This window comes from Phacochoerus africanus, chromosome 1 (genome assembly GCF_016906955.1).
Source record: "Phacochoerus africanus isolate WHEZ1 chromosome 1, ROS_Pafr_v1, whole genome shotgun sequence".
Classification (NCBI taxonomy): Eukaryota; Metazoa; Chordata; class Mammalia; order Artiodactyla; family Suidae; genus Phacochoerus; species Phacochoerus africanus.
The window spans coordinates 251,133,551-251,277,729 of NC_062544.1; positions in this window are offsets into that span (position 1 = coordinate 251,133,551).

The following is a 144,179-nucleotide window of genomic DNA, read 5'->3' on the forward strand; positions in this document are numbered from 1 at the left end:
CAGTGGTTTATACAATTAAAATGTCTACTATATTGTCATCACTTTTTCTCATATCTTTTGTCTTCTTTGGCTTTTGCTTTTCCTGTGCAGTCCTATCTGGTCCAGTCTTGCTTTGTCCTCTTTTGTCTTTCACAGTTTCCATGTTGCTAAGGAAAAGCATACAGATTATTAAATTTGATTATGAGAAGTCTACTCAAGCTGGTACCTTTTTCACAGTTATACTTTGTCCTGCTACACTGTCCCACTCATTTAATGTACTCCAGCCATATCTGTCCTTTTATTGTCCCTACAATATGCTAGGTTCATTTCCAACCTGTGCCTTCTTTATTCTACCTAGAATGAACCCCCCCCAATCTTGATGTTGCTGGCAATTATTTTGTTATTCTAGTGACCAGAACTCCAAAAAGGGTCTTATAGGATAAAATCAAAATTAGAGAAGGATCAATTCATCTTGAGGCCCCAGAGGAGAATCTGTCATTCTCCTCTTCCAGTTTCCGGTAGATTCCGATATTCCTTGGTTTGTGGCTACATCACTCCAGTCTCTACTTATGCCCTCACGTTGCCAATATGTTGGCCAGTATCCATCTGCATTACTCTTAAGAGGACCTTTGTAATTACGTTACTGCCCACCAAGATGAACTGGGATAATATCTCTCTCTCTACATAGTTAATCACACCTGCAAGATCCCTTTTGCCATGTAAAGTAATTCATGGGGTTTAGGGATTATGATGTGGATATTTGGGACAGGCCTAATATTCAGCCTACAATAAGATAGTAGAAAAAATTCTTGAGCTATTTATATACTTATATTGAAATGAATTAACATAAAATAACTCTAAAAATTTTTCAAGTTGTCCTAGCCACTATATGACTACCATCATAGATATTCCCTAATTTTTCCCCATGCTAACCTCAAAGCTGAACCTAACACAAACATGTAAAGATAATCAACTCTATAAAATATTTGTGATAAATATAGATGTTTTGAAATTTGTCATGAACACATAAGAGAGTGTTAATAATATATAACAATTAATTTAATAATTTAAATTATATTTATATTTTTGTATATCTCCATAAATTACTCTTTCTGCCATCCCTCACCAGATATCATTTTATTTTAATCTTGCACTTTTCTCAAATCAGTCTTTACTATCTCTTCTGTTTTTTCAAAACATACTATATAGATTAGAGTTCTTTTAATCTTAACAGATAGATCCAAAGCTCTGTTCTTTTTTCAGAGTGAGCTTATTAATTAAAATATAAATTGACCCACAATGCTTCTCTCCATAAGGAGAGGGTAAAATGGATTAATTCTTTTACTATAAATATGTTTGATTTTTAAAATATTATTAAACAAGGGTAAAAAAATTCCTACAAGAATTCAGTTTTACCCCATGTAAACCCAGATCACTGAACATGTGAGTTTGATCTGGGTTTACATGTTATATACAAGGATAAAGTCAATTAGATTCGAAAGAGATTCTTCTTCTAAGGTGTTGTATCTCAGAAATAAATTGAGACAAAGTTTTACAGAGTATGAGGAAAAAAAGATTATGGTTTATCCTATTTATCAAGGTTCCCTAGAAAAACAGAAACATTTATATTTATATAAAATATTATATCATTATATGTATGTTATAATGTTATTTATAACATTATATATTATACCCAATTATGTTTTGTTATACTATTATATATGATATTCTATAGTATACACAAATATTTATATATATATAATATATACATAATTTATATTTGTACATAAAGAGTTTTGGGGGGATTTTTTTGCCTTTTTTTTAGATCTGTACCCATGGCATATAGAAGTTTCCAAACTAGGGGCTGAATCAGAGCCGTAGCTGCCAGCCTGCACCACAGCCACAACAACTTGGGATCCAAGGTACATCTGTGACCTAAGCAACAGCTCAAAGCAATGCCAGATCCCTGACCCACTGAGCGAGGCCAGGCATTGAACCCACATCTTCATGGGTACTAGTCAGATTTGTTTCTGCTGCACCACAGTGGGAACTCCCTAAAGAGATTTATTGAAAGAAAGTAACTTAGATGAGTATGGAGGCTAGTCTATAGATCTACAGACTTGGGAGAATTTATATATAATTTCATACTGAGTCCATAGGCCTAAGAAGCAGAAGAGATAGTGTAAGATCCTGTGCCAATGAAAGCATTCAGCCTCAACAGCCAGGAAGAGCTGAGATTTCAATTTGACTCCAATGGCTAGAGAAGACCAATATCCCTGCTCAAAGCAGTTAGTCAGGAGGAATTCTGTCTTATTTGTTGGAAGAGGGTCAGCCTTTTTGTGCTATTCAAGTCTCAACAGAGTGGGCAAGGCTTAACCTCATCAGGGCAGGCAATCTGCTTACTCAGTCTACCAACTGAAATATTAATCTTATCTACAAAGTTTCTCACAGAGAATATCCAGAATCATATTTGACCAAATATGTGGATAGCTCACAGTCTAGTCAAATTGACACATAAAATCAACCATCATGGTTGAATAAGAAATTTATGCCTGGCCAGGTCATAATACATATGTGGTGACAAAATAAGAACAATTTTAGAAATGCAAGGACAAAGTTACCATATGCCCTTTCCGAGATATTTATTTAAAGAATTACTTCAATAAAGGGAGAAATAAGTAAAAACTAAAAACTTTTTAGTGGGTTGAGGAAGATATTTTATTGCAAAATTAATAGTCACCAGTGAAATTAGTAAAGTTTACAGATAACAGAATCCCCTGAATTTGTAAAGGACAAAACATGAAGCAAGAAAATAACTTTCATTTACATTCAAAATTATTAAAATAGATCAAAACAAAACAAAAGCACACATGAATAAAAGTACTGGTTAGAGGAGAGTGAAAGAATATTATATTTCTTCTGTAAACTAGCTGGACTGTGAGGTAGAACAAGTTTTTGATAAATAATAATCTGTTATCTAAAATGATATATTAAATAACTTTTATACTTACTAGTAGTGACAGTGATAGTACAATAATTAATGATGGAGAAAAAGATGTACAATTTATAATAAACCAAGAAAAATAACTAGAATTAAAGGAAATCTTATCAAGACAAAATTAATAATTAAAAATGGTAAAATGAGAGGAGATAAACTGAGAAGTATAAAATACATTGTCAACATTAAGGCTAAATTTGGTATCAGTAAGAGTAACTAAGAATGGAATTGATAAATACAGTTTAAAATCAATAAATCACACATTAAAATTTTTAAAAATTGATTGCTTTGCTCCAAAAGGCTATGCCCTTAAAGCCCTTAAGACTATAGGTGCTATGAAGTTCTTGATGTGGCACAGTGGATTAAGAATCCAACTGTAGTGGCTCAGGTTGCTGCAGAGGCGTGGGTTTGATCCCTGGCCTGGCACAGTAGGTTAAAGGATCTGGCATTCTGAGGAATAGGTAGCAACTGTGGCTGGGATTCAACCCCTGGCCAACTAGGAACTTCCTTATGCTATGGTTTCAGTCATAAAAAGAAAAAAAAAAAGGTATGGTGCTATGAAAAATAAGAAAATATAAATAAAAGTAGGTTAACTATTTTAACATGAGACAACATATATTATTGTAGGTAAAATATTAAAAGAAAAAAATATTTTGTATGAACATTAAGTAAAATTAAACTAAAATTCCACAAACAAATTTGGTAGACATCTTGATTTTTCATGATTGATCAAATTATCTTCATGAACTTAAATATATTATTTAAAAACAGAGTGGCATTAAATATGAATGGAAAATTGATAACTATTATGCTTATAGACAAATGCCTTTTTCATTCATATATTATAAATTTACCTAAATCAATCAGGAAAATATTATTTCAAAGAAAAACATGAGTAAAGAGCATAGACAGTTACTTCTTAAAATATTTGTCACAAAATAATTATAAATATTGAACATCACCAGTGATCAAATAAAATAAAACACAGGGTATCCATCTGTCTGTCTTTCTATCTATCATCTGTCTGTCTATCTATCTATCTATCTATCTATCTATCTATCTATCTATCTATCTTATCTGTCTCTACTTGTAAGAAAGAAATAAAAAACACAATATTTGTAAAATTGTATGGAAGCCATCTCTACAACATAAAAATGCAAGGTAAAGCAGTGAGTGCTGATATAAAAGCTTCAGCAAGCTCTTCAGAAGGCCCAGCTCAGATAATTTATGAAAATGGCTACACTAAACAATATCTTTTTTTACAGAGCCAGTAGGCCTTATTTTGGAAGATGATGCCATCTAGGACTTCTATAGATATAGAGGAGAAGTCAGTGTCTGGCTACAAATCTTTAAATGATGGGATGAATGTCTTGTGAGGGGCTAACGTAGCTAATGAATAAGTTGATGCAATGCATATTTACCATTCTGAAAATCCTAGAGCCCTAATAATTATTCTAATTTTCTCTGCCTGTGCTCTATAAATGGGACCACAAAACCTGGATAACAGCACATCTGTTTGAGACCTGCTACTTAAAATATTTCTGCCAACTGACAATGCATCTGGTCAACCAAAAGCTCTGATGGATATGTACAATGAAATTCATGTTGTTTTCATGCCTGCTAACATAGTATGTGTTGTGAAGCACATGCATCAAGGAGTAGTTTTGATTCTCAAGTCTTGTTACTTAAGAAGTACATTTGGTAAGGCTATAGCTGTCATAGATAGTGATTCCTCTGATGGATCGGAGCAAAATTAACTGAAAACCTTCTGGAAAGAATTCAGCATTCTAGATGTCATTAAGAACATTTGTGATTCATGAGAGGGGGACAAAATATTAACATTAACAGATGTTCCAAATAAGTTGATTCTAACCCTTATGATGAATTTTAGGAGTTCAAGACATACTGTAGGTCGTAACTGCAGATGTGGAAATAGCAAAAGCACTAGAACTAGAAGTGGATCCTGAAGATATGACTGAATAGCTGCAATCTCATGATAAAACTTGAAAAAATGAAGCGTTTCTTCTTATCAATGAGAAAAGAACATGGTTTCTTGAGATGGAAGCTACTCCTGATGAAAATGCTGTGAAGATTGTTAAAATGACAATAAAGAACTTAAGACTATTTTATACACTTAGTTAATAAAGCCGCAGTAGGGTTTGAGAGGATTAATTCCAGTTTTGAAAGAAGTTCCCCTATGGTAAATTCTATCAAACAGCATTGTATGATGCAGAGAAATCATTCATGAAAGGAAGAGTCAATCATCATGGAAAACTTCATTTTGTCTTATTTTAAGAAATTGCACAGCCAGTCAAACTTTTGACAACCTTTACCCTGATCAGTCAGCAGGCATCAACATGGAAGCATGACCCTCAACCACTAAAAAATATTAAAACTCGTTAAATGCTAATGATAGTTAGCATTCTTTAGCAATAATGTGTTTTTTAACTAATATATATATATATTTTTACATAATTCTATTGCAAATTTAATAAATCAAGGAGTAGTGTAAACATAACTTTTACATGCACTAAAAGCAAAAAAAATTGTGACTTGCTTTTTTGTGATATTCATTTTATTGTAGTGGTCTGGAAATATATAAATAATTTTACCTGTATTAATTATATCTATTTATATAATCTGTACCAAAATTTTAATAACAAATATCTTTGAGAAATGAGATACTAGATTTTTTGCTTAATTAACTTTATTTTCTTTTTTTCTACAGTTAGGTACTATGTAGTGAATGAAATGAAACAAAAGATAAAAGAAAAATCTAAACTGATTCACTGAAAGGAAAGTAAATAGTGCATACAATTCTTGGGGAAAAGTTAGTCATTTGTTATGAGATTCATGTATTGGATATTTATATCTGTGTTATAATTATTAATATTACTTTAATGTATATAGTCATTAGATATAAATTGTGTATTTAAGTACATATTATAAGTATTAATTAGACTTCATAACTGAAGAGTTTGGGCTTTTTAAAAAATCATAGTGTACGTTCATTAAAATTTGCCATAAGTTATTTAACAAAACTAAAACTTTAGCATGACAATCTTCACAGGTGTACAATTTGAAAATTTTTTGAAAATCTCTTTTAAAAGAAAAATATCCAGACATGTTAAAATAACTAGAAATATTTATCTGTTAGCACATGTATTTAAGATGCTAATTAGTCAGAATTTTTGCTTAAACTTATGTTTTATTCAAGACATTTGTTTTTTCTTTTATGTAGTGTATTATAATAGGATTATCACAAATGACACATATCGTTACATATATTTATTGGTTTTTTATGGCATCTCTATAGTAAATATCTTTAAAATAATAGTGATGTTTCCTTCAATATGCTCTGCTGCTATTTTGAACTGCTGCTGTTCTTTGGAAATCATTCAGTAATTCAAGAAAAACATTCTGAAACTCACCTAATGTTTATTTGATAATGGGAATTAACAGCTTCTTATTATAAAATACAGCTTTCTAAAACAAAAAATTCACAGGACTCAATTTTTTTTAGAGAAGAGTGACAATATAATATTTGATACTTCAGGTATTGAAAATAAATATGTAAAGTGTTCAGCTTTTATAGTATTGTTAATGAAAGGCTATTCTTAATCTTTGATGGTTAAGATAATCCACAATTGTATTTAAATTACATTGAAATCAAATAAGTTTTTTGAAAATTTGAGAATTAAGCATCCTTATTAAAGAAAATATGAAGTTTTTTCCTTGAAACAATTAACTGGAAAAAGAAAAAAAAACCTGGATATAAACAAAGAAATGTAGTATAGGATACAAGGCCAAGAAAGAAAATTTTCAGTATCTCAAGGTAAATGTTATGAAAGTGTGAAGCTGTTTATTAAGAAAAGAAAGCATGGTTAGTATATAGGTTGAATTATGCTGAAAGATACTGCTTTCTATGTTATGTAAGTAATACTTTATTCATTTTTATTTTTTAAATGTTTATTTCCTGGAGCTGCAGTGGAAATGGGAGGATCTGGATGCAATAATATATATATATTACACTGATTCAGACAATTTTTATATTTGGCTTATATAAGTAATACAGTGTGCAGCACAAACAGTATCAGAAAATGAAAAGTTAAGCTTCCTTCCTTTTTTTTCCCTTTCTTACTTTTTTCTTCCTCTTTTACATCTTGAACCTCTTTTACATCTTTGACATATTTCTATCTAAATGTTCTTGAGATCCAGGACACAAATAAGCTCTCTCTTTCAACTCAGGATGAAAAATCCAAAAGGGTTTGAGGGGCCTGTGTCAAAAGGATGTGCAGAGGGGCTTATACATATACACACACACACCTATATTCACAAACATATATATCTGAATTATGTATATATAGATAACTATAGAAATGATTTTTAGTGTAAGTATATGTTGACATAAATGAAAAATAGTAATAAATGTATATACACCACCTCTGTCCACTAGGAAGACCTAGGATAAGTAACACTGCAATAGCACAGAGCATAAACCAAAGGCACAGATTTGAGATTCTAAATACTATTATTCACTATAAGGTTTTAGGGCTCCTTGGAGAGATGGCTGATTCTAGGGCTTGGGCAAAGATACAAGATAAAACTAGAACATTGTTGTACTGAAAATTAAGGTAGTGCCCATGTTAGGATGGAGAAATATTTAAAGAACACAGAAGCCATTTGAAGGAACTCCCACTGGCCAAAATCAGCGCCATTTGAATACAAAATAAATAAGTATATTAATGCTTATAATCCATTGCATAAAATATGTGTGCCTAATACTTATAGAATTCAAACACATAAAAACTAGGAAAAAAGAAAGCTCTATCCTCTGTGAAATGCCGATAAATATAGGAGGAAGAATGGAAATTTAAAAATCAGCATTTCTCAAACTTCTGAGTGATAATTCATGGAAAATTAGTGGATGGATATTAAAACTACTGTGTAAATATTTGACAAGGATTAACACATTACATAGCCTCCAAGTATCTCTTGAAGAAGTACATATTCGATAAAATAGGGGAAAGCAGTTTTGCAATGGCAAACTTAATAGGTAGCATCACCTTACTCAAGTGATCAAAATTAACATCAAGATCAATAGGAGAAATCCAGTAAAATATATATGAGAACATAGCATTATTTCTGTGATATTACTACCAAAGTTTCATAGCCTGATTTTTCACATAAGGAATGTCAGACAAGTGAAAATTGGGGGACTTTCTATAGAACATTTAAGGATAAATGGAAGATTTGAGAAAATTCCAGATTGAAGTAAAGATACAAAAAAATACACACATGATACTGAATCGTATCACTTTCGTAAGAAATTATTGAAACTTGAATAAGGCTTATGGATTAGATGGTAGTAAAGTGTCAATTTCAATTAACTGATTTTGATGTTTGTACTGTAGTTATATAGGGTAGCATTCTGGTTTGTAGACTATATATACTTTAAGTATTTAGGGAGTAATAGAGCATCATGTCTGCAGTTTACTTTCAAATAGAAAAAAATACATATATTTCCTGCAACTTTATAGCTGTATTATTTATTTTCCAACTAATTATAAATTTAGAATTTGAGATATCTTTGTATTGCCATTAGAAATTTAATATATTCAGGGATAACAGTATATCCAAATGATATATTTAATTGTTCCATTTACACAATTAATAAGTCAAATGTTATGAAATACCCTGATGTTTGCACAAGTGCAAATTATTATTCACAGAAGCCTCTGTAATAACTTTGAGAAGTTTTTCAGAATTAGTGGTAAGAGATAAGAACCATGGTTCAACATTTTTCCCCTATAACTTCTCAAATAATTCAGATGAGGTTGTAAAATAATCAAAATATGTTGTATAGATTTTCATGAGTAAGCTTTTCAAACCATCAATTTATCATTGAAAAGGTTTATTCATTGGATTTTTAAAAATATTTGAGTCATAAATGGTTGATGCTATTTAATCTTATAAATAAGATTATATAATACATTCTAAAATGTATTATATGCATTTTAAGGTATTAAATAATGCATTCAAAAAGAAATAATGTATATTTACATTATCTAGTAATGTATTAGAATAATATATTCTTGTATTAAAAAATACATTCTAACTTATGATCGAGCATGATAATGTGAGAAAAAAGAATGTATACATGTATGTGTAACTGGGTCACCATGCTGTACAGTAGAAAAAAAATAATGTATGTATTGGGGATATATAAAAATAAATAAAATTTTTAAAAATCAAAGTAATGATTAAATCATACATTCTAAAAGTATTTTCTCTCTCATAGAGTATTCTCAGAGAGAGATAGAATACTTTTAGAATGTATTATTTCTTACACATGTTAATACTGACAACCTAGTAAACTATGTTGCAAACATGGCACTACTTGTAAAGAAGCTGTGCATTTATTTTATTTACGGCTCTCTCTTCTTTATTCAGGATTGACTGTGGTTTATGACTTAACTGGGCCTCTTTTAAATAGATATTCTGCTTCCTATGGAAAGCTCTTGGAAAGTTTTTTTGTTTGTTTGTTTGCTCCCTGCCGGAGGCCAGCTCTGGCAGACAGGGAGTGTACACTTTTCCTGAAGGAGATGGACAAGTGTCGGCTTTTGCAGCGGCGACAGCCTCTTTGTCCCTTCTTTCAGGGCGCTGGACTGCTCAAATTTTATTGGCATAAGTGGCTGATTATATAGACAGTTTCTAACTACAGATTACATCATAGTGTTAAAACTATATCTGTTAACTTTTACATGGTACAGCAGCTATACAACATGTTCTAACACCTTTGTCTTAACTAAATTTAGTGAGTACAATTTAAGGGCAATTAGGTACAGTACATCATGTGAAAAGGAGGAGACTCAGTACAAATCATCCCATGGCCAGCCAGTCTCCAAGTTGAAGAGGACACAGACACAAGAATTTTGCATTCACACATCTTGTTTTTAGACTGGTGCTTATCTTTAAAGCATTATGGCAGGGAGACAGTGTAAGAAAACATAAACCAACTTAACTAGCTATCACTTAAAAGCTTCTATAACTCATAGCTAGGTGTCTTTTGATCAAGAATAATATGTGTTTAACTTCTATGAACCTCATTAAAATCCTAACTCTAAAGTTTACTGTATAACCGGTTAGTAGATAAACACCATGTTTTAATCAAGTTGGAGTTAAATAGGGGAAAGTCCTTCAGGATGAAATTCTTATTATATATTGTTGTAATTTTGTTAAATCACAAATCACCACAGGAAAATAATAATGGACAATAAGAATAATAAGCAAATAATCAGGAAAGACTGAGGAAAAACTGAATAACAAATAAAACAACAGGAAAGACTAGGTCACCTGAGAAACAATCCATGTTCTCCCACGCCAACATGGAAATTGTTTTCCAGGAAAGCCCCAATTGTTCCCCATCAACATCAAAATGAGAGCTGTGTAACCTGAGGCCTGCCCTCGGCTTGTACCATACAGGCAGGCTTTCATCCTGACCAGAAGCCCACCTTCAGCATGTACCATTCAGGCAGGCTTTTATCCTGACCAGAAGCCCACCTATGGCTTGTACCATTCAGGCAGGCTTTTATCCTGACCAGAAGCCCACCTATGGCTTGTACCATTCAGGCAGGCTTTTATCCTGACCAGAAGCCCACCTATGGCTTGTACCATTCAGGCGAGCTCCCTTCCTTGGTTAGGAACCTGCTTTCAGGTTTTTCTGCCTTCAGGCAAGGTCCTTTTTTCGAGTTCCTGCATCTTTTCGGCTCCCCGCAACTCCCACTTGGAAATTATTCTGTACTTAATCAGTAATATTTTCCTCCCTTTTCCTTTTATTCTCAAGCAAATCCACCTTCAAGTTTCATGAAGAAACCCCCTGTCCTCTGAGATACAGTAGTATCTAAATGGTTCTAATGCCAGCATTACTACTCTTACCTTTGTTGGTTGAAATAAGAGTTTGGCAGGTGAAAACAATGACAATAGAGCAGCTTGTGTTTTTTTTTTTGTTTATGTTATCCAAGCCTAATGCAACTCTTCAAATTTTTTCTTTGTAATAAGTCATGTAATAATTATGACTTCTTATTCAAACCATTTATGGACATGTCATAGTATTTAATAGTATGTTCTATTTGAATATTCATTCCTAGTTTTCTTAAAATTACTTTGTAAATACTTTTTTTCTGTTTCCTTTGTAGCCTACTTATTTCTCATTTTAATAAAATGCCCAAGAAATAAAGCATAAAACTTCAATACATAATCAAGACCTAGATGATCCAGTCTTTATTAATTGTAGGCTCTAAACTCTGTGTATTGAGTATATCCTTTAAAAATGCCTGTGGTCACTTGAACACCATCTGTGTCAAATCAAATTCATTATACTGCTGCCCAGAGATATTATTCTTTTTTATATGGTAACTGGAAACATTAAACAAGTCACCAGGAAGAGATTTTATTGTCATCTGGACTTTTCCCTCATTCATGAAACCTCCCTTCCTAGTAAAGCTTGCAGATTTTTGAGAATTAGCAGTTAAACTTGTCCTTCAGTTTCACAGTGAACCGCACACTTATTGCTTTACCTCCCTGAAGAACTTTCCAGTTAATCAGCCACACTACCAAAATAATGATTTATTTTTCATAAAAATGTAGGTATCCCATCATTCCCTAGTATAAAGTCCTTTAATGTTTATACGAGTATGGAATTCAGGAGAAAAGTCAGAGCTAGAGATATATGTATGTTAACATGCCAATTAAATCCAGAAGACTTGATGAGAACCAACTAGTGAGTTTAATGGAGCCAAGCAGAACATGACTGTTTTCTTAGGCGAGTCAACAGAAGCTAGGGATAAGAGAAGGAAATTGCTAATGAGACTGAGAACAGTAAATATAAAAGGGAAAGCTGGAGATTAGGATAGAGTATAAGATGAAAATGAAGATTTGAGTAATGTATTTAGTAATATTGTGGTCCTTGGTGGTGTTAACAGGAACAGTCTTGGCAGATTGTTAAGAATGAAAGCCTTAACAGTTTCTTTAATAGAAGATGAAAGAAGAGAGGTTATAAAAAATTAAGACACTTCGTAAAAAACAATTTTGTGGAGTCCCATAGTGGTTCAGTGGTAACAAACCCAACTAGTGTTCATAAGAATGTGTGTTCAGTCCCTGGCCTTGCTCAGTGGTTTAAGGATCTGGCGTTCCCATGCACTGTGGTGTGGTTTGCAAATACAACTTGGATCCTGCGTTGCTGTGGCTGTGGTGGAGGCCAGCAGCAACAGCTCCTATTTTACCCCTAGCCTGGGAACTTCCTCATGCCATAGGTGTGGCCATTAAAACAACAAAAAAGATGAAAAAAATTTTCTATAATGTGAAGAAAAATAATGTAACAGTGGGTGAGATGATATCAACATACATTTTTTTAATTTTAAAAATAAAAATGGGTTACTAAGACATCTTTTTATAGTGATGGCAAAAATTCAGTAGCAGGAAAGAAAGCAATGACTTTGGGAGGAAAGTAGAATTGCCGAATTGTGGCTGGTGGCATGATTTAATACCTCATTTCTGAGATCCTTCTTTTCTTTCCTTTTCATAATTTGGAATTTATAGTATAATTTGGAATACCTAATACATTTTTAGTACAATATTATATATTGTATTAATTATAGGAAGGATCTATTCTTGCCTTTTCCTAGATTGTAGTAGTGATCCTTGGTTTATGGTTGCATCACTCCAGTCTTTACATCAGTCATCACATGGTATTTTTCTTGTGTATCTCGGTCTTCTCTTATTACATAAGGATACCAGTCATACTGGAATAGGGCCCACCCTATTCCAGTATTACCTCATCTTAATGTGATCACATCTGGAAGACTATTTCTACATAAGGTTATACTCACAGGTTTTATGGATTAAGATTTCAAAATATCTTTTGCTGAGATATAGTTGAATATATGTTATTAATTTTTTTCTTGTATCTGTGAGATAATGAAAAAGTCTTCTCTGACTGTCTTATGTACAAAAATAGGCTTCAAATAGAAAAACATGGAGTTCCTATTGTGGCATAGCGGGTTAAAGAACCCAACATAGTGTCCATGAGGATGTGGGTTCAATCCCTGGCCTCGCTCAGTGCATTAAGGATCCATTGATGTTGCCACAAGCTGCAGCATAGGCCACAAATGCAGCTTGGATCCAGTGTTGCTGTGGCTGTGGCATAGGCCAGAAGCTGTAGCTCCAATTTGACTCCTAGCCCAGGAACTTCCATATGCTACAGGTGTGGCTATAAAAAATATAATAAATAAGTATATGAATAAATAAATAAATGGACAAAAAGATTAACATAGAAAATAGTCACTTCATGATGTAAAATATAAATTCATCAGGAAGATACAAAGTTATAATTTATCTCATAAAATACATGAATTTATGATTTGTTTCATAAAATATATGCATTTTTGACATTTTGAGTTTTTCAGCCTTTTGAAATTTATTGCTGCTTTGTGACCATCATATAGTTGATTTTTATAAAAAAATATTTTTGTATATTTGAATCATACATGTATTGGGTACATATTAGATATAGTGATCTCCAGTTATTTAGGTCAAATGTGCTATTCAGGTTGTTTAATTATCTGTATTTGTACTGACTTCTTTTTCCTGATTGATTATACTGTCAATTACTGAGAGAGATTTGTTAAAATCTTATTATGATTATGTCTATTTCCCACTTATCTTTTGAGTTTTACCATTTTTTATATATTTTGCATACATGTTTAAAATTACTGTATAATCCTGTAGATTGATTTCAGTAATATGAAATGTCCCTCTATATCTCTAGTAATGTTTCTTGTCTTAAAGTATATCTTGTCTGATATTAGTGCAGGAGCACCAACTTTCTTTTGATCAACAGATTAAAAGATTGGTTGTAAAGTCCATCTTTCTCTGAAATTTTATCTTCCAATGTTCTTTATCTTCATATTTAAGATGTACCTCTTTTAGAAACTACATTTTTTTTTGTCTTTTTAGGGCCACACCTGAGGCATATGGAATTCCCAGGCTAGGGGTCACATTGGAGCAATAGCTGCTGGCCTATGCTACAGCCACAGCAACGCAGGTTCCAAGCCATGTCTGCGACCTATACCGCAGCTCATAGCAACTTGGGAACATTAACCTACTGAGCAAGGCCAGGGATTGAAACCACATCCTCATGAATACTAGTCGGGTTCATTACCCCTGAGCCACTATGGGAACTGCAAAAAATACTTTTAAATTCAGTTTTAAATGAAGTTCAGATTCCATCCTGCAGACTGAGAACAAAGAAAGCGTCTATTGGATTCACTAAACAAAACAAAACACATACAAGTTGGAGAGCATGGTTGTAGGAAATAAAGATGAATTGCTCAGTACTTATTAAAATACTATTGTCCCTGGTGAAAGAGAAATTTATTTTAAGTAGTGGTAAATCATTTAGTAACAATATGAGATGTAATGAATATATTATTATGAAAAGGGGCAGGGGGATGAAATGGGTGTCATTGACACAAGTTCAGAACTATTACAGTGAGATCAGGAGTGATCCTATTTTATTAATGCACACTTGCATTGATTATGATAACTGAATTATGTGAAAGTAGGAAGACAAGAAATGATCAATAAATCCATTCTGACACAAAAGAAACAGAAAAGGGGATATATTATACATATAGATTTTTTTCAAATATTTGGTGAATTGGGTAGAAATATTGATTTTGAAGATGGTAAGCAAAAAGGGTTTGAGTTCAGTTTTAGTTTAGTTATTGCTGATTGTGGACTCACCACAAACAACCAACCTGAAAATGCAGGTCAAACGAAGTGTAGTAGACTTTTTACAGTAAGGGATTATACACCTTAACACATAAGGGAGCCTTAATGCTGCCTCAAATAAAGGAAATAAAAGGATGTTTATAGGGTTTTAGGATGTAGGCTGTAGTAATTTAAGGTGACTCTTAGATGGGAAAAAGTTTGTGTGCAGTTTATGGTAGTTTAGTTTTAGAATGTTGGGCCTAGAGAAGAGGGATCTTAAAGCAAATAAAATGAATATGCTACTAGTAGGTAAATGTCTAGTTTATTCACAGAAGTTAATGTAGTTCACTAGATGTATTTCTCATTATTTTAGTATTTCTTTCAGGTGGGTGCTGGTTTGCTGACAAAAACCAAACTAAAACCAGCAAGAACAAATAGAAGCAAATGCACACATAAAAAGCAAGCACAAACACAAACCCTGCACATAAGTTACTTTAGAATGAAAATGCCTCCTATTATCAGAACTGACACTTATTCTTTGAAAAGCCAAGTTTGTCTTCTTCTTCAAAAGATATCTTAGAACAGAAAGATGCCATGTAAACTTTAGAAAAGAGATACATAAATTGGGAGCAAACTCTAATGGGGAAATAACAGTGGAAAATAACTCTAGGGACTGGGGAAATCCTATAACTCTTACTATGGATTTAATGTGTGTCTTATTTTCCCATTTGATTCTCAGCCACATATTTAATGATTGACAGGTTAGTCTGAAAATTATAGGGCTTGATTTTGAGAAGACAAAATGTTCTAACCTTTCTCAACTAATTCATTTTTTTCCTGTTCACTGTTCTCTAGCTGTATACATTGTAGTTACTCCCGTAATATAATATATTGCCCTATTCTAAAATGCAAACACGAAGGAAAAAAAATGACACTTTATACTTTATGATTTCTTTATTGTTTAATATGAATTATTTTAAAAAATATCCTTTTCTGATGGAAATATGAAAATTTTTTAACCAACCTTAAAAAAGGGGTTCAAAAATTTCAGTCACGAAAAGATGGTATCATATTACTTCAATATTAATATGATAAATATTGTTCATTCCTCAAGTAACTATGTTAAAAGTGGAAACATTTATTTGTTTGTTTTCACTTGTTAAACCATTAAGAAATAAAGATTTTAGTGATCTCAGAATGTCAAAATTATCAGAGGTAGTCATTTCTTAACTCACAGAAGACATCATCTTTGGTGCAACTCACCTCCGTTTAGTAATCGGTTTTTGGAAAAGAAGTGCAAATCGCAAATACAACCAAATTAAATTATTGTAGAGTTCTGCTGAGAACAGTTTAGCCACTAGCTCCATATCTTACTATGAAAGAGCTGCTTTATCATTCTAGACTTATATTCCTTATCTTTAAGATGCAAATAGTAGTGTGAAAGATGCTGAGCCTGAAACATTTTCCACTGATGCTTATAAGATCTTAGCTTCGAAATTCTTCTCTCCACTCCCATCTTAAATACAAGTTGACCAATCAATGCCTAGTAATGTTAAATACAAGTTGACCAATCAATGCCTAGTAAACTAAGTCCTTCATTCTGTGCATCTTGTTCCACAATTAACAAAACCTCAGTTTCCAGATACTTTCTGAAATTTTGAAGAGTTAATAATTCTCAAAACAAAACTTGGCTATTCCCAGTGAACTATAAACATCTTCACATTATCATCTTACACTGTTACACATTGCAAAATTTTTTATATATTTTTTAATTTGTATAATGATTTTTATTTTTTCCATTATAGCTGGTTTACAGTATTCTGTCAATTTTCTACTGTATGGCATGGTGACCCAGTTACTAATACATGTATAAAGGTAATAAAGGCCTAAACTAACTGATTTGGTTTGGTTTTTCTCATTCCACAGATTTAGTACTTGGGAAATAACGATAAGGATAGGACATATCAAATACCCTTTGTTAGCTCTATTATTAAGGGCTTTTATGGCTGGAAATCTGGGCAAGTTCTTCCCCTGGCTAGTACTCTGCTCTTTTGTGTTACAGTCCTGCTCAAGCCTATATAATCATCATCACCATCATCATTCTTGGGTAAGAACTGTCTTGCTTTTGTTATTGCTATGTCCTTTAAGGTGAGGCAAAAATATGCTTGGTTGATTAGGGGAAGCTTACTTTTATTTTCATAAATAAGGCAATAGACAGCTATCAGTTGGAAAGCCCACAGCAAGCTGGTGCTATATTTGTATAGGTTGTCCATGTTGAGGAACTTTTAATATAAACAAATTTGTTCAAATGAGGGGGGTCTTAGGATGAAAATATTAGAAACTTGCATTTCATATTGTTGACATGAGAATATTAATATAAATATGCATTCATTTAATATGTTGATGAAGATTGCATAGCCAGACCTATCTAAAAGATAGATAACTTAAGAGATTACTTAAGCTGTAATAACCCTCTTCTCAGTGAGTTTGTGTGTGTGTGTGTGTGTGTGTGTGTGTGTGTGTATAGGTTTTAGTAGCAGAGATATGCATGTAATCATTCTGCTTCTTGTAGAAGGAATATAATTAGCTTTAAACAATGGTAATTCCATCTTTATCTAAGCTCCCTGTTAATATTTGTGTGTGTGTGTGTATTTCCTCTTCTATTCTGTTTTCCTTCTCTCTGGATCATTCAATATTAATTAATCAAATTTTTATTTTGTTATTATTGGTGAAATCTAAGAATATCTAGTCTACATCAACTTTTAGGAGTTCCTTAAGGAATTAAAGCAAATGCATTGTGCTGCATTTATTTTGCTTAAAAAGGTTGTATATGATAAAAAATTATTTACCTGAGTGTGTAAATGAGTAGATGCCTTGTGCACCAGTCACTAGTTGACAAAAGAGCTCTTTCTAAGCAAGAAGAGAACTTATTAATATGATCTACAGAATTACTGCAGTCTAGTTTATGTACACCTATATATTTATTAATAAAATGTTTGTGTACTATTCCTGATAAAAGTATGATTCTTTGGAAAAATATATTTATTTAATTATATTGATTTAAGATTATTATCTCCTATAATTTATTAGGCAAAATTAATGTCAACCTAGTATTCTCTTTTTTTCTGCTTTCAGATATTTTTCTGCTTTTAATGATTTTTATTTTTTCCATTGTAGCTGGTTTACATTATTCCATCAATTTTCTATTGTACAGCAAAGTGACCCATTCACACATACATACATAACATTCTTTTTTTCACATTATCATGCTCCATCATAAGTGACTAGACATAGTTCCCAGTGCTATACAGCAGGATCTCATTACTTATCCATTCCAAAGGCAATAGTTTGCATCTTTTAACCCAAGATTCCCAGTGCATCCCACTCCCTTGCCCTCCTCCTTGGCAACCACAAGTCTGTTCTCCAAGTCCATGATTTTATTTCCTGTGGAAAGTTTCATTTGTACCATATATTAGATTCCAGATATACATGATATCACATGGTATTTGTTTTTCCTGTTCTGACTTACTTCACTCAGTATGAGAGTTTCTAGCTCCATCCATCTTGCTGCAAATGGCATTATTTTGTTCTTTTGTATGGCTGAGTAGTATTCCATTGTGTATATATACCACATCTTCTTAATCCATTCATCCGTTGATGGACATTTAGATTGTTTCCATGTCCTGGCTATTGTGAATAGTGCTGCAATGAACATAGGTGTGCATGTGTCTTTTTCAAGGAAGGTTTTGTCCAGATAGATGCCCTGGAGTAGGATTGCTGTGACATATGTTAGGTCTATATTAGTTTTCTAAGGTGCTTCCATACTGTTTTCCATAGTGGTTGTACCTGCCTATATTCCCAACAACAGTGTAGGAGGGTGCCCTTTTCTTCACACCCTCTCCAGCATTTGTTATTTGTGGACTTACTAATGATGGCCATTCTAACTTGTGTGAGGTGGTACCTCATAGTAGTTTTACTCGCATTTCTCTAATAATAAGTGATGTTGAGCATTTTTTCATGTGCTTGTTGGCCATCTGTATATCATCTTTGGAGAAATGTCTATTCAGGTCTTTTGCCCATTTTTCATTCAGTTTGTTTGTTTTTTTGCTGCTGAGTTGTATAAGTTGTTTGTATATTTTAGATATTAAGCCCTTGTCAGTTGCATCATTTGAAACTATTTTCTCCCATTCTGTAAGCTATCTTTTTGTTGTTTTTATAGTTTCCTTTGCTGTGCAACACTTTTCAATTTGGTTAGGTCCCATTGGTTTATTTTTGCTTTTATTTCTGTTGCCTTGGGAGACTGACCTGAGAAAACATCTGTAAGGTTAATGTTGGAGAATGTTTTGCCTATGTTCCCTTCTAGGAGTTTGATTGCATCATGTCTTATGTTTACATCCTTAAGCCTCTTTTAGTTTATATTTTCTATTCTAATGTTTTTAATATTTTTATAATATTTATGTAGATTTAGTGTATTTTTTAGTAAACTTATAATTTTTAGTTTTTTCATATTAGTATTATAATGTATGTAATACTAAGATTAAACTTATCATTTAATTTTAATAAATTCATTATTGATTTTTGAAAGTCAAATGTATCATTTTGACAAAAGTTTAAGATTTTGAATATATAAAATTTTTTTTATATAAACTTTTAAAAACTGATGTCTTTAAAAGAGGTTAATCTTATAAGTAAACTCTTAGAATATTACAGATATTAAGAATTTTATGTATTTTTAATTATAATTTCCACATTTTGATTAAATTTAAGACACTAGATAATATTAAATTGAGTATCTGAACATTTTTGAAATAAAGCATTATAAACCTTAGTGCCTAAATTTTATTTGCTCTATTTTTGTAAATTTTAGAATCTACAAATGTCTTTTGATAATGTATAAAACGTGTATTTATCTTTTTTGCCACCTTAAAATTTATAAAGTTGATATAAAATATATGCTCACAGCAATAAAAATTGGGGACTCTGTGATTTTCTATCATGTGATTTTTCTGTGTCTCTGGAAGAAATAAGAATTGATAACTTTTGTTAAAGGAATTAATAAAAAGTATTTGATAATATATTTAGTGTGGTAATTACAGAGGGATATAATAAAATAAAAGATAATAGATGCAGTTTGTATATTCCTTAAAGAAAACATTCCAGTCAATTGACATGGAAATTTTTATATAAATATGCATTGGTTTAATGTTTAGATTATCTACATGATAAAGCTAAAATATGATTTATGAAGGTATGATTAATTATATACTTTAATATAAAAATCACAAATACATTAAATTTTTTAATCCTTTGAAAAATTAATCTATCCATAAGAAAAAAGTTTATAATATCTTTACTTATAAAATATCATTGGATAATATATAAAAGACTAGATTTTATGGGGTTTTTTACCTTAAAACAACCAAGTTATTATCTTCCAACAAAACATAAATTTATTATTTTTTTAAAGCCAAGTTCCTAAGAGTCATTGTTCCCAATGCTATGACTTTCCAATATCTATTTCTTATTTTCAAGTTTTCATGAATATTACTTTCCTACATTCAATCCCAAATTCAAAAGAATATGAAGTTTAGTAGAATTATGTCACCCAAAATTATGACCGTAGGTGTTCCGGACAAGCTACCCTACAATACACTGATTTAACATATTATATTCAGTTGTAGGAACTTGGAAACAGTGAATATACGGAGAGGCTTTCTCAGAACTCCCCTTACCTTTCAAATGACAGGTTCTCCAAAAGAAAGTCAGTTGTCATAAACCTTCTCCTCAGGAATTTTGTCAACCATGGAAGATTGTTTTCAGAGGAGAGGAGACTAGAGTCAACACCAAACCCAGACAAACTGTTACAAACTACCTTCCATTTATTTCTCTAAAGGCACATTCATCTTTCCTCTTTCCCCTAAGAGACCTATAAGCTGCCCTTTCCCTATTAGGACAATATGTAATTCTGAATTCTAAAACTACCTCTTTGAGTTAATAATTTTTCCCCAAGTATCTCCTATGTATATATGGTATACATGTTAATAAACTTGTTATTATTCTTTTATCTGTCTTTTATTACTGGAGTCTCAGCTAACGATCCATAGAGGGTAGAGAGAAAATTATTTTTACTCTCCTACAAGTATAACTGTTAAGACGCCCTTTATGTATAAAACTCTCTTAGGGTTTGGTGGCATAGTCACCAGGTTAACAAGAAAATTTTCTTCTTTACCTTTTAAAAGGAAAGATAATAAAAATGATTAAGTTTGCTATCCTCCAAATTTTAAGTAACTCCTCAATTATTGTATGTATTCTAATTTTACTAAGCTGAAAGAAAAATAAACACAACAGACTGAGAGAAATGTAGTCCTTATAGTTTTTTTATGTGAAAGTTAAATATATTAACATAAATATGTTTCAATAATTGTATGCTTCTCAGGTTAAAAGAAGCACACTCAAGTTCAAGTACACAAACTAGTACTAAACTGTCTATAAATTAATTTTTATTCCCAAATGTTAAAAATCTCAGACAAGGACAATCAATGACAATTTTTAAAATATGCTTTATTATTACATCAAAAGGCCTGGAGATTGGTCAGTGTTCTCCCTGTTTATTATACATAATTACTTCCTGGGTAATCATTGACTAAATCATTATGAGTTAATTGTGTGTTATCCCTCAACAGAGGAGTCCATACTTTTCTGTGTTTCTAAATTGTCTAACAAAATAATAGAGGCTAAATGTCTAAAATCTTCAATCATTGATAGATCAATTTCATTTAAAAATTTTGAGAATATTGCTAGCCAGTGTCCCATTAGCCAAACTTATAACCCTGACAAAATTGTATAGATGAGACAGAAGTAAGAACCAATTCATAAGTATTATTTGAACATTTTCTGAACATTTGCAAATGTATTTTTTTTTATTTTTTAGAAATGTATGGTTGATTTACAATGTTATGTTAGTTTCAACACAGAAAATCCAAAAACCAAATCTTAGCCATGAACCTTAAGACCCCATGAACCTTAGCTTACAAATATTCCTCCTTATCTTTCATTCCTAAATGTAAAGTAAGTAGCCAATGGATGTTAAACTAAGGTCCAGTCTTCCTATTCCTACATGATTAACATAACTAATTTTTCCTCCACTTTCTAAGATTCTGAATAGTGAACGTTCTTAGAACAAAGTTAATCTTTGAGTGACTCTTTCCAATCAGCTCTGTAAACTATTTCAGCGACTTGCTCTCTGCAGAACACTAATTTTAAGCTGTTCCCCATATTGCACCATTCTTAATAAATGCTTGAGTTAATAACTTTTGGGTTTTTTTTTTCTTTGTTCTATATAATAATACCTTACAAAGTTTTTATAAGTGTAAAATATGTGTACAAGTTATTTACTATAAAACAGGCTTCACAGCATATCTTCCATAAATGGTAGTAGTTAAAACAGTTAAATTTTAACTGCTGCTGCCAATAGTTGAAATATTTATGGTCTGATTTCATTGGATGGTGATGATGATAATAATAATGATACTTATGAAGTCTGGGAAAGGTAAACATCAAGTAATTGGGTAGCAATCCAGAAAAATCAAAATAATAAACTTTTGAGGGATGGACCAAACCTAAAAAGAGACAACATTGTCAGTACTAAATTGAAATGTAAAACAGTAGATGACTTCCAAGATCTCAAGTTATTATTTTCATTAGTAATATCACAGTCTTGCAGGTTTCAGGTCATTGTTTCCTTACTTATACTCATCTCCAAATTGCTTGCAGAGTGAATTTTATAGGTTTTTTTATTGGAGATATCCACTTCAAACCTCTACAAATAAACCAGGTCATTTACTGCCATATAAGCCCCTGACGTTCAGATAGAAATAATAGCAGAGCAATTTCTTTTCCCTTACTGTAACAGGAAAAGTCTAAAAATGTATAGCCTTATCCCTTGATACCACATTTTATAAGTATTAAGTGAAGGACTTCCACATTTTTGAGAAAATGCTTAGTTTTAGAAAATGGATTCATTTTTAAAGTACTCAGGGAAACTTAGTTTTGTGAAACTCCAAACCACTGAAAGGCCAACCTTGCCTTGAGGGCATAGACCGATTAGCACTTGTTCAAGGTCCTGTTCTCTTCCCAGGAGAAGATCAGACTTGGCAAATAAAAAATCGGTGGTCATTAATTCTTTGCATTTGTAAAAGAAGTTGCTTCTTTACTTGATCCTTAACCCAATACACTTGAGATCCAGATTTCTTAAGTGAATTGACCTTTTAGTCTTGTAGCCAGGCTCTTTCCAGAACTGTATACTAGTTCACATTTTAGAGAGGATGGATCTATTCTTAGTGGAGTCTTCTCTTGATTTCAAGAGATAAAAAGGGTTAAAATTTCCAAGGGCAAGCAGTTTCTAAAGGATATCTTTTGTAATATGACTGTCCAGAGTTTTACTAGGAATTATTTCCCACTTCTTTTTATTATATATCAAGCAAACAACATATCTATATGATTCGGTTAATTCAGAGTATTCAAATTACTCAGATAAAGTTGTTGCAAATTAACTATTATAAAATCCATGCTTGCATCATCTAAGCCATAAGTTATGTGTTTGTTGTATGATTATGTAATAAATTTAAGGTTTTGTGATTCCAGCAACTTTTGTTAGCTTCTCTCATGACCATGATTAACTACCTTTTTTGAAAATATATGCTATTCTTCCATTGAAAGATAGAGTTTTGGAGTTCTTGTTGTGGCTCAGTGGTTAACGAACCTGACTAGTATCCATGAGGTTGCAAGTTCGATCCCTGGCCTTGATCAGTGGGTTAATATTCTGGTTCTTCTGTGAGCTGGGGCATAAGTCACAGACACTGCTCAGATCCTGCCATTGCTGTGGCTGTGGCGGAAGCTACAGATCTGACTCGACGCTTAGCCTGGGAACCTTCATAAGCCGTGGCCCTAAAAAGATAAAAGACAAAAAAAAAAAAGAAAAAAGATTGAGTTTTTTTTCCATCTTTGAATGTAGGCTGACCTTAGTAACTTTCTTGACCAATGGAGTCAATAGAACTGACAGTGTGGCTGGATCACAAGAAGTTTTACAACTTAGCCTGGACCTCTAGAAAAGCTTGTAGTCAGATATATCAGCAAGCATGTAAAAAATTGGAATACCTCAGTCCATATGCAGAAGCTAAGGAACATCAAGACACTAAATAGATGAGTTAAAAAAAAATCTTTAAAAAAAATTGATCCTCTAGTCTTAGCTACACTACCCAATGGTATTTGGATCAGAGATAAACTAGTCATCAAAAATCATTCCTAAATCCTGAGTCATAAAATTATGAGCAAAATCACATAGTTATATTAAGTCACTAAATTTTGGAATAATTTTAATGAGTTTGATAACTGGAAGAGAATTTGATATTTGAAATTGTTCTGATTCTATAAGAAAACTTAAAACAAGTTGCATTGCTTAGAGTTTGTTAGTACAAAATTGGAAGCACTTTGAGGATACTGTTGATGATTATTTTGAAGGTCAGTAAGGAAATTTTATTGGATATTGGATAAAAAGGGACTTCATATATTAGATAGAATATTTGGCAATACTGTCACCTATAGTAATATGGAAAAAGAAGGGTACCTAATAAACTTTTGTTCTGGATAGGAAATTTTTCAAGCAATATCTAGAATGTTCCAATTTTATCTTCAAGATAGCTATGATAAAATAGTGAAGAAAAATTAATTTTAAAAATAACTGCTCAGATTTTTAAGCAGAATTTAGAAGATATATAAAGGACCCATGACTTTCTCATTTCAGAAATAAAACCAGGAGTTCCCATCGTGGCGCAGTGGTTAACGAATCCGACTAGGAACCATGAGGTTGCGGGTTCGGTCCCTGCCCTTGCTCAGTGGGTTAACGATCCGGCGTTGCCCTGAGCTGTGGTGTAGGTTGCAGACGCGGCTTGGATCCCGCGTTGCTGTGGCTCTGGCGTAGGCTTGTGGCTGCAGCTCCGATTCGACCCCTAGCCTGGGAACCTCCATGTGCCGCGGTAGCGGCCCAAGAAATTGCAACAACAACAAAAAAAAAAGAAATAAAACCAGTGTTCACCTTCAGCACCTTTTGGCTAAAGATTCCCAAGGTGAGATGTAGTCTCAAGAAGTGGTCAATCAAATCCAGTTTTGTACCAATAAAGCAGACTTCAGGGTCAATTTTACAATGGAATGGCTCCAAGATTCTATGTTGATATTTTAGAAAGATTTAAGGTCATGCATATTAGGGCTTCTAAGAATCTTACAAGACTATTCTCAGATCCCTTCTGCTACAAGAGTGCCTCTAAGAATCTTAAGGGCATGCCACATTGACCCTTTCAGCTAGACAAAAATAATTGTAAGAATAGTAAGGGAAATAATGCACAGCAACTTGACTTTTAAGCCAAGATAGAGTAGGACCTGTCTTGGAAAGAAATGTCAATATGATTTTCATATAATGGAATAGATTAAAATCAAGTTCATAAAGTCTTAAGGACATATTATCTTGGATTGAAATGAATAGAGATAATATAAAATGCAAAGAAGTCTTGAGCACTTCAACTTCTTTAGGCAGGAAATAGGCTGAAAATCTTATTTCATTGTGAATGTGGTCTCTTTCTTATGGAAAAGAAGGGCAGAACCCAGACCTCAGAATGCGGAAAAAAGAAAGAGAAAAAATTGTTGCCAGAACCCTAACCATGAAATTGGAAACATGGATCAAGTTGGAGTGGCTTTAAAGGATAAAATATCCTCTTTATTATAGAGAAAGAGAAAGAGGCTAATGTACACAGAGAGACCAACCAAGTGAGGGAAGAAGCCACCTCAGAAGTGGATCATCTAGCCCTAGCCATGCCACTTGATGACACATGAATTAGAAACAAGCTGTCCAGTTGAGCCCTCTCTGATTCCTGATCCACAAAATTGTAAACAAAGTAAAATAGATACTTTAACCAACTTTAGATTTTTGAGTAATTTGTTATACACAAATCAATAGTTATGTAATTGGAGCTTGCCTTTCTTTACTACATTTAGTATAATTAGTATGAATTTGAATTAATGCAGATTTTCTCTTTTGAGTCAGTAGAATATAAAACTGTTAATAAATCAGAACTACAATCTTTAGCATGCTTCAGGGCTTCACAGAATAAACAAAGTTAATTATTATATGTTTTCAAAAAAAAGGTAGTATTGAATGAGAACCTTGAACTTCTAGCTTTGAGGGGATATTCTTGGCATATTTATTGGTTTTTAACTCTTATCTTAAAGATAGGCTCTTTGATAGGTAATTTTGTAATATAATAATCATTCATCATAGCAATTCAGTAGTTACTATGTTCCAGGCACAGTTTTAAGAGCTCTATATATAGAAAATAATATTATCTCTCAAAAACACATGTTGGCTTTATTATTATTGACAATTTTGTTTATTGGGCTAGAATAGTAAGAAGGATTTTTATAAGACTTCTCTTGAGTTCAGTATCTCTGGAAGGAAGACAAAACTGAAGAGAGGGAGATGACTTTAAAAAATATTAGAATGCAGTTAACTTACAATATTGTATTAGTTTTAGGTGTACAGCAAAGTGAATCAGTTATACATATACATGTATTCATTATTTTTTCTCATATAGCTTATTGCAAAATATTAAGATTTCCCTGTGCTATACAATAGGTCCTTCTTAGTTATCTATTTTTTACAAACAGTGGTATGTATATTTATTCCCATCCTTCTAATTTATCCCCCATCATGGTTTCCCCTATAGTAACTATGTAAGTTTGATTTCAAAATTTGTGATTTGTGTTTTGTAAATAATTCCTTTTGTAACATTTTTATTTGATTCCACATTTAATGATATCATGTGATATTTGTCTTTCTCTGACTTATTTAACTTAGTATGATAATCTCAAGGACCATCATCTTATTACAAATGACAGGATATTGTTCTTTTTTAAGGCCAATATTTCATTGTATATATGTACCACATCTTCTTTAACCATTCTTATGTTAATAAAATCTACATATTCAATGTGATCCCTATCAGATTATGAAATGGCATTCTTCACAGAATTAGAACAAAAAAGAAATTAAGATTTGTATGGAAACACAAAAGAACCCAAATAGCCAAAGCAATATTGAAAAAGAAAACTAGAACTGAAGGAATCAGGCTCCCTGACTTCAGCCTATACTACAAAGCCAGTCATCAAAACAGTGTATTTCTGGCAAAAAAAAACCAGAAATATAGATCAATGGAAAAGGATAGAGAACCCAGGGCAAAACCCCATACCTATGGTCAACTAATCTATGACAAAGAAGGCAAGAATATACAATGGAGAAAAGACAATATCTTCAATAAGTGGTTCTTGGAAAATTGGACAGCTACCTCTAGAATGAAATTAGAATTTTCTCCAGCAATGTACACAAAAAATAAAATCGATTAAAGACCTAAACATAAGGCTAGATACTATAAAACTCTTAGAGGAAAACATGGGAAGAACACTCTTTTTTTTTTTTTTATCTTTTGCCATTTCTAGGGCCTCTCCCATGGCATATGGAGGTTCCCAGGCCAGGGGTCTAATCGGAGGTGTAGCCACCGGCCTACACCAGAGCCACAGCAATGCGGGATCCAAACTGCATCTGCAAGCTACCCCACAGCTCACGGCAACACCGGATCTTTAACCTACTGAGCAAGGCCAGGGATTGAACCTGCACCCTCATTGTTCCTAGTCAGATTCGTTAACCACTGAGCCACAACGGAAACTCTGGAAGAAGACTCTTTGACATAAATCATAGCAGTATATTTCTGGATCTGTATCCTAGAGTAATGAAACTAAAAGCAAAAATAAGCAAATGGGACCTAATTAAATTTAAAAGCTTTGTACAGCAAAGGAAACCATAAGAACAAACAAACACAACAAAAAGACGTCCCATAGAACTGGAGAATCTCTTTGTAAATAAAGTGATTGACAAGAGATTACTCTTCAAACTATATAACATCTCGTGTAGCTCTATGTCAAAACAACCAACCTAATGAAAAGATTTGAAGATCTAAATAGACATTTCTCTAAAGAAGACAGGCAGATGACCAAAAAGCACATGAAAAGATGCTCAAAATCGCTAATTATTAAGAGATGACTTTTGATGCACTTCCAATAGCAGTTGGTTCACACCAGGAGAGCTTTGGAATTGACTTCTAGTCAGATCAGTCCAGTGTTTTCAGAGACATTGTATTTTTTATTATAATTATGAATTCACAATTAATTGATAAGGCCAAAAGCACAAAATTCATCAAAAAATTTACAAATTCAACCTCCCCAAAGACAGAAAATCACAGAATTGTTTCCTTCTGGATCATAAAGGGAAAAGTCCATAACCAAATATTAGCCAAAAAAAACCCAGAAGTATTTTAAAGGATAATACATCATGGCTAAGTTGTGTTTATTCCAAGTATGCAAGTGAAAAAAAACAATTGAATATCAGATTTGTGATTTTACATTGTCTTTAATATAGTGTTTTCCAAATTTTTAATTTTTTGTAAAATTATTTGTAATATTCAGTTTACAATTTATTTGTGATAAATTTGAAATTACTATTACTTTAATAGTTTTTTAATTTAATAAAAATGGATGAAGTTTTCTCAATAAACTTTTGGATATTCAAGAGATATCATATTTTAAACTTATTAACTTTTTTTCAGGTACTTTACAGATAATATGAGTACAGATTGCATTCTGGTGCATGAAAATATAGTTTAAAGACAGGGTCCTGGACATAATATTCTTTTTTTTTTGTCTTTTTGCCTTTTCTACGGCTGCTCCCATGGCATATGGAGGTTCCCAGGCTAGGGGTCTAATTGGAGCTGTAGCTGCCAGCCTAAGCCAGAGCCACAGCAACACAGGATCCAAGCCGCATCTGTGACCTACACCACAGCTCATGGCAATGCTGGATCCTCAACCCACTGAGCAAGGCCAGGGATCAAACCCACAACCTCATGGTTCCTAATCGGATTTGTTAACCACTGTGCCACAACAGGAACTCCTGGACATAATATTCTTATGCAATTGTTTTTCTTCTAGTTTTATTGACATATAATTGACATACAGCACTGTGTAAGTTTGTGTACAGCATAATGATTCGATTTATGTATAGTATGACATGATCACAGTAAGTTTAGTGAACATACATTATTCATATAGAAACAAAAGTAAAGAAATTGAATTTTTTTTCTTGTGTTGAGACTATTAGGGTTTATTTCTTAACAACTCTCATATATAACATTTCAATGATATTTATATTTATTATGTTGTGCATGGTGTCCCTAGTACTTTTTTATCTTATAACTGGAAGTTTGCACCTTTTGACTGCCTTCATCCAATTTCCATTCTCTCCCAACCCATGCCTTTGGTAACCACCAATCTGATCATTTTTTTCTATGAGTTTATTTTTTGTCTTTTGATTGTTTTTGAAGTAGACTTTACTTAAAACTCTGTGCTAGTTCCTGGTACACAAGGCAATTATTTGGTATTTCTATACATTTCAAACTGTTCACCTGGAGAACTCTGGTTACAATATGTAACTATACAAAGATATTACATAGTTATAGACTATATTTCCTATAGTGTACATTTCATAACTGTTACTCATTTATTTTACATCTGCATTTTATTCTTACTCTCCCTCACCTATCTTTGTTCTCCCCCACCCCCAACCACTCTGACAATTATGTTTGTCCTCTATATTTATAACTCTGTTTCTGTTTTGTTATGTTTTGTTTTTTTATTTCATGGCATAAGTGATATCATATAGAATTGTCTTTCTCTATCTGACTTATTTCACTTAGCATAGTACCTTCCAAGTACATCCATGTTGTCACAAATGGTGAAATTTCATTATTTTTATGTGTAATTTTTCAATTTATATTGTATTTATCCATTTATCTATTGATGGCTGCTTTAGCACCTTCTATATCTTGACTATTTTATATAATGCTTCAGTGAACAAAGGGGTGAACATATCTATTCTAATTAGCATTTCTCTTCTTTGGGTAAATGTCAACGAATGAAAATGCTAGATCACGTGGTAGTCCTATTTTTAATTTTTGGAGGAATCTGCATACTGTTTTCAAATTGGCATTACCATTTTACATCCCCATCATCAGTGTATAAGGGTTCCCTTTTCTTCACATACTCACTGGCAATTCATATTTGTTTTATTTTGAATAATAGCCCTTCTGACAGGTGTGAGGGGGTATCTCAAGATGGTTTTGATTTGCATATCCCTGATTAGTGATATTAAGCATATTTGCAGGTGCCTGTTGACCATCTGCTTGTCTTCCTTATAAAAATGTCTATTAGGTCCTCTTCTGATTTTTATTTTTTACTTGAATAAATATATATTTTTACCCATGATTCTGGCATGCAGAGGTTCCTGGGCCAGGGATCAAACCTGCGTCACAGCAGTGACCTGAGCCACAGCAGGAACAGCACTGAATCTTTAACCTACTGAGAACTCCCCTCTTCCCATTTATAAATTGGGATGTTTGATTTTCTTTTGACATTGAGCTGTATTATTTCTTTGTGTATTTTTGATGTTAACCCCTTATTTGATGTATCATTTGCAAATATATTCTCCAATTCAGTAGGTAGCCTTTCATTTTGTTTATAGTTTCCTTCACTGTGCCAAAGCTTTTTAGTTTGATATAGTTGACAAAAATAGTTTATTTTTGCTTTTGTTGCCCCTGCCTAAGGAATCATATCCAAAAATATATTACAAATGTCGAAGAGAGTGCTACCTGTCTTTACCTCAAGATGTTTTATGGTTTCAGGTCTTATCTTTAAGCTTTTAATCCATTTTGAATTTACTTTTGTGCATTGTGTAAGAGAGTAGTCCAGTTTGATTCTTTTTCATGTAACTGTCAAGTTTTCCTCATACCATTTACTGAAGAGGATATTTATTTCCCCATTGCTATTCTTTCCTCTTTTGTTATAGATGAATTGCCCATATAAGTGTGGGTTTAATTCTGGGATCAATACTCTGTTTAATTGATCAATGTGTCTGTTTTTGTGCTAGCACCACACTCTTTGATAACTATAGTATTGTAGTATAGTTTGAAGTCAGGGAGCATGATACCTTCAGATTTGTTCTTTTTTATTAAGATTGTTTTTGTTATTTTGAGTCTTTTGAGTTTCCATAGAAATTTTAAAATTACTTGTTCAAGTTCTATGAAAAATGCCATTGATATTTTGATAGGAATTCCATTGAATCTGTAGAATGCCTTAGTAAGTATGGTCATTTTAACAATATTAATTCTCCCAATCCATAGGACAATATATTTTTCTGTTTGTGTCATCATCAATTTCTTTTCATCAGTGTCTTATCATTTTCCAAGAACAGGTATTTTATCTTTTTAGTTAGGTTTATCTCTTGGTATTTTATTCTTTGGTGTGACTTTTCAAAGAATTATTCCCTTAATTTCTTTTTCTGATAGTTTGTTGTCTGTGTATGGAAATTCAATGTTTTTCTGTATATTAATTTTGTGTCATGCAACCTTACCAACTCACTGATGAGCTCTAATAGTTTTTTGTTGTCATCTTTAGGGGGTTTTGTGTATAGTATCATGTCATCTGCAAACAGTGACAGTTTTATTTTTTCCTTTTCTTTTTTTTTTTTAAGGGCCACATTCATGGCATATGGAGGTTCCCAGGCTAGGGGTTGAATTGGAGCTACAGCTGCTGGCCTACACCACACAGTCACAACAATGCCAGATCTGAGCCACATCTGCCCCCTACAGCAAAGATCATGGCAATGCCAGATCCTTAACCCACTGAGCAAGGCCAGGGATCAAACCTGCAATCTCATGGTTCCTGGATGGATTTGTTTCTGCTGTGCCACGATGGAAATTCCTATTTATTCCTTTTCAATTTGGATTATTTTTATTTCTTTATCTTTTTTTTTTTCCTGATTGTGGTGTCTAGGACTTCCAATACTGTTTTGGATAAACATGATGAAAATGGTCATCCTCATCTTGATCCTGATCTTAGAAGAAATGATTTCTACTTTTTGCCATTGAATTGATGTTAATGGGCTTATCATACAGAGGCTTTACTGTTTTAAATTATGATCGCTCTATACTGAATTTGTTGAGAGGTTTTATAAATGGATGTTTAATTTTGTCCAAAAGCCTTTTATACATCTATTGAGATGATCATATAATTTTTATTCTTCAGTTTGTCAATGTGGTGTGTCACATTCATTCATTTGTGGATATTTAACTATCTTTTCATCCCTGAGATAAATACCACATATCATAATATGTGATCATTTTAATGTATTATTACATTTGGTTTGCTGATTTATTATTGAGGATTTTTGTATTTATGTTTATCAGTGATATTGGCTTGTAATTTCATTTTTGTGATAAGAAAAATATCAAGATATTGAAGGCCCCATAGAATGAATGCATAAGTGTTCCTTCCTCTGCAGTATTTCTGGAATAGTTTGAAAAGGATGCATATTAACACTTCTTTTAATGTTTAGTAAAGCACATATTAGAAATCCCTCTTGTCCTGTCCTTATATTTCTTTGTTGTTGTTTTATTAATTGATTCAATCTAATTAATGTTAATTGGTCAGTTCATACTTTCTATTTCATCCTGTTTCAGTCTTGGGAAGTTGTGTGTATCTAGGAATCTGTCCATTTCATCTAGGTTGTCCATTTTATTGCAGTATAATTGTTCATAGCAATTTCTCATGATCATTTGTAATTCTGAAGTATAGTTTACAACTTCTCTCTTTTTATTACTGCTTTTATCAATTTTAATCCTCTCTGTATTGTCCTGATTACTCTGGCTAAAGGTCTATCACATTAGCTTATCTTTTCAAAGTAGCAGCCCTTCATGTTTCAAGTTGTGGCCTTTTCTCTTTCACATAGAGTAGTCCCTTTCACATTTCTTATAAAGCTGGTTTAGTGGTGCTGAATATTTTTAGCTCTTGCTTGTCTGTAAAACATTATGTCTCTCCATCAAATCTGAATGAACACCTAACCTGATAGAATATTGTGGGTTTTCCCCATTCATCACTTTAAATATATCATGCTACCTACTTCTTGCCTCCAGAGTTTCTGCCAAAAATTCAGCTGATTGCTTATGGGAGTTCCCTTATACATAACTTGTTGCTTTTCTTTTGCTTATTTTCATATTTTCTTTTTATCTTTAATTTTTGCTGTTTAAATTACAAAGTGTTTTGGTGTCATCCTCTTTGGGTTAATCCACTTTAGAACTCTGAGCTTCCTATACCTGGATATCTGTTTCCTTTCCCAGGTTGGGGAAGTTTTCAGCTATTATGTCTTCAAATATGTTCTCTACCCCTTTTTCTCTCCCTTTTCCTAGGACACCTGTAATATGAATGTTAGAGCATTTAATGTTGTCCCAGAGTTCTCTAAAACATTATTTCTTTTTATTCTTTTCTTTTCCTGTTCAGCTTCATTGATTTCCACTACTCTCACTGAGTATCTAATCTACAGTTGATTCCTTCTAGTGTATTTTTTTTAAATTTCAGTTATTGGGATTATTCAGCTCTGTTTGGTTTATATTTATATTTTCCAACTCTCAAAGGTTTCACTATGTTTATCCATTTTTAGTATATTTACGTCCATTACTTTGAACTCTATTTCAGATGGGTTGTTTATTGGTGGATGGGGCTAGGTCACAAGGTGGCTGGTTGTAGAGCCTGGAGGTTCTTAGGACTAATCTTGGCTCCCTGGTGGGCAGAATCAGGTCTGGAGTGGGTGGTTGTTGGGCTGAGGTACCTGAATCTACTTTATCCTGCTAAGAGATGGGGCCAGTTCTGATATGACTGGCTGTGTGGTCTGGCATGTCCCAAAGCTGATGTGGCCTGCTAATCAGTAGGGCTTAATCCCAGGACTGGTTGAGGGGTCCAGGGTGTCTTGGAGCTGGTGTAGGCCCAATGGTGGGTGGGATGGAAGCCTAGGGGATACTGGGGCTGGTTCTGGCTCACTGGTAGATAGAGCTAGTTCCAAGGATCTCTGCCCACAGGGTCCTAGAGGTCTAAGTTTTGATGTGTTGGCCCATGGATGGGCACTGATAGGGACCAGGGGGTCCTGGGGTTGATTCCTATGGACTGGTACATGAGGCTGGTCCTGGGGCTAGTGCTGTTCCACTAGTGGACAGAGCAGGATTTGGGGGTCTCTGGCTGAAGAGCCCTGCATTTTGCAGGGCTACAATGCACTGATGTGTGGGGCCAGGACCTTGCCCCTCTAGTTGATAGGGCCAGGTTCTTGGGTAGCTGTGAACTCAGAGTGCCTTAAAGCAGTCAGCCTCCAGCTGAGTGGGCTGTGTCTCACCAAGCTAGTTGCTTGACCTGAGCTGCCCCAGTATTGATGCAGACAAGCTGCTTGATATGGCAGGGTACCAGTGCTAATAAGCAAGAGTAAGGATTCCAAAATAGTGCTTGCCAGCACATTGTCCATATGGTATAATAATCACCCCCCTCCCCCCAAACAGTTGCTGCCAGCATCCACATACACAGAGTGAGCTCCAACCAGCTCTTGATTCCTAAGAGATTCTTCAGGATTAGCAGGTGGGTCTGACTTTGGTTCATTTCAAATTACTGCCTCATCTTTGGGTCCTGAGATGTGAGATTCTGTCTACACCCTTTAAGAGTGGTGTCTCTGTTTCCGATAGCACTCTAGCTCTCCTGAAAGCACACCCTAATGCTCATAAAGCCAAATAATGGGTCTCATCTTCTTGGTGATGGATCTATAGACTAAGGAGCTTGATATAACGCTTGGACCCCTCACTCCTTGGGGAGAACCTCTGGAAATTATAATTACTCTTCTGCTTGTGGTTCACCCACTTGAGGGTATAACTATACTATGTCTCTGCCTCTCCTACCATCTTGTTGTACTACTTTCTTTATATCATTAGTTGTAAGAAACCCTTTCTTCTGATCTTTAAGTCATCAATATTTGGTCTATATATAGTTGTAATTTTGGTCTGCCCATTGGAGGAGGTGAGCTCAGGGTCTTCCTCTTCTGCTATCTGGGCTCAAAGTAATATGTTATCACTTTCATACTATACTTTCTACATGATTTTTAATTTAGAAAATAGGATATAATTCTAAATTAATAGAAATCTCAGAAAGTTGCAATAAGTGGGATATATTCTCAATTCTAATTTTTACTAATATTCAAATACATAAAAATTCAGCCAAAGTATTTTTGAGCTTTTTACCTCTATTCAGAGAACTTTAAAAACTGATCTATTTTCAATCTAAAATTTCATGAATAAGCTGTTTTTAAATATTTATATTCAATGTTTTATCAGATTTAGATATGGCAAATTTCATGCCTCTCTGTAGCATCCTATTCCACTATAGAATATAAATTTATCCAAATAAACATAAGATCCCTATCAAAATATTTTTCTCAAAATATATAAAAGGAGCAATTATACAATTTCAAAATGAAACTGTGAACCTTATTTAAACTTTCATTAATCATTCAGTTTTTTCCTCTCTTAGTAATAAATTTCATAATAAATCTTTATGGTAATAAATTTCAATGTATGTCTCTAATATGCTCTTATTTACATACTTTATTTTTAGTCATTAAAATTCTGGAGTTCCCTTGTTGTGCAGTGGGGTAGGAATCCAGCATTGTCAACTGCATTGGCCCAGGTTGCTATTGTGGCATGGCTTTGATCTCTGGCCTAGGAACTTTCACATGCCATGGTATGGCCTAAAACATAATTTAAAATTCTCTGAAAGCTGCAAAAAGGTGATTTTTTCTTCATTTCTTGTTCATTAAATTATTTAAGGATTTCCAACTGATTTTGAAACAAATGTGATCAGATGCCAAAGACTCATATATAGACAGATTGATAGAATTATAGCCTACTCAAATTGATTTACAGAATACCTCTTTGCAATTTCAAAACTTTCTAAAATTCAGCTGATGCAAGGAAACAAAGAGTGAAAGTAATTGTCCTGCTAATGAAATGATGATGATGAAATGATGATGATTAAACAAACATCAGTTTTATCACAAAAGTTATATATTTCAGGGACTCTTGTGTATGCAAATTTAGTAATTACAGAACTTATTAAACTGCTAAAATATCACTGCTCATTTGAATTCAAATATGAATTATTCATTCATATTACCAATTTCAGTAATGGCTGAATAGAATTTGTAATTTAGAAAAATTCTGTCTCAAAATGTGTTTTGTTAGTGTCAATATTTTCCTAATGTTACTAAATATACAATGAATTTTAATTCAATGTAAAGCTTAATTGAATTTACAAAACTATTCAAAATCATGTCCAATGAACTTTCATAGGCTTTAATTTTATTACTTTTATTAATAAAACATAGCATTATTATTAGTAATTTGACCTGTTTTTCTCCTTGAAATATCTATTAATATAAATCTGACATCATTTAAATGTTTGTGAATCACTTCTGTTGCTAATGCAACTGATACTATAACCATCATTTAAGTTTTTCTTTTACTTTCACAAAAACTTATAAGTTGAAAATTACAGAATTAATATAGAAGAATAATTATTTGATCTAAAAATAATTATTACTTTAGAGTAATATGGAAATGCATATTCTCAACTGCCTATGTTAAATTACCATTTTTCTTTTTTCAAATTTTGTGCAGCACTCATTTTTTACTATTAACTTTGTTGAGAAATAGCAATTCAGTTCATAATTCTTATTAGAAAGTCAAGTTTTTTGAACCACCAGTACCTTAGGGCAAAATTTTAAAAATATGAAGCAGTAAAATAAACAGATTTATAGCATGCATGGAATTAACTAACCTGCTGTTCTAAGAACATAGAAAGTTTTCTCTATTTGTTCCCTGGTGGTAGTATTCACTCTACTTCCTGAATTTATTTCACATGGGTCTAATGCACAATTTTTCATATTTCCTACTGACCATACTAACTAATAGTTTGCTAGACTGTTGCATGTCACCAGCTGTGGAAGAGGCTATGGCATAGAGGCTAGAACACTTGTTTTACAGAGACATACTGGTGGATAAATTTCCTACTACTGTGAATGGACAAAGCTGAAATAAGTTTGTTACACCTGGCTTATTAACCTTTCCTTTGCACTGTTTCTGTAAGCAAATGTCCTTAGAAAAAGAGTGATGATTTATCTTTGCTCATTTTTTTCAAGTTTAAGCACATGTTAAATTGATAACTCTGTTACTGCCCATATATTAATATCTAAGAGATGATATCTTCTCAGGTGATGAGTAATTAAAAGCTTACTAAACTAGTTCTGGCTTATTATATAAAATTCTTTTTTATTTAATCTTTATATTACATTGAAGTATAGTTGATTTACAATGATATGTTAATTTCAGGTATGTAGTAAAATGATTAATTATAATATGCATATATCCATAGTTTTTTAATATTTTCAGTACTTTGTAAATACTTTTCTCATATATATTATTACAGATTATTGAATACTTCCTTAAACTATACAGTAGGTCTTTGCTCATTATCTATTTTATGTATAGTAGTATATATATGTTAATCCCAAACACCTAATTTACTCCCCCTTCTCCCCACTTCGGTAACCATAAGTTTGTTTTTGACGTCTGTGAGTCTTTTTCAATTTTGCATTAAGTTCATTTGTATTATTGTTTTTTTAGATTCCACATAAGTGATATATGATATTTGTCTTTCTCTGTTTGACTTACTATAATAATCTATAAGTCCATCAATTTGGTGTACCTGGCATTATTTCAATCTTTTTATGGCCATATAATATTTTCTTGTGCATTTTTTCCATTGCGTGGGTGTGTATATATAGAGCACATCTTCTTTATCCATTCCTCCGCAGATGGGCTTTTAGGTTGTTCCATGTCTTGGCTATTATAAATATTGGTGCATATGTATTTTTGAATTATGGTTTTCCCCAGGTATATTGCCAGGGGTAGATAGGATTGCTGGATGAGATGTTAATTCTATTTTTACTTTTTTTATGGAATCTCCATACTTTTCTCCATAGTGGTTGTATCAACTTATATTTCCACCAACATTGTAGAAGGATTCCATTTTCTCCACATCCTCTCTAGAATTTATTATTTTTAGACTTTTTTTTGTCTTTTCAGGGCCTCATCTGAGGCATATGAAAGTTCCCAGGCTAGGGGTCGAATTAGAGCTTTAACTGTTGGCCTACACCATAGCCACAACAACTTGGACCAAGCTGCATCTGCAAACTACACCACAAATCAGGGCAATGCCAGATCATTAACCCACTGAGTGAGGCCAGGGATCAAACCTGTGTCCTCATGGATACTAGTCAGATTTGTTTCTGCAAGCCACAATGGGAACTCCCTTGTAGACTTTTTAATGATGGCCATTCTGATGTGAGGTGATACCTCATTGTAGTTTTGATTTGCATTTCTCTGATAATTGTAGTGAGGTTTAGCATCTTTTCATATGCTTTCTGGTCATCTATCTTTTTTCTTTGGATAAATGTCTATTTAGATCTTCTGACTTTTTTTGGTTGGGTTGTTTGGTTTTTTTTGATATAGAGCTGCATAAACTATTTGTATATTTTGGAGAGTAATCCCTTGTCGTTCACTTTGTTAGCAAAATGTTTCTCCACTTCTCAGGGTTGTCTTTTCATTTTCTTTATGGTTTTGTTTGCTGTACAAAACTTTTAAGTGTAATTAGGTCCCAACTATTTATTTTTGGTTTAATTTTCATTACCTTAGGACATAGATACAAGGATATTGTGGTGATTTATGTCAAAGAGTGTTCTGCCTTTATTTTCCTCTGAGAGTTTTATTGTATCTGGCCTTATGTTTAGGTTCTTAATCCATTTTGAGTTTATTTTTGTAAATGGTGTTATAGAATGTTCTGATTTTATTATTTTACATCTAGCTGTCCAATTTTTCCAACACAACTTATTGAAGAGACTGTCTTTTCTCCACTGTATTTTCTTTCCCTCTTTGTCATAGATTTGTTGAGCATAGGTTTAGGATTTATCTCTGGGTTTTCTATCCTCTTCCACTGGTCTATATTTCTGGTTTTGTGCCTGTACCATGCTGTATTGATGACTGCAGCTTTGTAGTGTAGTCAGAGTCAGGCAGCCTGATTTCTCCAACTTTTTTTTTTTTCAAGATTTCTCTTGCTATCTGGGATCCTTTGCATTTCCATACTCATTTTTAATTATTTTTTCTAATACTGTGAAGAATGCCATTGGAAATTTGATAGAAATTACATTGAATCTGTAAATTGCCTTGGGTAGTATTTTCATTTTAACAATATTGATTCTTTCACCCAAGAACATGGTATATCTTTCCATCTTTTTGTGTTATTTCTAATTTTTTCACCAGCATCTTACTGTTTTCATAGTCTAGATCTTTCGCCTCCTTGGGTAGATTTATTCCTAGGTATTTTATTACTTTTGATGTGATGGTAAATGGGATGATTTCCTTAATTTATCTTTCTGTTCTTTTTATTGTTAGTTACCAGGGATGCAAGAGATTTCTGTGTATTAATTTTACATCCTGCAACTGTACTGAATTCATTGATGAGCTCTAGTAGTTTTCTGGTAGCAACTACAATTCTTAATCTCACTACTTTATTTTTTCAAAATGAAAAATTTGCGATAATTCCTATGGTGGACAAATGCTTTTAAGGAAAACAGGCCTAAACTAGGACCTTTTCCCAAAGCAAACACAAAATCTGATCAGGCTATTTATGAGACACCTGAAAAGTCTCTTTACTTATTTATAAAGCTGTAATATTGAAGCAATATGAGATTTAGTATTAAATGTTCCCAGAAATTGAACAAAGGCAAAGGTTTGAGAATTAATTGAATTTAGAATTTGGCTAAAGGAATTAGGTATTTTCTAACAGCTGGAGCTAACCAAACACAAGATATAATGTGTAGAATGTCAACATTTTATATCAGTGCAGATATCCAGGTACAGAGTAGATGAAAATCTATCATGAATATGATAGAGGAGATCCCTAATTTGGGTAGGAATTTGTAAATGATGTCCTTGATCCATGTGTGGGTTTTTGTTATGCACAATGAACAGGAATGTGCATTAGTTTTCCAGTACAAAGTGATTTACTTTCCAGTGGATTCAGTAAAAGTTATTCAACTTGGCTTCATGTTAAAATGTAATGAGACAATCAAGTAAATCTATTCTAATTTTTTCTGCTTATGGAATCACCTTAGTGGATAGAAAAACTAAAGACAGAAAAAGGGCATAAAGCTGATATAGGAAGTGTCAGAAATAGAGAGGAATACTGGCAGATAAATCGTTATGAAATTGAGGGCTGTGTTTTTTTTTTTTACTACAAAACACAATTCAAATTTTATAACTTTATTTTCTGTGCCAATATCCAGTAATCATGTTTGTCATAATTATTTATTTAGAACTCACAGTTGCATGTCAGGTACTAAGTGCTGAATGAAGTAAAAGGTACATATCCCAGGCTCTTTTAGGCTCTCTGCCAGTCATAACTAACACTTTGCTTTTCAGATGGAGTATATAAGAAAATGTAAAGTTTTATTTATTTACTTTGTTCAATATAGATAGACAAAAAGATGTGATATGTGAATTTAATGTACAATATTCCTTGAAACTAAAAAAAATTATTGGCAAAAATGCAGACATTTTGATTGATTCTAATATAATATTAAAATACAATTGATTCAGGTTATATAAATGTAATGTGTTAGAATATTTGTTTTCTTGTATATACTAATGGTTATGTACTGAATGTGTCCTCATTAAATTTATTTGTCAAAATCCTAATCCCCGTTATAATGGTATAAGAGTTGAGGCCTAAGCAGGTTCAAGATAGCAAAGTAGGAGGACCATAAGCTCACTTCCTCTTGGAAACACATGAAATCTACAACTACGTATAGAACAGCTCTTGTTGCGAACAACCCAAAGACTAGCAGAAAGGCTTTTCCACAGCCAAGGTTATAAAGGACCATAGAGAGTGTAATAAAAGAAGAGGAGATAGGATCTAGTTGGGCCTTCCATCCTCAAAGAATAACCCAGGAAAGACGGGAATAGCATCATCTTGAAATCTTCCTTGAGGAGTGAGGAATTTGAGTCATATGTTAGACACATCAGCCCTGAGGTCTGACACCAGGAAGATGAATTCACATACATGATTTGAAAATATGTGGGATTTACAAGATGGCTCTAAGAAATTAAAGAGCATACACATAGACTTGCTTGCTCCAAGACTTATAATGGAGGCAGCAGATTGAAAACTACCAAGTGCTCTGGCCAGCCTGCCAAAACCACTCCAGTGCTCCTGCCTTTATTTGCATCAGATTTCTTGTCCAGCACCTTATGCTCTGGCATTTCTCAGCACTAAGACAAAGGCCACAGTTTCCAACAAGTGTACATATACTTGGAGGAAATGGAACCATCTTTGGATCCAGGCAAGCCACAAAACAGGGCAGAAACTGCCATTGATGGTGGCTGCATATGTACATGCTATTGGGAGGGAGCAGAACTGAGGAAAAAGTGGAACCAACTCAGAATTGCATCATAAACCTGTGGGCCCCCACTACACCACCAATCAAGTTAGAGATGGCTGTCACACAGAAGAGAGGCTCAACTACCCCAGTGTTCCTACTCTAGCACCTTTGGCTCTCACCCTATCCCCAGATAGGGTGATGGCTTCCATTAAGCCTAGGAGATGCTCCAGTTCACACAAAGCTCTAGCTCTAGCCTCTCCAAATCCAGGCCTATTTCTCACAAAGGTGACAGCTGCCAGTGCACTTAGTAAAAGATGTTGACCATGTTCACTTCAAGTCCAGTTTTCCCTCAAAAGCCACTGGGGACAAAATATTGAATAAGGATTTTCCCATACAAAGTCATACCTTCATGACTGGGATAAGTAACTTTTTGCCTAACTTCATAGGCACCATGAAAGAAAATTAAAATGAGATAGAAAAATCATGGACTTGGAGAAGAGACTTGTGGCTGCCTGATGGGAGGGGGAGGGAGTGGGAGGGATCGGGAGCTTGGGCTTATCAGACACAATTTAGAATAGATTTACAAGGAGATCCTGCTGAATAGCATGGAGAACTTTGTCTAGATGTTGTCTAAATGTTGCAACAGAAGAAAGGGTGGGGGAAAAATGTAATTGTAATGTATACATGTAAGGATAACCTGACCCCCTTGCTGTACAGTGGGAAAATAAAAAAAAAAATTATAAAAAAATGAGATAGCAGAGGGATATGTTTCAAATGAAAGAACAATATAAAATCCAGGAACAACTGTAGTTAAAAAAGATAAATAATTTATCTGAGTAAGATATCAAAGCAAGAGTAATAAGAATGCTAACTGGAGTTCCCATTGTGGCTCAGTAGGTTAAGAATGTGACTAGTATCCATGATGTTGCAGGTCCCATACCTGGCCTTGCTAAGTGAGTTAGCAGTGTGGCATTGCTGTGAGCTTCAGTATAAATTCCAGTAAATATACATTCTGCATTGACTGAATCAGGAAGAAATAGATAACTTGAAAAGACTGAATATTACACTGAAATTGGATCAGTAATCAAAAAACTCCCAACAAACAAAAGATCTGGACTAGACAGCTTCACTCGGGAATTCTACCAAACATATAAAGAGTCAATACCTATCCTTCTCAAAGATTCCAAAAAATTGAAGAGGAGCAATACTCCCAAACTCATTGTCTAGGGACAACACTACCCTGATACCAAAACCAAACAAAGACATTACAAGAACAGAAAATAAAGGCCAATATCTCTGATGAACATAGATGAAAAATCCTTGACTAAAATGTTAGCAAACCAAATTCAACAATATATAAAATGTAGCATACACCATGATATTATTCTAACAATCAAGGATGATATAATATTTACAAATCAATCAATGTGAAACAGAAAATTAACAAAATTAAGCAAAAATTACATAATCCTCTCATTAGATGCAGAAAAGGCATTTGAGAAAAGAATATTCATACAGGATAAAAAAAATGTAGTTGCTATAAAGGGAATATATCTCAGTGTAATAAAGGACATTTATGACAAATCTGCATCTAATATCATACTCAATTATGGGAAGCTGAAGGATTTTCATCTGAGAAAGAAGAAATGGTTGTGAATTTTTGCGATTTCTATTTAACATAGTGTTGGAGGTTGTAGCCATGGCAATCAGACAAGAAAAATAAATAAAGGGCATTCAAATTAGAAAGGACAAAGTAAAACTCCTATCTGCTTGCAGATAACATGATGCTATGCAAAGAAAACCCTACAATCTAATAGAACTAATAAATTATTTTGGTAAAGTTGTAGGATATAACATTAATATATGAAAACTTGCCTTTCTATATATTAATTATCTATTGGAAAAAAATAATTCAATTTGTAATTGCATCCAAAAATATGAAATACCTAGGGATACATTTTATGGATAATTATGAAGGAAATTACAGACAATAATAATAAATATAAGGATATCTCATGTTCATTGATGGGAAGAATAAATATTCTTAAATATATATACTAACAAAGCCATCTACTGACTTAATGCACTCCCTATCAAAATATCAACCCATGGCATTTTCCAAAGAACTAGAACAAATAATCCTAAAAGTTATATGGAATCACAAGAACCCCAAAAGTCAAAGAAATCTTGAGAAAAAAAATCTGGTGGTCACATTCCTTGACTTCAGACTATTCTATAAAGCTACAGTAATTGAACAGTGTGGTACTAGCACAAAAATAGACACACAGATCAATGGAAATTAATAGCACAGAAATGAACCCATGTTCATATGATCTATTAACCTATGGCAATGGAGGCAAGAATAACAATGTGTAAAAGAGTCTCTTCAATAAGTGGTGTTGAGAACTGAATAAATCCATGTATAAGAAAATTAGAACATTTTCTCATACACAAAAATAAACTCAATTAGGTTATAAAATAAAAGTAAGACAGAAATCATAAAACTCCTAGGAGAAAACAGACAAACTCCCTTTAACATGGGTCTTATTGTATAGATAGATAGATAAGTAGATAGAGATAAAGAGGTATAGATAGATATAGATGTTTTTTCTATCTCTGGGCAGAGGAAAACAAAACTAAAAACAAATGAGACCTAAACAAAATTAAAAACATTTAGACAACAAAGTAAACCATCAACAAAATTAAAAGGCAGGATATTAAATGGGAGAAGATATTTGCATATATGACCAACAAGGGTTAACATCTAAAATATATAAAACTCACAGAACCTAATATTAAAAAAACACACAACCCAATTAAAAAATGGACGGAGGACCTAAACATATTTTTTTTCCAAGGAAATCCCACAGGTGGTCAACAGGCACATGAAAAAATGCTCAACATCACTAATTATTAGAGCAATTCAAATCAAAACTGCATTGAGGCACCACCTCACACCTGTCAGAATGGCCACCCTTAGTAAGTCTACACATAACAAATGCTGGAGAAGGTGTGGAGAAAAGGGAAACCTCCTGCCATATTGGTTGGAAGGTAAATTGATACAACTACTATGGAAAACACTATGGAGGTACCTCAGAAAACTAAATAGACAACTACCATATGACCCAGAAATCCCACTCAAAAATAGTAATTCAGAAAGTATGCATAATCAGTGTTCATAGTATCATTATTTACAGTAACCAAGGTAGTGAAGCAACCTAAATATTCACTCAACAGATGTATGTATAAAGATGTATAAAGTATATGGAATACTACTCAGCTATAAAAAATAATGAAGTTTTGCCATTTGCAACAATATGGATGGACCTAGGAGATTTTATGCTTAGTGAAATGAATCAGACAAAAATGTATTTTCCCCTCTGTGTGAAATCTAAAAAATAAATAACCAAATGAATATGATAAAACAGAAATTGACTCACATAATGAGAACAAACTATTGTTTACCATTTGGGATAGGGGTAAGGTGAGGTTCAGGCTAGAGGAAGGGTTTTAAGAGGTACAAACTACTTGCTGTAAGATAAATAAGAAAAAGATGTAATGTATAGCACAGGGAATATAGCCAATATTTTATGATAATTTTGTATGGATAATAACCTATAAATATATTGAATCACTATATTGTAGATCTGGAACTAACGTAATATTGTAAGTAAACTATACTTTAATTGAAAAAAAAAGAACTGGTGACTTTGGGAAATGGTAAGGTCATGTGAGTGGAGCCCATATAAATGGGATTAGTGTCCTTTATAAAAAAAGACCCCAGACAGCTTTTTAGCTCTTTCTGACTTTATGAGGACACATCCAGAACATAGAAGTCTGTGAATCAGAAATCTTATCATCACCAGACACCAAATTTTCTGACTCCTTAATTTTGAACTTCCTGACCCCTGAGCCAAGATAATAAATTTATGTTGTTTATATGCCACCCAGCCCATGGTAATTTGTTATAGCAGACTCCGCATGACCTAAAACACTAACATTTTATCTGTGTTATAATTATGTACAGAAGTCACTTACTCCCCTAATCCATTTATTTTTCCCTCCTGTTTATGCTGCATAAGATATTAGAAATCATATATTTATAAATATTAAAATGTTTCTTGAATATTTTTAAATTTTAGATTTTTTGACTCAAACCTTTGAAAATGGCATTTTTATATACAAAATGAAAATGATCATTCTTATATAGTAAAAATGAAATCTAATTATTTAGAGGATGAAAATATTTAAAATAACAGGTTTAATCCAAACCAACTTAAATTATTTCCATGTTGTTGTTAGGCATCTTGGTTTCTACTTAAGCCAGTTTCAAATTGTAGCATGGACATAGAGATATTAACGGAGAAAAAATTAGGAGTTCCCGTCGTGGCGCAGTGGTTAACAAATCCGACTAGGACCCATGAGGTTGCGGGTTCGGTCCCTGCCCTTGCTCAGTGGGTTACCGATCCGGTGTTGCCGTGAGCTGTGGTGTAGGTTGCAGACGCGGCTCGGATCCCGCGTTGCTGTGGCTCTGGTGTAGGCCGGTGGCTCCAGCTCCGATTCCACCCCTAGCCTGGGAACCTCCATATGCCGCGGGAGCGGCCCAAAAAATAGCAACGACAACAAAAAAGACAAAAATAAATAAATAAATAAAAATAAATAAACGGAGAAAAAATTAAAATTTGCCAGTTTCCAAACTTTAAAAACAGTACATTGAAGATATAAAAGATACAAATTTAGGAAAATATATTTTGTTCAATTTAAAAAGAAAACAATCACATGCTAAATGCAACTACACCTGTTCTCTTTCATTTTTCCAAGGACTCTATATTAACAAATTGCAACTGAGATATGCCTCTTAATTACTATAGCTCTACTCTTAAAATATAAAATGTCAGGAGTTTCCATTGTGGTTCAGTAGGTTATGAACTTGACTAGTATCCATGAGGATTCAGGTTCAATCCCTGGCCTGGCTCAGGGGCTTAAGTATCCAACATTGCCATAAGTGAGCTTTGGTATAGGTCACAGACATGACTCAGATCCCAGATGGCTGTGGCTGTGGCATAGACCAGCACCTGCAACTCTGATTCAACCCCTAGCCTGGGAACTTCCATATGCAGCCCTGGGGAAAAAAAAAAAGCAAAAAAATATAGAAAAATATATGACTAATCTCATATCATTATATTAGTTATGTGAATATAGTTATTACAAATACATGTCTTCCACTTTTTGGTTATCTTTGAGAAGAATAGATGATTGTGGTTAAGGTTTTAACAACATTAAACCTAGGGTATCAGACTTGTGACCTAGAGAATTGTAGTATAATAAATATGCTCTTTTAAAGCACTAAAGTTGTAATAATTTATTACATTAGAAATAGAAAACTTATAGAATCTGCAAGAGCTGCATCATGTTAAACTTAAACTTCTCTCTGAACAATCCATGATTTCTCTCATAGCTGCTTTAATTTTTTTCATTTTGATTTATTTTTAGAAATACATAGCTTTTCAAACTTTATTTTTTTATTTTTATTCAAAATATCAATTGAACTGTACAGATACTTTTGCATCCATATTGGATTCTTCCTATAAATGGAATCATTCAAAAGTATATTGCCTCAATTTCATTTTAGAAATTTTTTTCACTTGTTAATTTTTTTTCTTTTCTGGAGACCCCCTTTTGTCATTTTCCTGAAGTAGATTTCAAATACTATTTTATGGCTGTCCAAAGTATACCAATCCATTGTATTCATGATAGTTTTTTTTTCCTTTGTCATTATTTATGAAATTCTTCTGTTATTAGAATTTGATTATTTAAACTAAGTAAATCATTAAATTTAGGAAAAGTGATTGGCAAAATATTTATATAGCAATTTTGAAGACTATATTTTCATAGTTTCTGCTAGAATTAAAAAAATATTTCTGGAGTTCCCATTGTGGCACAGCAGAAATGAATCTGACCAAGATCCATGAGGTTATGGGTTCGATCTCTGGCCTAGCTCAGTGGGTTAAGGATCTGGTGTTGCTGTGAGCTGTGTTGTAGTTTGCAGACATGGCTGAGATTCTGCATTTCTGTGGCTATGGCTGGCAGGTGTGGCTCCGATTGGACCCCTAGTAGGGAACCTCCATATGCTGTTGAGTACAGCCCTAAAAACCTAAAAGAAAAAAATCCATTTAAAGTTTTGAAGAGTGATCAAAATTTTCATAGCACTTATTTATGTTTTTTATTCTTCCTAAATCTAATAGCACTGAATTACATTTTTTTTGGCCATAAAGCTATTAATATTACTGCCATAAATATGAGAATATTTAAAGAGCTGTTTCTTGGTTTGTCTTGTTACATATCTAATGAAAATATGATGTATGTTCTTGTCATTGCATTTCTTGATATTGCATGAATTCAGCCACTCCTGGAAATATTCTCAGAACTTCTTGCAAAATTCTTTTTAAGTATTAAGTTGTAGAGCAACGCAGAGCGGAAATCGGGATTCATTTCACTTACTAAGAGCAACTAAAAAAACCCAAAACAAAAGTTTTAAGATTATCTAAAAGTTTTTCAAGTATTAGTTCTAATGATAGAAAAACAAATAAAATGTAGTTATAACAACAGATCACAGTCATACATATTATGCTAATATAAATCTGTTGGAGTAAGTTATGTTAAATTTTCAAGTCTCTGTCCTATTTCAGTCATTTTACCTATTTTGAATATCTTAATTCATAAACAGTGATATTAATATGGCTATTATTTAAAAACATTGCCTGACTCTCAGTTGTATTCTTCATTTGAACTTATGGGAAATATTTTGTATCTTGCCATTTCTGGCTACCTCTTGAAGAAAACTTAAAATTTTACCTAAAATTTAAAAAATAATACTTATCTGAATCTAGATTTTTGTCAGGTTTTACATTCAGCTTATTTTTTCAGAACATACAATAATTCATAAACTGTATTTGGAAAGATTTCTTTCTTGCTGAATAGTTTGTAAAACTAATGCAGGGGAATCTCTGTCTTTCTCAGAATGCTACGTGTATATATTCATGAAACTCGGTATAATAAGGAAAACAATTTTTCTGCACAGTCATTTCCTTCTGAGTTCTAAAGAAGTTAAGATGACAGACAGGTATATGTTCTTGGGAGGGTTATGAGATCTTCTATAGACTGTGAACTTCTGGGAAGTATGATCCATACATTATTATCTTTGTATTATCAAATCCAAAAAAGGTTTGGCACACTAAATTGCTGGTTAAATTTGGAAGTGAATTACTTGTTTTGGTTCTGATTTCCACCTGTCTTTTTAATGAGGTTTCTAAGGTATTTGAATGATCTTTGCCTTCATTCTTCAAATGTTTCTCTTTTCAAAATTGGTAAAGAATGTTAAAATACAGAATTATTTCATTTTGCAATTTCAGAGAGATCTCAAGGTGAAAATTTGAGTAAAATGATTTAGAATATAGACATATTGTACTTATTTTTATATTAAGTGCCATAGAAATGGAGATATAAAGACAGAAAAGAGGGTTAGTGTTTCTCAGGTTGCAGATCAGCTCTCGTGCTGCAGTCTATTGAAAGGCAGTCTTAGACAAAATTTGTAATAAATAAATAAATAAATGAGCAAAAGGAAAGAACAGGTTTTTTAAATAAAAAGAGATAAAACATGACAATAGCAAATATCGATATGTGCTTCATGGTAACTCCAACTTCCAATTAAACTCACCTTTTATAACAGCTCCATATACACATATATTGTCCCATAATTGTATGCACTAATTTTTGAAATCTAAATTGTTTTACAAATATTTTTGATCACTTTGAGTAAGTAATCAGTTTTTGTGTGCATCATTTGTTTGACCTTATTTAAAGGGACACAAAAAATATATCAGTCTTTTTATCTAAAAACAGTACTATAGTAGGGTCCCAGAGGGTTAACATTAAGGATAATTCATCATAGCTAAAATTACCTAAAATTTATACTCTCTCAGGAATACTTGGCAGCATTATCTGTTGAATGCCTTAATTCAATAAATTAATCTATGGTTTTAAGAGACGTCAACTATATGAAAATAGAAACTGGCTACTTTGGAAATCTATACATGCCACAGAATCTATGCCTATAATTCTAAAATGAGATACAGGTATAAACAGGAAATGCAGATATGTAAATTTGAAGATGGAATAGCCTAAAATATATTTTCACGTTTGCTAATCCATGTACATTCAGCTAAGATGGAACCATTTTAGCATTCTGAGTTTAGTCTTGCAGATTTAATTTATTCATAAGTTGCATCAGATAGCAGCTAAGCACCATTTGGTGTGACAACCAAGTGGGAAAAAAAATTCAATCCTTTTAAAATAATGGAGAAGACTATCTTGAAAAAAAGACTATTTAGTATCTGTACTTCTACCAGGTGTTTCTCTAAAATATGTTATTTATAATGAAATACAATTGAGTTCACTTCAAATGATGACAATTTAGATTCCTTATTATCCTGGACACCACGGCTCACCTCCTATTTCAAGTGTTGGCTAGATTATAATGGTAATATCTTATAATGATAAAAAGCAATGGCTCAGTTAATGGTGTTTATCAGTATGATTGTCATTTGGCTCAAAATCAACTTCTGTAAGTGTGTCCAATTTCAACTATCATAACAAAGGAAGAGAGCAACACTATTGAGATCTAGGATTATGGGGATTATGTAGTATGATTATATAAAACTTTAATTTAATTGTTACCTCTGAAGTTGATTTTTTTCCTGTTTACAAATAGCCACCTTTTTTCTTTTCAAATGAATCAAGAATTAAAGAATGAGGGGATGCATGATCAAAAATTAGATAAAATAATGTTTACTTGATTTTATTAATTATTAATCAGAAAGAAATATTTTCTTATTTAAAAAGCCAAAAAATTACAGATTCTTTTATTTATTAGCCAATTTAAGAAAATGAGAAAAATTTGGCTACCTTAGGTTTTATCAAGTATGCAAGGATTGGCAACAGAGTCACAGAGTCTTTCTGTCAAAAGCACAGGAAGGAATCATTCCTGTTTACCTGATTGATGCTTTAAGGGCCAATCAAGAATAAATATTCTTAAGTCTAAAAAAAAAAAACTTAAGACAGAACCTTCTCAGAAAATGTAGTAGATATTTGTTAACTTTGAACAAATAAGAAAACAAAGTCTTAGGGAAGATATTGATAATAAGTTAGTTATCTTAATTTTATCTTAGATCATTAGGTTTAATCAAGCTAGTTGCAAGAAAAGATGCTTTCTTTGTCTGCTTCCTGCTGATCTACTGAATCCTTGTAATCTTTTTTTGTGCCACAGCTCAGTTGGAATCCTTGTCTGAAGTCATATTACTCGATGCAGGAAAGGGCTTTTGAGAAAATAGGATAATGTTATTCACATTGAATCTTTGAACTTTTTTTTCAAAAGGAAATTATTGATTGTGTCAGCATCCTTCACACTGCATTGCAAAGATTCAATGTGAAGCAACAATTCATTTTATAAAGGAACACAGGATGTGATGCCCTGTTTCCCATCCTGTTAGTACTTTAATATTGGACTGCTTTACCCAGCTCGTTTGGCATACAAATCATCCCAATTTGTTTCTAAAAATATAAACTATATTTGTATGATGCTGTTGTATTATTTTATCCTATTACACTTACAAACCTTATTTAGGTATTGAAGCTTGTGACCAGATCTCTCGATATAAGGTTAATTGGAAAAATAAAAAAAAAACAATACCTATCCATGATCAGGTTCAAAATTAGAATCTATGTTGCTTACATGAGAGAACATTTTTGTGTGAATGTAAAGTCAGCAGTAGAGTCAAACAATGAGGGCACATAAAATCTGCACGCTAGACATAGACATTTTTGTAGGGAGTGGTTTTATGACATTTTCAATTTCATTTCTAGTGATTGTTATGTTCAGTTGACCTATTTCTTCTTGATTCAATTTGGCAGGGTGTAGGTCTCTAGAGAGATATCCATTTATTCTAGGTCGTTGAATTTGTTGGCATATAATTATTTATAGTATTCTCTTGTGGTTTTTCGTATTTCTGTAGTATCTGTTGTGACTTCTCCTTTTTCATTTCTTATTTTGTTATTTGGGTTTTTTCTCTCCACTTCTTAGTGAGTCTGGCCAGAGGTTTGTCTATTTTGTTTACCTTTCCAAAGACCAGCTCTTGGTTTGATGGATTTAGTCTATTTTTTTTTTTTTTGAATCTCTATTTTATTGATTTCCTCTTGGTACTTTATGATTTCCTTCCTTCTGTTGGCTTGAGGTTTTGCTTGTTCTTCTTTTTCTAATTAATTTAGGTGGTGGGTTAAGTTGTCGATTTGAGATCTTTCTTCTTTTTTGAGGAAGGCCTGTATTGCTATGAACTTCCCTCTGAGCACTGCTTTTGCAGCATCCCATGGATTTTGAGTGGTTGTGTCTTCATTATCATTTGTCACAGGTATTTTCTAATTTCCTTCTTCATTTCCTCATTGACCCACTGGTTTTTTAGCAGCATGTTGTTTAGTCTCCATGTAGGGTTTTTTTTCTTATTTCTTTTCCTGTGGTTGATTTCTAGTTTCATACCATTGTGGTCAGAGAAGATACTTGAAATAATTCCTGTACTCTTAAATTTGTTGAGGTTAACTTTGTGCCCCAATATATGATCAATTCTTGAGACTGTTCCATGTGCACTTGAGAAGAAGGTATATTCTGATTTTTTTGGATATAATGTCCAAAATATGTCTATTAAGTCTAACTTTTCTATTGTTTCCTTTAGAATCTCTGTTGCTTTATTGGACATAGAATTTTTAAAGGTTATACTTTTCATGATTTTTTAAAGTATGGTGTAATACTTTGAGTAAAGGATCAAGAGAAAACCTTTGTATTGAGATTTTTATTTGTAATGGCTTTCATGCAACATACAAATTTAATTAAAACCTATTTTTGTTTCTATAGGATACTGCTCAGTGGTGGTAATAAAAATTCAAAATGAATTTTAATTGATTTTTCCACAAAGGATACTATTTGTCTATTATTATGTATCTACATGGTTTTTAAAATAAAAAAATCCTTCATGATCCAGAATTTGAATCATTGCTTCTCAAAGGCTCTTTACATATTTCCTGTTGTTTAGAATGTAAATTATTTTTACATGTTTTTAGTTTTATAGTAATTCACAATGATTTAACATAATATGATCAATTCTAGTAATGTTGTATAATAATTCCTTATTCTATGTTGGTTCACAAACTGACTCACTTAATGGACATCAGAGAGGGACAAAACAAAGAGGCAGACCTCTCTAGATCAGTAGTTTGCAGCTTTAACAAGCAAGAGAACTTATGACATTTGTCTTGGTCTACTATAAGATGAATAGATTTCCACACCCATCCAACTGAATCTTAAAAGCTTATATAGAGTCCTTTTCTGGGTTCAGACATATACATAATCCGGGAGTTTCCAAACACCTAACTTTCTCAGGCTTTGTCCTTGGAACAGTTCCAACTGTGGAAATCTTAGGCAGAATGTACTTCAAAGGACAGGGGAGGGGATAAAGAGACTGATTGCCCACATCAGTCAGCCAGTGTTCACATTCTCCTGATTACCATCTCCAACATCATATTAATATCCCCAGTAACATTATATACAAAAACTTAACAGAAATTATCATTAACTCTCATGAGATAAATGAAGTCATAAAAAAATAACAACAGACATTGTAAACTTTTCCCAGGAATTATGAAGTCATAAAAAAATAACAACAGACATTGTAAACTTTTCCCAGGAATTCACTAAAAATGTTGAAGAGTTAATGACTTGTTTGATTAAGAAGAATAAAGGTGGAAGTGTTAGTATATAAGTCTTTATCTAGCCATATAGATATGTCCTGGGACTTGTAAAATAGAATAAGGAATTCCAAGGAACACTTTCTCTGCATTATTTCAATTTTATATGTGCTTGTGCTTGAATATGTGAAAAAATGTTAAAGATTCCAAAGACAGTGGATCAAATCACAGACATACTCTTCTTAATAGATAGGACATTAATTCCTGAGATAGCCAACTAATATTTTTTTGGGAAGTTTAAAAGCTTTATTTGAAAATAACTTTTTGATTTAATTTTTAAATAATTTGTTTTATTTTAGCATTTATTTACTTAGTTTTGCACAAATATTTAGTTTACTAAAGTAGCATTTAATTTTACTTTATATATGTGAGTATGCTCTAAAGTGAATGAATTACAGCCAAAATGGTTTTCAAAATGATTGCTGTCATGAACATGCAGTTCTGGCTCAATGCTCTGTCTATGATAAGGAGAGACAGTCTAGTTCATATAACAACATGCTCAATGCACAATTTGCTTATAACTTTCTGCCAACTCACAGGCAAATTTATAAATTTTTATAGTGGGAAAATAGTATCCACTGGAATAGCTCCAAAGATAAACTGTTCCACAAAACTATCAGATATTTTTAAAATATTCTAATAATAGTGTCTCCTAGACTTTTTACTCTGAATCACTTAAAATCTTAGTTTACTGTATTGAATTACAAGTCTTTCTACAGTGCTAATTTTCACCATGTCTTTACGAGCACCTGAAGAAACCTCAGTTTTGGCTTAACCAAAGTGGGTCTGTTTTCTTCATACGTGATATACTTCTACTTTATGAAACATCATCTTTCTATAGATTCTTCTTATCATCATCATCCAGAATGTTCCTCTATAAATTGGTGTATATCTAAAATAAGACTCAGAAGTCAACAAATACAAGGCTCTTCCTATTAATCTCCTTCCACCTGGGTACACCCTATGTCTGGGTTTGCCAGCTGGTGTGAACTGTGTACCACACGTGTGTTAAAAGTGAACCCCAAAAATGGCATTAGTAATTTGAAACTGATTTCATTTTAACAGAAATAGAACAAAAAATTTTAAATTTGTGTGGAAACGCAAAAGACCTCAAATTAACAAAGCAATCCTGAGAAAGAATAGAACTGGAAGGATCAGATTAGGCTACAAAGTTCCAGTCATCAAAACAGTATGGTACTGGCACAAAACAAGAAATATCAATCAATGGAATAGGATAGAAGGCTCAGAAATAAACCCAAGTACTTATGGTCAACTAATCTTCAGAAAAAGGAGGCAAGAATATACAATGAAGAAAAGACGGTCTCTTCAGTAAGTGGTGCTGGGAAAACTGGAGAGCTATATGTAAAATAATGAAAGTAGAACATTCTCTCAGGTCCACCTACTAGAGCGATGAAAATAAAAATAAAAATAAACAAATCAGACCTAATTAAACGTAAACATCTTTGCACGACAAACCATAAACAGCAAAACCATAAGCAGCATGAAAAAACAACCCACAGAATGGGAGAAAATATTTACAAATGAAGTGGCTGACAAGGGATAATCTCTAAAATATGCAAACAACTCATAGAGCTCAATGTCAAACAAACAACCCAATCAGAAAAGGGACAGAAGAATCTAAATACACATTATCCAAAGAAGACAGATATAGCCCAAAAAACATGAAACTATGCTCATCATTAATCATTAGAGAAATGCAAATCAAAACTACTATGAAGTACCACTTTACACCAGCCAGAATAGCCATCATCAAAAAGTCCATAAACAATAAATGCCAGAGAGAGTGGAGAGAAAAAGGAACCCTCTTGCACTGTTAGTGGGAATGTAAATTGGTACAACCACTATGGAAAACAGTATGGAGGTTCCTTAGAAAACTAAAAATAGAACTACGACCATGCATGATCTGGAAATCCCACTCCTGGGCATCTACCTTGATAAAAGCATCGTTTGAAGAGATACATATACCCCAGTGTTCATTGCAACACTGTTTACAATAGCCAAGATGTGGAAGCAGCCTATGTAAATGTCCATTGACCAAGGAATGGATAAAGAAGATGAGGTACATAAATATAATGGAATATTACTTAGCCATAAAAATAATGAAATAATGCTACTTGCAGCAACATGCATGGACCTAGAGATTATAATACTACGTGAAGTTAGTGAAAGATAGACATCATGTGATATCACTTATATATGGAATTTTTTAAAAAAAGATACGAGTGAACTTATTTACAGAAAAGAAACAGATTCACAAACTTGGAAAACAAATTTATGGTTATCAAAGGGAACAGGTGGTGGGGGATGGATGGACTAGTGATTTGCATTGGCATGTGCACACTGAGGTGTATGGAATGACTGGCCAAAGGGGACATGCTGTATAGTGCAGAGAACTCTACCCAATATTCTTTGATAATATATGTGGGAAAATAATCTGAAAGAGAATGGATTTATCCACATATATAATTGAATCACTTTGTTGTACAGCAGAAATTATTGCAACATTGTAACTCAACTGTATTTTAATAAAACTTTAAAAATAAATAAATAAAATGAACCAATTGCAGATGTGGTGAGCATTTTTTCAGCATTCATATAGAAACTGATGTTGCCATAGTTTCTGGATTAGTTCAGCTGCAAGTTGCCATCTCACTAACTTAATATGCTATAGTGTCATCATTGTGTGTGAAAATTTTGAACATAGTGCTCTAAATACTTAGTCATATAGTCTTCATCTAATTTCATTCATTCCGTTGAATGTTGAAAAACAATTATCCTATTTTTTTTCTAATCAATGTATTTTATCCCCCCAAATAAAATGTGAAGGATGGGGACTTGTCTTTTTCATTTTTGTATATTAGGGAAGATCATGATAAGTGCTATATTTGTTATAGTTGTTAAAGACATTTGTATGCCTGGCGAACAAATGTATCAATGAAAAAATATTGGGGTAGTGGATGTGAAGCAAAAGCTCATACCTCCTTTTATATTTATGGAATAGTTTGGATATATTTTGTTATTTGTGTGATTTTTCTGATCTGGTATCATATGAGGTAAATTGCATATCTTGAAGACTTATTCATAACTAAGAGATAAAAAAATACTGCAATTCGGATTTCTATGTGTTTGTGGTTTTGTCTTGGGCTTATTTGCTTAGAGTTAGCCAATGTTAAGGATTATCACTACAACTGGACATTTTCATTATTTGGTATCTTAAAACAGTCACCCAGTCATGATCCTATTTGACAAATTAAAAAATTGAGCTTTCTAATTTTTACATCCTATATGCAACCCAAACTAATTTATATTCTCCATCCTGGATTTATTTTCCAATTTACGTATTTTTCAATTTGACTGTATACTCCTTTTTTAAGGATTGTAAGCAATTTAATCATAAGGAAAACCTAACTTCCCAAACCTCTCTTTAATTTCCATTTTCATATATCTGAATATATTTTCAAAGATGAAAAAGGAGGTCAGCTTTGAGAATTGAACTGTATCAAGTCTTTTGAGATGTATTTAACACCTTTGTTGGAAGTCTCAGTAGAGAAGCATATCATTTGATAGGTATATAAACTGGCATTCTTTCCTTCTCAGCCAGAGCTGCAAAATAGTTTTTGTCATGCTGGTGTGGTTGCTTCTTTTATTCACCAAAAGAAAATTAATGTCAACTATATTTGAAAGAACAGTTAATGTGTGGCCACTAACAACATGGGATTGTACATTACTAGACCTTGGAATATTTACTTATTGTCAAAGAGTTTCTGAGAACAGATGGTGAAAGCTGGACTTGAAATAAATAATAATCTATTTATAAATCTTAATTTCTCTTCTTTGACTTTTTCTCACTTTTTCTCCTATATCTTTGATTCACCTACATTATTTTGTTCTATATGCACAACTAGCCATAATTGGGGGAAGTAGAATTGAAAGAAAAAGAAGTTTTACTCCATAAAAAACATTTGGGACAAAGTACATGTTTAAAATGGTGGTGGGATGATGTATATGCAGAACTAAGGTTAAAATGGGCAAGAAACTCAAATGAATTAAAAAACATTGAGGATTGAGTACAATTGCTATATGATTTACTGATTGAATTTTTAAGTATGATGATTAATTGTTTATACATACATTAATTCAATAAATTAGTGAATATTATTTATTTATTTAATATTTATTTAGCATATATTAGTTACCGAGGTAAATTTAATTTATACTGCTATGTTAGTTTCAGGGGTACAGCAAAGTGATTCAATTATATATACATATATATTCTTTTTGAGATTCTTTTCCATTATAGGTTACTATAATGAATACAGTCAACTGTGCTCTACAGTAGGTTTTTGTTGTTTATTTTATTTATAATAGTGTATATATGTTAATCCCAATCTTCTAATTTATTCCCTCACTTTCCCCTTTGGTAACCATAAATTTGTTTTCTCTGTCTGTGAGTCTATTACTATTTTGTAAATAAATTCATTTGTATCATTTTATTTAGATTCCACATATAAGGGATTATATGTGATATTTGTTTTTTTTCTGATTTAGTTGACTTAATATGATAATCTCTCAGGTGGCTGCAAATGGTATTTCATTCTTTTTTATGGCTAATATTCCATTTTATATTCTGCTTCTTTATCAATTCATTTATCAGTGGACATTTAGCTTGCCTCCATGTCTTGACTATTGTAAATAGTTCTGCTATGAACAATGGGGTGCATGTAGCTTTTCAAATTAGAATTTTTCCGTATATATGCCAAGGAATCAATTGCAGGATCTCATAGTAACCCTATTTTTACCTTTTTAAGGGACTTCCATAGTGTTCCAAAGGATAGCTGCACCAATTTACATGAGCAACAAAAGTGTAGGAGGAATCATTTTTCTCCACACCTTCTCTAGCATTTATTATTTGTAGAGTTTTTAATGATGGCCATCTGACTGGAGTGAAGTAGTACTTCATTGTAGTTTTGATTTACCTTTCTCTAATAACTAGCAGCATTGATCACTTCTAGTGCCTATTGGCCATCTCTATGTCTCCTTGGAGAAATATCTATTTAGATCTTTGACCCATTCTTTGAAAAAATTGTATATTGAGCTTTATGAGCTATTTGTATGTTCTGGAAATTAATCTCTTGTCATTAGCATTTGCAAATATCTTCTCCAAGACCATAAGTTGCCTTTTCATTTTGTTTATCGTTTACTTTGCTGTGCAAAAGCTTTTAGATTTGATTAGGTCCTATTTGCTTATTTTTATTTTTATTACCATTATCCTGGGATAGTGAGGCAAAAATATATTATGGTGATTTATGTCAAAGAATGTTCTGCTTAAGTTATCCTCTGAGAGTTTTATAGTATCTGGTCTTACATTTAGGTCCTTAATGCATTTTGAATTTATTTTTGCATGAAGTGTTAGAGAATTTTCTAATTTCATTCTTTTACATTTAGTTGCCCAGTTTTCCCAACACCGCTTATTGTAAATACTTTCTTTTCTCCTTGTATATTCCGACCTGCTTTGTCACAGATAAATTGGCCATAAGTGAGTGGGTTTATTTCTGAGCTTTCTCTCCTGTAACATTGATCAATATGGATGCCAATATCATACTGTTTTGATGACCGTAGCTTTGTAGTATAGTCTGAAGTGAAGGAGTGTGATTCCTCCAGTTCCACTCTTATTTCTTAACATCATTTTGGTGATTCAGAGTCTTTTGTATTTCCATACAAATTTATATATATATATATATATATATATATATATATATATATATTTGTTCTAATTCTCTGAAAAAATGCCATTGGTATTTAATAGGGATTGATTGCACTGAATCTGTAGATTTCCTGGAGTAGTATGATCATTTAACAGTATTAATTCTTCCATCCTAAGAACATGCTATATCTTTCCATCTGTTTTTTATATCTTTAGTTTCTTTTATCAGTTTCTTATAGTTTTTGGAATACAAGTGTTTTGCCTTCTTAGGTAGGTTTATTCCTAGCTACTTGATTCTTTTCCATGTGATGATAAGTGTGATTATTTCCTTAATTTCTCTTTCTGATATTTCATTGTTAGTGTGTAGAAATTCAAAAGATTTCTGTTTTAATTTTGTATCCAGCCACTTTACCAAATTAACTGTTGAGCTCTAGTAATTTTCTAGTAACATATTTAAGATTTTCTGTGCATAGCATCATGTCATTTGCAAACAATAATTTTACTTCTTTTTTCAATTTGGATTTCTTTGTATCCACTGATTGCTGTGGCTAGGATTTCCAAAACTATGTTGAGTAAACAGGGAGAGAATGGATACCCTTGTCTTATTCCTGATTTTAGAGGGAATGCTTTTAGCTTTTCACCTTGACCCTAATGTTAGCTGTTGTTTTGTCATATATGGCCTCTACTATGTTATATTCTCTCTATGCCCATGTTCTGAAGTTTTTATCATAAATGGATATTTAGTTTTATCAAAAGTTTTTTCGCATCTATTGAGATTATCATATGGTTTTTATTCTTAAGTTTGTTAATTTGATGTGTCACATTGATTGATTTGCAGATATTGAAAAATCCTTATATCGCTTGGGTAAATCCCACTTGGTCATGGTGTATGAAGCTTTTACCAAGCCATGGATATGGCTTGATAATATTTTGTTGAGGATTTTTTCATATATGTTCATCAGTAATATTGATCTGTAATTTTTTTTTTATGATTTCTTTACTTTGGTATTGGGTGATGGTAGCCTCAAAGAATGAGTTCTGCAGTGTTCCTTACTTTGCAATTTTTTTGGAGTAGTTTAAAAATGATACATGTTAACTTTTCTCTAAATGTTGGATAGAATTCACCTGTTAAGCCATCTGGGCCTGGGCTTTTTCTTATTGGGAGTTTTTAAATTAATGTTTCAATTTCACACTGGTAATTGGTACTCTCATATTTTATATTTTTCCTGGTTCAGTATTCAGAAATTACACCTTCCTAAGAGTTTTCCATTTCTTCTAGTTTGTCCATTTTATTGGCATATAGTTGCTTGTAGTAATCTTATGATCCTTTGTATTTCTGTGGTATTGGTCATAACTTCCACTTTTTAATTTCTGATTTTATTGTTTTGGGCCTTTTCCCTTTTTTTCTTGATGAGTCTGGCTAAAGATTTATCAATTTTATCTTTTCAAAGAAATAGCTTTTAGTTTCATTTATCTTTCTTATTGTTTACTTTATCTCTTTCTTTTATTTCTGATCTGCTCTTTATGATTTTTTTTTCTTGATTAACATTGGGCTTTATTAGTTCTTCTGTCTACAGTTGCAGTAAGTGTAAAGTTAGATCATTTGATATTTTTCTTATTTCCTTAGGTAAGCTTGTATCACTCTAAACTTCCCTCTTAGAACTGATTTTTCTGCATTCCATAGGTTTTAGATCGTCTTGTTTTAATTTTCATTTGTCTCTAGGTATTTTGTATTTCCTCTTTGATTTTTTCAGTGATCTATTGGTTGTTTAGTAGCATATTGTTTAGCCACCATTTGTTTGTGGTTTGTGGTTTTTTAAGTTTGTGTGTGTGTGTGTGTGTGTGTGATGTTAAAGTCCTCCATGAATACTGTGTTATTGTCAACTTCTCCTTTTATGTCTGTTAACATCTGTCTTATAGATTGTGGTGCTTCTGTGTTGGATGCACATGTATTTACAATTGTTATATCTTGGATTGATCCTTTGAGCCTTATGTTGTATCCTTCTTATCTCAGGTAGGAATCTTTATTGCCACTCTGGCTTTCTTATTTCCATTTGTGTGGAATAACTTCCGCCATCCACTCACTTTCAGTCTGTATGTTTCTCTAGATATGAAGAGAAACTTTGAAGGCAGCAAATATACAGATCTTGTTTTTGTTTCCATTTAGCCAGCCTCTGTCTTTTGATGGGAACATTTAGACTTTTTACATTAAAGGTATTTATTGATATGTATGTTCCTATTGCCATTTTGGTAATTGTTTTGGATTTGTTTTTGTATGTATTTTTCCCTTTTTTTCTTCTGTTCTCTTGTGATTTGATAACTGTCTTTAGTGTTTTGTTTTTATTCCTTTGTCATTTTTTTTTGTGTGTCTATCTGCTATGGATTTTGGTTTTATATTTACCATGAGGTTTTTATATAGGAATCTATATTTATATTTGCTTGTTTTATGTTGCTTATCTCTTAATTTCAACCAGAATTTGTACTCTCCTCCCCTCATGATTACTGTTTTGATTTTATATTTTACATCTAATTGTATATCCTTCAGCTGCTTGTTGCAGATACAGGTTTTTTTTTTTTTTTTTACTACTTTTGTCTTTTATTCTTCCTACCAGCTTATATGGATAGCTTCCTATCTTAATTGTATATTTGCCTTTACCAGTGAGATTTTCCATTTTGTAATTTTCTTATTTCTAGTTGCGGCCTTTTCTTTTCTGCCTAGAGAAGTTCCTTCAGCATTTTTTGTAAAGCTCTTTTGGTGGTGCCAAATTCTTTTAGCTTTTGCTTGTCTATAAAGCTTTTGATTTTTCCATCAAAGCTGAACATGAGCTTTGCTGTTTAGCATATTCTTGGTTATAGTTTTTATTTCTTTCATCAGTATAAGTATATTGTGCCACTCATTTCTGGCTGGTAGAGTTTCTACTGAAAAATCAGCTGATAAACTTATGGAAGTTCTGTCATATGTTATTTGTTGCTTTTGCATTGTTACTTTTAATATTTTCTTTGTCTTAATTTTTTGTCAATTCGATTATAATGTGTTATGATATATTTCTCTGCAAGTTAATCCTGTATGGGACTGTCTGTGCTTCCTGTATTAGGTGACTATTTCCTTCCCCATGCTAGGGAATTTTTCAGCTATTATCTCCAAATATTTTCTCAGCCTCTTTCTCTCTCTTCTCCTTTAGGACCCCTATATGTGAATATTAGCATGCCTGATGCTGTCCCAGAGTTCTCTTAAACTGTCCTCGTTTATTTTCATTCTTTTTTCTTTTTTCTATTTGGCTGTAATAATTTATTCTGCTGTTTTCCAGCTCACTGATCTGTTTTTCTGCCTCACTTAGTCTACTGTTTACTCCTTCTAGTGTGGTTTTCACTTCAATTATTATATTCTTTAATTCTGTTTGGTTCTTTTTATTTTATAATTCTTTGTTAAAAACTTATGATTTCTCACTCTGTGCATCCATTTTCCTCCCAGGTTTTTGCATCATCTTTATGGTCATTACTGTGAATCCTTTCTTAGGTAGATTGCCTAGCTCCATATCAGTTAGTTCTTATGGGGTTTTATCATATTCCTTCATCTGAAACATATTATTCTGTCACCTCATTTTGTCTAAATTTCTATTTGTATTTTTATGTATGTGGTAGTTTGATAACATTTCCTGACCTTGGAGAAGTGGCCCTCTGTAGGAGACCACCTATGCATCCCAGCCATGAACCCCCTACTCCTGTGGGTGAACTTTTGTAATACAATTATTCTCCAGTTGGTTGCTAACCAAGGGGCTATGGGGATTCATTTATGAGTCCACCCTTCCTACCAGTCTCTTTGTGGTTACATCTTAATGTCATTAACTGTAGACAGTCTCTGCATTTTATCTAGAATCATTTTACTATTTAAGTGCCTAGGCAGGAGTTCCCATTGTGGCTCAGTGGTTAATGAATCTAACATCCATGAGGATGCAGGTTCAATCCCTGGCCTTCCTCAGTGGATTAAGGATCCAGTGTTGCCATGAACTATGGTATAGGTCACAGATGCAGCTCAAATCTTGTGTTGCTGTTGCTGTGGTGTAGGCCAGCAGCTCAGCTCTGATTTGACCCCTAGCCTGGGAACCTCCATATGCCACATGTGTGGCCCTAAAAAAAAAATGCCTAGGAAGTTTCTTTCTCAACTATCATTTAACTTCACAGATCTCTGTTACTCAGTGACCCCAATAGATAAATAATATCATTGATGATTCATTATAAAACATAGACACTGAAATGTTCATGGTCTTCAGATGAAAAATCAAAGTATTTCAGATATACTATAAGATACATTAGTTTTAGTCTTCTGTTAAAAAAATAGTATTTTTCTCCTTTAGTATAAAATCCCAAGTGTTTTCTGTTGATAGTACCGACTTTTGGATACCTCAAATTAAAATACTAGTGTATCAAATATTTCTCTTAGATTCTGACTTGGAATTGACATTGCATATTAAATGTAGATAACTAATTTATTTTTTCAGTATTAATTGCTGGATTATTCCAAGAAATAATAAATAATGTTCAAAGCTCAGCTTTCCTGAGTATTATCTATAGATCTAATTACCACTTTAAAATCAAGTAGGTTATAAATATATTGGTATGGAAAATATTTAATAACAAGCATATCACATTTGAACTATGGTCATTTTATTATCTTATTTTTAAAATAAAATCTAAAATTTAGCTTAATATTTATTATCCTGACAGAATTTTTTTTCAATTTTAGCACTCATTAAGTTACTATAGCAGAAAATCTGGGCTGAGCTAATACAGTCATTATCTATTTAGGAATTCTAAGAATAGTGTATGCATGCTTTACTTCCTAGAATCATTTGCCATTTCAAGTACAGCCTTTATTTCATTCTTTATTTTCTAGGACTTCATTATCTATGCTAAGCTTGACATTTTCCAGATTGAAGATACCAAATTTGTCTTTTTTGGCCTTCTGTGTTAATTCTTGTGCTAAAACTATCACTTATCACTTTGCCCTAATTAAATCCAACCATACATATCATTCAGTGCCCTAATAGCTCCTTTTCTACAGTCAGCCCTCACTCCTTGAAAAAACCAAGTTGAATCTATGCTGAAAGTTACTCTAGCTCATGTCTCCAAGATAGATGAGCATGTGCTCTGAAGTGGTAGCTACCTGGAAATGGGCCTTTTTTACTTCCCACTTTGATTAAGCATTGCCATTTTTATCCAGGATAAAAAGTTTTAATGTTGAACTTCCTTCTCTGAATTTGTAATGAAAGCATGTAACTAAGATCCCACTTTCAGCTTTGTTTCTTTTGGAGTTTGTTATGTGTCCTCCTTTGTCTCTTTCACACATTTTACTTTGTTATTGTTGTGTTTTGTTTTCCATCTACTTGGCCCACATATCCAAATGGCAGAATGCTTGATTTTTTAAAAATTTTATGTGTAAAGATTTATATTTTATTTTTATGAGAAATGTCTAGTTTTCACATATTCTAAATTTCTAGACAGTTAATTCTGTAAATTATTCTTGCTCTACTACTGTTGTTTCTCAGTCCTTAAAACTTCTTTGATCACATCATTGCTGAATGCCTGCTCTGACGTGCAAAAAGTCATTCCTATACAATCATATACTAACTAACTCGACTGAGAATTTTTAGATCAGAATTCCCTTTCTTTAACTTAAACATACCTTAGAACAGCTGAATTCCTGTTTATATGCTATAAATTTTATATTTATCTTGAAAAGCAAAATTTTATCTATGTTGAATGTGACTCTATTTCTACTCACACATTATCCTTATTTAATGAATAGAATTTATTTTTTGGGCAATTTTCAGTTTACAGAGCTATTGTTTGGATAGTAAAGAGTGATATCCCCTTTTTCTTGTCACACCATTTTTCCTATTTTATTAAGATCTCATATTAGTGTAATTCATTGGTTACAATGACAAGCCAATACTGATACATTATTATTAACTAAAGTACACAGGTTACATTGAAGTTCACTCTTTGTGTTGTACATTGTATTAGTTTTGACATTTATCTACTATTACAATATCATACAAAATCATTTTACTGTATTAAAAATCCTCTGTATTTCACCCACTCATCCTTTCTTCCCTCTTCTTGGAGCCCTGGAAACTACCAATATTTTTACTACTATTTCCATAATTTTGATTTCCTCGGAATGACATCTAGTTGAAATAGCACTGTTTGTAGCCCTTTCAGATTGGCATCATTTCTCTAGTAATTTGCATATAAGGTTCTTCCATGTTCTTTCAAGGCTTTATAACTCATTTATTTTTCTTTTTTCTATTCTTTTTTGTCTGTTGAGTTCTGCACTGGTGGCATATGGAGGTTCCCAGGCTAGGGTCCAGTCAGAGCTGTAGCCACTGGCCTATGCCAAGCCATAACAATGGGGGCTCCAAGCTTCATCTGCTACCTACACCAGAGCTCATAGCAATGCTGTTTCCTTAACCCACTGAGCGAGGACAGGGATTGAACCTGTGTCCTCATGTATGTGAATCAGATTTGTTTCCACTGAACCACAATGGGGACTCCTCATTTCTTTTTCATACTGAATAATGTACCACAGTTTTTTATCCATTTACCTACTGAAAGATATTTTGGTTTCTTCCAGGTTTTGGCAATTATGAGTTAAGCTTCTTTAAACATCCAGGTGCAGGTTTATATGTGGACATAACTTTTCAACTTTGAGGTTAATACCAAAGAGCACAGTTGATAGATCATCAGGTAAGACTGTGTTTACTTTTCTGAGAAACTGACAAATTATCTTCATAAGTGGCTCTATAATATTGCATTACAAACAGCTATGAGTGAGATTTCTTGTTGCTTCACATCTGTGCCAATGTTTGGTGAGGTCAGTGTTCCAGATATTGGTCATTCTAGTAGGTGTGAAGTGGTATCCCATTGTTGTCTTATTTACATTTCTCTGATGACATATGATGTTAAGAATCTTTTTGTATGCTTACTTTCCTTCTGTACATCTTCTTTGATGAGAGGTCTGTTAAGGTTTTGGTCCATTCAGTTTTTTGTTTATTTGTTTTGTTTTGTTTTTGTTTACCTTTAAGAATTCTTTGTACATTTTAGGTAATGGTCCTTTATCAGATATGTCTCTTGCAAAAAGTTTGGCCTGTCTTTTCACTCTCTTGGCATAGTTTCTTATAGAACACTTTTAATTTTAATAAAGTCCAGTTTGTCAATTATTTCTTTCTTGAGTTGTACCTACATTTATTTTATCTAAAAAGACATCACCATACTCAAGGTCATCTAGGTTTTCTCCTATGTTATAGGCATTTTATAGCTTTGCATTTTATATTAATATTTTTTGTACATTTTGAGCTAGCATGAAACATGTAATATTTATGTCCAAATTCTCTTTTTTTGCATGAGCATTACCAATTGTTTTAGCACCACTTGTTGAAAAAGACTATATTACCTTTCCTCCTTTTTCACTGATACATTAACTATATTTATGGGAAGGGTCTATTTCAGGGCTATTATGTTTCATGGATCTATTTTTCTATTCTTTGCCCAATATCACAAGTTTTAATAATATAGCTTTGTAGTAAGTATTTAATTTAGATAGTCCTACAAATTTGTTCTCTTCCTTCAATATTGTGTTGGCTTTTCTGAGGGTTTTTTTTTTGCCTCTTCATATACACTTTAGAATCAGTTTCTCAATATCTACAAATACCTGCTGATGTTTTGTTTGGTTGCATTGAATCTATAGATCTTATTGAGAGGAACTGACCTCTGAAAAGTATTGAATCTTCCTATCCATGAACATAGGATATTGCTCCATTTATTTACTTTTTCTATGATTTCATTTGTTGGAATTTTGTAATTTTCATTATATAGATTTGTATATATTTTGTTAGATTTATGATTAAGTGTTTAATTTTGGTAACACTAATGTAAGTGGTAATGAGTTTATTATACAAATTCCACTTAATCATTGTTGTTATATAGAAATGCAATTGAATTTTATACTAACCCTATATTTTCTAGTCTTGCTATAATTGCTTATTAATTCCATTTTTTGTTGTTGAATCTTTCAGATCTTCTACATAGATTTTCACTTTTCTGTGAGTGAAGCCCTGGGTTTGTTTTAGGCTATCTTCTAGGAATTTTATAATTTTGGATCTTATATTTAAGTTAGTTTGATCTATAATTCATAAAATATATGTTATGTGTCTAGATACATTTTCTTTTTTTTTTTTTTTTGTCTTTTTGCTATTTCTTTGGGCCACTCCCACGGCATATGGAGGTTCCCAGGCTAGGGGACGAATCAGAGCTGTAGCCCCTGGCCTATGCCAGAGCCACAGCAACGCGGGATCCGAGCCGCGTCTGCAACCTACACCACAGCTCACAGCAACGCTGGATGGTTAACCCACTGAGCAAGGGCAGGGATCGAACCCGCAACCTCATGGTTCCTAGTGGGATTCGTTAACCACTGCGCCACGACGGGAACTCCTAGATACATTTTCTAAATATGAATGTCTAAATATTTCATTTGTTGAAATGACCATCCTTTATTACTTTTTTTCACCATTAGCTTTCTTTCTTGAGTACCGAAGCTTTGTGCTAAGCATTGGAATAAGATAGCATAAATTCTCTAACTTCATTTTTGTTTTTCAATCAATATTATGTTGGCTATTATGGATCTTTTGATTTCCATATAAACTTTAGAATCAGTTTGTTGATATCTACAAAATAACTTACTAGGATCTTATTGGGATTGTGTAAAATTTATAGATCAAGTTTGAAAACATGGGTATTTTTGAAAATATTAAGTGTTTTCATCCTCGAAGATGATATGTCATCATTTGTTTAGGTTGTCTTTGATTCCTTTCATAAGAGTTTTGTACATTTTGTGTATATGTCCTAAACATATTTTATTAGATATTCACCTAAGCATTTCCTTTTTGGGATATTATTACAAATGCTTTAATGATTTTCATTTCAAATTCTTACTGTCTATTGCTAGTATGTAATAAAGCAATTAACCTTTGTATGTTAACCTTGTATCCTGCAACTCTCTAGAATCACTTCTTATCTGCAATTTTTTTTTCATTTCTGTGGAATTTTCAAGATGACTCTGTTATCTGCAAATATAATTCTAATTCTTTCCCAGTCTGTACCTTTAATTTCTTTGTTTTCCTATATAACACTAGTTAGGGCTTCTAGTACTATGGCGAATAAGAATAGTGAGATCAAGCATTGTTTCTCAGACATAGAGGAAAAGCATTCAGATTCTCACCATTAAACAGGAAACTAGGTGTATATATTATAAATATTCTTTATCAAGAATATTTAATAAGGTTACTTCTATTTCTAATTATATGATAGTTTCTCTCAAGTATTGTTGTTGAATTTTGTCATTTGTCCCATGAATTAATTGACATAATCATGTGATTATGTTATCATGTCATGGCATCACTAATCAGGATGTGGTTTAAATTAATTGATTAGTGAATATTGAACCAGTTTTTCATATCTGGAATAATCTTACTTGGCCATGGTATATAAATTGTACACATTGTTGGATTTGATTTGCTTATACTTTGATGAGAATTTTGCAGCTATGTTCTTGAAATATATTTGTACTTTCCCTTACTAGTAAAATCTTAATCTGTTTTGAGTATTAGGGCAATGCTGACCTCATATAATAAGCCTGGAACTTTTCCTTCAGTGTCTATATTCTGGAAGAGATTCCTGAGAATCAATATCATTTATTCCATAAATGTTTGGTAGGATTCATTAGTGAAGCTATCTCAACTTGTTGATTTTCTTTGGGGGTATTTCATTTATTATCCCTTTAATTTAATTATAAGCATACTCATGTTACTTATTTCTCCTATCAGTGTTTTGATAGTTTGGGTCTTTCAAGGTACTGGTTTATTTCATCTAAGTTGTAAAATGTGTGGGCATAAAGTTGTTCATAGCACTTTTTATTGTCATTTTAAAGTACATGGGGTCTGTACTAATGATCCTTATTGTATTTCTGATGTTAGTAATTTGTATGTTCTCTCATATTTTCTTTGTTACTATGGATTTAGGTTTATCAGTTTTATTGACCTTTTTGAAAATCAGTTGTTTATTTCATTGATTTTCTCTATCATTTTCCTATTTTCAGTATTACTGATTTCTCTTCCTCTCATTTGAGGATGAAATTGCTCTTTTTACAGCTTTCAAAATATTGATCTTAGGTCTCTTTTCTAACATATGCATTTAATATTATAAGTTTTACTGTAAACACTTCTTTCACTGTATCTAATAAATTTTGATTTCTGTTTTCGTTTACCTTACTTCAAAATGTATTTTCAACTTCTGTTGAGCTTTTTTAAACTTGTTTATTATTTAGAGGAATGTGATCTAATATCCAGATATTTGGGAAATTTTTAGATATTGTATATCATTATTGACTTCAATTTTGATTCTGTTGTAATCTAAATAATTTTAGAGATGGAACCTCCTAGGAACTACAAAATTAGGGCTCCCTGTACTTCACAGGGTTTACTTCCAATGTTCCCACTAGATTCTTATGTGAAGAGATATATTTTTGTGTTTCTAACAGAAGGATAAAGAAAATTGGAAGCTACTGGTCATGTTATTTTCCTACAGGGAGATCCTTTGTTTCTTGTAGGAAATTTGTGCAGGGGCAGACTGGCTTAGTATAATCAATAATTGAGCTAATTTGTATTTCTGTTTAGTGTTTGTTAGAACTGAACTATTTCTGATTCAGGGTTACTACTAAAGCATAGCCCTGGAAAGGTCTACCAAAAATCTTGGATATTTACCAATTCTGTTTCTCACCTGTAGAGTAGAAGCTACTGAACTTTTCATCTATCCTTGAGTCTAAGGGAAGCTTTACTCAGACTTGCAGCTTCTTAATGGCCTGTTTTGACTTGACAAAATTTGCAAGAAAAGGGTGTCGCCAAATGCCTTGTTTACTCTCTGGGCTTTTACTCTATAGGATCTTGAGCCATCAATTACTTGGTACTTTGGAGCTCCTCTGTCTTCTAACGTGTATTTTTTTATGCTTCATAAAACTTTTGTCCTTTGTAAGAAGATTGGTCTGAAAAAGCTGGTATACCTTTAAAAAGAAAGGGAAAGCATAAGATGACTCTTAAATGTTTCATGCATATTTTAATATGCCAAATTTCTGAATCACTTGCATAGTCAAGAAATATAATTTTAACATATACCACATATTATTTTTACTCTACAAATTTCTAGTGTTTGTCTTAGTCTACTTGGGTTGCTATAACAAAATACCATAGACTGGGTGGCTCATGCAGAAACATTTAGTTCTCACAGTACTGAGGGATAGAGGTCCAAAATCAGCACATTGGCATATTTAGTTCCCGGAGATGACCTATTTTGTAGCATGCATATGCTGATCTTTTCCTGTTTGTAAAGTGTACAACATATTTATTCACGTCCTCAGAGAGATTGGGCCACCTTGAGAATAGGGACTAGTTCTATTCACAATTGATTTTCACCCATATCTCCATCTGCAGACCTCATTGGTGACCTTATTTATCCCATTCCAGGCCCTCTAATTTCTCTTTCCCCAGCCCCCTGTGCCATACATAAGGGCTGAGCATTGATTGATCCCTGTATGGGGGCATGTTTTGATACTCTGATTGGTTTCAGGCAGGATGCCTCATCTGCATGGGGAACAGGTGATATAGAGGTGGGATGAGGAGTTACCCACATACCTTTCCAGTGGGGAGTAGGAAGGACTGGGCCAGGTTGCTTAAGGTTGGGGAAGGGACATTACAGTGAGACATGATAAGGGTCTGGTAATTCTCTTGGCCAGAGGCTTTGTGTTTAATCTCCTTGAAGGTGACTTGAAGCCTATAAACAACATACAAATTTGAGGGGAACAGAAACTTTCAGCCCATAACAATGTTTATTTAATCATTTATTTAAAATTTTAACTATGTGCCTAGCCCATGCCAGGTATAACTTGTGTTACAGAAGATTCAATGATGAGCCAGATGCAAAGATACAAATACATATAACATGTATATCTGCAGAGGGGGAGTGAAGTTTAGTGGATGTTCTTATATGCTGTTCCAAAGATAAAATATAAAAGTTGGCAGTAAGAATGAGCTATTCTATGTGGGCAAATGAGGCTTAATGATATGGGATAGTAAGCTTCATTTTTTTTTTCTTTTTAGGGCCACAACCATGGCATATGGAGATTCCCAGGCTAGGGGTCCAATCAGAGCTATAGCTGCCAGCCTATGCCACAGCCACAGCAACGTGGGATCCAAGCCGCATCTGCAACCTATACCACAGCTCATGTTAACCTCAGATCCTTAACCCACTGAGCATGGCTAGGGATCGAACCTGCAACCTCATGGTTCCTGGTAGGATCCATTTCCACTGCACCATGACAGGAACTCTCCATATTTTACTACTATTACTAGAATATGAATTTTGGAGATTGACATAAAAAAGGAATAAGCCTCTATATTGTGATTTGTGATTTTTCTTCTCTTTGGCTTCTGATGGGGCAAAATCAGAACAGAATTGCTTTACATCAGGAGAAATCAGCAATATAAGTCTCCAGAAAAATCAGATCACACTTTTTTGGTTCAAAACCACACTGTACTTCATTTCAAGACCATACCAATTGAACTTAAACTTTGATAATATGATTGGGCTTTTAAATCAAGTGGATACATGAGATCATTACATAGCAAGTAAGAAAATACATATTTTTCTTAGTGCTTTTGTCAACCTTTTTAAATAGTGTGACCTCAAGAGAGAACTAGCTCACATATTAAACTCCCTCTGTGACAAAATAATGTGGCAATGTTCATACTCCTATAAAAATAATATTGTGAAACTGGACAGTATTGATCTAAAACAAATAGACTACCATATGCTTCTCCAACAGAGGTGGGCTTATTTTGGATCAGCAGAAACTGTAATTCAGGGTCAGCTACCATGGTGAACCATATGCAAGTTTACCTCATGGCAAGGGAAGGAGAACAGCTTCCTGTTCCATAGGGAGTCAAATGAAGTTGGAGGACCATAGTAAACAAAGAGGCCAGGACTTTTCATTGGCTAGGTCCTTGCAAGGAAAGAAGAAGAGTCTTGCTTCTTCTGTGCTCTGCTATGGGCACAGGGCATGAAAGCTTTCTCTTATGAACTACTGATGCTATTTAATTGAGGTTTCCATATATTTATTTTCATATGAGTTAATGGATATCTGAAAACATTATGAGTTTTGGACAAAGTTGAGATTAGTATGGAGGTTAAGTGCTTGTTGCCAGCCATATAACAAAAAACAAAGTATTTATTTGTAAAGAGCTTTTCTAGATGCATTGAAAAAACTAACACACTTGCAGCAGCAGATATATGGAAAAGTGGTGAAAGTAGAAATCATGGGCAAGGAAGAACAGAAGACCCTTCTATTACCTGTTAATGCCTTGAACAGGTTATAAGAATATCCATCATTAAATTTATTTCATTATATGCTATGTAAAATAAAGATATATTGCTTGTCCCAGATACGGACAGTTAAATGTTGGTCATAATAACAGATACAAAGAAAAGAAAAGCAAAATTGCTCCCAAATATACTTGGCAGAATTTTCATTTTTCAAGAGACTTATCTTAGGTATAACAAGCATTCATAATGATCAAGAAGCAAGACATAAAGTTGAGAGAAGAAAAGGAACTGGTATACAGAAAACAATCCTCAACTCATCTCTTTAACTCAAAAGGACAAGTGTCTTCAGTAGACTTGGTTGTCCAGAAAAACAATGAACATGGCAGAATTTTCATTTTTCAAGAGACTTATCTTAGGTATAACAAGCATTCATAATGATCAAGAAGCAAGACATAAAGTTGAGAGAAGAAAAGGAACTGGTATACAGAAAACAATCCTCAACTCATCTCTTTAATTCAAAAGGACAAGTGTCTTCAGTAGACTTGGTTGTCCAGAAAAACAATGAACATCTTCCTTCCCATAGTCTGTCATCCAAACTCACAGCCAAGTGTCCTATGATCTAATAGAATACAACTTTATACAAATTATATACTTTACCATTGTAATGGGAAGATCACATTTGAAGAGAATTCCACATTATCCCTGAAAATACCTAATACCAGAAAAAAATCAGATTTAAAAACTCAGAAGAAATACAAAAGAGGAAAACAGTAGATAGACTTCTAAGAATATTTAGTTTTATAAGTATCATTTTGAAAATATAAGACTATACTCTGACTTAAAATTTTTGAATAAAAATTATGTATCTTCTGTCTAATATAGCATAAAACTCTTGGAAATGTAAACAATTAGCTCAAGGATATTTTTAAACTTTGAGGAAAATTACATCAATGATACCTGAGCATGTAATTAGTTTATATGAAAGCAGAGAAATCTAATATATGCCTAATAGGAATGACTGATAATAATAGTAGAGAAGAAAAGTAGATGAATGTATTTAAAATTAGAACCAGAATTCAAATTAGAATTTTTTAAATTTGAGGTAAATTCTAGTTAGAGGCAGATTTCAAAGTAGAATATTCAAAGTAGCCTTTCAAATCACTCTAATATTTTATAAAATACTAAATCATATGAATTACATTTGAGTTTATGGTTCAGTTACCTAATATGACCAACATCTTGCTATAGTTTTCATAAGATATTTAATAATAATGACATGTCATATGTGCAGTTGCCTTGCTACTACACAATTGTGAACAAGCACTTCACAGGCATCTGTAATCAATTTTCTCTTATAAGGAACCAAGTCCAGTGGGTTTGGCCAAGGCCCATCATAACAGTGTTAAAGTTAAGATGATCAGTTCCAGTTTTGCCATCAGAAGCATTTTCAGTTGCAAGAAAAATCACCGTATTTATGATTTTCTATAGCACAATAAGGTTTCATTCATATAGGATAAAGATGTAAATGAATGGAGAAGAGGATCCAACACTTAAATTTGAAGAACACCAGTAGTTATTTAGCCTGATATCAAGGACATGTTTCAGGAAATGTTTAATGAGTATTTTCTCCAAACATATTCTAGGCACTAAAATTATAATACTAAGCAAGAAAACAATATTACTATCCTCAGAAAAGTTTTCCTTTGCAATAGAGTAGTAGCTCTTCTTGTATATATGTGGACATCCATGTTTGAGCTACTTCAAAGATTCTTGCTGTTGAATAGGATATCTTGCTAGAATGTTGTTTTTCCAGCAGTATCCTTCAACGTAAAGTAGTTGAGCTTATGGCTTATTGTAGAGTTGTTAGTCTAAATGTTTAGGAAAAACAGAAATAATCTTATGTAATTTGCAGATTATGAAGCTTCTGACAGATTAATACTCCTAATAACTAGAAAATCTGGATAATTGAAATTGCATATTCTTCAGGGCAGGCATCATGGTGCTACTAAGGCAAATATTATTATGGGGGAAAGATTCTGGGGAGCTGGGGAACACGGAGGTAAATAGATATTTGAAAGCTGAATTTTCTGCTGAGGCATTTTTAAAATTGGTGCACAAAAATGAGACACACAAAAAGTTGGCCTTTCCTGAGGTAGAAGTTAGCGCTTGGGGGATAGAGAAATGAGCAGTACTTTTTGGTGGCATTTTAGGTTTGAGGGGAAAATGATGATGTGAAGGTCCTCAGACAAATAACCAGTTCATCAAGACACTTGTAAAATTATGAAGGTGAGTGAGTGGGCTAAACATAGTAAAGAAGTGTGAACTCTGTGTAATATAAATAAAAAGAAAATCATACCTAGATGTATCAGAATAAAACATTTGTTCTGACAAAACAAAGTCTTAAAAGAAACCAGACACCCCCGCCCCCCCCAAGAAAACAACCAAAAACATACATTCCTATTAAAGGAACAACAGTTAGATTTAAAGCTGATTCTTAACATGAATTATGGGAATCACAATAAATGGAATGCCTTCTGAAAATGCTGACATTAAATAAGTGAAGAAGTCAGAGAAACACAAGTATTATATCATCCATATGTGGAATCTAAAAAATAATACAAATGAATCTATTTACAAAGCAGAATCATACTTACAGCCATAAAAAACAAATTTATGGTTACAAAAGAAGAAAGGGTGGTTGGTAAATTAGGTATGGGATTAACATATACACACTACTATATATAACATAGATAAGCAACAAAGATTTATTGTATAACAAGGGAAAAATAATCAAATCTTATAATAACCTACAATTGAAAATATTCTGAAAACATACACAAATACACACACACACATAAATTAACCACTTTGCTGTACACTCAAAACTAACAAAATGTTGTAAATCAACTGTACTTCAATTAAAAACTTATTAATATTTTTAACTTTTTGAGAAACTTCCACATCATTTTCCACAAGAGCTATGCCAATTTACATTCCCAGCAATACTGTGCAAAGGTTCCCTTTTCTCCACATCCTTGTAAACATTTATTGTTTTTGTACTTTTTTATGATACCAATTCTGAAAGTTGTGAGGTTATATCTCATTGTGGTTTTGATTTATATTTCCCTGATGATTTATGATGTCAAGAATCTTGTCATGTGCCTATTGTCTGTCTGATTTCCTCTTAGGAAAAATATCTGTTGAATTATCTTGCCTATTTTAAAATCAAGTTTTTTGGTTTTTTGATGCTGAGTTGTATGAGCTGTTATATATTTGTTGGATAGTAAACCCATATTTGTCTTATAATTTGCAAATATTTTCTCCATTACATAGAATGTCTTTTCATTTTGTGGATGGTTTCCTTTACCATGCAAAATATTTTAAATTTAATTAGATTCCATTTGTTTATTTTTGCTTTTATTTTAAGAGACAAATTCAAAAAAATATTTATGTCAAAGTGTCTTCTCCCTCTGTTTTCCTCTAGGAGTTTTATGTATCTAGTATATGATCTTATAATTAGGACTTTAATAAATATTGAATTTATTTTTGTGTGGGGTATTAGAGTATGTTCTAATTTAATTTTGTACATCTAGCAAGCCAACCAAAAATGAACTACCACATGATCCATAAATCCCACTCCTAGGTATATATCCAAAAAACCACAAGAAATAAAAACAACACAAACAAAACAAACAAAAAACCAAAAATGCTAATTCAAAGAAACACAGGCACCTTAATGCTCATAGCAGAATTATTTACAATAGCCAAGATATGGAAGCAACCTAAGTGTCCATCAATAGATGAATGGATAAAAAAATATGTGGTTATGTATGTGTATTATCATAGTGGTTGATCCTTTGTATGTATTGCTGGATTTGGTTTGCTAAAATTTTATTGAGTGTTTTTGAATCTATATTAATCAAAGATATTTACCTGTAATTTTCTTCTTAGTTGTGCCTTTGGTTTTGTTATCAATGTGATGTTAGCTTCACAGAATGACTTTGGGAATGTTCCCACATTTACAATCTTTTATACTAGTTTGAAAAGAAGAGGTTTAAATTCTTCTTTGTATGTTTGGTTGAATTACCTAGTGAAGCCATCTCGTCCTGGGTGTTTGTTTGCAGGGAATTTTTTTTGTTTTTAGTTGCAGGTTCTATTTCACTTCTAGTAATTGCTCTTATCAAATTGCTTCTTTATGACTCAATTTTGGCAAGTTATATGTTTCTAAAAACTTGTCCATTTCTTCTATGTTGTCCAATTTGTTGCTATATAACTGTTCACGGTATTTTTCTTTTTTTATATTTCTGTGGTATCACTTGTTATTTCTTAGATTTCTCATTTTGTTTTTTTTTAAGTCCCCTCTCTCTGTCTTTGGAGAGCCTGGCCAGACGTTTGTTTATTTTTTCAACCTTCCACAAATACTGCTCTTGCTATCATTTATCTTGTATTTCTATTTCTTTTTTTTTAAATTTCCTCTCTGATCTTTATTATTTCTTTCCTATTTTAAGACTTTTGCTTTTGTTTGTTTTTCTTTTGCTAATTCTTCTAGGTTATAGGTTATGTTGTATTTTTTTATATTTTCTTGTTTCCTGAGGAAGGCCTCTTTCAATACAAATTTCCCTCTTAGCTGCATCCCACACATTTTGTAAAGCTGTATTTTCACTGTGGTTTGTCTTGAGGTATCTTTCTGATTTTCCCTTTGATTTCATCATTGATCCTTTTTTTTTTAAGTAGAGTATTATTTAGTCTCCACCTATTTTCTTTTCCATTTCTATTCCTGGGAATGATTTCTAGTTCTATACTGTTGTATGGAAAAGGTGCTTGAAATAATTTCTGTCCTCTTAGATTTGTTGAGGCAGGTTTAGTGTCCTAGTATGTGGTCTATTCTAGACCACATGTACTTGAAAAACATGTGTATTGATTTTTTAGGAGTGTGATGTCCCATAGATATCATTCAATTCCAGCTGTTCTGTTGGATAATTTAGGATTTATGTTGCCTTATTGATTTTCTGTCTGGAAGATCTATTCTTTGATATCATCAGAGTGTTAAAGTCTCCTACCCATATTGTATTCCAGTCAGTTTCTATCTTTATGTCAGTTAGTATTTGTTTTATATATTTGGGTGCTCCTCTATTGGGTGCATATAGAAGAGTGTAAGGTCCTCTAAGGGTATTAATCTCTTTATCATATAGTGTCCTTTGTCTTTCTTTATGGATTTGTTTTAAAGTCTATTTTGTCTAAGTATTGCCACCCTTGCTTTCTTGTCATTGTCATTTGCATGAAATATCTTTTTCCATCCCCTCACTTTCAATCTATAGTGTATTTTACCCTGAAGTGCATCTCTTATAGGCATCATATGGTAGATTCTTTCTTTTTTTTATTTAATTCTGCCACTCAGTGTTTTTTTTTAATTTTCTCTATGTCAATTTTGTTTTATTTTATTTTTAATTATTTTTAATAGTTATTTCTCCAATAATTTTTTTTCCTACTGTACAGCATGGTGACCCAGTTACACATGGATGTACACATTCTATTTTCGCACATTATCATGCTCCATCATAAGTGACTAGACATAGTTCCCAGTGCTACACAGCAGGATCTCATTGCTAATCCATTCCAAAGGCAATAGTTTGTATCTATTAATCCCAAGCTCCCAAACCACCCCCTCCCTCCCCCAACTCAGTGTTTTTTGGTGAGAGCATTTAGTCCATTGACATTTAAAGTAATTATTGATAAATACATATTTATTGCATTTTAAACTTTACAGTTGATTCTAATTTCTTCTTTGTTCTTTTTTCTCTTCTTTTTTGTGATGTGATGATTTTCTTTTAATTTATACTTGTGTTTCTTTTGTTTTTTGAGTATGTGTGGGGTTTTTTTGTTTGTTTAGTAGTCATCCTGGTTTTCAAGTACATTAATCCATAACTATATTTATTGCTCTAGAATGATGGTCATATAAGTTCAAATACATACTAAAACATCTACATTTTTTTCCTCCTCTCCCCCTCATTTTATGATTTTGATGTACCATTTTACATCTTCACGTATATCCTTTTTCTACTAATTGCATTTATGATTGTTCTTATAAGAATTTGTAGATTACTTTTTAATCTATGCCCTGGCTTATTCAGGTGATCTTTAGTCCATTTATATGCATGCCTTTCCTATTGTGTTTTTCCTTTACTGTAGAGTATTGGTTCTTTTTCTATTTAGAAAAGATATTTCAATATTTCTTTTAAGTTAAGTTTAGTACTGCTGTAGGTTTTGTGTATCTGGGAATTCTTAGTTTCACCTTTTGTTCTAAGTGATGATCTTGCATGGTAGAGTATACTAGTTTGCAGGTTTTTATCTTTCAGAACTTTGAGAATGTTATTTCACTCCCTTCTGGCCTGCAAAGTTTTGCAGAAAAATTAGCTGATAGTTTTATGATGGATTCCCTTGTAACTGGCTTCATTTTTCTTCTATTGTTGCCTTTAGAATCCTCTCTTTTTCTTTAACTTTTTCCATTTTAATTATGTTTTAGTGTGGGTCTATTTGAGTTCATCTTATTTGGGACACTCTGTGCTTCCTGTCCCTGAGTATATGTTTCCTTCTTTAGCTTTGGGAATTTTCCAGCCATAATTTTTTAAAGTACATTTTTGATCCCATAGATTTTGAACACTGGTTTCATTTTTTTTTTTCACCTGTCTTTCTCTCTGCTGCTCTGATTGGACTTTTTGCATTATACTACCATATAGAACTTGTATTAGGGGTTTTTTTTTACATTATTTAATCTGCTGTTAATTGCTTTTATCTCATAAATTTAATTGTCTAATTGTGATTGACAATCAAAATTGGTTCCTCTATATAGTTCCTAGTTCTTTATTATACTGATCTTCATTTCTCTTAATAATCTCTCTTTATTCCTGTGGGGTTTTTATTATCTCCTTTTTGAACTCAGTTTCTAGTAGACTGGAGAAGTCTGTTTCATTGTTTGTTCTTTCAGAGATTTTCTATTCTTAACTTTATTTGGGGGCAGTTCCTCTGAATTTTCATTTTAATTAAATTTTTATGTCTCTGTGAACTTAGAAATATTTATGTACTGTGGTCTTGAGCAGATTTTTTTTTTTTAATGTGGGAATGTCCCTGTATAGGCTATGTGAGTCTGATGTTTTTGCTATGAGGGCTTTTTTTTAGTATGGATAACTGCTGTGTCTCTCCTCAGAGTGTGCTGGCAGTTATCCCTTTGATAGGGTGTGACTAATATTCCAGAGCCTGCACTGGAATTTGGGTGGGGCCTTCTCTTTGCTCTATGGCTGCCACAACCTTGTCATGGCTGGGATAGGGTCTGCTTCTTAGTTGTTGAAGTAGAAGCTCTTAGGGGGTTTGATAAGTCTCTCTTGACTGTAACTGTTTCATCTGTCTCAAAGGAGGAGATTATTGTAGCAGGTGAGGCCTATGTCATCTAGTGAAGCTGTGCACCACCTCTGCAGGCATCCTCAGTTCTGCCCAGAGGCAGCCCAAGTTTGTGTCCTTGGCTCCACTGGATTCTTCCCAGACTCAGCACTAGGCTGGCACTGGGGTGGGGAGGGGGAGAATGTTGTTATGCTGCCTCCTAGAGCCTGGGCTGCCTCTGTTAGGACTTGCTAAGGACCTGTCCACTCCAAGATCTGACCCCAAGTTGTGGTGTAAGGTATCTGGGACTGGAGTACTTCAACTGGAAAAACAATCACTGTATACTCCTCTCTGGGGGACTGTCTGTGGAGGATGTGCAATTTAATGATATTCTCTGCTACTTGATGTGCATGCCAACAAAGTGCTTTGCTGCTAGACCTGCCCCTAGATCCGAAAACCATGGTGGAAGCACTGATAGTAGGTGCCAGTGTCACCTCCACTCCCATCCTCTGCAGTCACAAAACCACAAACATATGAGCTTGGCCTGGTGTGGCATGCTGACAAGGAGGCTCCTATGACAGACCCACACCCTGCTTTCCACTCACTAACAATGGTAGCCTGAACCATGCTCCAGGTCCTTTGGACTGTCTCTGTACAGGTATACCAAGTTTTCTCCCAGGGTCTCTCCACTGAACCATGACAGGAACTCCCAACAATAATTTTTAAAAGTAGACCTCTAATCTGTCTAGGTGATGACTTACATCATGATGTGAATGATGGTAACATAAGCATATGCATATTTAAATTGTGTTAAGCTATCTTTTTTTGTGGACTGACTAGCATGATATTATACTACAACGTAGTTTTTACTGCAATGAGTTAAGAATTCTAAGACAATACTGAAAAAATTTAAAATTGGAGAATTTACACAAGATATTAAGGAAGAAAAATTATAAAGCTACAGTAATTTAGTGTAATACTGCTTCAAGTATAGAGAAGTGTGAAAAAGCTATAAGGCTTTTAAAAGATTCTACTGGAGTTCCCATTGTGGCTCAGTGGTAATGAACATGACTAGTATCCAACAGGACTCAAATTACATCATAAGCCCTGATCAGTGGGTTAAAGTTCCACTTATGCCATGATCTACAGTATACATCACAGATTCAACTCAGATCTGGCATTGCTGTGGCTGTGGCATAGGCTGGCACTTGCAAATCCTATTTGACCCCTGTTCCATATACTGCAGGTGTGACCTTTAAAAAAAAATAAGAAAAGTACTTATCAATTTATATTAAAAAAAGAAAAGAAAAACTGATCTCTATGTTAGAATTCAAAAAATGTGGACTAGGAAAGTTTTGTAATACTATTAAAATTATTTTTTTTGGATGTGGGTTTTGATTTTTGGTTATATATAATACATAGTAATTACTCTAGTTGGCAGTTTGTGATGTTTGAATTTTTCTATATGTATTTATACTAAACATCAATACAGTATTTTTCCAAAAAGTAAACTGGAATCTCTTTATAAAAGACAAGCTAGGAGTTCACTCTGTGGCACAACCTAATGAGTGGTACCAGGAAACAGGTTCAATCCCTGCCCCTGATCAGTAAGTTAAATAATCTTCAATTGCCACAACTGTGGCATAGGTCACAACTGTGGCTAGTGTCTGATCCCTGGCCAGGAACTCCATATGCTTGGCCCATGTGTTTGCTGAAAAAGAAAAAAACAAAAAGACAAGCTATACAAATAATAAAGAAAATTTGAATTTTTTTGAATGTATCTTTTTAATTATATTCCAGGAAAATTTTTAGATGAAAAATAATGGTGAAAATATTAATATCAAATATGATATTATATGAACTGCTGATACATTTTTCAAATTTACTTGTAAATACTGCTAGTTGAAAGCTATACAAGGACTGATATACTGATTAGTATTTTCCTGCGAGGAGCTCAATAAATATTTACTGAATTAATAAACAAATTTAGGGAAAATAATATTTTAAAAATATAATTTTACTGAGAATTTAAAAACATTTTTTGAACTTTTATTGGAGAAGGTAGACAAAGAAAATAAGAATGATTGCAAACATAATTAATAGAGGCATCATAAAGTACATCTCATGATTTTGTATTTAGAAATTAGAATTTTATGTTGAAAATAAAACCTCTATGAACATTTCCCATATGGAAAAGCAGATGTCTCTATAATATTAAAATGTACCAATTATATTCCACAAAAAGGCAAAGAATTTCTTAAAACAAACAGAAAAATTTATGAAAAATTGCTCCAATCAACATATACACATATACAAAAATATCTTTCTAAAAAGTCAAATGAATGGGATCTAAAAATTATTCTCCTCATAATATCTTTAAAGACAAAAACAAAGCTTGTGTATATGCTCTATTGTAGAATATATAATTATAGTACTTCATCAATATTTATATGATATAACCAAAACTATAGTCAGAGGAAAACATAAAATTATGTATTTCCAATTAGTAAATGATATTATGAAAAATAAACTTAATTTTCAATCCTATAAAGTAGAAAAAGATATATTGAGAAGGGCAACTGCAACAGTAGATGTTCTACAGAAGGGATAAAGAAGAAAAAAATGACATTATAGGAAAATGAAACATTATACATGAGAAATGAATGTAAGGATTTTAAAAAATGAAGACAGTAACAAGAGATGTTTATACTCTAAGAATAAGAATGAGTATTTATTAGCCTTTATAGAGAAAGTTACAATACAACGAATTTGTGGGTGATATAAGGTAATATCTTAAAATTTCCATTCAAATAATGAACATGCAAATTACCAAAGCTGATTCAAGAAAGAATAGAATTGTCTTAAATCACTTAACAGTAATGGGATAGGTGGTACTGGGGCTGTGGAGCCAGCTGCCAATCATCTTAATGGTGCTCCAGGCCCAGGTCCTGGCAGAGGGCTTGGAAGGGCTCAGTCCTTCAGGGAGCGACAGGTCATCTTGACAGGTGATGGGATTAAGATGGAGGAATGGAAGGACTGGAGCTCACCCTCTCTCATAAAAACAACAAAATTATAACCAAATATTGAATAACCTTAAACCAAATGGACTGGAAACTTTCAAGAAGATATCCTACTCCAGATGACAAAGATGAGGCCACATCAAGAGGTAGGAGGGGTGATTACGTGATATAAGCAACCCCATACCTGCCAGGTGGGAAGCCCACAGTCTGGAAAGATACTGTATCACAGAGACTCACCCACAAAAGTGAGAGTTCTGAGCCCCACATCAGGTCCTAGTTTCTAGGGATCTGGCATTGGGAGAAAGAGCCACTGGAGCATCTGGCATTGAAGGTAGTGGGGCTTATGTGAGGAGCTCCATGGGACTGGGGGAAATGGGAGACCCCATTCTTGAAAGATGCACACAGGGTTTCATGTGCACTGGGTGCCAGGGCAAAGCAGAGGCTCCATAGGAATCTGGGTTGGAACTGACTGCAGTTCTTGGAGGATCTCCTAGGAAAACAGAGGTAGACTATGGCTCATTGTGCAGGAAGGGCATCGGAGGCAAAGCTCTCGGGAATATTCATCAGCATGTGTTCCTCTAGAGGTGGCCATTTTGGGAAAATATGGCCCCACCCATCAGTGCTGAGAAGCCCCAGGCCAAACAATAATCCAAGTGGTATCACAGCCCCATCCATCAGTGAACAGGCTGCCTAAAGACCCCCCAGACACACAGCCACCTCTAACCTTACTCAGAGACAAAGCTCAACCACCAGAGGGATAGAAATCAGCCCCAGCTACCAGTGGGCAGGCACCAGTCCTTCCCATCAGGAAGCCTACAGCAAGCCCCCATACCAACTTCAGCCACAAGGGGGGAAGAGGGGCTGCAACTCTATTGTCAGCAAAAAGGATACCACACAAAAAGCCAATAAAAATGAAAAGGCAGAGAACTATAACTCAGATAAAGGAACAAGAAAAATCCCAAGAAAAACAGCTAAATGATCTGGAGATTATCAGCCTCTGGGAAAAAGACTTTAGACTGATGATGCTGAAGATGATGCAAGACATTGGAAGTACACCAGAGACAAAGATTGATAATTTACAGCAAACACTGAAAAAAAGAAATACAAGATTTAAAACTTAAGCAAGCAGAGATACAAAATACAATAACTGAAATAAACAATTCATTAGAAGCAACCAACAGAAGAATACAGGAGACAGAAGAACGAACAAGTGAGGTGGAGGACAGACTAGTGGAAATCACTGATGTGGAACAGAAAAGAGAAAAAAGATTGAGAAGAAATGAAAAGAGTCTTAGTGAGAACTCTGGGACAACGTTAAATGCACCAGTATCCATATTATAAGGGTGCCAGAAGGAGAAGAGAGAAAGGGACAGAAAAAATATTCGAAGATATAATAGCCCAAAACTTCCCTAACATAGGAAAGGAATGACTCACTCAAATCCAGGAAGCACAATGAGTACCATATAAAATAAACCCAAGGAGGAAGACCCCTAGGCACATATTAATCAAACTGATAAAAATTAAAGACAGAGAGAAAATACTGAAAGCAGCTGGGGAAAAAAAATAAATAACATACAACTGAACCCTGATAAGGTTACTGGCAGATTTTTTCAGCAGAAACTCTGCAGACCAGAGGGAGTGGCAAAATATACTTAATGCGACAAAAGGAAAAAACCTCCAACTAAGATTACATTACTTAGCAAGGCTCTCATTTAGATTTGAAGGAGAAGTCAAAAGCTTCACAGATAAGCAAAAGCTAAGAGAATTCAGCAATACTAAACTAGCTTTACAGCAAATACTAAGAAAACTCCTCTAGGCAAAAAAGAAAAGGCCACAACTAGAAACAAAAATACCGCAAATGACTAGGCTCAAGGGTAAAGGCATATATATACCATAAAGGTAGGAAATCATCCTTGCAAAAATATGCTATCAAAATCAGAAATAATGAGAAGAGGAGGGTACAAATGCAGGACACTGGAGATGCACTTGCAATTAAGAGACAAATTAAAAAAGTCTCAAATATATATATATATATATGTATATATATATATGTATATATATATGCATATATATATAGACTCCTATACCAAAACTTCATTGTACTGCAAGCCAAAAATCTACAATTAATACACACAGAAATAAGAAAAATCAACTCAAATACAACACTAAAGATAATCATCAAACCACAAGAGGAGAGAACAAGAGAAGAAAGGAGGAAAAAGAGTAACAAAACCAAATCCAAAACAGCTAATAAAATGGCAAGAAGAACATATATATCAATACTTACCTTAAATGTAAATTGACTAAATGCCCCAACCAAAAGACATAGACTGGCTGAATAGATACAAAAGCAAGATCCATATATATGCTGTCTTCAAGAGACCCACTTCACTTCTAGGGACAGTAACAAATTGAATGTGAGAGTATGGAAGAAACTATTCCATGCAATTGGGACTCAAAAAAGCTGGAATAGCAATACTTATATCAGACAAAATAGAACTTAAAATAAAAAAATATTATAAGGGACAAAGAAGGACATGGCATAATTATCAAATGATCAATTCAAGAAGAAGGTATAACAAATGTAAATATACAGGCACCCAACCTAAGATCACCTCAATATATAAGGCAACTGCTAACAATCTTAAAAGGAGAAATTGACAATAACACAATATTAGTGGGGGACCTTAACTGCCCACTTACAGCAATGGATAGATCATCCAGACAGAAAATCAACAAAGAAACACAGGCTCTGAATGAGGCATTAGACCAGATGGACTTAATATTTATAGGACATTCCATCCAAAAGCAGCAGAATACACATTCTTCTCAATTCTCTAGGATTGACCACATTCTGGGCCACAAATCAAGCCTCAGTATTTAATCATATCAAGCATCTTTTCCAACCACAACACTAAATGACTGGAAATCAACCAAGAAAAAAAACACAAAAAACACAAACACATTGAGACTAAACAACATGCTGCTAAACAACCAATGGATCACTGAAGAAATCATAGGAAATTAAAATTCCTAGAAATGAATGAATACACAGATACAATATTCCAAAACCTATGGGATGCAGAAAAAGTAGTTCTAAGAGGAAATTTTATAGCAATACAAGCCTACCTCATGAAACAAGAAAAAGCTCAAATAAACAACCTAACTTTACACTTAAAGCAGCTAGAGAGATAAGAGTAAAGACCCAAAGTTAGCAGAAAGAAAGAAATCTTAAAGATCGGAGCAGAAATAAATAAAATAGAAATGACAAAAACCATGGAAAAGATCAATGAAACTAAAAGCTTGTTCTTTGAAAAGATCAACAAAATTGATAAACACTTAGCCAGACTTATCAAGAAAAAAAGAGGATCTGTCCATTGATGTGAGTGGGGTATTAAAGTCTCCTACTATGATGGTATTCCCATCAATTTCTCCCTTTATGTCTGTTAATATTTGTTGTACGTGTCTGGGTGCTCCTATATTTGGAGCATATATGTTGATGATAGTAATATCCTCTTCTTGAATGGCTCCTTTAATCATTAAATAGTGTCCTTCTTTGTCTTTCTTTATGGCTTTCGTTTTAAACTCTATTTCATCTGATATGAGTGCTGCAATTCCTGCTTTCCTGTCATGTCCACTGGCATGAAATATTTTTTCCCACCCCCTTAGTTTCAATCTATATGTGTTCTTTGTCCTAAGGTGAGTTTCTTATAGGCAGAATATTGAAACTTTTGCTTTTTTATCCAATCAGCCACTCTGTGTCTTTTCATTGGAGCATTCAGTCCATTGACATTTAAGGTGATAATTGATAGATGATTACTTATTGCTATTTTAAACCTGATTTTCCAGTTGATTCTATGATTCTCCTTTCTTGCTTGCTTTTTTTGGTTGGATGGTCTTCAATTATTTTCTGCTTGAGTATTGTTCTTTTCATTTTTTTGTGAAAGTAATATTTGGTTTTGATTTGTGGTTTCCCTTTTTTTTAAGTATGTTAACCCCTTTCTGTAATTGTGTGTTTTAGCCTGATAGTCCTGTAGGTGCAAACACTTCATTACCATACTACTGAAATTTAAAAAAAAAGAAAATTAAAAAAGGGAATCTATTTATTTCCTTACTTCCCTTGCCCACACTTTATGATTTTGATGTTTATTTTTTTAAATTTTATTTTATTTTAAACATGTTTGTGATTAGATCTGTATGCAGGCTTTTTGAGTTACTGCTCTCTTATTGTGGTTTCCTCCATCCTAGCTCTTCCTCACTCTCTCTCTCTCTCTTTTTTTTTTTTTTTTTTGATTTAGAGAAGCCCTTTCAATTTTTCTTTTAGAATGGGTTTTGTATTGCTGTATTCTCTTAGCTTTTATTTGTTGGAAAAATTTTTAATTTCCCCTTCTATTTTAAATGATATTCTTGCTGGATAGAGTATTCTAGATTGCATATTTTTTTTCCTTTCAGTGCTTTAAATATCTCTTGCCATTCCCTCCTAGCCTATAGGGTTTCTGTAGAGAAATCAGCTGATAGCCTTATGGGGGTTCCCTTGTAGGTGACACTCTGCTTTTCTCTTGCTGCCTTTAGGATCCTCTCTTTGTCATTAACTTTTGCCATTTTTATAATGTGTCTTGGTGTGGGTCTATTTGGGTTCAACTTCTTTGGAGCCCTCTGAGCTTCCTGTATCTTAAAACCAGTATCCTTTAGATTTGGGAAGTTTCCAATGATAATTTCTTCAAATACATTTTCTATCTCCTTATCTTTTTCTTCTCCTTCTGGAATTCCTCTTATATATATATTGACCCACTTCATATTATCCCATAGGTCTCATATTGATTTCAGCTTTTTCATTTGGTTTTCTGTCTGCTGTCCTGTTTGGAAGACTTTAATACCACACTCACATCAACGCACAGATCCTCTAAAGAGAAAACAAATAAAGCAATAGATATTGTAAAGGAAACAATAGAAAAGTTAGACTTAATTGACATCTTCAGGACACTACATCCAAAAAAATCAGAATACACATTCTTCTCAAGTGCACATGGAACAGTCTCATGAATGGATCACATATTGGGGAACAAAGCTAACCTCAGCGAATTTAGGAGCATAGAAATTATTTCAGGTATCTTCTCTGACCACAATGTTATGAAACTAGAAATCAACCACAGGAAAAGAAATGAGAAAAAACCCTACATGGAGACTAAACAACATGCTACCAAAAAACCAATGGGTTAATGAGGAAATCAAGAAGGAAATTAAAACATACCTCAAAACAAATGATAATGAAGGCACAACCTTTCAAAATCTATGGGATGCCACAAAAGCAGGGCTCAGAGGGAAATTCATAGCAATACAGGCCTTCCTCAAAAAAAGAAAGTCCAATTGACAACTTAACCCACCACCTAAATGAATTAGAAAAAGAGAACAAAAAAGACCTGAAGTCAGCAGAAGGAAGGATATCATGAAGATCAAAGAGGAAATCAATAAAATAGATATTCAAAAAACAATAGACAAAATCCAACAAACGAAAAGCTGGTTCTTTAAAAAGATAAACAAACTTGACAAACCTCTGGCTAGACTCACTAAGAAGAGGAGAGAAAGAAACCAAATAAACAAAATTAGAAATGAAAAAGGAGAAATCACAATGGATACTGCAGACATCCAAAAAAAAAAAAAAAAACTTGAGAGAATAGTATGAACAACTATATGCCAACAAACTTGACAATATGGAAGAAATGGACAACTTTCTAGAATCTTACAGCCTGCTAAAACTGAATCAAGAAGAAATAGACCAACTGAACAGTCCAATCATTATAAAAGTAATTGGATACATCAGAAAAACACTCCCTACAAATAAAAGCCCAGGACCAGATGGCTTCACAGGTGAATTCTACCAAACATACAAAGAGGAACTGGTGCCCATCCTCCTTAAATTTTTTTAAAAGGTTGAAGAAGAAGGAACACTCCCAAAGACATTCTATGATGCCACCATCACCCTAATTCCAAAACCAGACAAAGATACCACCAAAAAAGAAAACTAAAGGGAAATAACTTTGATGAATATAGATGCAAAAAATTTTCCCAACCAAATCCAACAACATATCAAAAAGATTATACACCATGACCAGGTGTGGTTCATCCCAGGTTCACAAGGATGGTTGAACAGTCACAAATCAATCAATGTCATACACCACATTAACAAAAGACTAGTCAAAAACCATATGATCATCTCAATAGATGCAGAAAAAGCATTTGACAAAGTCCAACATCCATTTATGATAAAAACTCCCACCAAAGTGTGTATAGAGGGAACATTCCTGAACATAATCAAAGCCATTTATGACAAACATACAGCAAATATAATACTCAATGGAGAAAAATTGAAAGCCTTCTCACTCAAATCTGGAACAAGACAAGGATGCCTACTTTCACCATTGCTATTCAACATAGTTTTGGAAGTCCTAGCCACAGTACTTAGACAAACAAAAGAAATAAAATGCATCCAAATAGGAAGAGAAGAGATAAAACTGTCACTGTATGCAGATGACATGATACTGTACATAGAAACGCCTAAGGACTCAACCCAAAAACTACTTGACCTGATCAAAAAATTCAGCAAAGTAGCAGAATATAAGATTAATGTTAAGAAATCAGTAGCATTTCTCTATACTAACAATGAAATATTAGAAAAGGAATACAAAAATAAAATACGTTTTAAAATTGCACCCCAAAATATCAAATACCTGGGAATACACCTGACCAAGAAGGTAAAGGACTTCTATGCCAAGAATTATAAAACATTAATCAAGGAAATTAAAGAAAATGTAAAGAAATGGAAAGATAGTCCATGCTCCTGGTTGGAAAAATTTATATTGTAAAAATGGCCATACTACCCAAAGCAATCTACTTATTCAGTACAATCTCTATCCAATTACCCATGACTTTTTTCACAGAACTAGAACAAACAATCCAAAATTTTATATGGAACCACAAAAGACCCAGAATTGCCAAAGCACTTCTGAGGAAGCAAAGACCAAGCAGGAGGCATAACTCTCCGAGACTTGAAGCAACAGTACAAAGCCACAGTCATGAAAACTGTGTAGTACTGATATCAAAATAGACAGACTGACCAATGGAACAGAATAGAGAACCCAGAAATAAACCCTGACACCTATGGTGAATTAATCTTTGACAAAGGAGGCAAGAGCATAAAATGGGAAAAAGAAAGCCTATTCAGCAAGAATTGCTGGGAAAACTGGACAGCTGCATGCACATCAATGAAACTAGAACACACCCTCACACCACACAAAAAAATAAACTCAAAATGGCTGAAAGACTTAAAGATAAGAAAACACACCATAAACTACTGGAGGAAAACATAGGCAAAACATTCTCTGATATCAATCTCATGAGTATTTTTTCAGGTCATTCTCCCAAGGCAACAGAAATAAGAGCAAATTAAGTCAGTGGCCCCTATTCAAACCTACAAGCTTTTGCACAGCAAAGGGAACCAAAAAGAAAACAAAAAGACAACTTACAGAATGGGAGAAAATAGTTTCAAATGATTCAACAGACATGGGCTTAATCTCTAGAATATATAAGCAACTTATACAACTCAACAGCAAAAAAGCCCACCACCCAATGGAAAAGTGAGCAAAAGACCTGAATAGACCATTCTTCAAGGAAGACATACAGATGGCCAACAAGCACATAAAAAAATGCCGAGCATCACTGATTATTAGAGAAATACAAATCAAAATTACCATGAGATACCACCTCACACCAGTCAGAATGGCCATCATTAATAAGTGCACAAATAACAAGTGCTGGAGGGGTTTTGGAGAAAAGAGAACCCTCCTGCACTGTTGGTGGGAATGTAAGCTGGTACACCCACTGTGGAGGACAGTATAGAGGTACCTTAGACATCTATACATAGAACTACCATATGATCCAGCAATCCCACTCTTGAGCGTATATCCAGACAAAACTTTCCTTGAAAAAGACACATGCACCTTCATGTTCATTGCAGCTCTGTTTACAATAGCCAAGACATGGAAACAACCCAAATGTCCATTGACAGATGATTGGATTAGGAAGATGTGGTATATATACACAATGGAATACTATTCAGCCACTGAAAAGAACAAAATAATGCAACTTGGATGGAACTAGAGTCTCTCATACTGAGTAAGATCAGTCAGAAAGAGAAAAATAAATACCATATGATATCACTTATAACTGGAATTTAATATACAGCACAAATGAATGTTTCCACAGAAAAGAAAATCATAGACTTGGAGAATAGACTTGTGGCTGCCTGGGGGGATAGGGAAGGAGTGGGAGGGATCAGGAGCTTGGGGCTAATGGATGCAAACTATTGCTCTTGGAATGAATAAGATCCTGCTGTGTAGCATTGAGAACTATGTCTAGATACTTACATTGCAACACAACAATGGGAGGAAAAAATATGTATACATATATCTGTAACTTGGTCCCTGTGCTCTACAGTGGAAAAAAAATTTAAAAAAAAAGAGAGGACTAAAATCAATAAAATTAGCAATGAAAAAAGAGAAGTAACATTGGACATCACAGCAATACAAAGGCTCATAAGAGACTACTACATACAACTATATGCCAATAAAATGGAAAACCTAGAAGAAATGGACAAAGTCTTAGAAAATTGCAATCTTCCAATACTAAACCAAGATGAAATAGAAAATATGAACAGTCCAACCACAAGTACTGAAATTGAAACTGTGATTAAAAAACCTCCAACAAACAAAAGTGCAGGACCCGATGGCTTCACAGATGAATTCTATCAAACGTTTAGGGAAAATCTAGCACGTACCCTTCTGGAACTATTTCAAAAAATTGCAGAGGAATAAACACTACTAAGCTCATTCTGTGAGACCACCATCACCCTGATACCAAAAACAAAGATACCACAAAAAAAGAAAATTACAGCCCAGTTTCACTGATGAATATCAATGCCAAAATCCTCAACAAAATACTAGCAAACTGAATCCAACAATATGTTAAAAGGATTGTACATCATGATCAATTGAGATTTATCCAAGGGATGCATGGATTCTTCAATATCCAAAAATCAATCAGTGTGATACACCACATTGACAAACTGAAGAATAAATATCATATGATCCTCTCAATAGATGCACAAAAAGACTTTGACAAAATCCAACACCCATTTCTGATAAAAACCTCCAGAATGTAGGCATAGAGGGAACCTACCTCAACATAATAAGGCCCATGTATGACAAACCCAGAGCTGACATCATTCTCAATGGTTAAATGCTGAAATAATTCCCACTGAAATCAGGAACAAGACAAGGATGTCTGCTATTGCCACCCCTACTATTCTATATAGTTTTGGAAGTCCTAGCCATAGCAATCAGAGCAGAAAAAAAAAAAAAAGAATCCAAAGGAAAGGAAGAAGTAAAACTATCACTATTTGCAGATGACATGATACTATACCTAGAGAATCCTAAAGACTCTACCAGAAAACTGTTAGAGCTCATCAATGAATTTGATAAAGTCACAGGGTACAAAATTAATATGCAGAAATCAACTGCATTTCTATATACTAAGAACAAAGGTCAGAAAGATAAATTAGGGAAACAATGCCATTTATCATCACATCCAAAAGAATAAAATACCTAGGAATAAACCTACCTAAAGAGACAAAAGATCTGTACTCTGAAAACTATAAGATAATGATGAAAGAAATCAAAGATGACACAAACAGATGGAAAGACATACCATGCTCTTGGATTGGAAGATCAAAATTACCAAAATGACTCTATTACCCAAGACAATCTTCAGATTCAATGCAACCTCTATCACATTACATAGGACATTTTTCATAAAACTAGAACAAAATATTTTAAAGTTTGTTTAGAAGTGAAAAAGACCCAGAATAGCCTACAACATCTAAGAAAGAAAAATGGAACTGGAGGAATCAGGCTCCTTGGCTTCAGACTATACTACAAAGTTATAGTAATGAAAACTGTATGGAACTGGCACAAAGACAGAAATATAGATCAGTGCAACAGGATAGAAAGCCCAGAATTAAACCCACACATCTACAGTCAACTAATCTATGACAAAGGAGGCAAGAATATACAATGGAGAAAAGACAACCCCCTAATTAGTATCTCCAGCGCATTCCATCACCAAACTGTCTCATTTGGAAACCATAAGTTTTTCAAAGTCTTTGAATTAGTATCTCTTCTGCAAAGTTCATTGTGTCCTTTTTCTAGATTCCACATGTAAGTGATAGCATATGCTGTTGGTGTCTCACTGTCAGACTGACTTCACTTAGCATGATAGTTTCTAGGTCCACCCATGTTGCTACAAATGCCATTATTTCCTTCCTTTTTATGGCTGAGTAATATTCCATTGTGTATAGGTACCATATCCTCTATATCTGCTCCTCTGTCGATGGACATTTAGGTTGTTTCCATGTCTTGGCTATTGAATATAGTGCTGCAATGAATACTGGAGTACATTTATCATTTTTAGTCATGGTTTTCTCTGAATAGATGCCCAGGAGTGGGATTTCTGGATCAAATGGTAATTCTATTTTTAGTTTTCTGAGGAATCTCCAGTTTTCCAAAATGGTTGCACCAAATTACGTTCCCACCAGCAGTATAATAGGGTTCCCTTTTCTCCACACCCTCTCCATCATTTAATATTTGTGGACTTTTTGATGATGGCCATTCTGGCCAATGTAAGGTGGTACCTCATAGTGGTTTTGATTTGCAGTTCTCTAATCATGAGTGATGTTGGATATCTTTTCATGTGCTTTTTGGCCATCTGTATGTCATCTTTGGAGAATTGTATGCGCACTACTTAAAATTAGTATCTCCAGCGCATTCCCTCAAATTAGTATCTCCAGCACATTACTTAAATTAATTGAGTAATTATTTTAAAAAAGAAAAAAAATTGGTACACTTTAAAAAATAAGCCAAATTAGTATCTCCAGCGCATTCCCTCAAATTAGTATCTCCAGTGCATTCCCTCAAATTAGTATCTCCAGCGCATTCCTTAAATTAACTGAGTAATTATTTTAAAAAAGAAAAAAAAATTGGTACATTTTAAAAAATAAGCCTTTTATTCAACCAAGGTCATAAAGATTCCACCCCCCCTTTTTTAAATAAATTAACTGTTTTAGTTTTTACATCTAGGTCTTTGTTCCAATTTAAGTTACTTTTTTTTTTGTCTATAGTGTGAATTAATAGTTTAGCTTTTGAATGTGTGTATTTAGTTTAAAAAGACTATGGCTTTTAAGTTCAATTGTCTTGACACTTTTGTCAGAAATAAATTGACCATAAAAGTGAAAAAAAACATCAATTAACAGTTATGGAGACCCTGATGAAGTTGGTAAAGAATCTCCCACAGTAGAGTCTATGTTTCATAAATTGATTAATGTGTGAATAAATTTTAATTTGAGGAATTCCTGCCATCACATGGTGTGTTCAGTATCTGACTGTAGCAGCTCCATTCACTGTGGAGGCCTGGGTTCTCTCTCCAGCCTGGTGTAGTGGGTTAAAAAGAACTGTCTATGTGGCACCGCTTCCCTAGGTTGCAGAGGTGGCTCAAATTCAATCCCTGGCCCAGTCCAGGAACTTCCATATGTTGTGGGTGTGGCCATAAAAACAACTAATTTAAAAGGCCTAATTATCACTATGTGATTTGAACTTTCCTGTAGCCAAGGAATAGAAAGAATATTTTTTGTTACTTATCAGAGGTTAATGTCTTCATGATATTAAAACCTAAAAATGAGAACCATGAAAGAATCACATACCATTATACTTTGTCTTACAAATGTGAATTCTTTAATAAAATATCAGCATTAAAATATCCCAATATATTTAAATAACATAAATCACCACATAGATTTATAATGTGAAACAGTGATAGTTTAACAATGAAATATTTCAGATAAGATATAAATGATGCCCTTGATGGTTAGTATCTAGCAAAAAAGGGCCCAGTACTATCAGGAAGGTGGACTAACAAAAAACATGTCTGAGAAGTCGTAATGCAGATTACTCTGATTTCAGGATCAAATACCTAACAAGTCTCTCAGAATATTTGGGTCAATTTTGATATTACATAGGTTCATTCGATTAAAATTACACTAACCCGTCACAAGTTTGAAACCAAAACCAATGTCTTTTAATGTGGAAATGCCTTTATTGAAAATATTTCCATTAGGGGAGTAGATTAAACGCAAAACCAGATTTTTACACATGCTTTGCCATTTTTAATAATTCTAACCACCTCCCTTCCCAGTATACTACATTCTTCAAGGTTATTACTTATTTCTGTATTTTCTTACCCATGCATTACTTAGGCTTTACCTTTCTTATTTTCTTCCTTAGATGTTATTGATCTTACATTTTTATTTTGCTAACATTTATTGTTTGATAATTATAAATTTTCCTAATAGATAATTTAGAAAAATATTAAAAACATAAAAAGGAAATTTTATATTTTGTATTTTGCATTTGTTCTCATCTACAGAGTTGAGACTCTGTATCTGCTCCAGGCTTTCAATGGAGATCACAAAAAGGCTACATCTAATTGTAAAGGCTGTACCCTAGAAGTAAAGTTTTCACACTAAGAGGAAAGTACAGATTAAATAATCCAGACCTAAGAAAGCATGAAAGCAATTAAGTTATAAGGAACAAAATATATTGTCACATGTGTTAAAATCATTAACCTTAACAAAGAGGAAATTTAACTATAATTCATACTTTTTCAAGAGATAGTGGAAAACAGAGAAAAATACATGAAAAAAATGGAGACTTTGGAAAGGAAATTAGGAAATATAAGAAGGAATGGAAGATATATATAGATATATAGACTTGTATTTATAATACATGATATATAGGTTTTCCAAAGAGCAAATTATGTGGTTCTAAATATATATATGTGAAATTACACACATTTTTCTTTTTTCTTGACAAGTAAAATTTCGATTTTGATTATGAATATTATCTTAAGTGTAAATCATCAACTTTTCTCCCTAACTTCCCTGCACTTGTATATATAACTTGGTTTAAAATTAAATAAGGATACTTAGCTAATGTAAAGTACTAAATTAAAATAATATATGTAAAATGTTATCATCTGGACCAACTTTAGGGTTTCAAAATGTCAGTGTTAGAAGTAACAATCTACATTATTTTGGTCATAATAAAAATGTGTTTATTACTAACTCGTTTAAAAAATTAGTTTGATCAAACTTAGAGACAATGAAAAAATGTTATTAGAGTTGAGTGTTCTAATTTCATTACAGTTTCTAGGTAGAATAATTATAGAGCAACTACCACTACAATTACTGCAATTTCAAATTTGATTACTAGAAAAAAAATTTTTAAACTCTATTAGTCAACTTTACCTAGCACATTTCAGATGGGTGAAATATTTATTTAGTAGAAGTATTTTCAAATGTATGTAATCCAAGTTGATATATATTAAAATACTATATGGCTAAATACTTTTTATTGGTTGTAGGTTGTTTTAGTATTTTTATCAACAATATTTTATTAAAAATGTTTTCTTTTTTTTTTAGATTGTATCTAGAGTTTAAGTAATAAAATAATTGGGTCACTTTCACATTTTAACTAGTAATAATGGAATTTCTAAGTGAGTGTGAGAGTTTCTACCATGGGAGGATCCTCAGTAGTGTAGGAGTTAAGGTAATGAATAGCACTTTAATCTCTAGGCTCTTTGGATATGAAGCTTTTGCTACACTCTCTATTTTAAAAATATAAAAATTATGTGTAGGCAAAAGAATGGCACCATCCCCACATGTTCTGTGGGATACTACAAGGCATAGGGCAGAATGACTCTAAGATTCCCTTTCAGGTAAATTCACTACTTGGCTAGCTAGCTCCAGCTAATTCTCTGATATAGTTTTGAGAACCTGATTAAGTTTTAATATGTTATCTACATATTTCCATTTAGTTGTTGTTTTTGCCATCCTGTCTAGTTTTTTTTATCATTTCCATGTTCTATCATCTGTTTCTTCTGAAAAGAGGTACTTGTATTAAAATTTCAAGTCATGTGTTTCAGGGGGTTCTTTCCTGGTTTATACTATTTGCTTGATTAACTTTTGTTTTTTCCCTTACCTCTGATTAAATTAACTCAGATGTTCCTCTCATAGTTTTTCGAATGTCTAATATTTACTCTTTATAACCCCTATGCAGATTAAATTTACATAATTCCAAAACTACAAGCCTCCTTTATTGCCCCAAGCAGGTAAAATTCAGGCAGCTGTTATAGGCTTCTTAATGCTATATATGAATCCCAATATATTGGGATAGCTATGGAGATTGAATCTCTATAGAGACTGAATCCCAGTCTTGTTCTCACTGCCAGCCACTAAATCTAGGATGCTGAGGCAGTCCTTCACAAAAAGGTCAGTCTACATGGTTCTATGTCCTTAAATAATCTTTAGAGTAGAATAAGGTAAATTGTTGCATGACTAGGAGTGTCTATTTTTACTTTTTGATTCCTTTCATTTTTTGATCTGTCTCTGCTGTAGTATGTTTTAACTATATTCTCTTGAGATTTTATAGTTGTTGATAGTGTACTGAACACTCAGATGCACAAATACACATAAACGTGTTGATTTCAGTAGATTTTTTTTTTTTTACTCACTATGTTTTGTGAATTAACAGTAATACTGTGAAGTATGGTTCTTTCTTTGCACCATTCAGTCTTATAACCTGTCTCAGAAAAAAACGAGGATTTGAAATCTCAGGTGTTTCTAAATTTATTTATTTTTTTGTCTTTTACCTTTTCTAGGGCCGCTCCCGCGGCATATGGAGATTCCAAGGCCAGGGGTCTGATTGGAGCTGTAGCTTCTGGCCTGTGCCAGAGCCACAGCAACGCAGGATCCAAGCCACATCTGCGACCTACACCACAGCTCACGGCAACGCTGGATCCCTAACCCACTGAGCAAGGCCAGCGACTGAACTCACAACCTCATGGTTCCTAGTGGGATTCCTTAACCACTGAGCCACGAAGGGAACTCCTAAAAATCTCTTTTAAGAATCCATCATTCTGAGCCTACCTTTAAATCTGTGCTTAAAATATTATATAGGGATAGAAATAGTAAAATAACACTTGAAATTCTTTCAAGAGAATGAGCTCTGACAAAATTTTATTTGAAACCTGCATCAAACTTGCCAAAACAGAGTGAAGGAAGACAAAACAAATGAGAATCAATCAACAAAAACCCAGAAAGTCCTTAGGCAGCACAGTCTTCAAGTGTGGAGAGAACAGCTACTCAATGATGTCATGAACACTAACATTCTTGAAATCTCTTTGTCTTCAGGCTGGTACTAGTAGTCACTTCCATGCATTATTGTATCCAGAGGAGAATGAGAGGCAAGCTATTCATTTATTCTATTCTTCTTACTGAAAAAAAATTTAATGGCTCTTCTCTGACCAAAACTGACCAAATTCTTAGTTCTTATTGTCCAGAATTAATGCACTTGTCTACTTCTAAAAACAAATAAACAAAAAAACAAAACAGGACAAAACAAAATACAAGACCATGCTGGTAAATTAATAGGATAACCATAACTAATTTAGAAGAACGAACTGAAACAGAATATAAGCACAATAAAATTGTGTTGATTTTACCTTAAATTGATTTCTATTAGAATATAAGTTATTTGAATATTCATTTTTTGATATAATGCTAAGCTCTGCAAACTCTCGTTAGATGGGTTAATTTATTTTATTCGATCAAGATTTCTTGTCCAGTTTTATTGTTATAATCAACATATAACATCATATTAGTTTAATGTATACAACATGTTGATTTGGTATATCTATATATGTATAGATAAATAAATATATATGTATATGTATATATATAACTATATAGTAAAATGATACATTCAAGTTTCCCAGGTCAAAATTTATATTGTCTTCATTTTTATCTGTCTTCTGAAATTTAGTTTCTTTATTACATTAGGTAAAACTACACAAAATATTTCAAAATAGGGAGAATAAGTACTGTTAAGACTCTGTAACTGAAGTAAATCTGATTCAAATTAACTTACATCTAAAATGAAATAAATAATTAAAATTAACCAGCTCTTGGCTAAAATTCCAGAGAAAGACTGACTTTAAATGTGACTAAAACTATAACCTCAAAATATATTCCAAAGGCTATTTTTTTCACATCTCTCCACTCTGCTTTTATTTACACACTGTCCTCATTCTTTCCTATAACAATTGAACTGTTTCATTAAGCACAGAAGGATAGATGTCAGACACTCCAATTTGTAACATCATTCAGCTTCTAATCTCAGAGCTGGAGTAAAGTCTGTTCTGATAACTCTGGCATAAATGCCCCAGAGAATATGCTGATTGGCCCCACTTGGATTAAGTGTCATTCTTGAATTGCTCACTATGTCTGGGATGCTGATGGACTTTTGGTGATCAAATCTGGGTCATGTACTCACCACAGAAGATAATGAAAATAATCAGTATCATATAAGCCACATGTGAGAGATATGAGAGAACTGGTTCACAAATGGGACTATATTTAGTAGACTGTAGTATATGTCAGTAAAAAATAAACCATGTGCTTCAGTGGATTAACAAATAACAGTTCACTGCTTCCTGTTATTGTTACTTAATATGATTAGTGGTGGTGGTATTTAAGGACACTTTTTCAGCAATGACTCAGAGACCTAAAATCCTTCTAAATTTTAAATCTGGCATCTTCCACAAATGGCTAAACATCTCAAAATATCTCAGCTGGAAGTTAGGGAGAAAGAGATAAAGTGAGGAAAAACTAAACTTACCATGGCATGGGAGTGACATGTCACATGCTTATATTTCACTGGTAAGAACTAATTACATGTACCACCTGGATGCATTGTGACTTGGAAATGCAGTTTAGCTGTGCACTCAGGAAAGGAAGTGTGTTTGCTGATGACATAATCAGTCTCTTCCCCATGAGCTGGGCCTCAAACTTTATTCAGTACATTACCAGTCCATTTATATGCTTCATCTTATTGGAAAATTTACTAATACCTTAGTATTAAATATTACATTGTATGGTGATTTGAAACAGTTAATTATTATGGAAAGGAAGTAATCTTTTTCATTAGTAATTTATTAGTAGTGATTAGTTGGAATTTAACCAACTTCAACACTTAATGCTTTAAATATCATGATTTATTCTTTGCCATGATGCTATGGGTTGGCACTCTGGGTAGTTCTTCTGCTGATCTCCATTGGGATTATATGTGGATGCAGTCATCTGGCAGCTCAACTGAGACTGGAAGGTCCAAGATGGCTTCACTCATGTCAGACAGATGGTGCATCATTCTGGCTGGAATGCTCAAGTTTCTCTACCTGTGGTCTTTTATTCTATGGTATATAAAAGGATCTTCTGGACAGATTGGAGATCTCAGGATTATGAAATTGTGAAAGCAGATGATGCAAGGCTTCTTAAGGTCTAGGGTTGAAAACTTACATACAATTTTTACTTCACTTTATTGGTGAAAGAAGTCTAAAGTCTAGCATCAATTTAAAAAAGTAGAAAAATAAGAACACTGCTGGATGAGAGAAGCAGTTATGTTACATTGATAAGAGAATGGAGAAGATTGATTCATTGGTAGCTTTTGCAATTTCATTGTTTCATTTTGAATCAATATCAGTAATATGTATTAAATGTTATCAAATAGTTTAATGCAGTGATAAAGTTTATAGTGTTCTTACCTTACCTCCATTAGTGATTAATTTTGTTGATGCATCCACTAAGAGTATAGTATTTCTGTATTCTGGAGAAGACACACCTTTGTAGGCAGCAGTATAGAATAATGACTGAGAATACTGATTCCAGAGTAAGATAAACTATTTCTGAATTTTCTTTGCTTTATTTACCAAGCAATATTGAGGAAGTTTATTTTTTTCATTAGGTGACTTTTTTAAGGTGCAGTTTTAGGTTAACCGTACAGCTGAAAGAAAGGTACAGAGATTTCCCAATTGACACCAGCTCCCACAGATGCATAGCTTTCTTCATTATCAACATCACTCGCCCGAATAGTACATTTTTTATAATTAATGAACCTACATTGACACATTATAATAACCCAAATTTCACAGTTTACATTATAGTTTACTTTTGGAGTTAAATAATATGTATTTGGAAAAAATAAGTAATGACATGTCTTCATCATTAGGGTATCATGAGAGTATTTCACTGTTCTAAAAATTCTCTATGCTTTACTTAATCATCACTCTCCTAACTCCAACATTTGGCAACCACTGATCCTTGTACTGTTTCTGTAGTTTTGCATTTTGCTAATATAATGTAGTTGGAATCACAAACTGTGTAGCCTTTTCAAATTGACTTCTTTAAGTAACATGCATTTGTTTCTTCTATATCTTTCTAAGGGCTTGAAACCTTATTCCTTTTTAACAATGAATAATATTCTGTTGTTTGGATGTATTAAATTTTATTTATTCATTCACCTACTGAAGAACAATTTGATTGCTTCCAAGTCTTGGCAATTATGAAGAAAGCTGCTGTTTAGTTTTATGTGGACATCAGTTTCCAGCTCTATATAGTTTTATGTGGACATCAGTTTCCAGCTCCTTTGGATACTAAAGAGCACGAATGTTGAATTGTATAGTGAAAGTATGCTTAGTTTTGTAAGAAATCATTGCATCTCCATCAGCAATGTATGAGTGTCCAATGTATGAGTGTCCTTGCTGCTCCTTGCATTTGGTGTTGTCCGTATTCCAGATTATGGCCATTTTAATAGGTATGTAGTTGTATTTCACTTTTATTTTAATTTATGTTTCCCCAGTGACATGATGCAAAACGTCTTTTCATATGGTTATCTTCCAGCCATATATGTATCCTTTGGTGAGGTCTAAAATATTCATCCTATTTTTTATTGATTTGTCCATTTCCTCACTTTTGAGTTTTAAGATTTCTTTCTGTATTTTGGATAATAGTCCTTAATCAGATGTGTTATTGCAAATATATTCTCCCACTCAGCCTCTTGCCTTTTCATAACCTTTTTTTTTTTTGTCTTTTTAGGGCCACATCCATAGCATACGTACGTTCCCAGGCTAGGGGTCCAGTTGGAGCTGCAGCCACTGGCCTACACCACAGCCACAGCAACACCAGATCTGAGCCGTGTCTGTGACTTACACCACAGCTCATGGCAACACCAGATCCTTAACCCACTGAGTGAGGCCAGGGATCAAACCCACAAACTTATGGTTCCTGGTCAGATTCATTTCTGCTGTGCCACCATGGGAACTCCTTCGTAATCTTGATATAATCTCTCATAGAGAAGATTTGAATTATAATAAATTCCAGCTTATCAATTATTTCCTTCATAGGCCATGCCTTTAGTACTACTTCTAAAAACTAATTGCCATATCCCAAACTCATCTAGTTTTCTCCTATGTTATTTTCTAAAAGTTTTATTATTTTGTATTATGTATTTAGGTATGTTATCCATTTGGGGTTAGTTTTAGTGAAAGGTATAGAGTCTGTGCCCAGATTTATTTGTTTATTTATTTACTTTTGCTTGTAGATGTTCAGATGTTCTATCACCATTTTTTAAAAAGACTATTTGTATTGCCTTTGCTTCTTTCTCACAGATCAGTTAAATATATTTATGTGGGTCTGTTTTGAGTTTTCTGTTCATTTACATTGATCTATTTGTTTCTTCTTTCACCAATTCAATAGTGTTTTGATTACTATAGCCTTATAGTAGGTCTTGAAGTTGAGTAGTGTAAATCTTTTCCTCAGTTGTGTCCAGTTTACTAATAAGCCCACCAGAGAAAGGCATTCTTTATTTCTGTTACAGTGTTTTTGTTTTTGTTTTTATGTTTCTAGCATTTAGTTGTTGTTGTTAAACAAAATAAGCACAAATATTATAAAAATAGTACAAGAGAGTAGGGTTTGAAATAGGGTGAAATCTCTGTATAATTAACTTCATACTCTGACTGAATTTATTTATTACATTTTCTGTGAATTTCTTTTTTCATATTTCAATGTGAGTATCAGTAGTGAGGCTCTGTTTTCTGTTTCCCATCTACATCTACTGATTGTAAGAGACAATAAAAGAAAAATATGAATGGCATTTATTTTTTGATACATTCATTGTTCACATATTTCATTTCATTTTTATTCCTATAGACTACCAATTGCATTTATTGTTTGACACAGATTCATTGGTTGACATATTTCAGTTATTTTTTTATTCTCATATACTACCAGTATTTAATATATTTTTTTATTCTAAGTAAGCCAAACTTTATAAAATCAGAAGTTGAATCCAAATTTTCTTTTATATTTTATGTATATTTTTGGTAGATTCAGTTCAGCAGTGGTGATCATTAGTCTATGATGTTTGACAGTGGGTTGCATATTCTCTGTAATTTAATGTTATTTGCATATGTGTCCTAGGAGCGGGTAAAACCATTTCAGTATTCAATGGGAAAAGTGGCCCTTGGGAGTTACCTTATTAGCATGTGAGAACAACACATCTAACAAAAGCAAGTGTTAAAGAGAATAATGTTCTCAGCTATGCATTAGATAACCTTTTACCAATATGTATGAACATTTTTAAAGAAAAATCAGCAGTTTGAAATGCTCCATGGTTCCTCAAGAATGTAAGAAAGATATTCAAGGAAGAGGTTAATGCTAACATAATTCTTTTTTTTTGTCTTTTTTGTCTTTTTCAGGGATGCATCTGTGGCATATGAAGGTTCCAAGGCTAGGGTCTAATTGTTGCTACAGCTGCTGGCCTACTCCAGAGACACAGCAACACCAGATCTGAGCTGTGTCTGTGACCTACACCACAGCTCACAGCAATGCCAGATCCTTAAGCCACTGAGCGAGGCCAGGGATCTAAACCACAACCTTATGGTTCCTAGTCAGATTCGTTTCTGCTGCACCATGATGGGAACTCCGTTAATATAATTCTAACTCAAAGAATATTTCTTCTAATTTAGAATCATCTCACAAAAAGTATAATGGATTGCATGAATAGCCAACAGAAAAAGCTGTTTTATTATTTTTATATTGAACTCTAATGTACTTCAGAAAAAGCCAAAAATGATGCTTTTAATTATTCTTTCATTTATGTATTGAATTAATTATGGAATGCCAAAATTCATGAAAAATTCAACATATATTTTTATGACATAAAAATTACATAGTTATTGTAGATGTCACTAAGATGACAGAATAGGAAACAATAGACTCTCCTTCCTTGATCCCCAGACACACTAATTCAATAGAAATAGCAATACATGGATCAGTTCCCTTTGTGAGAGATCTGGAAGCTACCTAAGAAGCTCCTGTACCTCAAGTGATTACAAACCAGCAACAGAAATGAGGGGAAGAATGAAACACCCTCTCACTAAAATCCCCACCCCTGATATGCCCCTAGTTACCAGCTTCTTCCTTGAGGATTTGTGTAGTTGGAATGCATCTCTAGCCTCCCAGCTTCCCTGGGTCCCACCCAAGGTACAAGCTTCTATCATTTATGTCTCAGAGAGCTGATAAAGAATGGTATATTCTAGTTGCTTGGGAACTACAGAAAACTATTTAGAACTAATTTGTAGGCAATCATGACAACTCCTCTCCCTGGCACAATGCAGAACAAGTGGAATAAAACCCCACCAATTTCCAACTTTCCTTGAGACACAAAGTAATCAGACTGCACATCTAGCATCTCAACTTCTCTGGATACTACCTGAATAACTGACTTTTTTCTCTCTCTGCTGTCTTGAAGAATTACTAGGACTTGTCATAAGCTCGTTCTTTAGGGCCTACAGACAACAAAATGACAATTTGAATTAGTTAGAGATCCCTTATCAGAGCAACTCCAGGATTGCTGATGAGGAAACAGGTGATAAGTCACAGTCACAGTTCCCAGCTTCTCCCTGGTGTGCGAAGGAGTTAGACCATATACCCAGCATTATAACTTTACAGGAGCTACCCAAGGTATTGGAGTCTATCCTGCTTATCTCAACATGTCAATGGAATTTGGCATATTCTAGATGCCTGGAGACCACTAATAACAAAGAAAGAGGTTTTGGCTAGTATGAAGGTTTGAAAGACCCACAAATGCTCAGCATATTTTGATCGGTGAAGATCTTCTCCTGTATAAGGCCTGTCTGAGAAGACTAAGAGGAGATAGTTTTTTCCTAATGTGTGGATAACCAACAAGTAGTCAAGGAAAATGAAAAAACAAGGAAAGATCCAAACAAAGGAGGAAGAAAAAAAACTCAAGAATGAAAATGGAAGATTTCATAATGAAGTAGAGATTTATGAATTGCCTTACAAATAATTCAAAATAGTTGTCATAAAATTTTCAATGAGCTAGGAGAGTAATGCTTAAACAAAAGGGAAATTCAACAAAGAGAAATAAAATGCAAACTAGAACTAAACAGAAATTATAGAGCTGAAGAATAGAATAATTAAATTGAAAATTTAATACTGAGGTTGAACAGTAGACTAGAGCAAGCAGCAGAGAGAATCAGAATACTTGAAGACAAATAATTTAAAATTATCTGGCCAGAGGAGGAAAGAGTAAAAGATATTAAGAATGAAGAAAGCCTAAGGGGATTATTGGATATTATAAATTAGATCAATATATGTTTTATGAAAGTCCCAAAAGGAGAACTGAGTCCAAAAAAAGGACATAAAAGCTTATAAAGTAACAAGCAGAAAACCTCCCAAATCTGGGTAAAGAAATAGACTGTCACATCCAGGGGAGTTCAAAGAATCCAAAGTAAGATAACATCAAACAAATTTATACTAAAACATGTTATAACCAAATTGTCAAAAGGGCAAGGACTTTGTGAAAACAAAGATAAAAATGTCACATGTGGGGAAATGTCTGAAAGGGTATTATTGGATTATTCAGAAGAATCCTTGCAGGCCAGGTAGAAGTGAGATACTATATTGAAAGTGCTGGGGTGGGGGGAAGCATTGCCAACCAAAAACACTATACCCAGCAATTATTTTCTTCAGAAATGAAGGAAATAAAAAAGACCTTCCAAAACAAACAAAATCTGAGGGGGTTTATCACCATTACCTTCTTTATTAGAAATGCTAAAAGGATTTTTTTTAAATAAAGGAAATTAAAAGCAAGATAATAACATAAGAGAGCATAAAACTCATTGGTAAAGGTTTTTACTCTGATGATGGTAGTTAAACAAGTTTTAATAATAGTATAAAAGATAAAAGACAAAATATTAAAAACATTTATAATTCGTCAAAGGCGGTCAAAGATAAAAACTTCCACAAATAAATAATGCTTAGGAATGTAATGTGTAACATGATTAATATAATTAACACTGCTATATGTTATATATGAATGTCATTATAAGAGCAAATCCCAAGAGTTCTCATCATAAGGAAATTGATTTTTTTTCTTTTTCCTTATTTTGTATCTATATAAGGTTCTAGATGTTCATTAAACATATTGTGGTAATAATTTCATTATATATGTAAGCCAAATTGTTAAGCCAAACGAATTAAACTTATACAGCATTGTATATCAATTATATCTCAAAGAAGCTGAAGAGAAAAAAGCTTTAAGGAAAAATATGTTAATGGAAACACAATATAAATACATATAAATTAAGATTAGATATCCATAACAAAGTATTTGGGATAATATTGTAGAGTTTGTATGTGATCAAAGTTAAATTGTTATCAATTTAAAATAGACAGTTGTAACTCTGAGCTATTTTATGTAAGCCCTATGAAAATTATAAAGAAAATACACATAGTATTTATATAAACAAAAATGTAAAAGGAATCAAAGAAAATCAATATATAAAAAAGAAAGAAACACAGAGGAATAAAGCAAGAGAGGAAAAGAGGGATAAACAACTTACAAAACAATGAACAAAAAGACAGTAATAAATTATTTTTATCAATAGTCACTGTAAATCTAAATGGATTAAAACTGCTCAAACAAAAGACATAGAGTGGCTGAATAGATTTAAAAAACAAAAAAGTCCTATATATATGACATCTTCAAGAGATTCTTTTTAATTTTAAAAACATACTTAGGCTTAAAATAAAGGAATATTAAGGAAGATAGTTCATTAAAAATCTATCTTAAGTCACACAAGGCAGCTACACTTATATGAGACAAACGGACATTAAGTAAAATTTGTTAAAGGAGACAAAGATATTATATAATAGAGAGAAGTCTCAATATGACAGAGGAGTAAGACATTGTACTCACCTTCTCCCACAAACACATCAAAAAAAAACCACATCTGCAAGTAGAACGATTTGCACAGAACATCTACTGAACATTGGCAGAAGAACTTAAGCTTCCTAAAAGAGCAAGAAACCCTCCATATAACTGGGTAGAACAAAAGAAAAAAAAAGAGAGAGAAGAGGAATCAGGATGGAACTAGCATTCCTGATAGGGAGCTGTGAATGAGGAAAGGAACACAGACCACGGAAAACCAGGGACATCAACAAAGATGGAGGGACCTCAAAGTCACTGAGAAAAGCACAGCAGCCGAACTGAGGAGGGCAAAGCAGAGTTAGAGCCTCACAGATCATCTGCACCCCTGCCCCAGAGACCACACACTGAGGTGCTCCTGAAGAGTCTGGGCACTGACATTCAGGCTCCTTGGAGGTCAGTTTCAGGGACATGACTAGGGTTGGCTGTATGGAAACAGCCTGGGGAGCTAGGGAGTTGTATGCCATGGCCTGGGGAGTGGAATGCGACAGCCAAGGGAACATGCGGGGATGTCTGGGCCCACAGGAGAAGCAAGGAACCATTGTTGGGGAGGGCAAAAGGAGGAGGGGCAGACTGCCATAGAAATCTCTTTGCCCATGCATGCAGGGGTTCTCAGAGGGTGGGGAACCTCTGGCGCAGGCTGCTGGTGGTGAGAAGCCACTTGCTCAGGCTAGGGAAGACAGGGTGCTTCTTGTGTGGGCTACAAGTGGCAGGCACCTCTTGTGTGGGCTAAGGGAAATGAGGGGCTAGGCACAGTGCAATGTCTCTAGCATCACCTACAGGTGGCAGGGAGGAACCACAGCAGTCATCTCAGAAACCAAAGGGAGGCATGGCCTGCCACCATTAGGGATAAGTGAACAGGCTCCAGGTGCAGGCCCAATCACATTGGGGTTGACAAAAAAGAGCCAATGCAGCCAAGCACCAACTGTTGTCCCTCTCACTCTCCTGGGAGCAAATCCGCCCTGCCACTGCACTGCCAAATGCTGTGGGGACCACTTACTAATGCCTGATTGCTATCACTTCTGAGGAGCCTACAACTAGGAGCAGCATGTGCAGCACCTCCTGCATGGGCTAAATGGTATGGGGTGTGTCATGCATGGTCTACAGATGGTGGGGAAAACCACCACAGTTATCTCTGCCTCCAGAGGTGGGCATGGCCTACCACCACTAGGGATCTGGGAACAGGCACCACCTGTGACCCCAATCACCTCAGGGGGCATCACAGAGGAGGACATTGAGACCAAATACCACCTGTTGTTGCTCTTACTACCCTGGGAAATCACACACCCTGCCACTGCCACTGCTACGTGCTCTAGGCACTGCTGAAATAAGTGAAATGAAGAAGCTCAGGACAATTGCCAGGTAAAAGAACAGGAAAATTCTCCTGAAGCATAAAACAATGAAACAGACCTCTGCAGTCTAATAGACACTGAGTTCAAAAGGGAGATATTAAAAATACTGAAGGAATTAAGGGTGAATATGAAGGTATTAAGAGCAGATATAAATGGTAATGCAGATTACTTTAGAAAGTAACTAAAAATATAAGGAAGAACCAAGAAAAATTATAAAATTCATGTGCAGAGATGAAAACTGAGCTAAAGGCACTAAAGGGCAGAATGAATAATTCTGAGGAACAAATTAGTGGCTTGGAAGATAGAATAATGGAAATCACCCAAACAGGACAGCAGACAGAAAACCAAATGAAAAGCCATGGAAACAATGTAAGAGATCTATGGGATAATATAAAGTGGGCCAATCTACACATCATAGGAATTCCAGAAGAAGAAAAAGAAGAGGTGTCTGGACAAAACTTTCCTTGAAAAAGACACATGCACCCCTATGTTCATTGCAGCACTATTCATAATAGCCAAGACAGGGTAACAACCTAAATGTCCATTGACAGATGACTAGATTAAGAAGATGTGGTATATATACACAATGAAATACTGCTCAGGCATAAAAAAGAACAAAATAAAGCCATTTTCAGCAACATGGATGGAACTAGAGACTCTCATACTCAGTGAGGTAAGTCAGAAAGAGAAAGATAAATAATATATGATAACACATATCTGGAATCTAATATGACACAAATGAATCTTTTCACAGAAAAGAAAATCATGAACTTGGAGAACAGACTTGTGGTTGCCAAGGGGGACGAAAGAGAGTGGGACAGACTGGGAATTTGGGGTTAATAGATGCAAACTATTGCCTTTGGTATGGGTAAGCAATGAGAACTATATCTAGTCACTTATTATGGAGCATGATAATGTGAGAAAAAAGAATATATATATATATATATATATATATATGTGAGACTGGGTCACCTTGCTGTAAGTAGAAAATTGACAGAACACTGTAAACCAGCTAAAATGGAAAAAAATAAAAATCATTAAAATAAAAAATGAATTAAAAATAAAAGAAAATATATTTGAAGAAATTATGTCTGAAAACTTTCCAAATATAAAGGAGGTAGATATAAAGATACAGGAAGCACAAAAGGTCCCAAACAAGTTGAATCCAAAGAGACCAACACTAACACATAGTATAATAAAAAGGGCAAAAATTAAAGATAAAGAGAGGATTCTAAAGGCAGCAAGAGAATCACAAAGCATTAATTGTAAGGGAACCCCCATAAGACTATCAACAAATTTTTCTACAGAAACACTATAGTCCTTCAGAAGAGAATCTCAAGATATATTCAAAGTTCTAAAAGGGAAAGTTTGCAGCCTAGAAAACTCTACCCAGCAAGAATATCATTTGAAATAGAAGGGGAAATAAAGTTTTTCTCCAACAAACTAAAGCTAAAAGAGTACAGCAATGCTAAACCCATTCTAAAAGAAATATTGAAAGGGCTTCTCAAAAAAACAAGTGAGAGGAAAAAGGATGGAGGAAACCACAACTGGAAAACAATCAATTAAATATGCCAGTATACAGATTTAAAAGAAAAAAAAAATACTATTGTGAAAGTGATGATAAACACAAGGAAGAGTGAAAGGACAATCATGAAGGTGATAAAAAAAGGACTTCAATATCATAGAATATGGGGAAGGAAAGTAAAAAAGATCTAGAATCTTTATTTTAAATACAGTGTTTATGCCTATATGACTATCAGGCTAAAGGAAGCAGGCACAGGAAGGGATTAACAGACTTGAAAAAGAGGGCAACCATAAATCAAAACCAAATATTACATTCACAAAAACTAAAAAAAAAGTACAGAAGCATAAAATAAATGGAGATCATCCACCCCCCCCCAAAAAAATAGGAACAAAGGAGAAATATAGAATCAACCTGAAAACAAGGTTTAACAGGGCAATAAATACATATTTATCAATAATTACCTTAAATGTCAATGGACTGAATGCTCTAATCAAAAGACACAGAGTGGGGAGTTCCCGTCGTGGCGCAGTGGTTAACAAATCCGACTAGGAACCATGAGGTTGCGGGTTCGGTCCCTGCCCTTGCTCAGTGGGTTAAGGATCTGGAGTTGCCGTGAGCTGTGGTGTAGGTTTCAGACGCGGCTCGGATCCTGCATTGCTGTGGCTCTGGCGTAGGCTGGCAGCTACAGCTCCTATTCGACCCCTAGCCTGGAAACCTCCATATGCCATATGCCACGGGAGTGGCCCAAGAAATAGCAACAACAACAACAACAACAAAGACAAAAGACAAAAGACAAAAAAAAAAGACACAGAGTGGAAAACCAGATAAAAAGTGAAAGCCTACAATATGCTGTTCTACAAGAGACTCACCTTAGGCCAAAGGACACATATAGATTGAAAATGAGGGGATGGGAAAAGATATTTCATGCCAGTGGACAAGATAGGAAAGCAGGAGTTGCAATGCTAATATGAGCCAAAATAGACTTTAAAATGAAGGCCATAAAAAAGACAAAGATGGACACTATTTAATGATAAAAGGATCCATTTAAGAAGAGGATATTATAATATATATGCCCGTAATATAGGAGTACTCAGTTATATACAACAAATGCTAGCAGACATAAAAGGAGAAATTGATGAGGATACAGTAATAGTAGGAGACATTGATACCCCACTCACATCAATGGACAGATCCTCTAGATGGAAAATCAATAAAGCAACATAGATCTTAAAGGACACAATAGAAAAGTTAGACTTTGATATATTCAGGACATTACATCCAAAAAAATACTAGAACATACATTCTTTTCAGATGCACATGGAACATTCTCAAGGATTGACCATATAGTGGGGCACAAAGCTAACCTCAACAAATTTAAGAGTATAGAAATTTTTTCAAGTATCTTCTCTGACCAACATGGGATGAAACTAGAAATCAACCACAGGAAAAGAAATGAGAAAAACCTGACTACATGGAGACTAAACAACATGCTACAAAAAAAACTAAAGGGTCAATAAGGAAATCAAGAAGGAAATTAAAAAATACCTTGAGACAAATGATAATGAAGACACAACCATTCAAAACCTATGGAATGCCACGAAAGCCGTGCTTAGAGGGAAATTCATAGAGATACAGGCCTTCCTCAAACAAACAAACAAACAAAAAACTCAAATCAACAACTTAACCCACCTCTTAAACAAATTAGAAAAAGAACAAATAAGACCTAAAGTCAGCAGAAGGAAGGCAATCATAAAGATGAAACAGCAAATCAACAAAATAGAGATTCAGGAGTTCCCGTCGTGGAGCAGTGGTTAACGAATCCAACTAGGAACCATGAGGTTGCGGGTTCAATCTCTGCCCTTGCTCAGTGGGTTAAGGATCTGGTGTTGCCGTGAGCTGTGGTGAGGTCCCAGACGTGGCTTGGATCCCACGTTGCTGTGGCTCTGGTTGTAGGCTGGTGGCTACAGCTCTGATTCGACCCCTAGCCTGGGAACCTCCATATGCCACGGGAGCGGCCCAAGAAATGGCAAAAAGACAAAAAATAAATAAAAAAATAAAATAGAGATTCAAAAAACAACAGAAAAAAAAATCAATAAATCCAAGAGCTGGTTCTTTGTAAAGGTAAAAAAAAAAAAATTAACAAACCTCTGGCCAAACTTAACAAGAGGAGGAGAGGAAAAACCCAAATAAATAAAATAAGAAAAGAAAAGGGGGAAATCTCAATGGATATTGCAGAAATACAAAAAACCATGAGAATACTATGAACAATTGTATGGACAAAGAAATGGATAACTTTCTAGAGACTTACAGCTTTTCAAACCTGAATCAATAAGAAATAGATCACTTGAACAGACCAATCACTAGAAATGAAATTGAATATGTAATAAAAACACTCCCTACAAACAGAAGTCCAGGACCAAATGGCCTCATAGGTGAATTCTACCAAACATAAGAAGGGGTACTTATACCCATCCTTCTTAAACTTTTCCAAAATGTTGAAAAAGAAGGAACACTCCTGAAGACATTCTGTGAAGCCATCCTCCGCCAATACCACAACCAAACAAAGATACTACTAGAAAAGAAAATTATAGGGCAATATCTTTGATGAATATAGATGCAAAATTCTCAACAAAATCATAGCCAACCAAATCCTACAACACATAAAAAAGATCATACACCAAGACCAAGTGGGATTCATCCCAGGTTCACAAAGATGGTTCAACATATGCAACTCAATCAACATCATACACCACATTACAAATAGAAAAGTCAGAAACCACATGATCATCTCAATAGATGCAGAAAAAGCATTTGCCAAAATCCAAAATCAATTCCTGATTTAAAAAAACTCTTAATAAACTGGTATAGAGGGAACATACCTTAACATAATAGAAGCCATTTATGACAAACCCAAGCCAATATAATACTCAATGGGGAAAAGCTGAAATCCATGCTAAAATCTAGAACAAGACAAGGATGCCCAATCTCACCACTGTTATTTAACAGAGAATTGGAAATCCTGTCCACAGCAGTCAGACAAATAAAAGAAATAAGTTATCCAAATTGGAAGAGAAGAGGTAAAATTGTCACTTTATGCAGATGACATGCTATTATATATAAAAAACCCTAAGAGAATTCCCATCGTGGCGCAGTGGTTAACGAATCCTACTAGGAACCTTGAGGTTGCAGGTTCGATCTCTGGCCTTGCTCAGTGGGTTGAGGAATGGTGTTGCTGTGAGCTGTGGTGTAGGTTGCAGACGCGGCTCAGATTCCATGTTGCTGTGGCTCTGGCATAGGCTGGAGGCTACAGCTCCAATTAGACCCCTAGCCTGGGAATCTCCATATGCTGCGGAAGCACCCTAGAAAAGGCAAAAAGCCAAAAAAACAAAAACAAAAACAAAAACAAAAACAACAACAAAAAAACCTAAGGACTCCACATAAAAACTACTTGACCTCATCAATGAATTCAGCAAAATAGCAGGTTATAAGATTAACTTTCAGGAGTTCCTGTTGTGGCTCAGTGGTTAATGAATCCAACTAGACTAGGAACCATGAGTTTGCAGGTTCAATCCATGGCCTCGCTCAGTGGGTTAAGGATCCGGTGTTGCCTTAAGCTGTGATGTAGTTCACAGACATAGCTCAGATGCCACATTGCTGTGGCTCTAGCATAGGCTGGATCATCTAGGTCCGATTAGACCTCTAGCCTGGGAACCTCTATATGCCATGGGTGCAGTCCTAGAAAAGACAAACAAACAAACAAAAAAGCAAGATTAACTTTCAGAAATTAATTGCATTCTGTGTACTAACAATGAAATTTTAGAAAAGGAATATAAAAATACTTTATCTTTTAAAATATGAAATACCTAAAAATATCAAATACCTAGTAATGAACCTGACCAGGGAGTGAAAGACTTATATGCTGAGAACTATAAAACATTAATCAAGGAAATTAAAGATGATTCAGAGAAATTGAAAGATATTCTCTGCTCCTGGGTTGGAAAAATTAATATTGTTAAAATGGCCATACTACCCAAAGCAACCTACAGATTCAATGCAATCCTTATCAAATTTCCCATTATATTATTCACATAACTACAACAAACAATCCAAAAATTTATATGGAAACATGAGACCCACAATTGCCAAATCGATCCTGAGGAACAAAAACCAAGCAGTAGGCATATCTCCCAGACCTCAGGCAAATATTACAATTCCACTGTAATAAAGACATTGTGGTACTTGCGCTAAAACAGACATACAGACCAATGGAACGGAATTAAGAACTCAGAAATAAACCTAGACACCTATAGTAAATTAACGCTTAACAAAAGAGGCAAGAATATAAAATTGGGAAAAGACAGTGTTTTCAGCAAGTGATGTGGGGTAAACTGGACAGTCACATGTAAATCAATGAAACTAGAACACACCCTCACACCATGTACAAAAATAAACTCAAAAAGGCTTAAAGACCTAAACATAAGATAAGACACCCTCAAACTCCCAGAAGAGAGCATAGGCAAAACATTCTCTGATAACAACCTTACAAATGTTTTCCCAGGTCAGTCTCCTAATGCAATATAAATAAAAGCAAAAATAAACTAATGGGACCTAATCAAACTGACAAGCTTTTGCATAGCAATGGAAACCATAAAAGAAAAAAAGATAACCTACGGAATGGGAGAAGATAGTTTCAAATGATGCAAATGACAAGGGCTTAATCTCTAGAATATACAAGCTACTTATACAACTCACTACAAAAAAAAATCCCATTTGAAAAATGGGCAAAAGACCTGAATAGACATTTCTCCAAAGAAGATATACAGTTGGCCAAACACATGAAAAAATGCTCAACATCACTGATTATTAGAGAGATGCACATCAAAACTACTCTGAGGTACCACCTCACACCAGTCAGAATGACCATCATTAATAAGTCCACAAACATCAGATGCTGGAGAGGGTGTGGAGAAAGGGTACCCTCCTACACTGTTGGTGGGAATGTATATTTGTTCAACCACAATGGAAAACGGTATGGAGGTACCTCAGAAATCTAAATGTAGAAATACCATGTGACCCAGCAATCCCACTCTTGGGCATATATCCAGACAAACTTTCCTTGAATAAGACACATGCACCCATATGTTCATTGCAGCACTATTCACAATAGCCAAGACAGGGAAACAACCTAAATGTCCATTGACAGATGAGTGGATTAAGAAGATGTGGTGTATATACTACTCAGCCATAAAAAAGAACAAAATAATGCCATTTTCAGCAACACAGATGGAACTAGAGACTCTCATACAAAGTGAAGTAAGTCAGAATGGGAAAGACAAACACCATATGATATCACATATCTGGAATCTAATATATGTTACAAATGAACCTTTCCACAGAAAATAAACTTATAGACTTGAAGAACAGACTTATGGTTGCCAAGGGGTGTGTGGAAGGGAGTGGGATTGCCTGGGAATCTGGGGTTAATAGAGTCAAACTATAGCGTTTGGTTGGAATGGATAAGCAATGAGATCCTGCTCTATGGCATTGGGAACTCTATCTAGTCACTTGTGATGGGGCATAATGGAAGACAATGTGATAAAAAGAATGTGTGTACATATGTGCGTGTGTGTGAGTGGGTCACTTTGCTGTATAGTAGAAAATTTACAGAACATTGTAAACCACGTATAATGGAAAAAATAAAAATTCATTTAAAAAGATATTATATAAAAACAAAAATTAACCAGGATGATCTAAAAATTAAATATATGTTTGAAACCAACATCACAGAACCTAAATATGTAATCCAAATACAGGCAAATCTGAAGGAAAAAATAAACAGTAGTACATAAAAGTTGGAGATTTTAACACCTCACTTACAATAATGGATAGAGCAATGAACCAAAAAAATCCACAAAGAAACAACGGACTTTAACAACTATATAATTTCTATAAAATTCCAATGACATTTTTTACAGAAATAGAAAACAATCTTAATTCATATATTAACACAAGAAACACAAAAGAGCCAAAACAGTCTTGAAAAAGAATAAAACTGGAGGCATCACACTTTCTGATTTCAGTATCCTAAAGAGTTATTGGCAATCCTATGTTTGTGGAGGATTATTCACAGCAGCCAACTGTGAAAACCAACCTAATGTCCGTTGACAGATGAGTAATTAATATATATATATGGTATACACTTACAATAGAATGTTGTTTAATTTTAAAATTAGGAAGTTTTCAATATGTGACAATATGATTGATTCTGGGGTGACATTTTCCTATTGAAATTAGCTAGATACAGAAGGACAAATACTGCATGATTCCACTTATATGAGATTTCTGATGTAGTCGAATTCATGGAAGCAAAAATAGAATTGTAGCTGCTAGGGTCCTGAGGAAAGGGAAACAGAGTTGCTAATCAACATATACAAAATTTCAGTTATGTTAGGATGAATAAGTTTTAGAGAACTGTTGTACAACATTGTGCTTATAAATAACAATACTATATTGTACAGTTGAAAGTCTATTAAGAAGGTAGATCTCTTGTTAAATGCTGTTATAATAAAATTTTAAGAAAATGTTAAAGCATAGATAAAAATATATTACTCGGTGTCTTTCAAAGTAAAACAATTCTTACTGGCTATGATTTCTTTAAGATTTTTTTAAAATTAATGTTTGTAAATTATAGATAATTTAGTCTCTGAGACTAAATTGAAGTTGTTATCAATTTAAAATAGATAATTGTAACTCTGGCATATTTTATGTAAGCTCTATTACAATTACAAAGGAAATACACACAGTATTTATAATAAAAGAAAAAATAAATATATTTGAAATAATACAATAAAATTCTAAATAGCGATTAAACACTACAGTTAGGAAAAAATACATCATTTTTTATAAGTCCTTAAATTGTACAGATGTTCTCTACCAAATCAATGATGGTATATTTGTTGTTATTTTAATGTCATTAAAATGAAATCTACACTGCATTGAATTAAATGTTCTTGACATCTATTTATTATTTCACCCAATGATTATTGATTTCAATACTTTTATTTGCCAAAACTTTGTAGTAACTTTTTCTCAATCCCTAATCTTGAACTATTCAAAATAGAATTCTGTCTCCAAAACATTAAAAATATATACTGTTCTACATTCCTACTTGGGAGGCTGAGTCCACACATTAAAGTCTGTGGGAATTATTCCAGGCAATGTGCAGAAGAACATTTATGCATGGAGATATAATGCATGAACATGTGGACATTATTAGGTGAAAAACGATTTCTTAATACTCTTTAAATTAAATTTAAATTATCTCTAAAAACAAGTAGATTTTCACTAAATGATTGAATACAATTTTTATCCCATTCTTGGCAATTGGATTTCTTTATATATCTTCACTTTATCTTTTCAAGTGAGTAATATGCATTGTAAGCAAATGACACTGATTATCACCACAGTAATTATAACAAATGAATTAAAGAAGGTAGAAATTAAGTTGGAATGAAAAATTATGGATACATAAGTGTATTTGTAAATTATGTGAAACAGTTATCAGATAAAGCAACAGGTTTTTAGAGAGTTGTCATGAGTTATTAGGATAAATGTGTGCTTACTAAAATGGATATAACCAAAGTGACATCTTTCTGAATGTAAAAAACAGTACCAAGAATTTTCTGTATATTATTTATGTGATCTGTGAGAATAGTCACAGATCCATGCCATAGATTTAAATCAATATCAAGTAAAATGAAAGAGATAAAGTGCTGAATTATTATTTTCTGTACATAAAAAATTCCAAAAAAACATGTTACTACTAAATTAACCAGCATTTTTCATTTGTGCATTTTTAACCTGTTGACAATATGTGGCAATGATATGAATGTTTTGTACTTACTTAATGAGTCAACAATTATGTATAATTTGATAACTTCAATTTTTTTTTTTTTTGTCTTTTTGCCATTTCTTGGGCTGCTCCCGTGGCATATGGAGGTTCCCAGGCTAGGGGTCGAATAGGAGCTGTAGCTGCCAGCCTACGCCAGAACCACAGCAACGCGGGATCAGAGCCGCGTTTGCAATGTACACCACGGCTCACTGCAAGGCCGGATCTTTAACCCACTGAGCAAGGGCAGGGATCGAACCCACAACCTCGTGGTTCCTAGTCGGATTTCGTTAACCACTGCGCCACGATGGGAACTCCCAATAACTTCAAATTTTAACAACTCTCTTTTAGTGGCTCTTGAAAATATTTTGTCTTGATGTGATTCTTTCCTACATAGAATATTTTGAATAATATTTTCTATCTCCAATTATTAATTTCATGATGTGCCTCTTCATTTACTGTAATCCCATAACACCATTTATGTTGATGTATTTACATTATTTAATTCCAAAGCACCCTAAATAGTTTTATTTTATAGGTAATAACTTTTAATCATACTCCGAGTAAAATTTTATACAGAGAACATCACAAGAGAAATATCTTAACATATTCAGGAGCAATTAGGAGTGGTCTTTTTTTTTTATTGGATACATTTTTATGTTAGTGGTTTGTTTTATAAACCCAGGGAGAAAGCTGTGATATATTTTATATAATAATTGACATAGAAGCTATGTAATTTTAATATAATTTCATGCATATTACTACCAAGTTAAAATGTAAAGAAAACCTCGGAATCAAATAAAATCAATAATAAAATGAATTTCAGGGGCCCTCTGATTTGAAATTATTCTGTTTTGGACTCTTTACAGGTAACACTGTTGTTGACATAGTAAAATAAAAATACCATTTAAAAATTTGGGATGATGGCTTAACTTTTATATGTCTTCAGTAGAGTTGCAGGGTTTTTCTTTATATTTTGTCATAGTAATAATGCCTTATATTGACATGATACTTTGAGGATTTTATGTTTATAAGTCAGTTATATATAAATGGCATCTTTTAATCCTCATAGTATAATTTTTTTTTCTTAACTTTGCAATTATAGAGGAGGAAACTGATGCTATAAGTGGATACATAACAAATTTAAGATCACGCAGCTGGTAAATGGCAGATATAGAACTTAAAGTAAAACTTTCGATGTTCACTCCAGCAGGCTTTGTATAATACATGTTACATTCCATCCCAAGGCATAGACCAAATATAACAGCTTGGAAATTCTCAGATCCTTTGTACTATATATGCCATTTGAGTTTATATAAAACACTGCCATGTTTAATTATTAGAACTACAGTTATTGAATATATAGTACTTCCCTTCTCATTGTGTGTGCTTTTTAATCCATCTGCTTATTTTCTGGAGATTCCACTGAAATATGTCTTTTTCTTTTGCACCTTCATTTAGATTCCAATAAATTAAATACTATACATGTTCTGTATTTTGAAAACATTAAAATATTAAAAATCAGCTTATAAGCTAGTCCTTTTTGACAATTTTTAGAATGGCACATGATTTTTTTCCTCAAAATCACTGATATGTATTTTAAACTTGAAAATATATTCTAAGAATTTATAACTGAAAGTGACTTTCAAAATTCTTAATTGTGATAAAAACAAAGACATGTTTAACATACAACAGAGTGAATAAGAAAATCTCTATCATAATCACAAATGTTAGCACATTAATTTTTAATACCAAGTGATTCTTTACCATGTCATAGATAACTTCATTCTTAACTCTCTACCAACTGCGATCAGGACATGGCATAGTTAGGTGAACCAAAAGCTTACAAAGAGTGAGTTAGAAGCAATATCTAAATATTGTGGGGGTTTTTTGTAGAAAAGATTTTATTTTTCAATTTTTTTAAGTCTTTGTGTAACTTTTCTAAATTAATCATGTTCTTTTTTTTTTTTTTTTGAAAGTGGAATCCTTTTTATTTTATTTTATTTTATTTTCCCACTGTACATCAAGGGGATCAAGTTATCCTTACATGTATACATTACAATTACATTTTTTTCCCCCACCTTTTGTTCTGTTGCAACATGAGTATCTAGACATAGTTCTCAATGCTACTCAGCAGGATCTCCTTGTAAATCTATTCTAAATTGTGTCTGATAAGCCCAAGCTCCCAATCCCTCCCACTCCCTCCCTCTCCCATCAGGCAGCCACAAGTCTTTTCTCCAAGTCCATGATTTTCTTTTCTGAGGAGATGTTCATTTGTGCTGGATATTAGATTCCAGTTATAAGTGATATCATATGGTATTTGTCTTTGTCTTTCTGGCTCATTTCACTCAGTATGAGATTCTCTAGTTCCACCCATGTTGCTGCAAATGGCATTATGTCATTCTTTTTTATGGCTGAGTAGTATTCCATTGTGTATATATACCACATCTTCTGAATTCAATCATCTGTTGATGGACATTTGGGTGGTTTCTATGTCCTGGCTATTGTAAATAGTGCTGCAATGAACATGTGGGTGCATGTGTCTCTTTTAAGTAGAGTTTTGTTCAGATATATGCCCAAGAGTGGGATTGTGGGGTCATATGGAAGTTCTATGTATAGATTTCTAAGGTATCCCCAAACTGTTCTCCATAGTGGCTGTGCCAGTTTACATTCCCACCAACAGTGCAGGAGGGTACCCTTTTCTCCACAGCCCCTCCAGCACTTGTTATTTGTGGATTTATTAATGATGGCCATTCTGACTGGTGTGAGGTGATATCTCATGGTAGTTTTGATTTGCATTTCTCTTATAATCAACGATGTTGAGCATTTGATTGATTATATTTTTGATACTAGAGAAGTAATCACCATAAATTGTTTTTAAAAGAGAACCTGAGAGTGTTTTAGAATAGGCACATGTTATGTGGTAACATTATCTTAGGAAACTAGACAAAAATAAATGTAAAGAAAAGCATAATCTAAACAATTGTATAAAGTCTACTTGAAAACATAATTATAATATATCTGTAGTCTTCATTAAATTTAGATTTATCAATTCAAATAACCAGTGCTTTCTTGTATTTATTTAACATATCAAGGATAAAAAGAAGAGGGATTTTACACATTCAAATTTTGTACTGAACCTTAAATGGGTATAGAAAGTTGCTTATGGTCACATAAATATTAACTGTCTTAAAGACAGAGGGTATTTCCTCATTATTTTATTAGATCATATAAGAAATAGTACAGTGGAGCTTATTTCGTACTTGTCTGAAGTATGCTGAGAGGCATCTAAAAGGTCCTATAAGAGAGATTTCTCCTGCTTCAGCCCCAAAGATTATCTCTTCTGAATAAATTAAATGACTTGCTTTTCATTCCTTAGGCTTTGAACAATTAATTCTGTTCTGTTCCAGAGCTACATTGTGAGATACATTTTTTTGTTTGTTTTTGTTGGCAAAATTGTACTTGTCATTTTGGAGGAATGTGTTTGAAAACATTGCTTTATTCATTCTCTAAAGTGATAGTCCAAATATTTATGTATTGTTGCCTTTCTAATAAATTCTGTTTCACTAAATTAAGAGATGCTCAGTCCACAATGGAATTAGATAATATGCCAGGGTAGAGTCTAGTTGTCTAGAACAAGAAGCCTGCTGTGCTACTCAGAGCTCTCACTTAAGTCAGCTTAACCTATCAAAAATTCTAAAATCTGTGTCTCAAAACTAATTAGGAGGGATACCTATGATACTGTATATGCTACAGGCACTTCTAATATCTTTCTTTTCTTTATGTCATACTCTTTTTTTGCGATATAAATTATAAAATAATTCTTCCAAAACCCTGATAACACTCAATGGCTATCTCTGAATGAGAAGATAAAGGGTTAAATTATGTCTCCCCAAATTACTGTCCACTTGGGACCTCAGAGTGCAACTTTATTTGGAAATAAGATATTTGCAGATATGCTCAAATTAAGATGAAGTTATTTTGGAGTAGAGTGAGCTCTGACCCCAATGACTGATGTCTCTATTAGAAGAGTATAAATGTAACTGTTATAAAAACTATCCATATCACATTATATTTATAGACTAATCTAGTGAAGAACTTGAAGAATAAGAAGAAGGTATTTTATTTTATTTTTATTTTTCCATTATACTTGATTTGCAGTGTACCGTCAATTTCTACTGTATAGCAAAGTAACCTAGTCATACTGATATGTATATATAACATATATATATATATATATAATACATATAATATGTATTCTTTTTCTCACATTGTGGTTGATTTACAATGTCATGTTAATTTGTATTGTACAGCAAAATGACCTAGTCATACATATATCTTCATATTCTTTTTCTCACATTATTCTCCATTGTTTCCTTCACACGTAACTAGATATAGTTCCCTATGCTATGCAGCAGGAGATCATTGCTTATCCACTCTAAATACAATAGTTTACATCTATTAACCCCAAACTCCCAGTACATCCCACTCTTTCCCACTCCACCTTGGCAACCACAAGTCTTTTCTCCCAGTCTGTGAGTTTCCTTTCTATGGAAGAGCTCATTTGTGCTATATATTAGATTCCAGATAGTAGCAATATCATATGGTATTTGTCTTTCTCTTTCTGACTTACTTCACTTAGTATGAAAGTCTCTAGTTGGATGCATGTTGGTGCAAATGGCATTATTTTGTCCTTTTTTATGCCTGAGTAGTATTACATTGTGTAAATGTACCACATCTTGAGAACATGTGTGCTATAGAGATTAATAAAATATTTGGTTGAATGAAACTATGATGAGAAGCCACAACCATTTCACAGGAGGAAGAGCCTTGTGAAAAACACAAGAACGTTGAAAGACTATTTGTTTTCAAATTCCCTTCCTCTGGATGACATCAGAACAGGGAATACTAACTTTAGAACTTTTGACTCTGATTGTTTTGTTCTCAGCTCGTATGTCTGACCAAATCTGTATTCCGACTGACATATTCTTTTTTGCTAATACAAGTCAAATTCCACTCTTAGAAGTTCGTAAGTATTTTAAGTAAACTACTATATCTTCATGCTGATCCATTATGCTGATTCTCAACTTTAGAGTAATAGGGAAAAAATATTGTCCTATTTTCTCAGTTTTTTAAGATGCTTCATAGTGTTCTTAAAAGAATAATAGTATAATCACCTTACAGAAATGTATATGATAATTGAAATAACAGAGAATCAAGAAGTAGGTGACATTAATTTCTATATAAAACTAGAACTAGGACCTCTGTGATTCTAAAATAACAATAACGATAATGATAATAGTTTGCTTCTATTTTGTTAAAGGATCCAAAAATGATTTCCTGATTACTTTTACTTTCAACTAAAGTTCAATCAGCAGTTGAGTCACTATGCTCACTAATGTTATAAAACCTTTAAGAGTGACCACTTTTCACTTTTAAAAATTTGCTATAATAATAGCAAATTTGAGCTAGTGGTACTTTATACACTCACATTCAGAGAAAAGGAAAGGCTGGTGAGTCAGGAAAATGATGACTATTACTAACAAACACAGTAATGTGTAGCTTTTATTTCTGCCATCTGAGAAACCTACAACTTCTTGCTAAATAGCTTTGTGTTCAATACACATTTACTGGGGTGAGCTGTGGTATAATTAGAGCTATCACTAAATCATTATCTCATTAGTCCACTTTCTAAGGCCCTATCCAAACTCTATAGGGTAATTCCACCTCTCCTCTCCGGGTTGGAGAGCCACCATAATTCCCTGCAAGTTGGTGCTGTTCAGTGCCTACTTGAAAACACTCTGAAAAGCACTCTCTGATGGAGGGAAAATTGGATACTTGATGTGGGGATACTTCCTGATCAGGAAAGAAAAAAAAAAACTTTAAAGAAACTTGCAGCTGCTTAGAGCAGTCTTTTATTACTCAGGAGGGATTGTGTGAGGAGATAAGTGAGAAAGAGAGGCTGATTTTAAGTAATTTTGGAAAGAAAGTAAGAGCAGAGGATTTGAGTGTTTTAGTGTAGAAAATGTTTAGTACTCAATGATTATAAAGCTAAAATAAATTAAAAAAAATTAGCTACCAGGGCAGGGTTTTGTCTCCAACAGAAAGAAGAGCAAACTGTAGTATTAGATGGCCTGGTTTTTACTTTTCCAATAGCTCCCTCATTTACTACATATTTCCACAATTAGAATGTATTCTTCTCATTCCACTTATATCTATATCCTCAAACTCTTATACCTGTATCCTCAAACTCCTATCTTAAAATTTACCCTTCTTTTCAAAGCACCAGGAATCAGAAGGCAATTGCGAGAATAATTAAAGTAAGGGCTGAGATTTAGATTATTATAGATGTAGTATGAACTGTTTAAGGTGGCATAATAATGTGTAAATAAGATTGTATGGGAATGAGAAAAAATGTATTGAAATCTAATATCACAACATAATAGCTCCTGCAATTCTTAATTTTCTTACATGTAAATTAAACATTAATTTTAGCCCTTTATGCTTCAAAGAAGTGCAAGTGGACAAATGGTCAAATAAGAGGAGACTTTTATTTATTTATTTATTTGTTTGTATATTTATTTATTTATTCTCTTTTGAGGGCCGCATCCACAGCATATGCAGGTTCCCAGACTAGGAGTCTAATCAGAGCTGTTGCTGCTGGCCTACACCAGAGCCACAGCAACGCCAGACCCGAGCCACATCTGTGACCTACACCACAGCTCTTGGCAATGCAGAATCCTTACCCCACTGAGCAAGGCCAGGGATGAGAACTGAAACCTCATGGTTCCGAGTCGGATTGATGGGAATTCCAAGAGAAGTCTTTTAAAGTACAAAATTAGCATACAAAGATGAGATACTGTCCTGGTAAGAAGGACAGTGAAATTTTGTCTACAGCTAAAAGAAATGTTTTAAAAAGGATATAAATCATAGAAATTTTGACTTAATTTAGAATATGTCTTATGTAAAACACATTTAGTTAAGCATCTTTTGGCTTGTTTTCACCTTTGCAGTGTGGAACTCACCTCTGTGTTGTCCTGCTGACATTTTCAGTATTTCAACCTAGAAAACAGCAGCATCCTTGCTGAATGGTCTTTATCCTCTATGTACAGATGTTGACTCATCTGGAGTGAATTCACTATAAGAAGGAGAATTGGGATTTTAATTTACTAAGCAGGGAGGCAAATTATGTAATTAGTTGATAAGCAGTTAAGCAGAAAAGTAACAGAAGTAATCTTGTAGGGAACACATTAGAATCACATAAAATTTATAAATATTTCTCTGACATAATTTCTGAGGTTAAGAAATTTACACTGTGCATAGACTTACTGAATTATATTCCATGAAGATGGAATAACACTAAAACCTGAAGTTTTCTGTTGTTTTCTTGAGATTTCATATTTATTTGTCAGAAAGCATTTTTTTTTAGCTAAACAGTTTATCTTCTTTCTGAAAACACATTTTTGTTGGAGGAAAAACAGGAAATATCTTTCATCAAGCAATTATTATATAAAACTAAAAGCATATCTTCATTGGCCAGAATTTAGAAAGAAAAGGAAGATTATTTTTTTTTAGAATTGAATAATAAATTGAATAAAAGTTAGCATAAGCTATGGGGAAATCATCTCCTGAAGAATGTGTCCCCAGTCCTGACTATGAGTAATATGATCCATGTATGTAAAAGCAATTAGTAAACCCTACTGGTTTGAATCATTTTATTTAGTATTTTCATGGGCCAGAAGTTTTAATGCTAATGTACAGGGACCTGTAGAAAATTATTATGCCAGTAAGATTACATACAGTGAAATACTATCACAAATTCATGATACACTATCTTTAAAAAAAAAGTGCCTACTTTAAAAAATGTCCAGCATTAATATTTGGACTATAATTGAATTAATTTTTATTATACTTAAAAAATCCAGGGTAGATATTCATGTTTTCTTTTAAATTAAGTTTGATGTTGTTGGCTTTTTAATATTATTAGCTTGAAATTCTCCATCATTAATTACTGTGTGCAGTGTGATAGAGAGTAGTTACAGACTGAACAGGAGGACTTGCTATAACTCAGAACTCAAATCATTGGTTCCTGGATAATCACTGAAGTCTCTGCAAAGATTCTGAAGGAGCCTCCTCTACTCATTCTGATGTTATTTTTATTTAGCCCTACCTTATTCCCAGAGATCAGAAAATGATGAGAAATGCAATTGCTTTGGAGCTCAGTGTCACTGAATTCTGACCCTGAAAGCTAAGGGCTCAAGTTCTAATGAATGTTTGTGTCTCTGTGTGTTTTATTATCCTTATTTAGGACAATGGGTATTTTTTAAATCGATGACAATAAGTTAGTACAGGAAACTCATGATAGCGATTAATTTTGATTTTATACAGCAGATGTTTGCTCAGTGCCAAATAAACCTGTTCAATTTGCCCCATGTCTTAATGTACTCTATCTATTATTTACATGTGAGCACATGCACCACTGAGAAAAGGAGTAGCAAGGGCATGGCAGGGGTATACCAAGACATCTGGTGAGGTGATTGCTTACAAAATCAAAATTCTTGGCTGCAACTCAAGGTTGAAAATAATTTAGAAACAAGACCTTTCTGTGTCTTCCTCTATCTTCATTGCCTTGTACTTAAGATTTTATCGTATGAGCTTGTTACTTTTCAGTGCAGGTAGATTATATTTTTTGATAAAACAATAACATTAATATTTATTTTCTTATTCTAAATATTCTCATTGTAATTAGTAGGCATATCTCACCAGTTCTTATTTTTGGTAATACTGTTTCCAATTATTTGGTACCAATAGCTTAGTGGGTTCTCTTATACTTGGATGGTAATTAAAATATGGGTGTAACCTAGTTCAAATGAGCTATAGAATCTATAGATTACATATCAGAAATTTCATATAAATAAGTGGAAATGTAAGAGAGATTGATTTTTTAACAACAATGAACAAACAAAAAAAGCCTGAAGGAATTATAAAGGAAGGGTAATGAAAAGGTAATATGCTGACCTTAATTATTTCTAATTTTTTTTTGGCCAGTTGCTAAATATTTTTTTTTCACCTGGTATAATGGCTTTAGAATTCCTTCAAGTCTAGGTGAAAATATATTTTTTCAACCTAGCCAAAACAGATGCACAAATAGGGAAAAAAAAAACACTGTTTTTAATTTTTCTTTAATAATTAACTTCTAATAACATTTATGGAGCCTAACAGGTAAAGAACCTTGTGCTAGATACTGTGAAGGATGTAAAAACATTGTCACTATCTCTTGGAGACTATAATACACAACATGAGAATTCAAGTATGATGCAGACTATGCTACCTGCAAAAAGGAAGTTATTGTTATCAAAAATGGGTCTGTTCCTTTGATAACAGGCAACAGATATTTGAATAAAATAATTTCTAACATTTAAGAATGGATAAAAGAGGAGTTCCTGTTGTGGTTCATTGGGTTAAGAATTCAACATGGTGTCTATGAGGATGAGGTTGAATCCCTGGTTTCCCTCAGAGGGTTAAGAATCCAGCACTGCCACAAGCTGTGGAATAAGTCACAGATACAGCTTGGATTCAGTGTTATTGTGGTTTTGGTGCAGGCCTGCAGCTGCAGCGTCAATTGCACCCCTAGCTTGGGAACTTCTATATGCTGCAAATGCGGCTGTAAAAATAAATAAATAAGCACACACACAAACAAATATGCATGAGAGAGAGGAACAAATAGGATTTGATATCAGGCGCTACTTAGAAAAGGCAGTCTTGTTTTGTATCCTAGGCCTTGGGTATCTAGAAAATAAGAAGTTGCATCAACTAAAGATAGCCAGAATAGAAATGAAAAAAATTACAAGGCTCTCTAGACCTGCTTGGTAAAAAGTTTGCTCCAGGAATTCTGTTATTAGAATGGAAGTCTCCTATAACAACCTTCCCTTTATAATATTAGTTTTGAATCATGAATTATCAAGATAGTCCTGGTGGCAAAATTTAGGCATAAATAGTAGGTTTTCATTAAGTTGAGTTCTCCAGACACTTATTTTTCCAAAAATTATTAAGTGATATAACAGAATTTTAGGAGACTTTCTGTCTAATGTAAAAGCATAAACATACATCTTTAATTTATGAACTTGAGAGTGCTCTGTTATTAGCCGAGTTAAGACTGCACCTTACTTTTCAATTTGTTTTGAATCAACCAGACACATATAATTAAATCAGAAGATGTGAATATTACATCATCTTTGAGCAAAATTTTATTAGCTTATCCAGAATGGGAATGCAATGCAGTATGTCTTAATTTAGTCTAGCCTTTCTAACAGCCTGACAATTATTTAATATACGGTATTTTGAATATTCTGTTTTAAAACTTTACTCGGTTTGTGGGGGAGTTGTGATTGCTTTTTTCATTGAAAATTCATCACACAAATACTTTTGAGCTTTTATAACTAATCCAGCAAAGGCCAGTTTTAACTGTGACCTGCAAATTTTTAAAACATGCTTCAATAGGGGAGTTCCCATTGTGGCTCAGAAGTTAATGAACCTGACTAGTGTCCATGAGGATGCGGGTTTGATCCCTGGCCTTGCTCAGTGAGTTAAGGATCCTGCGTTTCTGTGAGCTGTGGTGTAGGTTGCAGAAATGACTTGGATCTCGTGTGGCTGTGGCATAGGCTGGCAGCTGTAGCTCAAGTTTGACCCCCACCTGGGAACATCCATATGCTGCCTGTGTGGCTCTAAGGGGAAAAAAAATGCTTCAACAGAACATATGTTATAAAAAGTCTTCATTTTATTGTTATTATTGTTTATTTCCCCCAGATGCCTGCCTAATGGCAACTGTGAGTCTATCAGAAGTGAATCAGTTTAGCATTGCTGAGGCATTCCATGTTCTGTGCTGTGACTTTCTATCTCCAAATATGGAAAAATGTTCAGTGCATACTTAGTCTGGCAGGAGTGACTACAGAAAGTCTCTACTGGTGAAATAGATGGAGAACTGTACTGTTAGTGGTATTTCCACTAAAGTTCAGAACATGAACAGGAAGCAGCAATACACTACATATCTTTCCTTATAAAGCAACTGCCATTCTATTACTTTTTTTTATAATCTGATTTTGATAACTCTTACTTCTCACTTTTTTTTATTATTTGTTGTGCTTCTTAAAGAAAACAAATTTTAGGTTTTACGTCATGAAACACTGAAATATTTTAATTGAAAATGCCCATATTAAAGATTTTTGGGTTTTAATTCCACATATAAGGAGCTTGGAAGTTGACACTCCTAACAACTGAAAAGCTGCACAGACTGAAAAATCAACAGCCTTTCTAGGACCTGTAGAAAGCAAGGCAAACCATGGCTCCCAATGTTGGAGAGAAATTCACATGAATAGGGGTTCATGGCTTATCAGAATGGAGACTCACTAGCTGAAATCTCCAGAGATACCATTGAATACAGGGTAGAAAATATGAACTTCATTGATGAATTACTCTTGGCTCAGTATGACAATTCTGATATTTAAAAACTCCAGGGGAACCCATTCATAAGGGGTCCCACATTTTTATGAGCTTTCTTCTAAGAACTTGTCCAGGTTCTAGGACAAAAAAAGTCATGTTTCTTGTGGGGAGATAAAAATATGACCATTTTGCAATACCTGCAGAGTACTCTATTTTTAATAAGGCCCACCCTCATGGGAAATGAGTTAACTAGAGCCTAACCTTCTGGGGTATTATAAAAAATAACTCATCTGTGGTAAGTAAATACCCAACTCCAGCTCTCTGGCCATCCTCTCTCATTAAGGGGGGGAGTAAAAACTAAGAAATTTTTTTGAAGTTCACAATTCAGAAGCATAGTCTCCCTAAAAGATTAAGACCTACTCACAGGACAGTAGAATGTCCTCCTCTCCTAACACTTTACCACCAATTAATAGAGGTCAATTTAGAGGGGTTTCTTTTACCTAGTAGTACATTATGTCCAGCTATAATGAAAACTACAAGGCATATCAAAAGGCAAAACATGATTTTAAGAGATAGAGCAGATATGGCAAGGATATTGAAATTGTCAGACCAGGAATTTAAAATAACTACAATTTATATCCTTTATATAATGGATAAAGTAAACAGCATGCAATAACAGATGGGCAGTGTAAGTTAAGAATGGATATTTTAAAGAATAACTGGAAAGAAATGTTAAAGATAAAAATCACTGTAACAGAAATGAAGAATTCCTTTGATAGGTTTCTTAATAGACTGGATATAGCTAACAAAAGAATCTCTGAGCTTGAGGCTATTTCAACAGAAATTTTCAAAACTGAAAAATAAATAGAATGAATAATGAAAAAAACAAAAGAATACCCAAAGTTTTTGGGCAACTACAGGACTTCTTTTGTGGCACAGTGGTTTAAGGATCCAGCATTATCATTGCAGTGGCTCGGGTCACTAGTGTAGTGTGGGTTCAATCCCTGGCCCAGAAACTTCCATGTGCCATGGATGTGGCTTAAAAGAAAGAAAAAAAGTCTTTGGGAAACTCCAGAAGTATGGGATGTGGAACAAGGATATCAGAAGGAGAATGACAGAAAGGAATAGAAGAATATTTCTTTAAAAATAATGACTAGGAATTTTCTTAAATTGATGTTAGAAACAAGCTGCAAATCAAAGAACCTCAGAAAATAAATGCCAATAAAACTAAAGCATATCATTTTCAAATAACATAAAATTTAAGATGAAGAAAAAAATCCTGAAAGAAGCTATGGGGGAAAAACACCATGTTTAAAGAGGAAGAAAAATAAGATTTACATCTGACTTCCCCTCAGAAACTATGGATGCAAGAAGACAGTGGATTGTACATTTAAAATGTTGACCAAAATTCAACAAATAACCTAGAATTCTATACTCTGCAAGATTATCAGCAAAAAAAGTAGAAGTAAATACTTTTCAGACAAACATTAATTGAAGGAAATTGTTTGCCAGTAGATATGCATTGAAAGAAATATTAAATGTCCTTTAGAGAGAAGAAAAGTAATATAGCCAGAACTTATAGGAAGTAATAAAAGATCTACATAAAGTAAGGAAGATCATTTGAAGAAGTAATAAGTGAAGATAAAATTTAAACTTGTATTTTTCAATGTTTATTGTATGTAAACATGTAATTAAATACATTATTGCTATTATTATATACTTATGAATGAATGCTCATATGTAAGTGAGTGAAGCAGTGACACATATGATGGCAGGAAATAATTAAAGTCATTTTATTATTTTGAGGTACTGACATACCCTTGAACTGGCATAGTATTATTTTAATGTGAAATTGTATTAGTTATAAATGTATATTGCAGATTCTAAAAAAAAAAATTTTAAGTGTATAACAATTACAAAAAATAAATAAATCCTATAAAATGATCAATTAGAGCCTTAAAAGCCAGATAAAAGTGGAAAACAAAAATACGAAAAAAGACAACAAAAATAGAAAATAGTGATAAATACAGTAGATGATAATCCAAACATTAATAATCATTCGGAATATCAATGATCTGCATTCATCAATTAAAAGATAGAGATTGTTCGTGGTTCAAAAAACAATATTCAACTGTATGTTGTTTAAAATAAACCTGCTTTAAACAAAAAGACACATATTGGAAAAAATAAATGGATGGTTAAAAATATACCATACTAACCTTTATAAAAAGAGAGCAAGAGTAGCTATATTAATTTGAGATGAAACAGGGAAGTTATCAAGGATAAAGAAGGACATTACATAATGAAAAATGGGTCAATTCTTCAAGAACATATAGCAATCCTTAATGTGTAGGTGCTTAACAACTCTGTTAAGCTATATGAGTAAAAGAATAATAGAACTTTGAGGAGAAATAGTTGAATTAATTATCACAGTTCAGTAAAACTCTATCAGAAATAGACAAATCCAGCAGGCAGAAAATTAGCAAGGACATAGGGGAACTCAAAAACATCATCAATCACTTGCATCTAATGGGAATCTATGGACTATTACATCCAACAACTACAGACTGCACATTCTTCTCAAGCTCACATGGAACATTTGCCAAAATGGACTATATACTGGCTCATTAAAAGCACTTTAAGAGATTAAAAAAAAATTACAAATCACACAATATGTGCTGTCAGACCACAATGGCATTAAATTAGAGATTAGTAACAGAAAGATAACTAGAAGAAAATACGTGGAGATTAAACAACAGGCTTATAAATAACATGCATCAAAGAAGAAATCTGAAGTGAAATTAAAAATTAGTTTGAACTGATTGAAAATTATAACATACATTAGCTAAATTTGTGAGATGACACAAAAGAAGTGGTTAGAGAGAAATTTATGACATTGAATGCATATATTAGAAAAGAAGAAAGATCTAAAACCAATAATCTAAGTTTCTACCTTAGAATTCTAGAAAAAGAATAGCAAATTAAATTCAAAGTAAGTAGAAGGAAAGAAATAATAAGAATTAGAGCAGAAATCAATGCAGCTGAAATAGGCATCACTAAGAAGTTCAACAAAACCGAAATATGATTCTTTGAAAAGATTAATAAAACTTATGTGTCCAGCCAGGTTAAGTAAGAAAAAAAGAAGACACAAATTAATAATATCAGAAATGAAAGAAGGTGCATCAATATATACCATGGACATTCAAACGACAATAACTCTGTAGAACTCTGTGCATGCAAACTTAATAACCTGGTTGAAATGCATCAATTCCTTCAAAGACATAAGCTGCCAAAACTCACACAAGAAGAAATAGTCTGATAGGTCTGTATCTGTTAAAGAAAATTAAACAATAATTAATAACCTCCCTAAGCAGAAAGCACCAGGCCCAGAAGTATTCACTGGTTAATTGTTCTAAACATTTAAGGAAGGAATGTACCAATTTTCTTGTACAATCTCTTTCAGAGATTGGAAGCAGAGAGAACAATTTCTTACTCATTCAATGAAGCCAACATTACTCTAATATTAAAACCAACCAGAGATATTACAAGAAAAGAAAACTGCAGACCAATTTCTCTCACAATCATAGATACAAAATTCCACAACAAAATATAACAAATTGAATCCAACAATGTAAAAAAAGAAATATACACCATGAATAGGCTATTCTTTCTCTATGGTGTGTTCCTAGCACCTTGTCAAAGAATAGTTGACTGTATACACATGAGTTTATTTCTAGGCTCTTTATTCTGTTCCATTTTACTATGTGTTTGTTTTTATGTCAGTAAAATACTGTTTTGACATTTCTCCAAAGAAGATATGCAGATAGCCAACAGACATGTGAAACAAATGTTCAACATAACTAATTATAAAGAAATGCAAATCAAAATAAGAATGAAGTACCACCTCACACTGGTCAGAATGGCCATAACTGACAAGTCAACAAAAACAAATCCTGGAGAGGGTGTGAAGTAAAGGGTACCCTCCTGCACTGTTGGTGAGAATGTAAATTGGTACAACACTATGGAAAACAGTATGGAGGTACTTCAGAAAACTAAATATAGAACGACCATATGATCTAGCAAGATACATGTACCCCTATGTTCATAGCAGCACTATTCACAATAGCAAAGACATGGAAACAACCTATATGTTCATTGACAGATGAATGGATTAAGAAGATGTGGCATATATACTAAAATGGAATACTACTCAGCCATACGAAGAACAAAATAATGCCATTTGTGGCAACATGGATGGAACTAGAGTCTCTTATACTAAGTGAAGTAAGTCAGAAAAAGGAGGACAAATACCATATGATATCACATATCTGGAATCTAATATACAGTATAAATAATCTACCTACAGAAAACAAACAAACTCAGGGACATGGAGAACAGACTTGAGGTTGCCAAGGGGGAAGGTGAGGGATTGGGATGGACTGGGAGTTTGGTGTTAGTAGATGCAAACTATTGCATTGGGAGTGGATAAGCAATGAGATCATGCTGTATAGCACAGGGAAATATATATAGTCACTTGTGATAGAACAAGTTTGAAGATTTGAGAAATATATATATGATTTTTAAAAAATAACTTTTTTAAAAAAGAAAAAATACTGTTTTGATTACTACAACTTTGTAATATAGTTTGAAATATGTAAGGGTAATACCTCTAGCTTTGTTCTTTCTCAAAATTGCTTTGGCATTTGGGGGCTTTTTGTGGTTCCATACAAATGTATTTTTTTTCTACGTCTGTGAAAAATGCCATTGGAGTTTTGGGAGGGATTGCATTGAATTTGTAGATTGCATGGATAGTAAGAATATTAAAAGTATACTCTACAACCTATTAACTCAGGATATATATATATATATATATATATATATATATATATATTTGTCTTTTGTCTTTTTTTGTTGTTGTTGTTGCTATTTCTTGGGCCGCTCCCATGGCATATGGAGGTTCCCAGGCTAGGGGTGGAATCGGAGCTGTAGCCACTGGCCTACGCCAGAGCCACAGCAACGCAGGATCCGAGCCACGTCTGCAACCTACACCACAGCTCACGGCAACGCCGGATCGTTAACCCACTGAGCAAGGGCAGGGACCGAACCCGCAACCTCATGGTTCCTAGTCGGATTTGTTAACCACTGCACCGCGACGGGAACTCCTATTTTTATTTATTTGTATAATCTTCAGTTTCTTTCATTGATGTCTTCTATTTTACTGTGTACAGATCTTTCACCTTGCCAAATAAATTTATTCCTTAGTATTTTATTCTCTTTGGTACTATTGTAAATCAATTATTATTTTTGAGGGGTGGAGAGTAAGTAGTTCATTATTAGTGTATAGAAATAAAACTTATTTTGTATATTAATTTTATATTCTTCAACTTTACTGATTTAATTGATTAGTTTTAACAATGTTTTGGTAGTCTTCAGAAATTTCTGTAAATAATCTCATCATCTGTAAACAGAGAAAATTTAATTTCTTCCTTCTGGTTTGGATGCATTTTATTTCTTTTCTTGTTTAAGTCCTAGGACTTCCAATATGTCTCTTTTCTCTAGATGCTTTCAAAATCCTCTTTTTGTCTTTGAATTTTAACAATTTCATTATTATGTGTTTCAAGGTAAGTTTTGGATTAATCTTGCTTGTGGTATTTTGAACTTCATGTATCTGATGTCATATCCCTCCCAGTATTTTGAAAGTTTTCACATATTTCTTCATGTAAGCTTTCTTCCTTTTGTTTCTCCTTTCTTCTGAAATTTCCATATTGTGTATATTAGTTCTCTCGATAAGTTCCTATAATTCTATGTGCTTTCTTCACTCATTTTTTTTTACTTTTTGTTCTTCTAAATAGCTAATTTCAAATAATTTACATTTAATTTACTGATTTTTTTTTTAATTTTATGGACCTGCAGCATATGAAAGTTCTTGGGCTGGGGATTGAATCTAAGCCACAACCATGATTTATGCTACAGCTATGGCCATTTCAGATCCTTTAACCCACTGTGCTGTGCTGGGGATCAAATCTGCACCTCCATAGCAACCCCAGCCCCTGAAGTATTAATCTACTGCACCGCAGTGGGAGCTCCTGTTCACTGATTTGTTTTTGTCTGCATGATCAAGTCTGAAACTGAAGCGCTGTGTTGAATTTTTAAGTTCTGTCATTGAATGCTTCAACTCCAGGATTTATGTTTGATTTATTTTTATGATTTCTCTTCCTTCCCTGCTTCCTTCTTTCCTCCCTTCCTTCCTTCCATCTCCCTCCCTTCCTTCCTTTCTTGTCTTTTGAGGGCCACATCTGAAGCATATAGAAGTTCACAGGCTCAGGGTCAATCAGAACTACAGCAGCTTCCCTCCATTGCACCCACAGCAGTGTGGGATCTGAGATGTGTCTGCAGCCTAAACAACAGCTCACAGCAACACCGGATCCTTAACCCACTGAGTGAGGCCAGGGGTGGAACCCATATCCTCATGGATCCTAGTCAGATTCTTACTGATGAGCCACAATGGATGCTCCACAATAAACTTCTCATTTTCTTCATGCATCTTTTCCTCATTTTATTTAAGTATCTCTCTATTCATTTTCATCTCATTGATTTTCTTTAATATGATGAGTTTTGAATTATTTTTTAGGCAATATGTAGATTTCCATACAGAAGGGCTGAATGGGTTGAAAGTGCGTTACAGGTCTGTTTCAAGAATCATAGTCAGATTGAAGTCATAAGGCCTACCTCAGAGCATGATGGGTATGTCTTCCAGCAGATCCCTGAATGGGCAGTTGTCCTATCATTTGGCTGAGATATCCTGGAGCCTCATTACAAGACTGTGGATCTTCAGTCAGATCAAGGTTATAGGACCTGGATGTACATATCTGCCTTCTTGTATGTGAATGAGCAGAACAGCAGTTAAAAGGGCCTGGAAATGTGTTATGGGTTGCCTCAGAGTCTATGATCAACCCTAATGTTAACAGGCCTGTCACAGGTGAGGGTGAGAACTTCCGTGTTCCTTGGTAGATGGTGCTGGTGGCTGGCTCAAAGCTAAATGGAGCTGTAGTATGGTCCACAGAGGCTAAGTTTGTTTCTGGTCTCTTGTCAGGACCTCAGTTGGCAAATCTGCCACCTGAGTATGGGCTTGCACTTGCAAAATGGGCCCCTTGGTTTTGGACACCACTAAAGTTTCATAACATCCTACCTATATTTCAAAGTTCCCATAAGATACATTTATCCATGAATGGCTGTCAAATATTGTTGCTAATGAGGGATGTAAGTGGTGGACCACCTATTCCACTACCTTGATGTCTTAACAGAGACTTTTTTATGGTCCATGATATGATCCATCTCTGTAGTTTTGTGTATACTTGAAAAGAATGTGAAATCTGCTATTTTTGATAGAGACTTTTATAACGATCCATAAGGTCACTTTGATTTATAGTGTCGTTTAAATCTTTGATATGTTTACAGATGTTCTTTTTAATTTTCCTCTCCATTGTTGACAGAGGAGTTTTGAATTTTTGACTATAATTGTGGGTTTATCTATTATCTTTGAAGTTATATCAGTTTTAGTTTCTTATAGTTTTTTCTTTTTTTGGTCTTTTTTTGTCTTTTACGGCTGAAGCCACAGCATATGGAGGTTCCCAGGCTAGGGGTCAAATCGGAGCTATAGCTGTCAGACTATGCCAGAGTCACAGCAATGTGGGATCTAAGCAGCATCTGCGACCTACACCACAGCTCATGGCAACACCAGACCCTTAACCCACTGAGCGAGGCCAGGGATCAAACCTCCATCCTCATGGCTGCTACTCAGGTTTGCTAACCACTGAGCCATGATGAGAACTCCTCATTTCTTATAGTTTAAAACTTTATTACTTGCAAAAAAAAGGGTACAATTTTTATATCCTCTTGAGGAATGTACCACTTTACCATTTTCTTTATTCTTGATGATATTCTTTGATCTGAAATCTATTCAGTGTGATACTAATGTAGCCATCCAGATTTCTTTTAGTTTGTATTATCATGGCATATGTGTTCATCTTCTAATATCTGTTTTCATATTTAAAGTGTTTATTGTGGGTAGCATATAGTTGGGTTTTTGCTTTCTTAATCCATTATAACATACTCTGCTTTTTAATTCTAAAATTTGAACTGTTTACATTAACATGATTTGATCAGATTAGGAACTAATATTCCATCTTCCTCTTAAAAAATCCTGTTGATATTTGTTTCCAATTAGTGTTTTCCTGATTTATTTTGATTAATTAAATATTTGTAATGTTTAAATTTTATCTTTTGTTTGCTTGTTAGCCATATGTTTTGTTCTGTTGAGTAGTCACTATATAGGTTATAGTATATATCTCATTATTTGAAAATTTGACAGTAAAAGAAATGTATAAAAGACCCTGACATTATTTATAATTCAAACATTTATGAATTCTAAATGACTTTTGGTGCAACTTTTACATAGAAGTTTTGTATTGCCCTATAGTCATTTGAATTTATTCAGGAACATCATCAACTGTTTAGGGAAAATAAGAGCTAATTTCCAAAGCATTTCAATGTTCTTAGTATCAGATGAACTTGTTCTTCTCATTCAGAAAAAAAAAAAAATACTTGGCTTAGCTTTTAAAAGTCAGAATAAAACTTTACCACTTATAAACAAGCAAACTGTTATGTGGGAGTAAAATCAAGATATTCATATTTTTATTACAAATATTTATGTAACTGATGATGCTTAAATTCATGAAACCAAAGAAGTTCATCATTGATACACCTGGTTCAATTACACATAATATATTGAAATTTTTCTGCAAAGTACTTGCCAATGATGAATAATCAAAACTTTCTTTTGTATAAATTTTGCAAATTCACTTAAATGTTTTCTTCTCAAAAATGTGTTAATATAACTTAGTAGATTCTACTTCAGATTGTATTGCATTAATATTTTCTTTTTAAAAACATTTTTTCAGAGTTCCTCTCATGGTGCAGTGGAAATGAATCCAACTAGGAATCATTGGATTGTGGGTTCGATCCCTGGCCTTGCTTAGTGGGTTGGTGATCTGGAATTGCCATGAGCTGTGGTGAGCTGTAGTGTGGGTCACAGACCTGGGAACATCCATTTGCCACAGGTGCAGCCCTCAAAAGACAAAAAGACAAAAAAGAAAAAAAAAAGTTTTTTCCTGTAGTAGTGCTACACAGAATGTTTCATAGTGGCTAATTTATCAGGCTCTTGAAACTCTGCATTGCCTTCTTGAATACCTAACAACTGATCAGTATCAGAAATATTTGTTAACTTATCAAGAGGTGAGAAATAACTTGAAACAATTTGCTTATTTTTAACTGGATATTGATATCCTTAGTGTCTTCAACAGTTCCAGTGGTGATTCTTATTGAACTGCTAGTAGTCTTAAAAATGTTTCTTTTCTCTGGACGCATTCCTTCAACTTCTCTAAGCTAGCATGATTTAATTAAGTGACCACCAACTAACAACTGAAAAACTCAGAAACTAACAACTAACAACTGAAAAACTCAGAAACTAACAACTAACAACTGAAAAGCTCAGAAACTAACAACTAACAACTGAAAAACTCAGAAAAATAATTTTGGTAATATTTACTTTTTTAAAATTTTTGGAGAAATTATCCTGATCTTTTATCATTTCCCTGATTATTGCTTTTCTGCAAATTGAGGATATAGAGAAGAGTGCCTCTCAGTTTTATTTTGAATTATTTTTAAAATTAATTTTTATCTTATTATTATTTATACCAATTTTTAAATATTTTAGTTGTTTTCCTGGATTTTTCAATACACATATTTGACTAAACACAGTATACCCTCAAATACCTTTATGTAGTTGAACAACCTTAGGATAATATATTCATAATTCTTCCCTTTCACCTTTTGCAGTATTTTTTACTTTTGGTATAAACTTAAAATGCATTACTACTGTATTTTCTTTAGTGAGTCAATAATCTATATAGCCTTTAAAACTATAAAGATACATCTTTTATATTTACCTTCTTTTTAAGCACTAAGGAGATCTTGACTTCATTGAATAGGCAGAAGTTTCTGTTTGGTGCCATATTTTTTTCTATCTGAAGATCTTCCTCTAATATTTCTTATATTTTCCATAACTGCCGTGTTTTCTCTTTTGTGCATATATAGTCTACTTTTTTTCAGTTAGAGATTTTACCATTCATCATAGTTATTTTAAATTTCTTATCTGGTAATTCAAACGTCTAGAATCTATTTGAGTCTGTTTCTGTTGATTTTTGTTGATTATTTCTGTTGATTTTGTTGATTATTATTTTGTTGATTTCTATTGATTTTTGTTGATTACTTCAAGTGGATTTTTGGTGTATGTGTGTGTGTTCCCATCTCATAAATTTTTAGTTAAAGATTGTAAGGCAATAGAGACTGAAGTATTAATGCCTGGGAACTAACATACTTCTCCTTCTAGAACTTTATTTTGGGAGTTTGCTATTCAGTGGGGGAAGTTTTCATATGTCCTGTTTCTTGGTCTGGTCTCATTCTTAGGCAGGTTTAATGTCTTTGAGACTGAGAAATAGGACTTTCTCACTGATCTACCCACTTTTTAGTGTTGAGGTATCAGCAGTCATCTGGGTTGAAGGCAGTTGATTGACTGATCTAGGGATCAAGGTCTTCCATATCCCTTTACTCCATTTTTTCCTTTCCTGAGCAACAGTGGTTCTTAATCTATGCCCAGGGGAAAAAAGGGTTTGTAGCTCTACTCCTAAGAAGTTAAGACATTTTTCTTTTTCTTTCCTTTTTCCTTTTTTTTTAAAGAGAAAAGTTTTGAGCCAAGCTCCTGCCTTTTCTACACAAGCAGCACTTTCCTCTCCTAGACATGTATGACTGAGAAGACACTGTCTCTGATTTCCTATCCCGCCCTCCAAATTTCTTATGAGTATCTAATGAAAATTCACAAAATGGAGCCATTATAGTAGTGCAAATGCCCTTTGTGTCTGTGGCTCCATGGGGTTCTATATTCTTGTGAAAGACAACATTTGGCTTTTAACAGTTCATGAAAATTTTCATCTGATGTCTTATTCGTTTGCATTGCAGTCCAGTCTTTGTTCTGTTGTCATATAGCACAATGTACCAGGTTTCTAATTTAAACAGGGACAGGCACCTCTAAGGCTATCTGAGTGTCTTGCAACCTTAACTCTCTGAGAGGTTCAAGGGGAATTTTGATATTGTGATTTTCTGGATCTTTCTGATTTCTAACTTCTGTTAGATTTGAAGGAACATGTTTTCCTGCTTTTAACAACCTAAGAGTAAGTGAGAAGTAACCTTTTAGATATATTTTAATGTCCTTAATTGCAGTTTGCAGATGGCATACATTTGTCATTTGAACTTTGGAGGAACATTTGGAGGTTTAAATGTCTCTTCAGGACACCAAGAAAGAATTGACATTTATTTAAGGAAGCAGACATCATGAAGTCATTCCGAAAGATAATTTTGGTTTGCCTTTATAATGAAACCAAAAAATGGTCTTCAAGCCTACACAGCTTGTCCCTTAGGTAGGTTTAACATCTCAGCCAATGTTCAGTTGAACTTTCTCCAGTGAAAAACTCTTAAAAAATTTTTCCAATTGTAAGTTATAGCATGTTATAGAGGAAAACAAAGCAAATATTGCTAGTGGAGTCATATTTTGACTAGTTGTTAGACGGCAAATCTCCTACTCTTTCTCATCCTCAGCAAATATAGGCAATAATGTCTATTTCTGGAGATGTAAAAAGGATTACAATTTAACATATACCCAAGCACCATAAATGTAAAGTGTTATAAAATGTAAAATGGTGTTTTTTCTAACATAAGATATTTAGAAAATTTTACCCTCCCTTCCTTCCTTCCTTTATTTTTTGCCTTCCTATGCCATATGGAATTCCTGGGCCAGGATCAGATTCAAGCCTCACTTGTGACCTACACCATCTGCAGCAACACCAAATCCTTAACCTACTTGCTGGGCCAAGGATTGAACCTGTGTCCCAGTGCTCCTGACACAGCACAGTTCCCTCGCACCAGAGCAGGAACTCCTACTCTATTTTAATCTATTTTAGAAGAGCAAAAAAGTAAAATTTACATGAAACAACATTTGGTGAGTCTTTTATTCTTAAACAGTTCAATTATATATCTAGTTAACATCCTGATGTTGACTGTTTAATCCACAGAATTATAGACAACAATATTTCCGGTGTAATCATTCTTTCAGACATAAGGAAACATTTTCAGTTATAGAACCATAACAACAAAGAAACTTTCTAGTCTATATTAATATTTCAAAGAGGAGAATAACTCAAAGTATATAATTTAGTTCCCCTTCTTTATGCCAGGAAATATTATACTACAGGGATTTTTTAAAGAATCATTAGACAGTTAGACCCTTTAATGTTGAAATTGTACCCAAAAGTGAGGACAGGGTTAAAGGAAACCAAGTGCTACTGAACTACTCAGGGACTATTAAAAATAGGCACACTTGGGGTTCCTGTCATGGCTCAGCAGGTTAAGAATCCAACAAGTATCCATGAGGTTGTGAGTTTGACTTCTGGCCTTGCTCAGTGGGGTAAAGCATCCAGCATTGCCATGAGCTGTGGTGTAGGTCACAGATTTGGCTCAGATCATGATTGCTTCAGCTGTGGTATAGGCCAGCAACTGCAGCTCCTATTTGACCCCTGACCTGGGAACTACAGCCTTAAAAGGATTAAAAAAAAAAAAAAGTACACTTTACCAGTCACTCGGCCTGAATAGGCAAAAAGGAAATGTAATAATCTATATCTGATGAAAATTTAAATATTTATTTATTTTATTTTATTTTTTATCTTTTTTTTGCCATTTCTTTGGCTGCTCCTATGGCATATGGAGGTTCCCAGGCTAGAGGTCTAATCAGAGCTGTAGCCGCCAGCCTACGCCAAAGCCACAGCAACGAGCCGCGTCTGTGACCTACACCACAGCTCACGGCAATGCCGGATCCTTAACCCACTGAGCAAGGGCAGGGATGGAACCCGCAACCTCATGGTTTCTAGTCGGATTCGTTAACCACTGCATCACGGCGGGAACTCCTGAAAATTTAAATATTTAAAGGACAACCATGATAAAGGAGCTATGGTCTTAGGTAGAGGACTGGGACCACTGCCATGAACCCAGATGAATAAACAGATCACATTTGGAGTGTATATCTGTTGCTAGGTCATCACTCCTTGGAGATATGTTTAAAGGAAGCAAAACAATCACATTTTTAGATATTGTTGCTGAAACACAGCTTCCGCCTACTAGTGCTGAATAGGAATTCAGAAACAGTTTTGGGTGAAGGGGAAAAAAATGCAGCTTTTATTGCTTTGCCAGGCTAATGCCTCAAAAACTGTGCCCTCTCTTGGAAAATAATTTTCTAAAAGGAGTAAAACAAGGTTTCAAATAAGAAACAGGGTTGGAACAAATATTCATTCTTCCTTCTTTCAGGGAATCTTAGTCATGGAAGCTGGTGTCAGGAGATCTCAACGTGATCATAGTGCTGGTCTTCTGGTTTAGGACATCTTGACTTTTCCTAGCATAACAATATTTGTGAATGGGCATATTGACTAGCAATTAGAGAAAACCAGGAAAGTTCCTTTAAAACGTCATGTGCTTATAATTGTTAACCCATAGGCGATTGTGCACATGGTGTCTAATCTTTAGTTTACAGTTGATTGTGTTTAGGTACAATCAAATGAGGGAGATGCACACAGAGGGATTCTAGCCTATTCAGTTTTAAAGTGTTCATTTTTAAAAGAAGCATAAAGAGTATAACCGTTTTCTTAGATGTATAAAATGCCTATATCATTATGTGTATCACTTGAGGGATCCAGGATCCTGCCCCAAGTCTATACTATTATTACTTGACTGTTCCTCCCTTGTCTTTTCGTCCCTTTCTTTCCCTGATCAACTTGAACCTGCCCTGTGGAACTCAGGGAAGGCCATGGAGGCTAAGTTAGGCACATTTCCTAAAAACAAGAAAAGGGGGACACAGAAAGCCTTTTGCACCCAGGAGCTCCACAGGGCCCTACTTGGTTTCAATATCAAGTAGGAAAATAAAGAAGAAGGGAGATAAATGGAATAAGATATCTGACTGGAAAAAAATTAAGAAGAGACTATCATTATGAAGGCATTGAAAAATAAGTTGAAATATGAGAACTACAATGCCCTACTTAAATTTAAAATAATATTTTTCACAGGGCATTGAGCATTTTCCTAAAGGAATAGGTTTAAATGTGGCTCTTGAACTGCCAAATAGAAAAGTATTTTTTTTTTCTCCTGAGTCAAACCCACTTTGCTTCTCAACACCATATGAAAAGAATAACTTGGATTTCAAATTGGGTCTTAAAGCAAGACAGCTGTGTAAATCTTTGTTATATAAAAGATCCCCTCGTGTCTTATTTGATTTTGAAAATGGTACAGTTAATAATCACAACTCTGTTTATTAAAACTATAAACTGTATCTTATAAAATCTGTGCTTGATAAGAATTGTGTCTTTAAAAATATTCATGTGGAATATTTCCTAAATTATCCATCTGTGTTTCTAATTTATTCCACTAAGGATAAAAATGCCAGGATTATAGAGTGGGAGTAATGATGACTGAGTTTATGAGCAGTGGTTAGACTGCACTTGATATGAAATAATTATGGCAGACGCTACTTCAAAAATTCTGTCTGTAAATGTATATAGCTAAAAATAGAATTTTGGAGTCTGTTTAGAAGCAAAATGTACAGAATATTATTTTGTGAATTATGGAATAGAAATGAGTACTTCCTACTGGTAGCAAAAACTATGTCATCAATTGGAAGGAATCATAAACTGCCAGTTTAATAAAATTTGAGGCTAGTAAAGAACTACAAAAAATACTGTAAGGCTTTCATTAAGTATGTAACTTTAAGTGGAAAGGGAATGAGATTAATGAATGCAATTAAAGCCATCTTAATAGAATAAAAAAAAAGTTTAAGAAATTTAGTTTCATTACTATACTACTATGATTTAGAAT